This window comes from Tiliqua scincoides, chromosome 2, assembly GCF_035046505.1.
Source record: "Tiliqua scincoides isolate rTilSci1 chromosome 2, rTilSci1.hap2, whole genome shotgun sequence".
NCBI lineage: Eukaryota > Metazoa > Chordata > Lepidosauria > Squamata > Scincidae > Tiliqua > Tiliqua scincoides.
The window spans coordinates 29,483,142-29,627,320 of NC_089822.1; the positions used below are offsets into that span (position 1 = coordinate 29,483,142).

The 144,179-nt window shown below is 43.7% G+C and overlaps 3 protein-coding genes across 3 annotated transcripts in view; 2 read left to right on the plus strand and 1 right to left on the minus strand.

Moving 5' to 3' along the window:
- Window positions 1–17,937: 17,937 nt before the first annotated feature.
- LOC136641754 (betaine--homocysteine S-methyltransferase 1) lies at window positions 17,938–34,081 on the minus strand. The gene is made up of 8 exons (XM_066617768.1): window positions 33,951–34,081; window positions 30,168–30,300; window positions 25,442–25,560; window positions 24,268–24,459; window positions 23,500–23,647; window positions 22,877–23,059; window positions 20,525–20,753; window positions 17,938–18,283 (listed from the first exon to the last, which is right to left on the minus strand). Exons 1-8 carry the CDS (start codon window positions 33,978–33,980, stop codon window positions 18,091–18,093), a joined length of 1,227 nt encoding a protein of 408 aa, XP_066473865.1. The 5' UTR covers window positions 33,981–34,081; the 3' UTR covers window positions 17,938–18,090.
- Window positions 34,082–36,776: 2,695 nt separating this feature from the next.
- On the plus strand, window positions 36,777–83,652 carry DMGDH (dimethylglycine dehydrogenase). The gene is made up of 16 exons (XM_066616382.1): window positions 36,777–36,874; window positions 40,250–40,421; window positions 42,045–42,143; window positions 45,721–45,885; window positions 48,713–48,917; window positions 51,583–51,831; window positions 52,603–52,801; window positions 53,146–53,315; window positions 54,490–54,643; window positions 57,520–57,685; window positions 58,997–59,127; window positions 61,535–61,752; window positions 62,050–62,207; window positions 64,462–64,521; window positions 82,408–82,542; window positions 83,341–83,652. Exons 1-16 carry the CDS (start codon window positions 36,777–36,779, stop codon window positions 83,554–83,556), a joined length of 2,595 nt encoding a protein of 864 aa, XP_066472479.1. The 3' UTR covers window positions 83,557–83,652.
- A 15,027-nt stretch (window positions 83,653–98,679) lies between these two features.
- Window positions 98,680–144,179, plus strand: part of ARSB (arylsulfatase B) — an 83,545-nt gene continuing 38,045 nt past the window's right edge. Inside the window, exons 1-4 of the mRNA XM_066617070.1 lie at window positions 98,680–98,986; window positions 113,284–113,470; window positions 115,460–115,650; window positions 117,003–117,210. Coding sequence (XP_066473167.1) covers window positions 98,708–98,986; window positions 113,284–113,470; window positions 115,460–115,650; window positions 117,003–117,210 — 865 coding nt within the window. The 5' untranslated portion in view covers window positions 98,680–98,707. The remainder of the gene's footprint in view (window positions 98,987–113,283; window positions 113,471–115,459; window positions 115,651–117,002; window positions 117,211–144,179) is intronic.

The following is a 144,179-nucleotide window of genomic DNA, read 5'->3' on the forward strand; positions in this document are numbered from 1 at the left end:
ACAGGAAAGTTATAATTATCTTCAGCAGAGATAAGCATGAATCTCTGTTAACTGGAGGAAGCAGGTCAGAAAGTGACAAGGACTTAACTGGATGATTTAAGGCAGTGGTTCCCAAACATTTTAGAGGCTCTAGAGCAGGGGTGTCAAACCCGTTTGATACAGTGGATCTAATAGGATCTATGGCACCTGCTGAGGGCCAGAAGTGACAACATGAGACATGAAGTGATGTTATTAAGCAGATGAAGGCAGAAATAAGCACTTTGTTCTCATGTAGAACTCATTAGCTGCAAGTGACAGAAGAGAAAACATGCAGATACTGATCTTATTTGCATATGAGTTTACAGGTGCAGCCTATTTATCCACAGATTTTTTTATCTGCAGATTTGTCTCAACGTGAATGGGGTGGGGGTACTAAAGGTCACACACACCTTTGCCTCTTGCACTGGTGTCTCGCTCCATTTCTAGGCAGCCCAAAACACTGCAAAAAGGCTCCGCCTCGCACAGGCAGGGAATAGCCCTGGAAGAGGTTCTCCTTGCAAAGGAACAGTAACATTCCTGGAGCCCCTGAGCCAGCAAAGAGGCTGAAGAGGGGGGCAGAAAACCCTGTGTAACCAGAACACGTGCAGCAAGGTGGAGATCTCTCTCACACTCACACATGCAGGGGCAGGTGTGGTAGCAACAGAGGGGATTGCTTTAAAAAACCCAGGGAGTGTTTGCCAAATTCCACCCCCCCCCCCATGGTGCAGGCAATCACCAACACAAGCAAGCTTTCCGCCCAAGCAAAGTATGAGATATAGCTTACAATCCTCTCCACACTTTCCTGGGAGAAAGCCCCATTGACTGGAATTGGGCTTACTTCTGAGTAGAAACACATAGGGCTGGACTCTTAAAAGCTCAGCTTTCATTCCAACTGTGAAAGAAACCAGGCAGCTGGCAACGGGAGGGCTGAGTACAGAGGGGAGGGGGATTGATAACAGCTGCCTTAGTTTCCTTCCATCTGGAAGTGTCAGGCTGCAGCTCTAAGCAACTCTATGCAATTTAGCACAACACAGCTTTTGTTAATTGTGCTGAGTCACAGAACGGAACTAACGTGGATAAATAGGTTCCACCTGTACTTGCTTGGGTGGGCCTCCTGATATATGTGGGAAGACTCTGGCCTTTCCACCAGAGCACCAGCAACTTGAGTTGCTGCAAAGCACTTTATGGCTGCACATTTGTTCCACCAGTGCAAGTCTCTAACAGGACTGGGCCATAGCTGTTGTCTCACTGTTGTTTTATTATTATTATTATTGTTGTTGTTGTTTTATCTGTTATTTTATCTTGCCTTCCTTTTTCTTCTAAAAATCACTGTAGGGCAAAAAGAGATTTGCATAGAAAAAGTAATTTGCATTTTTCATGAGCCACATATTTTAACTTCTCCCCACCTCTGCATATTCTGGCCACACATCCTTGACTACTATTTCCTGTTACATATAATTGACAATGGTGAAAGATGAATTAATAATTTTGTTTAAGGAAAGAAAATCCATTTCCATATTTTGTGTTCCTCAGATATCTGAAAGAAGTTGAAAACTACCTGTCACAACAAAATCATAACGTTGAGAATGAATAACTGTGTAGTGTCAACATTGTTCATAATGCCGGGACCCAGAGAGACTCTGCTTGATTCCACCTACCGTACTTCAAAGACACCTACTGCTCAAGATGGCTGTTTTGGACAAAGGCAGTGGCCCTTTGGGAGGCCCTTTGATGAGGTCTAGGGCAAGTCAAGAAAGTCTCTTAAATAGTTCTCCATCCTGTATGTCGGAGTAGTGAAGAGGTCTAGGAACATGTTCACATTGCCCTGTTTCTCATGTTCTCTATGAGAGCAGCTTTAATTTTCATCCATAGAATCTAATGGCCTTTGTGAAGGGGGATTGAATAGTGAGAGTGATTGAGTAGTGATTGGGATTATTTCTGTGATTGGGTGAGTGATTTGGGATTATTTCTGTGATCACCTCCCCCTCCCACTGTGCAATTTGTAGCTTGCCCAGCTGTAATTTTTCCAAGGTAATCTGCCATTTTCCAGATTGGAAGCAGGCAGAGAACTGAAGGGTGGGGATCCATGTCCCAACACTATGGCTGTGGAATACTTTTGTTTTTCTCTCTCCTTGGATAAAAATGTTTCCATCTACTTTCTAGTTCAAGTCCTACCTTTGTTTTTCTTACTGCTGCTAGGTTATCTGTGAATAAAATGTCTACTACTTGTACTTATTCTTCCCTTTTCTACCTATCTAATTGGTGTCCTGGTCAGTTTTCATTTCATAATTTTTTTTTTTATTTTCCTTATTCTTAAATTATCTTTTCCTACTTCTAAACCAGTGTTTCTCAAAATACCCTCCTTGGAGTGCTGGGCTCCTTGAGATGCCTTTGGGGGCTCCATGAATTGTCATCTGCCCCCGACCCAATTTGTTTGGGCATCCCTCCTGCTTCCTCTGTTTGTGGCTCTCCTTCCTAATTCTCCTCCTGTTGCAGCTCTTCATCAGTATTCAGTGTTGGGCTCACACACACACACCACTCCGTGCATGTACAGGCACCCTGGGCTCCCAGAATGTGAAAGACTCTGTTGGCACTGCCGGAGGAGGGACGGCTACTCCTGGGGCAACCAGTATTGGGTCATTGCTAGAGGTTGTTGCTGGAGCAGGTTGTGGCTGGGCTCCCTCCAGACTCCCAGCCTGTCAAGGGGTTCAGCAGCCTCAGAAATAGGTAGAGAGAGGAGGCTCCATCACCCACTGGTCCTCTTCCCTGCCAGCAGCCTTATTCAGATTTACTGGCTGGCAAACATCCTACTTGCTAGCCAGGCTTCTCCAGACTGTCCTCATCACTGGCTAGCCTGGGGTTATATGGAGCATCCCCGCCCCCTTGCTGCACCCCTTCCTTCCAGCAAAGCTGCAGAAGTAATAGCCTCCCAGCACCCCCCATCCTGTGAGCACTTGTCACTCCAGTGCCTGGTGATGACAGCTCTACCCCCTTGCCCTAACTGGGCTTCTCCTTCGATTACAGGGGGACTGGCCCACCTGCAACCAAGGAGGGAGGGGTGGGGCACTGGCACCTACTGCTGGAAGCCATGGTGGAGCTGCTTGCCCCACCTCCTGGCTTGTGTCTTGCCCAAGTCCCTTCTCCAAACTTTCCAGAAAAGGTAGGTCTACTTTCAAGCTAGTTAGTTCCACTTTTTGAAACACAGCTAGCTCTAGCAGCATACATAAACTACCACTGAACCCCAACACCAACAGAAAGGTAAACAGCCTGTGGGGCTTCAGGCTCCCTCTTCCCAGACCTCAAAGCAGCAGCTCTTCTAGGTGCATAAGTGCTCCCTCAGCTTTCTACCTCTCTGATCAGCTAGTTTGCCAGTCAGTCTATTAGCCAGTCAGTTAGCTAGTCCACCAGTTCATTGTCCATCCATCAGTCAGTCCATCCTTCTACTACCCAGTTTCTCCAATCACCAGGTGCTACTTTTATCCCTAAAGATCTTGTTGCCTCTAGTGGCTGCAGCTGTGCAGCACACCCCCTGCAAAAAGCCCAAGCTTTAACCCCATGTTTCCCAGATTCACCAGAGCAAAGAGCCACTGTATACACCACATCCTATCTCCTGGTCATTTCTTCTGCATTTCCACTGCAGCTTGCCATTGCCACATCTGTCCTCATTCCTCCAGCAGGAGGCGTATGGGGGGGGGGGTCAAGCTCCCACCAGGCCCAGCATGGCCTCCTTGTTGCCAGCCCTGCTGGCGAGGTGGTGAGGCCCCACGTTGCTGTTAACACGGCAGAGGGTAAACACACTGACCAGGAACTTGTCTGTGTTGGGTGCCCCAGGTGAGCAGGGTTCTGGGCTGGATCCTGGACAGACTCTAATGACCAAAACACTTGAGAACTACTGTTATAAACCAACCTTTCCTGTCCTATCTTCATCCGTCTAAAGAAAGCTTCTCTTTACTCTCTTTCCTTCTCTAACTATCATCTTATGTCTCTTTTACTTTTCCCTTTGTAAGTTCTCTTTGTAAGTTCTTTAACGTTTTGTTCTTAGTTGTTTAGGGCTGCAATCCTATACACTTACCTGGAAGTAGGTCATTAAACTCAGTGAGTCTTATTCCTGAGTAGATATGCCTAAGACTGCACTGGAAATTTTCTTTCTGCTAATTCATTCTTTGATTCACTTTAGATCTGACTTTCATTTTGTCACTCCATGAAATCTGCTTTTACTCATATTTCCAATTATCTCTTGCTTGAGAAGTCTCTATCAATTTTCTTTTCTTCTTAGATTTGATGTATCTGCTGCTTTTTTGCCATTAATAATCTATTCTTCTCTCTTTACTATGTTCCTAGGGCTTTGTAGTGGACACTTTTGATTATTTATATAGCACTGTCTATGTATTCACTTTGCATAGAGAGAAAAGACAGATTTCTACTTGTACGAAGGGCTGACTGTCTAGATATTGACACAAGGCAAACAACTGTTAAGGGAGAAAATGGGGACTAAGACATGGTCAGTTTTAATGTAGTGTTCCAGGACAACATTCTAAGCATAAGAGACAGCAAAGGAGAAAAGATGGGAGTCATTCAAGGGAGCAGGAAACCTTTGGAGACTTGAGGGTGATGGAATTGGAAGAGCAAAACGCACAGGCAGACGTGTCCTGAGCACTGAGAAGTACGAAGGTTTCATTCTTATTTTTTTGCACGTTCATTGTCAACCAGCAATGCCCATGGCATGCAAGTCTACTTTCTTCTTTCGATCCAAGGGTGGCTCCACAGGAGGGGCACTCTGCTGGCACTACTCCTCACTGCTGCCCATGAGGATACTTTCCATCTGCTACTGCTTTCCACCATCATCTAATAAGCCCAGCCAGGGTCAAGGAATCAATGGGAAGGCTTACAAGGAGGCAACAGGAAGCAGGTAGAAGCAGCAGATATGAGTCTTTCTTTGCTGCCACCCCTAATTATAGTGGCAAAAGTGAAGAACTGTTGTCCATCTATTGCCCAGTAAGTGTACGCAGGTGTACTCCATCGTGGAATTGTCATGGTTTGTGTGCATGTATCTGTAGATGACATTACATTTTGCATCTCAACAAACCTATAGTTTAGTGATTCCCAAACTTTTTTGAGGCCCTAGAGGTGGCTGCCTGATTTATAAATGCCAAGGGGTGTGGCTATAATTGGGCAGCAGTGCTCCCCCCAAGTAGCAGCTTGTTTAAGCGTTGATGCACATAACCCATGCTGTCTGGTCAGTTTCACAAACCACCAAAAAATGGGTCATGATGCACTGGTGGGTCCCCGACCCAGAGTTTGAGAACTGCTGTTATATATATATATATATATATATATATATATATATATATATATATATATATATATATATATATATATATGCATTATATTTTAAGACCGAATGACCGAAGGCTCAGAAATGTGAAGCGCTTTGATGTGCTATGCTGCAAACAGCTAGGTTTATACTAAGATAAGTTACCATGTACCTACTCCTGCCTTAAATAATAGCTTATTACTCGTAGCTTGGTATGCTAATTAAACAAGACATAAGTAGACCAAGTTTACCAAACTATGAATAAGCTAGATGTCTTAGACTCTTTCTGAGGCTAGTAATCTGTCAGACCTATTAGAAAAGCATTATTGTGAACAGCTAACACACCCTTTCTAGTCATCTCTGAAGCTGTTTGCTCATTTCCTGACAGCATACAATTCTTCATTGCTATTTACCCAGTGCATTGATTTGCTGACATCGACATACACCCACACAGGAGAGAATAATTCTTAATCTTGTCTAGCAGCATTTGGTCCTTCTTAACCAGGTGAAATAAGTACACAGAACCAAGTGGATCCCATGAGACAATGTTCCTTACCGATATGACATCTGTGTAGAAAAATCACATACTGGCAAGATTAAGAGTGCAATCCTAAGCACTCTTACGAAGCAGTAAGTCCAACAGGACTCAAAGTGATTTAACTTCTGATTAAAGCATGCTTAGCCTCATGCTGCAAGTATATAAAATGCACATGTCTTATTTTGCCACAGGTATGCGCAGTGAAATAGACTTGACTTACATGCTACAGTGCAAAACATTTTCCTACATGGAATCTATTTGCATGTAGGAACTTGTGGAACATGGCTTTAAGAAACATATGTTTTTGGACTGTGCTGATTGCCTTGGTGTAACAATAGTCTGACTAGCCACGTTCAGGCACCAACTACTCTAGTTAAAGTTATAATGAACTGGAATTTGAAGGAACTTTAATATGAAACAGCTTGTGCTATTGCTGCTGGATTCACCCCTTCCCACTGCCTCCTCCACCCTTTCTTCCCCTCTCCGCCCTGTTTTGCCACCTCTTTGTCCTGCCACTGTTGTATCTACTCCTGGGAGATCCACCGACATCCTGGGAGCAGTACCACTTGTTGCCACTGTCAGTGCATGCTCTGCCAGCCATTTTACAAAATCAGAACTGTTAAACTGTTGTAAATGGCTGCATGCAATAGCCCAGTTCTGAGCAGGATCCAGCTATCTGTCTAAGAGGAGGAATTAAGATTGATGGAGTAAAATGACCCATTTCCTCCTCCTCTTTGGGTGGGCAGGGATGAGATCAAAGAAAGGGCTATAGGCTGCCAGTTTCTGGGTTGTGTGTCAGAGAGAAGCAAAGGCAAGGAAGTTTAGACAGCCCAAGTTGTAAGTTGAAGCACACTGGGATTCAGTGCAACTCTCTGGAAATACATATGATCTTGTATAACCAGAAATGTTTCATTAACTACCTCCATAAAAATGCTCACTCTGTATATTATTAAGGATTATTACAGTCTGCACCTTTGTAATAGCACTGTGGCTTGGCTGCTTGTCACTGGATGAAATAGTTCCGTTCCCCCCCCCCCATGGCTCTATGGCAGTGTTTCTCAACTTTTGCCCAATGTACCATTTATCTTCAGTACCACCAATAATGGTGATGTCAACCCAAGGCCCTGCTCCTTCCAGTCCCACCTTGCGAGAGCTCACAGGGAAGTGGAAAGGTGGGAAACTTTCCTGTTCTTACCAGTTGTTGTTTATCAGTTGATTGTCAGTGCTGCTGACAATTGGCTGAGGAGTGGGAGACTGCTTGAGACAGAAGCTGACCCTTCAGCCAAAATAGGCTCAGAGAGTGGAGGTGGAGCTTACTTTTCTCAGTACTTGCTCTCAGAGACTGGACTAGAGCCAATGCAAGACTGGACTAGAGTCTGCCTGATCCCAGGGAGCATTTGAGCATGCAGACTTTCCAAAGTGATAACCTCTAAGTGCTATTGTTAGGGCTAGGGCAGAATTGTGGACTTCCTGAATACATTGCTTCAGGTTTGAGCACAAAACAATGTGATGCACTTGCGAAGCTCCTTTCCAACCTGCCAATTTGGTGAGCTCTTGTCTTTTCCTTTCTAGTTTTCAAATGTGCTAACAGAGTGTTAGTCAGATTTTGGCATATTGTACTGTTCTTATAAATACTCCATAAGAACATAAGAACAGCCTTGCTGGATCAGGCCATAGGCCTATCTTGTCCAGCTTCCTGAATCTCACAGTGGCCCACCAAATGCCCCAGGGAGCACACAAGACAACAAAGAGTCCTGCATTCTGGTGCCCTCCCTTGCATCTGGCATTCTGATGTAGCCCATTGGGCATGTTCAGCACATGCCCAAATTGAGACCTCCCCTCCCCCCAAAACTTAAAAGGTGGGCAGACTCAGGGCTCATTTTGTTACTATGTGGACAGAGGTAGATGATTGCAACACAAGTTAAACACTGATTGTTTCAGTTTATGTTGATTTCTCAGAAATTAGTTCCTTATTGTGTGCAATTTTAAAAAGGCACTATTTCCTGGTATCTTTCAGGGCTGACTATATATGTTGTGGTAGTGAGATCAGATCTCCTGACAGCTTTTTGATTTATTAAAAACAGGTGTGTGGGAGGGGTGGGGAGACAGATTTGGATCAGGGTTGCAACTCAGAGGGAGAGAAGTTAAACCTTTCCTCATGCCATTTTTCCTGCTGCTGTTAGCCACAGAGAAAGAAAAAAAGAAATGCTAGTTAGGAGTAGCATGAAAATAGACATGGCTTAGGAGTGTATGACATGCATACTTCCTTTTACAAAATAAATACTGTATGTGTGATCTGTGGAAAAAATGAAACAAAAGAGACCTCTCCTTTCAGGTAAGGTGCAAAGTGCAAAGCATGGAAAGCAGTTTAAATTCTTCCTTTTGCAACTACATAAACTGCCACAAGGAGGCAGTGCTCGCAAACACTTTTTAAACTTAATGAAAAGATTAAAAGAAGACATTCCTAATATGGAAAAAAGAGGAAATGATACTGGTTAGTATGATTTCTAGGGATACATTTCTAGATTTGTACTGAAGCACTAGTTAAAAAGTACACGTCTGGAATGCTGACACCCTTGCAGTGGTTTTGTGCCTGCAAAAAAGGGTCTTTCTTTCTCCATTAGTACCTCTCACAATGCAAGCAAAAAACTGTCCAAAGAGGTTACATACAGCTATTTCTAAATGCTTAACAATACCATATGCTGGACTGCAATTAAGCCAAACATTCTACTTGAAGATGCACATTCGCATCATGCTAGTACAGGTTATATTGTTGGCATCCTTCAGTCTCGAAAGACTATGGCATCACGCTCTGAATGGTGGTTCTGGAACAGTGTCCTCTCTAGTGCGCGAAGCCTGGGTAAAGTAGGTATGGAGGATAGGCTGTTACCCATGCAGCAAATCCCCCCTCTCCACGTCGCTGAAATGGTCCAATGGAAAGGCAGATGCCAATACGGTTGGTTCCAGCGGCGTCGCAGGAGTTGCCAGAACGTGACTGTGTTCAGCCATGAACTGCCTCAGGGACTCCGGCTCCGGATTTTGCCATTGGACAGGTTGGGCATCCCTTATCTGACGTGCTTGGGACCAGAAGCATTTTGGATATAATGGATTTTTCTGTATTTTGGAATACTTGCATATACATAATGAGAGATCTTGGAGATGGGGCCCAAGTCTTCATTTATGTTTTATATACCTCTTATACCCTTAACCTGAAGGTAATTTTACACAATATTTTAAATAGTTTTGTTCATGAAACAAAACTTGGCTTGTGAATGAAAGACTGTGATTTTATTTCTTTTAGGCAAAAAAAAGTAAAAAAAAAAGTCATGTTGGCACACAAAACAGTTCTGTATTTTAGAATACTCCATATTTGGAATTCTGGATGAGGAATGCCCAACCTGTATATCTTTGGCTTAGCTCATGTTCCCTCTTATCAGGTGTCAACTTTGATGTAGGAAGTAATCAGAGGCAGTACTGCCTTATTATTCTACCAGTTCTATACCTCCTATCTGATGGGCTCATCCATCATATAACAATAGATGGATTTTCCCAGTGAATTTCTTCTTGCTGTGCAACTTATTCCCTGACAGTCCAGAATGGCCACAAAAATCATCTGAAATCAGAGGTATGCTGGGATCCACTCTCTTTTGGGAAGCAATTTTTGCACCCAATACTCCCACTGGTAGAAATATCAGTACCTTCCAATGATGCTATTGTCACCAAAGGTGCAGAACATTTGCATTGTAACCACAAATCCCAAGCTGCTGAGTAATGCTTGAAAAAAAAATAAACATTTTATGACTGGGCCTGGCTTAAGGGCAGACTTGATATGTTTAAAAATGGTTTGGTTCTCACCAGTTGTGAGAGTTCATTTAAATTCAACTGAAACTTTCCATAAATTGCTTGAAAGCTCATCAATAATGTAACTGAAATGTTCTTTGAAGCCAGCCATGCATTTGTAATAAAAAGGACTGCAGGCTACCCTCCTAGAGTTGTTTTAATTTAATAGACCTTAATGTTTTTAAGTATTACTTTATGCTTAGAGAAGCTAGTGAGGCGAGAGCGAAAGTGGCACTAGCTTCTATCTTTAATACCTCTAAACTTGAAGATTATTGTGTTGTTACCAGAATAGACAATCTCTTAGAGCTCCTCTATCCAACCTAGATATGGTCTATTCCTCTTTGGAAAGCAGAGGATTGAGGAATATCCTCACCTTGTTTCACTCATTCTGCTCTTCCTTGTGTACAAACCGTAGGGAATGCACTAACTGTGTACAAGTGTGAACTAGTGAATGCAGACTATCTGCTGCAAAATTACCTCTTTCTATTTGCTTCCAGGGTATGCAGATGTTCAGGTATGGGTGGATACTGGACTGAAAACATTTCACTCTGAAGGGATGCTTGTTGCTATTATTTTTAATCAAAGTAATCTTGCTGTGAGCATTCCAGAGGGGAAAGGCACGCGCGCACGCACACACACACACACGCACACGCACACACACCCCTTTTTGGAGGAAGAGGGACAAGAAGACACAAACAGAAAAGGAATTAACATACATTCTGAGACTTTTGTGGCTGACATTGCTATTGAAACAATTAAAATTATGGGGGTTTAACGGCCATGGTCGATTAAAAACTTTAGGACCAAATGTTTCACCCACATCTATCATGGGCATTCTCACAGAAACAGCTGGTATGATAAGGCAGGCCTGCCTTAGTGGGCTTTTATGTTCACATTTCTCCCCAGTGCTCCCTCCCATCCACTAAAGCAGGGGTGCTCACACTTTTTTGGCTCAAGAGCTACTTTGAAACCCAGCAAGGCCTGGAGATCTACCAGAGTTTTTTTACAATGTTCGCGCCATCATAACATATAACATTTATGTGTACAATGAATGTTGGTGTACCTTGCATAATCGCATGAGCCAATATTGCACAACACAACATCAGCTTCCAAAGTCAACCTGCACTCCTTCTACAACCCACAAACCCTTCCTGCCTCAGGTGCTCTTATATACCTGAGGGCCCTATTGCCTTCAAGTGGCTGCAGCTGTGCAGCACACTCTGCTGGATGCCCAGGCCTTACCCTTAAAGGGGCCACTGCTGACACCACATCTACCTCCTCACCAGATCTTCCTCCATTCCAATACAAGTGGGGGGGGCAGATCTCCATACCTACCAGTGCAAAAACAGGGGAAAGGTGTGGGGGAGGGAAGATCTCTATATAGACATCACAGTAAGACCAGTGCAAAACCCCTTGCACACAGAACCAACAGATGGAAGTTGGGGGGGGCAGATCTCCATACATACCAGTGCAAAAACAGGGGAAAGGTAAATCAGCCCCAGTAGAGTCAACAGGGCGTCATCCCAGGGATGCATGGACAGGAGAGTGGCTGCTCTGCCTGTCTACTCAGGAGTCAGCCCGAGTAGAGTCAAGGGGGCTTCATCCCAGGGATGCATGGACAGGAGAGCGGCTGCTCTGCCCGTCTACTCAGGAGTCAGCCCCAGCAGAGTCAAGGGGGCTTCATCCCAGGGATGCATGGTCAGGGGAGCAGCTTGAGAGCAGCTCCTCTGCCTGTCTACTCAGGAGTCAGCCCTAGTAGTGCAGCCCAAAAGCAGCCCCGACATGGCTCCGGCTCTAATAAGGCACCCTCCCCCCTTCTCAGACCAGCCTCGCCTCTGCTCTCTGCCTCCACAAAAGGGGGCTAGGCAGAGGGCAGTCCTGCCGCAGAACACCCCCACATTACAAGAGCAGCCCCCGACGCAGGGACTGCGGCTGAGGCTCTAACAAGGGGCCCCCAGGGAGGGCTGCGCAGAGGCCATGGCCACTCACTTTGCTCCTCACCTCAGCAGCGCTGCCAGTTTGGAGAGACAGGGCTCCGCGATCGACTCATTTTGCCTCAAGATCGACCGGTAGATCGCGATCGACGTACTGAGCACCCCTGCAATAAGGAATTATGTTCAAATTTGAGTTCTTTCTCTTCAAGGATCTCTACATGCCAGGCATATCATCCCCTCAACACCCTTTTATCTTCACAAAAACTCAGTGATTAAGCTGTAAGACAGGGGTGTCAAACTTAAGCCATTTCTGTCCAATGTTGCATGTTGCAACAGGAATCAAATAAATACACTTGTGGGCTGGGCAGAAATGGGTTAACTACATATTTTAATCAAATTCACCCTTCAAAGCTGCTGAATACCAAAAAATTTTATTGGTATTAATATTTAATACAGAAAATTATCCTAAGAGGACCGCTAAAGTCATATAAATTTTGAGTCTATGCTATTTATTTACTGGATAATAATGTCATACAAGAATGTTTTCACATTAATATTTTGAAAAGTAACCTTGGTTCCATGATGTAATGGAGAATTCCAGTTCTTAAAGTGAGTACCAAAGACTGCCAAGATCATCTTATGAGCTGAGCTGTGATAACGATCAACTCACCTACCTGCTCAGGTATACCTAGGAAGTATATCAGATGTACTGACCGTGCTGAGTGGCAAAAATTACTGCTGCCAGCATCCATAGATGCTATAACTGGGCGTCAATAATTGTGTGCTTCTAGTTTGATATGTTTTACAGATCAATAATAAATTCCATCATAAATTTCTGGCTAATCTGTACTTGTAAAGACAAGTTTGAAAATATGAAATTGTTTGAAAGCTGCATGTTTGGATTTCACAGTCCAAACAGTTTTATTTCTGTCCTTCAGAACCATTTTTGCTCAGGTTCTCTTTTCTGCACTATTTTTTTCCTGTTTCTAATTGACATACTGTTCAACTTAAAAAAAAATGTACCTCTATTTAGAACACCTTTTTCTCATTTTTTTCCCCCGGAACATGATCTCGGAAGCTAAGCAGGGTCAGGCCTGGTTAGTACTTGGATGGGAGACCGCCTGGGAATACTGGGTGGTGTAGGCTTATACCATAGTCTTTCGAGACTGAAGGTTGCCAACCATGTATTTAGAAGTTGCTGGGGCAGCTCAAGCCCAGAAATACAATCAGTACAAATATTTAAATGGCAAGCTAACAACAGGTAAAACAGGTATTTTATCTGCCTATATTTCAGAATATTCTAAAATAATAATATATACTAATATACAGTATTTATATACCGCCTTTCTTGGTCTTTATTCAAGACTTTATTCAAGGCGGTTTACATAGGCAGGCTTATTAAATCCACGCAGGGATTTTTACAAATTGAAAGAAGGTTCTTTCTTTCAAGAACCACTACATTCAAGGTGTTACACTCTGATCTGGTTTAACATTCTGGCCTCCATCCTCCCACGCTCCGAGCAGATGGAACAGCTCAGCTGCAGCTTGTCAGCTGCTTCAAGGTCGCACGGTGCCGGTGGCCTCGAACTGGCGACCTTGTGGATGTTAATCTTCAGGCAAATGGAGGCTCTACCCTCTAGACCAGACCTCCTGCCCACTCTGGGCATTATACACTTTGAAGTAAAATTTCATATTTTAATTTTTTCTTCTCTAAATCAGCACTCGTACCTAACAAGTGCTCTGATTGGTGGAGAGGGAAGAGAAAATGTCTTAGTCTAAGGGCCAAAACAAATGTTACATGGGAGATGATGATTCAAACTTCTACATTCATTTTAAAAAGCAGTCTTGGGCACCCAACTGGGATTAGTGCAAAAGCAAGATGGTGTGGTGAGATAGAATTTCTCCATTCTAGTTCCCTAAATCTGCGTTCGAGATCTCCCATGATCTGATTTAAATATTTCCATTGGTGCTTCCGAGAGGCTTTGGTGGAATATAAATATTGACTATCAAAACGTCCCAGGGCAACGATGACAGTTTGACAACCTGTATCTTACACTAACTATCAGACATAAAAATAAAATCAATTGGGAAATGCGATAAAGACAGGACTGCCAGCCCGCCCAAAGGACGGCCTTTGGCTTGAGACTTAGTTGCTGGTAAGGAAATAACATTATACCCTTCTAGAGTAATAGAACGGATCATCCAAGTTCCTTGGAGACAAATTATATCATATTTTTTAAGAAAAGGTATAAAATCAGGGGCCTTGAGCTTAGAAGCCCAGCCCGCCACATTCCAAGAAAGAAATCTAGCCAAATTGGTATCTGTTGGAGTAGGCGGTTCTGTCAGTAAATCCCTGTAATCTAAAGGGTCGGGATCAATTGTTAGGGGCATCTCGAGAACATCAGATTGTGAGGGAATTGAATGTCTGGGAGTCTGTGGGGAAGTTGGAGGTAACCCCGACAAAAAGCCAGGGACTTGGTGGTGGTATGCAATAGTATGGGTAACAGGGCTAATGGAATCATTTAGGCCAGGATCTGGGAGAAGGGTTTCTGTTTCTAGATGCAGAGAATTCTGGTAAACATCACAAAGTGGGCAGGAATACTCGGAAAGATCTGCTTTAAGATCAGCTAGACAATCAATTATTTTTTTCCTTCCTTCCCGAGGCAAGTCCTTTATAGTTTGTACAGCCTTTCAATCAATCACAAGTCCGTCCAATTCCAGTTGATCCAATAACGCACTAATGTGTGATGCAACATTATTACATCTCTCTGCAGTAGTTGCCATAGGATCTCCTTCTAACATAGCAACAGATGTAGGGTGGGGAAGATGATGTAGGTCAGGAGCTTCCTTCATATTGTGCCTGTTTGACTGAGATGTATTCATAAGGATTGGAGAATCCATCATGGATGGTTGGGCTTCAGGTAGAAGCTCCTGAGAACACGTGGTTTCTTTGAACTGTCCTTCTTCTTCCAACCTCCTCTCTTCAGAATTCTTCAGTAATGCCTCTCTTACCTTCTCCAACACGTTAATGACCCTGTTGTTCGAGGTAAGGAAGTTGTTTTGTAGCTAACACCACTCCATTGATGATGTCCTCCTCCTCAGGGTCAAGACTTAGCAAAAAGGCTTCAATAGTGCCCTTGGAAGCTGGTCCCTCGGTTGGAGGCATTCCCTCACTACTATTTTGTCTTTAGTCCCCTTGTCTAATCAACGATGGAGTGCAGGGAAGTGGCATAACTGCCTTTTCTAGATGGATCTATCTCTAGATGAGATGAGCTCTACCATCTCATCTCAAGAAGAGAGCTCTACCATGAGCTCTACCATCTCATCTCAAGAAGGAACTCTTATCAGCAGATTGTTAGCAGGAGGCACTCTCACACTGGTTTTGTGTCTTTTGTTCTCTTGTTTACAGGAGGGCCAGGTGAGGGATGGAGGCACAACTGCCTTTTCAGGTAGGGTAGCGTGGGCTGCAGCAGCTGATGTCTCCTCTGTCTCTATCATCTCCACTGACGAAGCCCTTTTCAAAGATTCAGCACCAGTCCTAAGTTTAGCAAGGGAGATGGTGAGTTATTTCCTCCAGCTCGTCACTGGCTGCTTTAATTGAGTTCTCAGAGTTAGATCGCGTCAGCTGCTCTTCTTGAGAACTAGTATTACATTTCTCCAAAAGTTTATCAGTTGCCTGAGTCCTTGGTTGGACGCTAGTGTGTACTAGACTTGGTATCCTTACTGTAACAGGTGGGGATGTTAATTTCCCATTTCCAGACAAAGGTGATGCCCGGCCTGTGTCCGTAAAAACTCTCTTAGCCACTATATCAAATGGGCTCTAAAAGTTCCTCATTCTAATGAGCATCAAGGGAATAGTTGGAGTTGTAAATTCCCTTAACAGCCTGGTTTTAGAGGGAGATTCTGATAGTTTTTCAATAGATCCCAAATCAATTTGATTACATTCCAGCCTCAGCAGCCTGGCTAAGGAATCTAAAACTTGTTGTCTTGTGGACCATCGATTAGCATTCCAGAAATTGCACCGTATCTCCAAGATTACTTGCTTAGTTAATAGGCGGCAAGTAGTTATTGTTTCCCCTCCCCTGTGTTCCAAGGCAGTAAACTTAGCGGATCTATGCTCGAGTCTAGGCGATTCCCTCCCGTTTCTCACACACAGCTGGTCTTGCAATTGCTGTAACTCCGCAAGGCACTTGTTAAAGCCTTCCTGCAGGGTGTGAACTTGTGTTGTCACATATCTGATTTCCCTGAGAACACTCAGAGAACCTGCCAACGAGGAGGAGAGCAATCAGTCAATTGGTCCCCCCAGCAGGTCAGCAGGCTTGCAGGCTCCACCCCCAGCAGGCCAGTCCCTCAGCTGAGCTTAATCAGCTTGATTAAGCTCAGCTGAGCTTAATGGGCCCTTCCAGACACTGACTCTCACTCCACATAATGGTAAAGTGCTGGGGGGGGGGAATTATTTAGATACAATCCTAAAATGTGTGCCAGAAAGTCAAGGCCAACTGAATGTATTTGAGTTTGCTTTTGAGTAAATGTGTTTAGGATTAGGCCATTACATACTTACAGCCTGGGCCACAGCACTGCTCTCTAGCATGCTTCCCTGGGAAGGGCAGCTGCAGAAGTGCCAGAAAGCACTTTGCAGCTGCCAAATGGAGGCAGGTGCTAGTGCAGAGACCAACATGGGTAGGTGTGGGTTGGAGAGGTACAGGGTGCCAATAGTGGTAATGTTACCAAAAAGGCTGTTTTGTTTAAGGGAATTATTACACTGCCCTTATTGGAACACTAGGGTCATAGGCTGGGTAACAAGATGGCGTAATGCAGAGAAATTCCCTTTTGCTTAAAGAGGAGACTGAGAGAAAGAACTTTTAATAAAAGATTATAGTTTTACTACAAAAGCACAAAGGTAAACATAATGCACATGGAGAAATGATAGATGTATGTTTCTTGGCCCTAGTACTTGAATCTAGTGTACCGAGCTTTCATGATGGTTGTGTGTAAAGAGTATTTGGTGCATCCGAGGAAATTAGAAAAGGGAAAGGTTGTAGGGAAGGATTTTAGGGGGGCCCTGGTCTGCCAAACCCAGCTGCTAACTAAAGATGGGGAGAGAAGGGGAGAAAAAGGGGGGGAAGAAGGGAAAGAGTTTCAGGCGCAAGATAGTTACCTGTCCTGTAGAGCAGTTGGATGGGGGGAGAGTCCTGTGAAGAGATGCGTTTGTGTTGGTCCTTGGAGAGCCAGAGAGAGCATGTGAGAGGAAACCCTCTCTTAAAAAGGGGTTTTCAGACAGAGCTGAGCTGGATGGTAGCTTGCTTACTACTACATAGCAGGGTGATTGGGATTGTGTAAAACATTGGAAGGATCAGTTATCGGCAAAATTCAAAGGGGTCAATGGCTGGCTTCCTAGATGGGAGAACTTAAACAATACAATGAATCAGCAAAACAAGAAGGCAGTTCGTTTGCATACGGTAATTGGGTTAGGAGACACTTTTGCATACAGTTCTTAAACAGTGATTGGGTTAAAACAATACAATGAATACAGTAATGTAGGAGACACTTAAACAACGATTTAAGATGCCAGACTTCCTCCCATAATGTGTGACCATAGGGAGGTGGTGGTTGTGTAACCATGAGCCTGCGACTTGACTTGATTGTGGCCTGTGTGCTGGGAGAAGTTTAGCCTGCATGATATTTTAGTAACATAACCAGATATAGAGAGAAAATTACAACTAAAAGGAAAAGGGGGATTTTCACGTAACAGTAAGTTCACTAGTGATGAGCACAGAGGCATTCAGGTGCAGGGTGAGGGCCGGAAGGGGGTGAAACAGGGAGGGGTGTAGGGGCAGGGATAGCAGCAGACGCTCCTGGCAGATCCTGTTCTTTTTCTTCCCAGGCCTGATCTGTAGACATGGGGTTGTATATGCCTGCGCCAGCGATTTTGGGGCTGCTGGGGCTTGTCCCCTTACCTTGGGGAGACCTCCAGCAGCCACTTCATTCCCCACACTGGATACAGCAGTGGCTGTTTCAGTGCCACTCCATTGCAGCATAGGCAGTTTGTGTGCTTAATTCCCAATTATTTCAACAGGTTTGGACCATGACAAACTTTGAATAGTGTTTACTTAAGGAAGCTGAAGCTTACAAAACATCTGAAGAAACCAAATCTTGAGTAAGTGCCACTGAAATAAGAGAAAGAAGTTAGTTATGATCAACTGAAGCCCACCAACTTCAATGTTGCATAGTTAAAATTCAAGTTCTTTAGCAACATCCCTGTTTTATGCATCTATGATCCCAAATACAAAGACTTCATGTGTTCATGTTTTATTTTCCATTCAATAAAGAATACATTATTGCTGTTACTTTTAACTTGAAATTAACAAATGTTACCTGTATTTTTTCTACTTAATGTCAGTTATGGATTCATGTAATTATTTTATCACAAACAACTTGCACATCATTTAGGCGTTAATGCCAGATTTGAATTTCTGTTTCTTGAAGAGCTCTTTCAGCTGTTGTTCACTTGTTGCTTCCTTCTGCTGTACCAGCTCAGCATCTCCTTTGGTCACCCCCCAGTCATCTGGGTTTGACAGTGAGGGACAATATGGACGGCCTGAAGCAGGCAACAGATTCTCCCAGTACTCTTTTCTAGCCCTGTGTAAAAAAGAAAAATCCTATTGTATGTATTCTTAATCAAAAGTGTTTCAGCATGTGATAGGAAAGGTGGGGGAAAAATATAAAATTTTAAAAATAACATATTTTCTCATCAGCAGATAGTTAGAAAAGTGTCCAAGGACTCAATTCATTTAAGATCACGTAAGTGATATGATCAGTGTGTTGCTGAAAATTTCATCTCTATTTGAAAACTATGAGTCCATTAAGAACTAAAGCAGTAACATTCTTAAAACCTAGAATACAATAATTTGCATCAAGTTTGAGTCAGTTTTCAAAGCTCTTGACAAACTTTATAACTGTTTCAGATTTATCTGGAACATTTACAATGACCTGTTGCTTAGCTGTAATCAGTAGGAGATCCATGCCATACAGTAGTGTGAAGAAAAGTCAAAAAATCAGAGGCCCCAAGCAGATTTTTTTTCACAAAATGGGTTTCTAGATTCCCCAGCATGTTTCAAACACAAAACGTTCTTCCTCAGAAAAACAGATTAACATAAAATTAAGAAGTCACTTCAATGTTACTGGAATAGTTGCTGGTCTAAATGTGGAAAGTTATGTTCAGCAAATCTGAATGCAAATTGATTGTCTTTGCAAGAGTAATTCAACTATTGAATAAGTCAATTTACTTGGTTCTAATTGTAAGATATTTAATTTCATTTTAGTACTGACTTTAATGTAGGCCGAGTAGGATCTCGCACCATTTTTCTCTGTTTAGGCCTATAATTTTCCCTTTCAGAAATGCTGTTGCGCATAGTTCTGTAGGACAACCAGTGGCATTGCTAGCGGGGTGTGTGGGCTGCACCAGCTGACGTACACTGAGGGGGGTCATGCTCTAAAAATTGAGGTTTTTAGGAATAATACCATAATGTTATATTTGATGTGTAATTTACAGCAGAATGCAATGGAAAAAAACAGGAGTGAATTATCTCCATTCTATCAAAGGTTATGGCCAAAAAACCCAGAAAACAAAAGTTCATGGAGCCCTATAGAAAGTGAAACTGAGCCATATTGCACATTTACTCATGAGTAGGCAAACTTGCTTTAGTCCATCAGAAAGGGCAGGCTGAGAGGAATCCAAAGACACCAGAATAGTCACGATGAACGCAGCCCCCAAAAAACACCTGAGAAGGAAATCCCTTCCTCCAAACTGACAAATGTATTGAGCCCTATGGAAGTGAAACTAAGTCACATGGTCACATTTACTTTGCAAGTACACAACCATGCCTTGGCTCGTGGTCAGGACAGACAAAGGGGAATGGAGGGCCACCAGAATGTTCCTGATCTGATGAACACTGAGCTCAACAAATGCTCCAGAAGGCAGCCCCCCAAGAATAAAAGCCATTAGTTATTTGATTTTTCTCCGTAAACCACTTTGTAAGCTTTTTGTTGAAAGGCGGATATAAATACTGTTAATGATAATAATAATAATAAAACAGGGGCTTCAGCTGTCAAGGTGAATTTTCTTCTTTTTGCTAAGCCAGGTGAATTCTGACAGTGATATGGTTTTAACATAAGAACCTAAATTGAACTGGGTACTGGGAAGGCTGAAAATCTTACTGATTGGGGGGGGGGGACCAAGAAAATTCACTTGGTGGAACAGGACTGGCTTCACCTTAGTTATTTGTTTTATTTTAATTATTTACTTTAATTTGCTTGATGTCACTTCCAGCCATGACATCACTTCCAGTGGGTCCTGGACAGATTGTCATTCTTACAAGCAGGGCCCGGTGCTAGAAGTTTGAGAACTGCTGAGAACCACCTTATTGAATAAGGTGTTAGTAAGTTGACACCCTCGGGGGCAGGGTGACACTACTACTGACCAAAATCAGTTTGTAGGAATAATACCATCATGTTATATATCAATCGATGTGTGATTTCATGCAGAATGCAATGAAACAAACCACATTGAAAAATGTGTACTATCAAAAGATACAGCCAAAAAAACAGCTGGGGCAGGGTATGGTACATTGCCACCAAAAACCAGCAATGGTACATTGCCACGCCCACCACCCGGGGTGTTGCTCCACCCATTGCATGGGAGGAGGTCCATCATGGGGGTAATGCGCTGGCCTCCCACACTGGATGTCGCAAACCCTAGTGACGGCACTGAGGACAACATAGAGTTTTACAAATGCCAAGTCATTTGCTATTTAAGACATCACATATCTAAAGGAAACATGCTTGCTGGATTATTTTAGCACTAGAGTACAATATACTTGCCTTGCTCTGACCCATGGTTTTGTATGCATGCCCAAAGCAGTTCCCCAGCTGCCATGCTTTTCAGAAGCTGGTGATAAAAATCCTCTTTCAGGGGCCAGCTCCTCAGCAATTGCTCTGATATGATACGGTTCAAATCCACAGCACCCTCCAATGTACCGGATGCCTAAATTATAGGCCTCTCTTGCATATTTGTGGACATCCCATCTGGTGAGAATTCTTGGCTCCAAAGCTGTAATTATATGTAATGGATTTAATTTACTGTTCCTTGTATATTTATAGTACTTTGCAGATTTTGTAAAACTGTCATTCTGTTTGAACAACATCAGCTTAGGACAATCTTTGCAGGTCTACTCAGAAGTAAGTCCTATTGTATCCAATGGGACTTACTCCCAGGAAAGTGAGGGTAGGATTGCAGCCTTAGGCAATTATATAATCATTCATTACTTCTTTGTTTCTAAACAGTTTCCAGACAAGGGTAAGAGGTCAACAGCCTCATACCAAATATATACATGTATTCAGAAGTAAGTGCTACCGATGGAAAGTTTAGAGATTCTGCTCAAAATATATTCAAATTATAGTAAAGGCTTGGACCTAGGTACATACAGTCACACACACATATACAGTTCTATACAAACCACATGCAATCTCATATGAATCATGAACCACAGTCTCACAGTTTCATAGCTCTAGATCTACAACTAAAAGTCTAATCAATTCCAGAACATTCCAGCCAAAGGAATCCTTATGTAAGGGCTTTAACTTTGCTTAAATTTGGCTGATGATACACTGTTCTGGGTCAAGTTGACCTGAGCAGAGATATAGTGGGATGTGGGTCTGGTAAACTACCTGGGACTTTCACAAGGGGCTTTATACAGAACAAAAGTTGAGAAAGAAGGACTAAGGGACCAAAAAAGAAAATGGAAATGAGATGCAAAACTTGTTGACATAGCAATATAAAAGGGAACAATGGGGATGAAGCAAGGAAAGTTGGTCTTTGATCTTTTGAATGGGCACATCTCTAAGATTTCTCCTGTTGACTTCATAGTGTAAAAGACAGTAAAAAGATGTCTTTTTAAAACCTCCAGAAAAGCTGCAGTCCATAAGAACATAAGAACAGCCCCAATGGATCAGGCCATAGGCCCATCTAGTCCAGCTTCCTGTATCTCACAGCAGCCCACCAAATGCCCCAGGGAGCACACCAGATAACAAGAGACCTCATTCTGGTGTCCTCCCTTGCATCTGGCATTCTGACATAGCCCATTTCTAAAATCAGGAAGTTGTACATGCACATCATGGCTTGTAACCAATAATGGATTTTTTCTCCAGAAACTTGTCCAATCCCCTTTTAAAGGCATCCAGGCCAGATGCCATCACCACATCCTGTGGCAAGGAGTTCCATAGACTGACCACACGCTGAGTAAAGAAATATTCAACTTTTGGTTGAAAAGCGGTATATAAATACTGTTAATTAATAATAATAATTCTCTTTTGTCTGTTCTAACTCTCCCAACACTCAATTTTAGCGAATGTCCCCTGGTTCTGGTGTTATGTGAGAGTGTAAAGAGCATCTCTCTATCCACTCTGTCCATCCCCTGCATAATTTTGTATGTCTCAATCATGTCCCCCCTCAGGCGCCTCTTTTCTAGGCTGAAGAGGCCCAAACACCGTAGCCTTTCCTCATAAGGAAGGTGCCCCAGCCCAGTAATCATCTTAGTCGCTCTCTTTTGCACCTTTTTCATTTCCACTATGTGTTTTTTGAGATGTGGCGACCAGAACTGGACACAATACTCCAGGTGTGGCCTTACCATCGATTTGTATAACGGCATTATAATATTAGCTGTTTTGTTCTCAATACCCTTCCTAATGATCCCAAGCATAGAATTGGCCTTCTTTACTGCCACTGCACATTGAGTCGACACTTTCATTGACCTGTCCACCACCACTCCAAGATCTCTCTCCTGATTTGTCACAGACAGCTCAGAACCCATCAGCCTATATGTAAAGTTTTGATTTTTTGCCCCAATGTGCATGACCTTACACTTACTGACATTGAAGCACATCTGCCATTTTGCTGCCCATTCTGCCAGTCTGGAGAGATCCTTCTGGACCTCTTCACAATCACTTCTGGTCTTCACCACTTGGAAAAGTTTGGTGTTGTCTGCTAACTTTGCCAACTCACTGCTCAACCCTGTCTCCAGTCCTTATCTATCCTTATCTGGCTGACTTCGCAAAGAACCACAGAATTCTGATACCACTTCATGCAATGGGTCTTACTCCCCATACAACTGTAGCCTTAATTATGCTCAGTGTATTTTGCCTTTCTCTCAGCTTAGAACAAAAATTGTGTCTTACCAAAGGGAAATTCTGGTAGATCAATGAAACCCTGCTTTCCACAGTCGGGTGTATGAAAAGCAAGCGGCTGTGACATCAGGTGAGCTTTTAGTTTAGCAGCTGCCAAGCCCTCCTTCATGAGTTTCACAGTTTTCAGGCAGGTATCTGGGTCAAAATGGCAGTTTACTCCAACAATAGAAGCACCTAAAGAATCAGAAGGAAAGTCTTGTGTTTTTCAATGATGCAAGTTCTAATTCCAATTGCAAAACTGATTTGCTCTCTGCATGGAACCCTTTTTGATGTTATGCTTTCCTAATTGCACTTATGCATAAGGTTAGAGGGTTGTCCAGGTTCACTTCAACAGAAAGAATACAATACAGGTGCAAAAAGGAAAGAGTAGCCAAGCTGAGGTCTATGTGTGCTAGCAAAAGGACAACTGGGGCAACAGAACAGAAAAGCGTAGTGTGAAATTAAAGGGATACCACATCTCTCTGTGATCCAATATGTCTTCCCTCCCACATGCCCTCTTGTTCTACCTTACCCTATCTGAGATGTACATAATGTATAGGTTTTGCTCAGCAGTATTGGATGAACTGAAAAGGAGCTATTTCTCCCCAAATAACAGATAAGGGAAATAGTCTTACCTGCCTTTACAAGTCGAACAGCACATTCTCCAGGTGGTATGCCATGCATATCACCTTCTGGACCAATGCACATAGTAGCAGCAACTGGCATCCCAGATTCTTTTAAGGTTTCAACTGCCCATGCAGCTTCTTCAACATGTTCAAAATACTAAAAATAAAAATTGAAAAGAAGAGGTAGACTGAAAAGTGGTTAAGGACAACATGTTTCCTCTGTTATAAAAATTTGAAAAATACAAATTAAAAAACCCATTATGTCATCAATTTTTAAAAACATTTTCTTTGGAAAAAGTCATTTGTTTGGACTAGTAGGCTGCTTTGAACCTGAGAGTATCAGGTTACATTTTACTGTGTATTAATTTCAATAATGTATGAGAAATTAGAATGATGGAGGTTGAATATACTAGCCACAAATGAAGGCAGTGTATTCAGTTTTATCATGTTTTGAGCCTGTCATGGAGCCAAAGGAAGGATATAGTTACAAAAGCATATGCTGAGAATGGTCTCAGAATATGGAGCAATGCAAATGCAATCCATCTGTGTTTTGAACATTAGCTCCAAAACTGAGCTGAGTGGAGGTATAGTATGGTAGAAAGAACACTGCTGCAGATGTGATGGCAAGTAGGCTGCTTTTAAAAGATGACAGGCAACAACCCAAACTCACAAGCATCAAGTTTTAAAGCCCCAAAACAGAAACACCTTGATGATAAAGCAACATCAAGAAGCTTGTTATTCACTCCAAGAGCTCTATTGCTCCTTTGATTAATTTACCTCTGCAATTAAGAAGTCCACATTTTTCTGGGTAAAAACTTGTAGCTGCTTTCGAAAGACTGCTTTAACTTCAGCCTCATTCTTTCCACTTAAGTATGATGGTGTTTGGCTGACTCCTCCAGCCACCAATGCATCTCCTTCTTGAGCCACTTCTTTTGCAATGTCACAACCAGCTTCATTCACTTTCTGGCCCTAAGTATGAAAACACCATTAATTTTTACACCATGTGTATACCTACATTGGTATTGAATAAAAAATACTTGAAAACTATGCATGCTTTTCAACTAAGGTGATTCACATTTAATCAAGAAAAAACAGAGGTTTCTAAATAAAGCAGTAATTTTCAATAGTGGACAGTTTAAAGGGTTTCACTGGGAGCATTCCTGATTTACCTGTGTAAAGAGAATAACATCTGGTTGACTTCCAATTTTTGCAGTATGAAAATGAGCATAGAATGCTTGGAGAAGTGTGACCTATCATTGGAATGTTCAGTTCTTGCTCATCATGATGGATGACATTTGACTGAGGAGAACTGGCAGGTAGTGAATGCCTCATTATGAGAAAGAGTAGTTCCCACAGCTGCCACTAGGGCTTATCCTGGGGAAAGGGGGCAACTGACCTGCAAAAGGGGGCAAAACTTCCCTGCAGGAGACAGTGGTGGCTGTGCTGCCACTGCTGCATCACTATGCACTATGCAATTCAGGTAGGATTGGCCATTATAGGGAGTGCATTGCTTCCTAAGCTGGTTGTATGGGAGATCCTAGCTAATCAGGAACATGAGGACAAACAGACCTATTCAGGACATTGGTTCTCTCTCATAGAGTGCAGGATTGTCACTTTTGCAGCAATCCCTTAGAAAACAAATCACTTGAAGGAGGAGAGCATTTTCATTGCTGACAAACCGTTTGCCTCCACTTTCAGAAATAAGACATCATTTATGTTCTAAAGGGGCAAGAATATCCAAGGATAAACACTTATAAAAATGTTAGAAACAAACAGTTTCAGTTTGAAAGTTAGTCTTTGGAGACACCATCCATAATAGGATCATCATACCAATGCAATGTACAAAGTTAAATATCTCTGAATGGCCAACAGGATTTTCCTATCAGTAACTGGAAAATGCAGCCCTTGGCAGTTCCCTTTCTCATATAACATGAAATAAATTGCTACTCACAGAAAGTTTATCAGCTACGTAGTTTCCCCTGTTCTCTAGCTTGTCATCACTGGCATAGAAGGTGAATGTTTGCAAAACATTTGATCCAGCTCTAAGAAATTCTCGATGCAGCTGACGAACTACAAAATATTTTTGAAAAGAGATCTGAAAAGTCAAACGTACTGTTGATAATTGTGCAGTGACTCCTTTTACATTGTTTCCTTGCTGTGTGTAGGGTCCCTGCCCTGGAGGGGCCTGAAGCAGGCTTGTTCCACCCCCAGGGAGGAGGTTCCAGCACCCTTGTCAGCCTCCCTAGCAGAGCTCCCAGACCTGGCCTAGGAGAAGGCGCTGTTTACCTCACAGCTCCCTGCTTCACACTGACTGCCTCTCATCCCTGGCCTCCCTGTTTTATGGAGCAAGCCTTAAAACCTGCTTAAGGCAAGCAGCCTTAAGCCTGCTACACCCTGCACCCCTTAGCTACGCCACTGAGTTGCTACAGGCTAAGGGCCCAATCATATTTCCTGCAAGTTCATAGCATCTAGTGCCACTGCTGGAATGCTTGCTGCATGCTGGGCGGGGAACCAACCAGCCCAGGAGAGGTAAGGGAAGATTTTCTTTGCTTATATCCCCATTAGCCACCTGCTGCAAATGACACTCCTCAGTCCTATGCTAGCTATTTAGTTGGTATGAGGAGACCTGGAGGCATTATGAAAGGGGGTTAGGATCTCAGTGTGTTCAGCTGCCATTGAAATTCTCCCCCTCCTACCCCGTGCCTAGAACTGCCCATAATCCTCCCCTGTCGCACCTCACCACTTTTGAGTGGGCACAGACCTAAGGAGGCCCATGTCAGGCTGCCTGGGCTGGGAGTGAAGTTAGGATAAGGCGGCATAGCCTGCTGCCATCTTCGCCCCCCCCAAGTCCAATTCTCCACCCTCCCTCTGCCCTGTTCTGCCCACTCCCCACCTCAAGAAGACTTACTGCCAGCCGGTGCTGGAGGAGCACAGGCTTGCTGTCCACATGGTGCAGAAGCTGAGTGCCGAATGGTGCTGCCCCTACAGCATTGCACTGCAGCACTGATACTATGCCCATTTAGAATTGGGCTCTTAATCCTTTACCTCAGTGCAGTTGTTCTGACAAGATTTCCCCTCCCAATGGCCACTATTTACCCTAGGAGGGAAGCTGCAATTGGCCCCAGCAGAAGCTTTCCTGTTGAGGCCAACAGAACTGCAGGGGAAAATTTTCATTGGGACTATAATTGGAGGGAAAAGTGTTAAAGAAAAAAAAACTTCCTCCATTGCCATGGTCCTGATTCCTCCACAGTTGCTACTTTACAGTTTTAAAAAAGGAACACACAGACACTGGTGACAAGATTAATGTCCAATTTGACCTGCAGTATGTAAGTGGTATATGACTAATGAAAATGGCATTTAAAACTGTTAGACTATTTCACATGTTGGTCCCATTAGAGTAGGATCTGAACCAGGAAGACATGTTCACGTCTCATCTCTGCTAAGGACTAATGTAATGTTTGGGTGAACCCACTATGTCTCAGTCTCATATGTTCTGGAAAAAAAGGAATGAAATAAAATAGGAATAAATGCTCTATAGCACTGTGAAAATTTAAAGAGTTATATAATAAATAGGATTCAAATGATAATGATGAAAAACCTCTATATTTAAATCTGAAGTGGTAAAGGAAAGGCATAATGCATCACATCTTTACAACTCAATTCTAAGCATGTCTGCTCAAAAGTAAGTCCCACTTGGTTGAATGGAACCTTCTGCATGTATAAGACTGCAGCCTTAGTCTCCACTTTAATCTAGTCTTTTGGTGCAATGTGTATCACCATTTTAAATGTGTATGGAAGAGACCACTATTTGCCTCTAGCCAGCAGCAACCCCATTACTCTGAATGTATACATTTTGATACAGTAGAGGGCACTGTTGTGTGCACAGAAAGATCACTCATTAGATCACTTATACAACAATTTCTCTCTACTGAAATAAAAGTTTTTATTGACTTCCATGTAAAATGTATTTAAAGCCATGGTACAAGAATAGCAGTCTTGATAACAGCAGTTAAAATTTTGCTTAAGCCAGCTATTGCACAATAACTAAAGCCAAGAGCATAGGGTATATTGCTTAACTTTAGGACTCTTGAATTTCCTGGCACCCTGAACTGAACTGCTATCCAGTTGCAAGGTCACTTCTAGGAATTATTTTTTCACTCAAAGACTCAAGTCTTGAGCCATGCAAGTTTAAAACGATTTAAAGTTTAACATTTGAGATCAATATTTGTGAGTTTGGAGTATCAGCCTCTCCCAATGTGTCTTGGAGTCAAACTACACTTTGCATTAGTAGCATACTTTGCATGGACCATGCTTAGTTTTTCCAAGCAAATAGCAGCATTCCCTCATGGTAGGGAAAATTTTGCCTTAGGAGAGATACATCTTTAGCCATTTTAAGGAGATTTATAAATGGGGCTGCTGAAGTATACAGCACAGGTAAGCCTGGCAACATTGGAAACAGAATATTCAAGAGATTTGTGGATTAGCTCAATAAGGGTGTTTGTAGTTATTGTAGGACTTTTCTTCTCTATGAGTGCTAACTGGGAAAAGAGACAACTTTTAAAGTGGTTTCTATTCTGCAGACAGAGAACAATTGTCTCTCTTCATGTCAGCTTTTCCAGGGACTGTTGCTGTAGTTTCTTTTGCGCCTTTTTAAGAGTGTGAATCCTTTGGGGACAGAAACTAATTGTTTAGCTTTGGAAACCGCTTTGTGGACTACTGTTATTGAAAAGGAGTATATAGTTTTAATAATAATAAGTATTTGAATGTTTTCCAACTGTGGAGAGCAACCAGTTAAAGAAATCTGCCTAAAGGCTTGTGCAGTCTAAAACCTCACCCTTGCTTACCACATTTGTCAAAGTTGACACAAATTATACCCAGGGAGTCCTGAGTAGTGTCGTGTGCCCAGTCTCACTAATTTGACAACTCTCTGCAAGTACAGTGTTTGTCACTTTAGTCTCAATCATGAACATATTCCTCATGTGTGCAATTCATCTGAAGGGAGTTTTTATAAAGCTAGGCCCAAAAGCCTACAGACCCTTTCTGGTAGAAGTTAATATCGTACTTTAGAGTGATTTGAAGGTAACTCTGCAATTGGAAAAAATGCAATTTTAATATTTAAGCTTTTTATATTATAAAACAATATTCTGTATAAACCAATTCAGAGTGCCATGAAATGTGAAAGTAGTTACACTTCAAAGATGTTTAAGCACTTAAAGTGCTATTATAGTCTATAGGTCTAATATGAGTACTCAACTGTTTGCAGTGGTACTAATACACACACACAGTGCTCACCAGCCCCATTCTAGCTAAAATTAGTAATGACAAAATTTGACCGAAAGCAATGGGATGAATTTTTTGATTAAAACATTTCTGTTCCAGCTTTCTGTCCTTAGAGGACACTCCAAACAATTTAAAATGCACAAATAAAATACAACAACATCAGTATATCACAACTGATCTGTTGCACTGGTTTCAAAGGTACTTGGAGCGCAACCCAAATGGAGCACTTGGCCAGCACAAGTCTCTTGCGCTGGTCCAAAAGTGTTGTGAACAAGCCATAAAGCATGTTGGTGATGACTCTCAAGCTAGACCAGTGTGAGGATGTGTGCTGGCCTCCCTGTGCCAAATCTGGACCTGGAGGGGTTAAGTTCACGCTGGCCAAAGCAGGCCAGTGAGGGTGTGGGAGAGGATGGAACGGAGGCAGGGAGGGACGTAGGATTGGGATGGGGGAGGGCAGGCTGGGAGATGAACCCCTCTGGATCATGCCAAAGACCCATCTAGTCTAGCTTCTTGTATCTCAGTGGCCCACCAGAAGCCTCAGGGAGCACACAAGACAACTAAGACATCTGCATCCTGGTGCATCTGGCATTCCGAGGTAGCCTACTTCTAAAATCAGGAGACTGCACATACCCATCTCAGCTTATAACCTATGATGGACTTTTCCTCCAGAAATCTGTCCAATCTTCTCTTAAAGGCATCCAGCCCAGATGCCATCACCACATCCTGTGCAAGGAGTTCCACAGACTAATTACATGCTGGGTAAATAAATATTTTCTTTTGTCTGTACTAACTCTCCAAACACTTAATTTTAGCAGATGTCCCCTGGTTCTGGTGTTGTGTGTGAGGGAAAAGAACATCTCTCTATCCACTTTATCCATCCCCTGCATAATTTTGTATGTCTCAGTCATGTCCCCCTCAGGCGCCTTTTTTCTATGCTGAGAAGCCCCAAACAATGTAGCCTTTCCTCATAAGGCTCCAACCCAGGTTCAGGCCCAGAAAGGGGTGGTATTGGCTGGAACAGCACAGGCTGAATCCTAACACCCACTCCCACTGTAACACTCCCACTCCCAACACCACTGTAAGGTTCTGCAGCCTTACACAGACTGCTCAGATGTGCGCCAGCAAATTCGGTGGTGTAGATCCAAGGAGATCTGTAGGATTAGCTGGGGAGCAACATGGGGTAAGGGGAAAATATCCCTTTACCCTGAGTTGCCCTCCAGCTGGCATCTACTTTGCACTGGATACAGTGCAGGCCACTCAGCCTGCCTGTTCCAGCGCAAATTAGTATTGGGCTGTTAGTCCCGACTAACTTTCTCAGGGCTGGGGCCAACATGTGCATTCTAAAGCTGAATAATGTGATATAAACCACAAGATATACAGTTACAGGTACAACTAACCTGCTTCTGGGTGTTCTATTGTGGCTTCTGGTGTCCAAGGTCCAGCTTTCACATAACCCCTTTTTTCAAGAGCAATGACAAATCCTCCATCCCCAATCACAATTTCTCCAGCATCCAGACGTTCCAGAATACCCTAAAAACAAAAAGTATTTGAAAAGTGCTTTAGACTAGAAGGTTCAAAGTAAATCACTTTTTCTGTGTAATCTTTACACAGTTGTGTAAAGTAGGTCATTATTATTAGCTTCCTATTGCAAATGAGAGGGGCTGAGACCGACTGGCTTGCCTAAAGCTGTCTAATAAGTTCAAAGGAGGAGTGAACTTGGAACCAAGGGCTTCTGATTTGTAGCTCAGTATTCGCAGCTACACTACTAAAGCAAGAGAAATATTTTAAAACTACAGTGAACCTAGAGTGTTGCAACATATATTTTTCAAAGCCAAAGTTATACAGGTTGTGTCTCGGCATCCGTGGGGGTTCCATTCCCAGAACCCCTGTAGATGCCAAAAATTGTGTTATATGAAATCAATTTTAAAAAAAAAGTCCCTTTACTCAGTGGTTTAAAAGTAGCCTTGCTTACCATTGTAATGCAGGAGAGTGGCAGCAGGTAGGCAGTCAATCTGCTTAGTTCACTCTGAGGCAAATGACCCCTTCCCTTCCCCCTGAAGTACACAAAAAAATGCAAAAGGAATGCAAAGTGGAGGTGATAATCACTTCCGCTTTGCATTCATTCATTCATGCTTGTTCCAGGGGGAAGAGGGGGTTGCTTGCCTCAAAGTGAACTGAAACAAAGTTGTTCTAAGCCCTTGGAGAGAGTTTGAATGATTGCCTGCCACAGCTTCCCTGCATTATAATGGTAAGCAAGGCTGAGCAAAGGGATGTTTTTCCTTTAATTTAAAGGGCCCTTCTCATCAGGTTGAGATAGAACTGTGGGTGAAAAATCCGTTGATAATTAGGTTTTTCCTATTTGTGTATTCAAAAAGCCCAATATTTTTTAATGGCATATTGCAACAGCAGTATGGCAATAGTGCTGCAATGTTAACTCCAACCTATTGCACAACAGTAGGGGAGGCAGTGGCAACCAATTACAGAATCTTTGGTTGATCATTAATCTATCTTGCAGATCAAATGATTCTGTGTTCAAATGATTCTGTGTTCAAATGATGAACACAACTTCAAGTAGCAAAACTTGACAATAGTACTGTTTTGACAAACTGAAGAAGAAAATTTATACTCCAATTAAAACTGCAAAAGTGTTAGAATTGCCATCTTTTTCATATCTTAATTTCCTGCTACAACAACCAAAATCAAAACTTAAAAACGTTAAGATATGATCTAATTACATCATCCTCTACCTTGGAATGAGGAGAGCAGCAGAGTGGGGGTAGCAGCAATGGCAGTCCCATCTGTCCTCTTAAACAGTCATCTTCCAGGGGCAGGGTATTTGATCCCAGGCTGTGGGGGGGGGGCGGGGGTTGCCACCAGCAGGGGCAACACCAAAAAGGATGTTTCCATTGGGTTGTCCCTTCACAGGGGCAAGGACCTCTCCTTTTCAAACACTAGAAGCCCTTGTAAGGAGCACATGAGGGTTTTGGGGTGCTGCCCTATGAAAGGAGTTGGTGGGTCATTCAGGGCTCTTTTCTTGCTCCTCTTGGCATTTATGGGTGGTGACATTTCTGCACCTCAGTCTCCAACTATGTGCTAGGTTATCTGTCTGAACACAAGCTGTATGTAAAATACCAAATATTTTCTTTGTATTGACTTCCTTTCAAATTTATCACTTCACATATAGCTATAGCTCCATTTCACACATACACACCTATCGTCCAACTAACAGATTCTCCACAAGTCTTACTTTGTGTCCTCAAGTCTCACCAGCACAAGAGTTAAAGAGTCTCATGTAACAGTACCCTTAGTTTCCTCACTGATCATTCATAATATTAGACAGATAAATAAATTCCTTCAAAATTACAATAAATTGAGAGCTTAAAAGCAGCTAAATAGTATACTAGCAAAGCTCTTTGATGTCAGTGAAGATTTGCAGATTCACATTTTAGTACATGAAATGGGGAAGTAACCAGACATTCAAGTCATGATTCATCCAGACTTCTAAAGCAGGGATCTCCAAACCCTGGCCCGCGGGCAGCGTCTTGTCTCCTGAAAGCCCCTGGCCCACTTTGCTGAACATGACTGGAACTATGCTCTGGTTGCATCTGGAGGGTGTTCTAAGGGCCAGAGAGGTTGAATGAATGAGCCCATTGATTCATTTATTCACATGTCTAAGTTCTATCTCGAATTCATTTATATAAATTTTATATAAAAAAAAAATTTTGGCCCTCAAAACTGTGCCAGACATTTGATGTGGCCCTCTGGCCAAAAAGTTTGGAGACCCCTCTACTAAAGTATCCTGACTAAGGCAAGTATACTTCAGAAACAGAAAAAGAGGATCTCATCATAAATCAATTGCTCGCTCACCCAGCTGTTCCAAGAGCAGAAAACACTGTTTTGCTGCAAGTCTAGCCCATACATGAGGCCAACTGAAGAGGTTGCCTCAGCCAACAGGTTGGAGAAGGGTGCCCATCTCTGCTGGTCTACTTACCTCCGCTGATCCTCCTGCTTTCTGAATTGGAAAAGGGGGACAGAGAGGAGCTGTGGAGGGGTGGTCTGAGCTAAACATTGGAGAGTGTGAAAGGCAGAGGCTGGCACATCATCAGGTAAGGGAAGCAGCACTTTGCCTGCTGCCTCCAGGAGGTTTTATTAGGCTGGTCCCATTCTGCCAACAAATAGACCTACAGCATGGGTTAATCCAAATCAACAGTTCAGAACACACCAGGTGCTTTCCATTTATCAAAATATGCCAAGACAAGTTACATTTCTTACTTCCACCCAACGTCTTCTCTCGTTGCTTACTCTGTTAGCACCACTGACAGTTTGTTCCAGCTCTTCTTTGCAAGGGGCCTTGCAAGAGAAGCGTGTGTATGTGTGTCAGGGTGCCCAGAGGCCCTCTTTTCCCAGAACAGGTCCTCTTCTTTAGCCTCGTGTCCTCGAAAAGAACTTAAATGCCCTCCTTTTCCCTGTGAGGTGGCCCCTTCAGGCACTGCATAGCTTTCTTGTAATTAATAAATTCTATGTAAAATGACATGTAATATAGTTTTAAATTTAGTAATAAGTAATACAAGGTGTAATTGACAAGGCACACCATGTTGCCAGTGGGGATTCTCATCCCCCATTGGCCCTACTAATAAATGACCCACAGCACAATCCTAAACCAATTGTCCACCAGAGAGGTAAGGGCTATGAAACTCCAAGGTAAGGGAATAAATATTGCCTTACCTTGAGGAGGCCTCTGTTGACTGCCCCCCAAGGGCAGGATGCAGCACATGCCCCAGTGGCACAGGAAAATTGGTTAGCATTGCGTCCCCAGTGTTTAAAGCAGACATTTACAACCACTGTGCTGTGGCACAATAGTGTGCCACGAGTGGTCCACAGGTGTGCCACAGAAATTTGGGGAAAGGTCATTTATTAGTAGGGCCAATGGGGGATGTGGGTCCCCACTGACAGTATGGTGTGCCTTGTCAGTTGTCAAAAACCTGATTGTTATGTATGCAAGTTAAGCAGGATCAAAATCCTGCATAACGTCAATGCAGGATTTCAGTGCCTTTTGCAGGAGAGACACAGGTGCAGCAGGGAAGCCGGGGATCCGGTCTTTAGGGGGGGGGGAGTACGAAGAAGAGCGTGTGGGTTTCTCTGCAAAAGAACCAAACCAAGCAAGCAGCCGGTTGCTTTACCTTCTTGGAGGCTCCTGCAGCAGGTGCCATGACGTCCCTCCTGGATCCCAGCAGACTGTGCAAGATCCCTGCTGTGTGCCCTACAAACAGCCACGCAGGGTCGGAGCGAGAGGCGCAGAGAGGGAGGCGAGCCAATCTCAGGCTTTATATCTCTTAGAGGGGCGGCTGGGGTGGGTGGATCCGGAGCTGAGCGGGCGTGTGGGCCGCCCATTGGGGGACAGGGCAGCTGCCGCGCTCCATCTATGTACAGCGGCTTCTGCCGCAGGCGAGGCTGTGCGGGGACAGGCTGCGCTGCGCCTCCCTCCAGCGTAAAGGGATCTCCGAATTTGGCCGAGGGGGAGGAAGCGTGAAAGTACTCGTGCCCTCTTGAATGGCCGGCCACACTTGGCAGACTCAAGAGCAGAGCGACACATGCAAAATCCGCGTGCTGAGAGTCCAATCCTATGCATGTCTACTCAGAAGTATGCCCCATTATAGACAGTGGAGTTTATTCCCAGGAAAGTGTGGATAGGATTGTAGCCTGAGACTGCAATCCTATCCGCACTTACCTGGGAGTAAGTCCTATTGACTATAATGGGACTTCTGAGAATACATGCTTAAAATTGAGCTCTAAGTGAGGGGGGGGGAAACAACCGTTATTTATTTATTTATTGGATTTGTATTCTGCCTTTCTCCCCTAAGGGCACCCAAGGCACCATGACCAGGAATGAGAGATTAACTTGCAACAGCCACCAGCCTGCTCTAGGAGGAGGGATCTAAAGGCTCAATCACTTATCTGTTCACTTTTTTTTTTTTTGCAGAAACTCCCGCCCCCCCCCCCCAAAAAAAAACCCACCTGTTTTTATCTAGGTATCCAAAAGCATGACATTTTTTCAAGGCTTTGTACAAAGTTGGTTGGCAACTTTTCAACAACAGTGCACAGGGTGACCAGATACAATAGAGGTCAGAGTGCCTATACTTTTAACCATTGTATATGGTTTTGACTGGTGCAACTCAGCATGGAAGGGTTTAAAAAAGCTGCACCTGTCAAAATACCCTCTTCTATACAATGGTTAAAAGTATAGGCACTCTGCCTCCCCCCCCCCAACACTTTGCATGGGAGAAGGCTCCCTAGCAAGAATGAATAACAAACACACGCACACAACAAAATCTATTGGTGGTTTTGTGGTGCCACACAAGTAGGGGACCAGATACAATAGAGGACAGAGTGCCTAAGCATTTAATCATTGTATAGAAGAGGGAATTGTGGCAGGTGCACCTCAACATGGAAGGGTTTAGCCATTTCTGCCCAACATTGCATATACTCAATAGGGCTCACATGTGTACATCTTTGGGCTGGGCAGAAATGGATTAAAAAGTTGCACCTTCCAAAATTCCCTCTTCTATACCATGGTTAAAAGCAGAGGCACTGAAGGATAGAGTAGATAGAGAGAGAGAGAGATTCTCTTTACACTCTCACATAACACCAGAACCAGGGGACATTGCTAAAATCAAGTGTTAGGAGAGTTAGGACAGACAAAAGAAAATATTTCTTTACTCAGCATGTAGTTAATCTGTGGAACTCTTTGCCACAGGATGTGGTGATGGCATCTGGCCTAGATGCCTTTAAAAGGGATTGGACAAATTTCTGGAGGAAAAATCCATTATGGGTTACAAGCCATGATGGGTATGTGCAACCTCCTGATTTTAGAAATGGGCTTTGTCAGAATGCCAGTGCAAGGGAGGACACCAGGATGCAGGTCTCTTGTTATCTGGTGTGCTCCCTGGGGCATTTTGGTGGGGCTGCTGTGAGATACAGGAAGCTGGACTAGATGATGATGATGATGATGATAATAATTTTATTTTACCCCGCCTTTCTCCCCGAAGGGACTCAAGGCGGTTTACAACAGGTTAAAACAGATTAAAAACATAATTTAAAACAAATAAAAACATATTAACACATATCATAAAAACAGCAGTCAGATAAAAAATAGTCCGGTAAAAAGAGCATAGAGCAGCAGCAAATCATAAAAGAATCAGCCCTGTAAAAAATATAAAAGATGTTAAAAAGATGTTAAAAAGGCCGAGAACACAGAAGGCTTGTTTAAACAGAAGGGTTTTCAGGCCTCTCCGAAAAGTCTCAAGAAAGGGAGCCATTCTTAAGTCAAGGGGAAGGGAGTTCCATAGTGTTGGTGCCACTACTGAGAAGGCCCTATTTCTTGCCCCCACCCCATGTAGCAGCACTTGTAAAAAGGCCTTATCTCTAAGATACCCTGACCCAGAGTAGATGGGCCTATGGCCTGATTCAGTGGGGCTGTTCTTATGTATCTGGTCACTCTGACCCTGCATATACCACACAGCAGAATCTTGTATCTAATCAGAAGTCAGTCCCATTGAGTTCAATAGGGCTCACTCCCAGGAAAGTGTGTATAAGATTGCATAGGATTGTGCTGCAAGGCTGCAATTCCATGCACATTTTCCTGAGAGTAAGCCCCACTGAATACAGTGGGACTTACTTCCAGGTAAACATGCATGGGATTGTGCTGTAAGGCTGCAATCCCTATTCCCACTTTCCCGGGAGTAAGCCCCATTGACTATAATGGGACTTACTTCTGAGTAGACATGCATAGCTTGTGCTGTAAGGCTCTCCCTCCACGCTCCTGTGGCTCGGCGCAGAAGCACCCCCCCCCCCCGGCAGGCAGTGTCCCTCCTCCCCGCAGACAGAGCCGCTCGGCCGCCTCGCAGGGGCGGGTCTTGCCTGGTCGCCGCGTGGGCTGCGGCGGGCCTGCAGACGGAGAACGTGGGAGCGCGGCGGGGAGAAGCTGGAGAGCTGCGCGGGCACCAGCCATGCTCCGGCGCGCGCTGAGAGCGCTACCGTCCCGGCTGCGAGGCTGGTCTGCGCTGTCAGCGCGGCCCTTTGCCCGCAGCCCCAGCGCTGAGGGGTGGTGAGTCCAGCCTCCGCCTTCTCAGGCGGGCAGCACAGTCTGTGTTGTGGGGTGCGGGTGCGTCGCTGTCCAGACCAGTCACTGTGCTGTGTCTGCAGGACAGGTGAGGTGATTCCACCTGTCCTCCCGCCCTGCTCACTTGGCAGGTGGGGGGAGTGCCTTTGAAGTCAAAGAAAGGAAGTGGCTTGAGGCAGACTTTCACAAGCGTATGGATGCCTACTCAGAAGTAAGTCCCACTGTTTTAAATGGGGCTTACTCCCAGGAAAGTCCCAAACTGCAGCCTAAGTCATAGGTTGCAGCCTAAGAGCATCACCCAATGCTTGTCTGTATTCAGTGGGGCTTACTCTCAGGTAAGTGTGCGTGGGATTGTAGCTTTACAGCACACTTATGCATGTTTACTTGGAAGTAAACTGTATTCACTGTATTCACTGGGGCTTCTTCTCAGGAAGGTGTGGATTGGAATGTAGCCTTACAGCATAAATTGAGATTCATGGGAAGTCCTCCTGAGGGACTGGGAGTCAAATGAATATTAGTCACATTTTTGGCTTCTGCTTCCTCCAAAAAACCTAGGGAAGCATAGCCCTTGTGGTTTGTTTTCCAATCCTTCCCACTCACATCCATTTTTATCTTCACAACAAGCCTATGAGATTGGTTGGGGGAAAGGGAGTGACTTGGCCAAAAGCCACCCAGTAAGGTTGGAGACTGAGATCCTGGGTACTCCCAGGATACTAGATCCTGGTCTCCCCAGGTTAAACCCAGTGTACTCTAGGTCACTATTTTATATTGGCACAAAGAACCCCACTTCAGCTGTCACATCAAGGGGTGAAGCCTAAGATCAACTTGACTAGCTCACTGTGCTTACTCAGACCCTTTACACAAAAGCCACAGGATGACATCCATTATTCACGATTTCTACTCAGGTGATAAATAAAGGTAAAGCCAGAGAGAAGTGGGTACATATTTTTCTTTGAAAGGTCATGTGTAGCCCTGAGATTTCCTTCATCCCATTTGTTAGTGCACACACTTATGCACTTGAACTCTGTAAGACTACATTCTCACTAGAATCTTCTGTGTGATTTAATAGAAGTGGTGACTCTGGGGTGGATTTTTATATGTCCCTTTATATACTATTCCCTGTGGATCATTAAACTGCTGTGAAATGGTCTTGGGCAGTGTTTCTCAAACTGTGTAACATGAGCCAATTTCAGGTGGGTTATGTAGCACCTAGTTCAGCTGCCATTGAAAATACAGAGTTGAAACCCAGGGTACAGAGCTGCTGGGCAGGACATGCTCCTAGTGGGAGAGAGGCATGGTACTTTGCCCTGAGTAGGTGGGAAGATGGATGCTGGAAAGGGGAGAGGGCTGTGTGGTTGGAGAAGGATCTCCAAGAGTGCGTTCTGCTTTGACTTTCGAGCTGGTATGTTGAGCTATGCAAAATAACAGCACGAGTGTGCTGTGTAATGGAACCTTTGTCTGATCATGGCTTAGGTTTGAAGCCTACACTGATGATGTCGCTTCCATCCATGACATCAATTCCAATTGAATGACATCACTTTTGGTGGGTCCCAACAGATTGTCATTCTAAAAAGTGGGATCCAGTGCTAAAAAGTTTAAGAACCACTGGTCTTGGGTAAATGCACACAGGTCTTTGCTCATGTTAGTCCCACCCTATCCCCCATGCCTGACTATCCCACATGCTTGACTTTTCTTACTCAAGAACTGATTTGGAGTTTAACAGAAAGTAAGAGGCCCATCCAAGCAGGCTTCTACTTTGTGTGTTATTCCTATGAACTGAAAGATGTGCATGCACAGTGTACGCTTTTACACATTTGAAAAAGCCCTTCTGGCCGCTCTGAGCCTCTTACTAGAGTTTGTCATGTTGCATCTGGTCTCCCAATCTGGAATTAACTGGCAGTGGCATCATTACTTCCAGTGGTACCATGCAAAGTGGTACAGCAGAGGTCAAATGTTGAGAAATGCTGTTAAAGATTATTCAGAAAGGGGAAGGGTACAGTTAGGAAATGAACATGTGGTAGAGCAGGGCAGCAGGTCAAAGAGAGTTAAAGGCCACAGGGAAAGAGACATGCACCAACAACATTCGAAAGAGAACACAATGTACAGGGGTTTATATGTGAACTTCAGAAACCTCCAAGCCACGATGGCTGTGCTGTAGTTTTTGGTTGCAAATTAGAGCATAGATATAATGCCCATAATGGAGCATTTTGAGGTGGCATAGAACTGTATGTCAAAGGGGTTATTGAATCTAACAAACTAGGAAACTTATGGCCCAATCCAATCTGGGCCTTGCGCTGCTGAAACTCCTTTTCCAGCAGCGTACACCACCTTTACAGAGGTGTGAATGCTGGGATACCATCACACTTCTGGGCCATTGCTGCAAGTGAGAAGAGGCACATGGAGCAACAGCTCCTGACACCTTCTCTGCTGCCAGTAAGTTGGCAGCAGGTTATGTTATGTGCAGGAAGAGAGTGGATGCCAGCAGTAACATCTTTCACCAGGGTGCTGTCTCCACTTTTTTAACCCCACCCTGCCCCTCTTCTTGCCTCAGACTTACACCAGCAACATGGCTGGCATAGGTCCAAGAAGACCCATAGGCTACTGGTGGCAAGTAAAAAATATTTACTTTCACTTAAAAGTAAGATATTTTTACTTACCTCTTGCTGGCTGTTCGGTTGACCCCCACCATTATTGGATCAATGTTAATGGTGGGGGATAGGATTGGGTTATTAGAAGATCAGATTCTTCTGTTGGGTCAGTGTGGGTAATTATATTAACCAACCCAAAGTAATGTCTGGGACATACTATTGCAGGCCTGACTGAAATGCTGTGGGTGATCTTGACTTTGAGGAAGAAATTCTTTGAAGAAAAGGTGTTTAGGAAAGTAATTAGGAAATGGGATTGAAATAAAACTGCTAATATAATATTACCCTTAAACAAGTCAGTGGTTCAGCTACATTTGGAATACTGTGCTGGTTAAGTTAATATACTTAAGAAGTATATTAGGTAGAAGGTAGAAAAGGTGCAAAAGGGGACAACCAAAATGATTAGAGGGCTGGAACAACCTCCTTACGAAGAAGAGTACAACATTCAGAGCTTTTTAACTTGGGGATAAAAGGCAATTAAGGAGGAACATGACCAAAACCTAAAATTGTAGAGAGAGTGGTATAGAGAGAGTGGATTCTTTTCTCCCTCTCTTACAATATTAGGAGCGGGGGTCATTCATTGAAACAAATTGGTGGGAGACTTAGGATGGGCAAAAGAAGGTTCTTCACACAGCACATAATTAGGTTGTGGCAGTTGTTGCCACAAGAACTGTTCACGGCCACTAGTTCATGTTTTTTGTTACATTTTTCCCAGGGAAGAAAAGCCATCTTCCATAGAAACAAGATGGAAAGACACAGCAGAAACTGTCATTATTGGAGGTGGTTGTGTTGGTGTAAGTCTTGCCTACCACCTGGCCAAGGCTGGAATGAAGGATGTACTTCTGTTAGAAAAATCTGAACTCACTGCTGGATCTACTTGGCATGCAGTAAGAACAGTTTCTAATACTGTGTATTAAATGTGAAATAGGACGTCAGATTTTTAGCAACCTTTCGCCATAACTGTTCTACAGTATAAATGGTTTTATTGTCAGCATTAGAAATTAGATGTGGCAAGTCTATCTCTGAAACAAGAGAAAGCTGAAATTCACTAGTTACCAGTAATTAACATGGTTGTACAGAAGGCTCTCGGTATCCATGAGTTTGGTACCCATGGATTTTGCAAATTTCAGTAGTCACTGCATGGTTTTGGTAGCTATGACTTAGACCAGGGGTGCCCAAACCCCGGCCCAGGGGCCACTTGCGGCCCTCAGGGGCTCCCAATCCAGCCCACAAGGAACTCCCAGTCTCTAATGAGCCTCTGGCCCTATGGGGACTTGCTGGAGCCTGCAGTGCCCAACGCAACTGCTCTCAGGGTGAGGGCAACTGTCTGACGTCTCGCATGAGCTGTGGGATGAGAGCTTCCTCCACTACTTGCTGTTTCACGTCTGTGATGCAGCAGTGGCAGCGAAGGAAAGGTTGGCTTTGAGCTACTGCAAGACCATTCATTCATTCATTCATTCATTCATTCATATAAATGCCATCTCTAATATATTCATTTATGTAAATTTATTCAAATTTGAAATGTAAATTAATTTGTTTTTTTCCCGGCCCCCAACCCAGTGTCAGGGAGATGTGGCCCTTCTGCCAAAATGTTTGGACACCCCTGACTTAGACTATAGTCAGAGGCAGATATTTGAAGGGCTTAAATAAAACCCCAGATATGTGGAGGTTGATGAGGAAAACGACAGTGCTCTAATGCTGCACTTAATTCAATATTTTGCTTTATTAACATCTCTCTTTGTTAAAGTTGTCAGCAGTATGAGAAAAAAAAAAACTAATGCTGATGTAAGGGAAAGAGGAAGCTCTCTTAACAAGATCTGCTGCATATACTGACCATAGCACTGGCAGAAAAACAACCTACTTATATTTCATAGTTAGCCAAGACATTCTGCTCCAGAACATCATGAGGAGATTAGGCTTCAGTACATGGATCTATATTATGCAATCTATGTTTTAACATAGCTGGTTACAAAGAAGAAGTTGTCTTCGGTTGTTTACCATCTCAGGGTAACTCTAGATATCAGATCATATGTCAGTATTGGTGGTTGTAATGAAGCCAGATACAATTAATATGTATCATATACTCTTGAGGTAGTGTACATTTATAGTAATTATGTACATTTGTAAGTACTATAATGTTCACAATAGCACTTGATGGACTTGATAAGATAAAATAAAATTTATCTCATATATTGATTGATTACATTGTATTTCACAGTATAATTTGCCCAAGTTCAAATGATTTTTAATGCAGTCTTCTTGATTATTTGGTGCTATTGCCAGTGTTTAATCTTTGTGTTATCTTAATGCACTTATTTTTAATGTTTTCAGCAATTAACTGAGCAGCAGAGCAATCCTGTCCCAAATTATGCCTGCTGAATGGGGGTGGGATTAGTGGTAGTTAATCTTCCTCTCTGTCTTGCTTCATAATTGTTTCTCTCCTTTCATGTTTTCTTGAAGAACTCTAAAACAAAAAATGCTGATATTTTGTTTGGTGGTTCTTTTTTAAGGCAGGTTTGACTACCTATTTCCACCCTGGAATAAATCTGAAGCAAATCCATTGCTATAGCATCAAGCTTTATGAAAAATTAGAAGAGGAGACAGGACAGGTGAGTACCTTTAAATGTGCAGACTAACAGCCCAGTCCTGAGCTCCCCGCAGCACCCAGGCTCAGCGGCTCCAAGGAGGGCTCCCGCCAGTTCCTGTGCCTCCCGCGGGAGGCTCCTCGGGAGAAGGGGACGTTTGTAGCCTCAGGAGAAGGGGACGTTGTAATGGGGCTACTCTCTTTAGCGCTGACCAAAAGGTCGATGCTAAAGTAAAGGTGCTCATGTAGGACGCGCAGCCCTGCACGAGCGTCTTGGATGCTGTGGAGCTCAGCTCCGTGGATCCGCCTCCCTCCCTCCCCCGACATGCCTCCCGCACATCTCCCTGCTCCCCAAAACACCTCCCCCACACCCCCGGCCATGCCCCCACCTCCTGTTCCACAGCCCGGTGGTCCAGGAGACCACGGAGCTGCGGAACCTGGGCGACTGCCGTGCGCTAGCCCAGCACCAGCACCAGCCCGGCGGTGAGCCCCACAAATATGCCTCACGGCACATTTGCAACTGTGGTCCGATTGGGCTCCAAGATTCCATGTTAGTTTTGCCAAATATGACATGCTGCACAATTATACCATGAATTGAATGCTTGAAACTGTTTGGGATTTTGGATAGTGTTTCTATATAAAGATTAATCCAGGGGTATCAAACATAAGGCTTGTGGGCCAGATACAGCCCACGGAAGCTCATTATCTGGCCCACATGATAATTGGGCTCTCCCAGCACCACCCTTTCAGCAGCACTGCTTCTGCTGAGTCTCTGGGAGGGAAAGATGGAAGGAGGCCTCAGAAGGCAAGGAACACTATGGGGGAAGGGGCAGATTGTGGGGGATGAGAGTGGGAGAGGCACTGGGAGAGCCCAATTATCACATGGGGTGCCTTTTCAGCAGTTACACTTCAAATGATGCATCTTTTCTGTAGAGCATCTCTCAGCTGCTGAGTTGCAAAGTGGTGCTTCAGTAGAAGTGACATGGCTGAAAGGGCAACCTACATGTTATTGGGCTCTTGTAGCATGATAATGGGTTCTCCCATATATTGAAAATATGTTCAAGATTTGCATATTTTCTCTTCTGTCATTTGCAGCTAATGAGTTCTTACATAAGAACAAAGTGCTTATTTCTGGCCATCATTTGCTTAATGACATCACTTTCTGCTTAATGATATCACTTCTAGCCCTAAGCGGGCCACTGTATGAAATGAGTTTGACACCCCTGGATTAACTTGTCTCTTTAGGACTTGTCTCATCCATTATCTCAGTATATTTTATGTTTCCCAAAAATTACCATAGAAAGCATGGTGCAACAAATTTGTCCTATTTTCAGGTGTCTTCCCAGATGGACGACATTCTCTTAATGCCCCCTTCCCCCCTCCCCCCAAAAAAACTTTAACCTGTTTTTACCTTGCCCAAAGGTGTACACAATTGGTCCCTGTTGTTATATGCAACATTGGGCAGAAATGGCTTAAGGACGTTTTAGAGAGGAGCTGTAGTTCAGTGGTAGAACATATGTTTTGCAAGTAGAAGATGTGCATTCAGTCCCTGGCATCTTCAAGTAGGACAGAAAAATGCTCCTCTCTGAAACCCTAGAGAGCTGCTACCAGTCTGTGTTGACAATATTGACCTAAATGAACTAAGTATAAAGCAGACTCTTATTTTCCTATGATGTTTTCTTACATGTTAATTTATTCTGAACCAATCTAGCGACATCACACATTGTTCAATACCAGGGGTGTCCAAACTTTTTGGCAGGAGGGTCACATCTCTCTGGCACTGTGTCAGGAGCCGGGGGGAAAAAAAGAATTAATTTACATTTCAAATTTGAATAAATTTCCATCAATGAATATATTAGAGATGGAACTTATATGAATGCATGAAGGTCTTGCAATAGCTCAAGGCCTATAAAAGGCCTTGCATAAAGCAAGGTCAGCCTTTCCTTTGCTGCCGCTGCTGCATCACAGATGTGAAACAGCAAGTAGCGGGAGGAGCCCTCATCCCACAGCTCAGGCAAAAGGTTGAACAGTCGCCCTCATGCTGAGAGCAATTGCATCAGGCCAGCACATGCTCCAGCAAGTCTCCAGAGGGCCAGAGGCTCATTGGAGACTGGGGGCTCCCCAAGGGCCAGATAGGGAGCCCTCGAGGGCTGCAAGTGGCCCCCCGGCTGGGGTTTGGACACCCCTGTTCAGTACAGTAGTTAGTTCTAAAACTGTTCATAAACAGCATGCATAAAGTAGTTAAAATACTTGAGGAAGAACAAAGAGTAAATTAAATTAAAAACCTGAATTGTAACATTAACCTCTGCGGTTACCACATTTTGTGAAGAGGAATGAAATACCCGTTGACCTTTGGTATCACCAGAGAAACTCTGTTAATGCCACTGTGTGTTGCCCCTCTTGGAAGTAACTGGTCTTTGATCTGTTCTTTTTGAGGGGAAGCCAAAAATTGATAGTACTGTTATTCATCAGCTCACAGTATTAAATTGTGTGAACCATGCTGTTTTCTAACAAAACATAACTGTCTGCTCTTGTGCTTCAGTGGTTGGAGAATTTTTTAATTGACCTTTTTCTGGTTTAAACTTTCTTCGGCCATCAGTTCACAGGGGCCTGGTCCCAACTTAGTTTCTTGAGGCTTCTTTTTATATGTCCATAAAAATAGTACCATTGTTCCCTTTGCAATATATTGAGCATTGGCAGAATAGAAATATCAGATTATCAAATTGATAGAAAATTGTGTTCCTGTATTTGCAAGATAGGGTAGAAGGATTGCCCAAGGTGGAAAATATATTGGAGTGCACAAAGAAAGCTTCGTGCAAATAAAGAGTTGAGCTTTCTTGCAGTGTGATCCTATGCATGTCTACTCAGAAGTAACAGCCCAGTCCTATGGGCCATTTACAACAGCGGATCTATTGATCCGCTGTTGTAAATCACCTTGCAGCCACATAAATGTTGCATTGCCATTATGCGCCACGGAGCCCTTTGCAGAAACAGCTAGCAGCTCTGTACCCATACCAGAATAACCTGGACACTCTGCTGGCCCAGGTAAGGTGGTGAAAGTGGCTGTTCCAGTTGAGGAGTGAAGTTTTAAGGGAGGAGAGTGGGTGGAAGGGAGTAGATCTTGTTAGCAAAAGCACATGCCTGATTCTGTCCCTGATTTTCCAACCTGCCCCATTGCCTTCCTCTCCTTGGACTTATACCAGCAAAATAGCTGGCATGGCCCCAAGGAGTCCAATAGGCGATTAGATGGCTCACCAGAAAGTAAGTAAAACCTTACTTCTTGCTGGCTATTTGATAGCCGCTGCCCCCCATAGCATGCAACACGTGCTTTGTTAGGTCAACTGCGTACTATGTAGTGGCATGGGCTAGGATTGGACTCTGCTCAGTGGGGCCCCCTCCCAGGAAAGTGTGTATAGGATTGCAGTTTACTATTTTGTTCTATCTCATGTGAAAGTTACTGATTTTATGGAAACCTTGTACTATTTCAAAGCCTGTACTGAAGGGAAAGCTTAACATGATTATACAATACTTTATTGGGCTACTTATAAGTATTCTATATTTGGAACTGATAATTTTAATTTTTTTCCCCCAATGCCCATTAGGCTGTAGGGTTTCATCAGCCAGGGAGTATTAGAATTGCTTCAACCCCAACGAGAGTGGATGAATTTAAATACCAAATGACTCGCGCTGGTTGGCACCCAACAGAGCAGTATCTTATTGAGCCAGAGAAAGTGCAAGAATTGTTTCCATTATTAAATATGGAAAAGGTAAACAAATCCAATTATTTTACTAATAAATTGTGTGAAATGTATTTTACATTCAAAAGAACATGACTTTAGGATTAAATAGTCCTCTTTGGAATATCATTTCAAATAATATATGACCTTATTAAAGGAACTTTGCTGGAAGTTTTGCCTGAAGCAAGAAGTATCTACAGGAAGAAAGAATTATGCAGGCTTAGAGCTGGCCTTGTGATGCAGTTATTTGAGGCAGTTGCCTTGAGCAGCAGATTTTAGGGGGTGGGGTCTCATTTTTTAGGATCCAGTATGCAGCTCTGTGTGTCATTTAAAACCAAAGAGCTTCATTGGGTGGGATCATTACAACTCTAAACTACATGTACAAAAATGTTGGCTGCAGATGCCAGGAAATATAGTGCTCATTTAAATTATCTAGTTTAATAAAAAAATAAAAAAAGGTTGCCACTGTGTGCACTGTGCTGAGTACAGAAACAGACTTCGCTATCAGTATTATAGTTCTCAACAGATTGTTTGTGATCTAAACCAGTGATTTCCAAATTGGTGGGTTGTGACTCACCAGGGGAACCAGAAGCAGGCATTCTCTCTTAAGGGGAGTGGCCCTGCTGCAATGGCAGTGACACCACTGCAAGGATCATAGCACTGCTGCTGCCAGGAGGCTTTTTACATACCTGGGCTGCAGCACTGGCCTCCTACAGGATCCTGGAGGCCCGCAGGCCTCCAGGATCCTGATCTCCTTTGCAGCTTGTTTGCAAAGTCCTTATCTCTGATCTAAAGCTACAAGGAAAACAGAAAGTAGGTTTAGATCAGAGATAAGAGCTTTATACAGCAGCTGCAGAGCAGATCAGAGGGGGCTGTGAACCTCAAGGACCCTGCAGAAGGGCAGCACTGCCCTCAGGTAAGTAAAAAGCCCCTTGGAAGCTGCAGCACTGAGATCCCTGCAGTGCTGTCACTGTTCCCCTCCCCGCCCCCCCGCCCACGCAAACACCTGGTTTCCCACTCCCCTGTTCGAGTTTGGAAACTACTGATCTAAATCATTTTTATTGGCGTCTCATAACAGAAACAGAACACCCTGAGTATTGCTGAATAATATGCAAAAGATGATGATGATACTTTTTGTTCCTTATATTGAGATTTTCACAAATCCTATGTAGTTATGGATCTGGCCCCTGTGCTGCACCAGGGCTCAGGATTGCAATATGCACCCCCCCCAGGAGACTAACTTGCAGTATGAAGCCTTGTGCGACGAAAACAGAGAGTACTGTTAGTGTTCCAGAGGCCTCAGAAGGCTTTCTGAGTGCCCAGAGACACAGTGTGGGGCCTCCCTGGCCTTTGGAAGGGCGCCCCACAGGTGTGGTGCCCCAGGGCCTTTGCCCCCCTGCCCTCCCCAGGACTGCCATTGATCCTATGGAATTCATTATGTTATTCATAATGCTAGGGAAAAGAGCATGGGGTGGCATCCATTGTATCTTGGGAGCAACAACTCTTCCTCAGGAATAACAGTTCCTTTCTCTGGAATGAGCAAGAATCCTGTATGTTTAACTGCTGAAGGAACAAGGAAAATTATGAGGAGCAACGTTAATGTTCATATCAGTAATATTGTAGTCGTACTTGAGCTTCAGTATGTCTATTCTTCCCTTGTCACAAAGAACAATTATAGTTTTTTCCTTGTTTGTAGGATTCTTGGGAAGCATTTGCCTAGCTATCATTTAAATAAAACATGATGCTTAATTAGGTGGGCTATTGGTCTGATCCAACAGGGCTTTCTTATGTTCCTATCCTATATTAAAAGCCCAATCCTATCTCCCACCATTAGCACCAAACACAGCTGAGCCAAAAAGGTGTGTACTGCATTTTATGGTGGGGCGGATGACCCAAAGGTAAATAGGAGTTAAGTAAAAATTTTAACTTACCTCCACATAAGCCCTGGCATGTCACTTATTGGTCTCTTCAGACACATGCAACCTATTTTGGTGGCATCTGTCCAAGGAAGGAAAAGGGGCAGGGAAATTTCCTAAAGAGGTCATAGATCTGGCATGTTCCATTGCCTCTGGATTCACCCCCTTCTGCTTCCTCACTGCCCCTAGTTCCTCCTCTTCAGAAATGTCCCCTGAAATGTCCCCAGAAATGTCCCAGTTCTTCCCCCTCCCTCTTGCATTCTCCCCATCACCTCCCCCCCCCCCCCCACCAACTCACTGGCTCTGGCAGTCAGCAGTCCCTGGCCTCTCCACTGGTCTCTGTATGCAGCCTCCAGCCATTGTGCTGGCAGCCTTGTTTTGCTCACCACAGATTGTCAATGCTGCTGGCAAAGCCAGCAGATAGGACTGGGCCATAAGCACAAAGTATTTCCTTCTCTTTTGTCTTTTCTGATTGATTTTCACATTTACGGAAACCTTGTATAATTCTTCAAAGTAGAACCCTATATTTCATCCAAACATGGATTTAAAAAAAAAAAATTTTTAATGAATGAAGCAGAGCTATCTTTGCTACCATCCTGTACTCTTTTGAGAAAAAGAAAATACAGATACATCATATAAATTGGTTGCAATTATACTCCAGGTGAATCTAGTAACAAGACAGCTGTTGATCTTAATGAAGCATGATTGCAGCCCTTGATTAAACCTTGAAAACATATTCCTTGAAATATTACCTAATTTTGTTGAAATCTTCAGCTATTTTGTTCTTTTAATGGCTAGATCTTGAATTTCTTTTTCCTAGAAATCACACACAGCTGACCAGTTTTCCATTTTAGTAAAATCATCTCCTTTTTTTTGTCAGCCAACAGATAACAAACACATAGCGACAACTAATTTAATTTCATTTTGCTTGACTCACTTAGGTTTTAGCCGGTTTGTACAATCCTGGAGATGGTCATATTGACCCTTATTCTCTCACTATGGCATTGGCTGCAGGGGCCAGGAAATATGGTGCTCATTTAAATTATCCAGTTCAAGTAACTAATCTAAAATCTAGATCAGATGGAACATGGGAAGTTGAAACTCCATATGGAACTATTCGAGCAAACAGAATTGTGAATACAGCTGGTAAGAAATGAAAGATATTGTGTTACCTTTGTAAATTTAACAAAAAATACCAATTATGCAGAATGAGGTAGTTCTCATACAAAGCACAAACTGAAAACTAGTGCTGTAATGGATGCATTGCAGAAAGGCAGTGTTATATGGTTTGCATTTGATGGCTATGAGATGTGGTTGGACAGAAAGCAATGACTTTTCCATAATTTTTAATAGTTTGTAGAATACTAGAATAGCAGTATTCTAGTAGCCTTTTAATCTTTACTTATGAAGTTGTGACATTCGTTGAGGCGTTTTCATTTGTTTTGATAACTTATTAAGCCAAAGACATACTTGTCTGTTTAGCCAAGGGAAACATTTAAAACTGTTATTGATTAATAATCTGGGTCAGGGTAGGTAAGCACAACTCTGATGACAGTACGTTTGTAACACTTAACAGCCAATCATCTTCCTCTTGTTGAGATCCTCCTCTCCAAATAATTTATTGCTAGTTTTCCTATTGCTAGCTTCGTACTGCTCAGAACTGAGAGCCGCTTACTTTTTCCCCATAAGAACAGCTCCGCTGGATCAAGCCATAGGCCCATCTAGTCCATCTTCCTGTATCTCACAGTGGCCCACCAAGTGGTCCCCTTGTGACCGAGGCCACTCAGGCTTCTAGCTGAAGCTGGGAATCATGAAGCATCATCAGACGGCAAACCTGCTCTTTAAGGGGGAGTTCAACCCCATCAAGGGCTGGCTAAACAACCTCTCAGATCAGTGGACAGCACCTTCAGCTAACAACACTTCAGCTAACAGCACCAGCATCTTATCTGGATGCAATTTCAGCTTATTCTCCCTTATTTAGTCCCACACAGAAGACAGATATTACCGAACTCCAGGATCAGATGAAACAGTAAGATAGTTGGATGTTATCAGCCTATATGACTCTGTATAGTGGTGGCATTCACATTATGGAGTGTCCTCCCTGTGGAGGCCCTCTGTATGCTTTCACAGAGCCAGCCCAAGACCTCATGACACCTGAGGTGACATTGCAAATGCTGCCCACTCTTACCTGATGATGTTCCAACCTCTGCTTCTCTCACCCTTAGAACTCTCTCAGAACTATCCTCTCCTTCACATTTACTCTTTGTCTCAGTTCCCCTCTTCATTTTCAATCCAGGGAGTGGAAAGAGAAGGCAGAGCAGTAGAGGCATTGCTTGAAGTGACCCTGTGGTTGGATTGACCCTGTACCTTGGGGAATGAAATGGTTTTTCCATTCAGTTTTTGGAGAGGGGCAGAGCTGGCGGAGTTCTTTAGCTGTGACTTTTCAGTTGTAATGTTTTGTTTTATGCCTCTTTAATTAGTTTGGGCTTTCTTTCCTGTGTGTGCTTATATTTTGATAGTTGTTTAACCTTATTGTAAACTGCCTTGGGTTGCCTTGATCGACAAAAAAAGGTGAGGTAAAATTTTTTACAATAAATGATTTCATCAATCAGGTTGAACCTGCTAAATAGCCCTACTCTCTCTCTCTCTCTCTCTCTCTCTCTCTCTCTCTCTCTCTCTCTCTCTCTCTCAGATTTATCTTCCTTTCCTCCCCTATTCAATTTTATAGACTTTCCTTCTTCTCTAATATAATCTACCTTATTCTCAACTTCTCAGGACTTTATTTTTTGTTTCAAAAAGTTTCATTAACTTAACAAAAAAAAGAAAATAACCAATCCAGCAGGATGAATGGCAGAATGTCAGCAAGGAGGAACTGCATTGCCAAGGAAATGCAAAAAACCTCCTGCCTCAGAAATCCTCTATGCTGAGATGTTGTTGCTACCAGTCCCAGTCCTGGTGGAGACTACCAGTCCTAGGCCTTATCCACCAATATTTCTTTCTCCTTCTTTTCAGACGGCTCACTGGGAAATATAGTTTCTCCAAATATAACTGGAAGAACCCTCATCATCCCTCAAAAGAATCTCCAAAGTGCCACAATTACTGAGCCACTTCTAGTTACTACTGTAGAATTTAAGGGTTTAGTACTGATACAAGCTCAAGGCAACCAAGATATTTTAAGTTCAGGTTCAGATACTGGGTTTGGGAAAAAAGAAAAAAAAAAACCCTCTGTACTGTTTTTTAGGCCCAGGGTTATGTTCAGTTTAATTTCTTGCCTGTCATGGTTTCAGTCAAGTTAACACACACATACTCATTAACTTTCCCCCCACAAAATGAAAAATACTAGGTCATATCATATATTAAAGGTAGCATGTGCTATGTTCCTCATTCAGCAAATCAGACAAAAAGAGGATCTTCAGTTGTGGACTCTGTGCGTAAAGCTCAATTCAAACTGGATCATATCTGAGTGACTTTGTCCACAAAGTTGTCTGCAAAAATTGTCACAGCCTGCTGTCAAAGGTTCTAAATAGATAGCACATATATAATTGAGAATTTTATCACAGAATAATCAGTTAATATTAGAAAGATAATCAGATAATATTAGAAAGCAAGAAGAAATCCAGTCTGGGCATTTTATTTCTTTATTAAAATTATCCTGTATTCTATCTCATAGATTTAACAGCATTTCATATCAGGGGGAAAAATAGCATCAAGAACAAGGATGAAACATCCTATTCGGCTTACCCTAAAAAAGCTTGTGCCTTTTGTTTCCTTTTGTTCTAATATTTGTATACCTATACATTGCATTATTTAGGTTTCTGGGCCCGTGAAATAGGCAAAATGATTGGACTGCATCATCCACTCATACCAGTTCATCACCAATATGTTGTTACTGCAACTATCCCTGAAGTGAAAGATCTGAAAAGGGAATTGCCCGTACTTCGTGACTTAGAAGGTTCCTACTATTTAAGACAAGAAAGAGACGGGCTTTTATTTGGTCCATATGAGAGCCAAGAAAAAATGAAACTGCAGGAATCCTGGGTAGCAAATGGGGTCCCACCAGGTAATTTTTCTTGAGAAAAAAAAAAATCTGACTTTACTTCTATTACATCCCATTCTAATTAATTAGATTTATCATGGTGACCGTGTAGTATCTGAGTCACTGTGATAATGGTGACAGATGGTCTGGGACTAGCCACCTACAGCACAATCCAAACCCCGAGCTGCACCAGTGCAGCTGTCCCTGTGTCGACTCAGAATGTCACAAATGTGTCTCAAGGCATGTTCATGGCTATTCAAGAGTTGGCTGGGCCAGTGCAAAGGCCCACATTGGCTCTGCAGTTCCTCTGTACCACATCCAGACCCTGCACTGGCCAGCACTGATAAGTTCGAGGGGGTGGATGGCTGGAAGAGAGTGGTGGGAGGGCGTTTTGGAGGTGGGGAAGGGATGTTTTTTGGGGGGAGAGGCTTGGGCCTGGAAAGGAGTGGGATCAGTGGCGGCAGCACACGTTGCATCCAACCCCCTTCCCTGGATGGGCAGCCCTGCACAGGGCTTCTTGAATCTGTGCCAGCTATATAGCTGGTTCTGAGAAGCCCCATAGGGATGACTGGGGCTTTACTCAGGGTAAAGGGAAATATATCTATATCAATATATGCATGGGGGGGGGAATAGGATTGGGTTGCTAGATCCTGCCTTTCCCATCTTCCACGAGTTTCATTACGTAATTTCTATCCTGTATTGTTTGGCTATACATTGTTTTATGTATCTGTCTTACCAAAAAGCTTTTAGAATTTGAAATTTACAAATATATAATCAAGTCAAAAAATTTTCTAGGTTTTGGGAAGGAGCTTTTTGAGTCTGATTTGGACCGAATAATGGATCATGTTGAGGCTGCTATGGAAATGGTTCCAGTGCTAAAACAAGCAGACATTATCAATGTAGTTGCAGGTCCTATAACATACTCTCCAGATATTTTGCCTATGGTGGGACCACATCAGGGTGTTCGAAATTACTGGGTCGCTGTTGGTTTTGGGTGAGTAAATTTATCTCATTAGTAAGGTTTCTTCCTTAAGAGAGAGCTTGTTAAAATAAAATTAAGGCTCAACCTAGACATGCAAGCAAAAGCTTTTTTTTTTGCTTTTGGCCCTTGAATTTCTTTCTTTTTTAACAGATAACATGGGGGGAAAAGGCATTTGAAATGGCCCAAAATGCAGTGGAGAATGGACTGGCTTCAGCACTTAGGCTGGTTCCTAGCCCAATCGTGCACCCACCATGTACTATTATAGTTTTAAAAATATTTTTTTGAAAGCGAATAGAAATATTGTTATCTTAAGTAAGTTAATGGGCTGTGTGTGTGTGTGTTCTTCGTGTTTTCAGATATGGCATAATCCATGCTGGTGGCATAGGAAAATATCTTAGTGACTGGATCCTTGATGGGGAACCTTCTTTTGATCTAATAGAGTTAGATCCAAATAGGTATGGAAAATGGACAACCACGAAATACACAGAGGCAAAAGCAAGAGAGTCTTATGGATTTAACAATATTGGTAAGATGGCTGCTTATTGTTTTTTTCTGATACAAAATAGTGACACTAACACTTGAGTAGAAGATACTGACTTTGGGTGCAATCCTGCCCTTCACTTGGGGCGATGCAAGTCCCTTGTGCGGAGTAAGCCACGCCAGCACACGGAGGTGCACTGGCACATGGAGGCTGAATTCAGCCTCCATGGCAGCTTCTGCAGCAAGCCTTGCATCGGCCCAGCTGGGCTGATGCAAGGCTCTGGAGCAGGCAGGGAGGAGGTGGGAGGGAGGCGTTTCAGGGCACCTGGTGGGTGGCCCCAGAGGTGGGCAGGTGAGGAGTGGGAGGTGGGGCTGGGATCCAGCTCATATGCAGGTTCCCAAACCCCATTCCCAGGGAGTTTGGAGCCGCTTCAAACCGCTCTGCTCTCAGACTTGTGCCACTTTAGGAAGTGGAGCACGTCCGAGGAGACTCATAGAGGCAAGGGCGCCCTAACCAGAGGTAAGGGGAAAAGTTTCCCCTTGCCTCTGGCTCAGCTGCTTTGGGCCCCTATCCTGCGCCGGATACAGCGCAACCATCTTGGCTTTCTTGATCCAGTGTAGGGTAGGATTGCACCCTTTGTTGCCTTGTTTGTTTCTTCCTTATCAGAAGAGTACAGAGCCTGTTTCTGGTTGTCATGTCACTTACTGATTCAATTTACACTGTTCGTAGGGAATATAAAGCACTATCTCCCTTATTTTATATCCACTGTTACTGTATAGTGTTTCATGTTCACCAGTTGTATACTAGGACAAAACATTATTTGTATGTTGATTCAAAATATTACAAATGAAATAAGTCAGTGGTCTTCACCTTCTCAAGAGCTGGAACCCCTCTCAGACTCCAGCCTGAAAAACGGGATCAATCTTCAAAAGCCTAAGCACTCACCGTCTTATCCTTCCCGTTTATGTGGACTACTTGGCAACTGCAACTGTATAGCTTTGCTATAGCTTTGCTGCAACCCATTTGAGTTGGGTTGGATCCCATTCCAGCCATATCCACCTGTTGCAGATTTTCTGCATAGCTTTGCTGCAACCCATTTGAGTTGGGTTGGATCCCATTCCAGCCATATCCACCTGTTGCAGATTTCTGTAATAATTCTGTAATATTCCTTTTTGTGTGTTATGCTGATATATAATATTCTTTTGTTTTACCATTGTAGTTGGTTATCCTAAAGAAGAAAGGTTTGCTGGGAGACCTACAGAAAGAGTGAGTGGGCTTTATGAAGTCCTTAAGTCTAACTGCTCCATGGGATTCCATGCAGGATGGGAGCAGCCTCATTGGTTCTACAAATCTGGGGATGAGATTGGATACAAGTAAATGAAAGTTAACTCTTTATTTTCATTCATTCATTCATTCCACCTTTATTGGCATAAAAACTCTTTATTTGTTGTTGTATTGTGCTTATTTAGTATTAATATGAGCCATAACATTCATAACATTACATTTCAGAATTTAGTGGAAGCAGGCTGACTGGCTAGAACAATTGCCTCAGAGTCCAATCCTGTGCTCTGCGGCACGGCTCCGTGCCACAGACCACAGTTGCAAACGTGCCATAAGACACATTTGTGGGGCTCACCGCCGGGACCCCGCCGGTGCTAGCCCAGTGCCAGCCGGTGCTGGACTAGTGCCGAGTGGTGGCCCAGGTTCTGTGGCTCAGTGGTCTCCCAGACGCTGGGCTGCAGAACGGGAGGCAGGGGCGAGGACGGGAGCATGGGGGAGGCGTTCCGGGGAGGGGGGAGGCCGGCAGGGACGAGCAGGAGGTGTGCCAGAGGACAGGCGGGAGGTGTGTCAGGGGGCAGGAGAGAGGCGGATCCGTGGAGCTGTGCTCTGCAGGATCCAGGGCACTCATGCAGGGCTGTGTGCCCTACACAAGCACTTTTACTTTAGCGCCGACCAAAGGCGCTAAAGAGAGTAGTCCCATTGTGGGGCTGCTTCCCTTACTCGGGGGAAGGAGATGAACGTCCCCTTCTCCTGAGGTGTCTCCTGCGGTAGCACGGGAGGTGCAGAATTCGGTGGGAGCCCTCCTTGGAGCCGCAGAACCTGGGCACTGCGGGCAGCTCAGGATTGGGCTGTCAGGCAGCAGGTTGGTGGTGGAGAGTTGCACCTGCTTGCTTCTGCTTCTGCTCCACCTTGCACTTCCTGTTCCTTTTTAAAGAACAAGGGAATGAAGTGGAAGTGTGGAGGAGAGGAGACTGCTAGGTTACCACATCTCCAGCACTATAGCTTACCACTCTTTCCCTACACTTTCTTTTCTGCTCTGTGCTCTTCTTCCTTCCAGAGAGCATTACTGTTGGCGGGCAAACTGACTCTTACTCAGTTGAGACTGTCTTCAGAGAAAAGAGACCAGAAGGGATTGATAAAGTCCCAGGGAGTCCTCAGTTCCCCGTAGGAGAATGGGAGGATAAAGAGAAAAGGAATAAAACTATTGTTAAATTTATTGATCATCAGAAAGCAAGTTGACAGGCCAGATTCCTTTCTAAAGAAGATAGCTAATCAACAAAGATCTCTCTCCGCCCCCCAAAAAACTATTAGGCATAGCGCAATGAGATTGTCTTTTAAAAAATGGCAGCATGTTGGTTCTGACTCTTGTATTAGAAGGACAGGAATGGTAGCTTGCACCATGGGGGTGGCTTTTGGCTTGTTACCACAGGCACTGGAGCATCCTGAGTTGACCCTGAGTGGAAGTAGGCCCAATCTTCCATTTCACTTACGTAGTTTTCAGTATATGGAGTAAAGCTGTATATAAAGTAAAAAAAGGAACAAAGGTTTATGATGATTGAATTTAAACACCTTGTTATACATTACATTTTGTGTTCAGTAGGCTGAAACACGTAGTCCCAAAGTTCCATCAACGCATATGGAATTACCAGAATTCTGTGGGAACCAGACTTATCCTTTTATGCTGAGATTACTGTTGAAAATCTCCCCTGGGGGCTGGGGATAAGAATAGGCCCTCAGTTTGGCTGTACTTGTCGTAAGAGGCGACTAAACAGCCACCGGGTAGACCTGGTAGCCTGGTAAGGCAGCTCATCTGAGAGAAGGAAAACTCTGATCCCAAACCTCCACTGCCTTGTGGCTACATCCAGTTATGGAAAAGGCTTCAGGAGTCAACCTTGAGGCAAAATCCGGAGCCGGAGTCCCTGAGGCAGTTCATGGCTGAACACAGTCACGTTCTGGCAACTCCTGCGATGCCGCTGGAACCAACTGTATTGGCTTCTGCCTTTCCATTGGACCATTTCAGTAACGTGGAGAGGGGGAATTTGCTGCATGGGAAACAGTCTATCCTCCATATCTACTTTACCCAGGCTTCGCACGCTGGAGAGGACACTCTGTTCCACAACCACAATTCAGAGCGCGATACCATAGTCTTCCGAGACTGAAGGATGCCAACAACTGTTGAAAATGTGGTGTTGCATTCCTAGCTCCTTTTACATTATAATAATGTCTTTACTCATAATAATTGCAAGGCTACAAGAGACAGTATCAACAATTAATGTACGCTAAGCCCACATCTTATGTGTTATTGCATGAATTCAAGTATATCCCCCCCTGCCTAGAAAAACAACAAAGTCACAAAAACCTTTGACTGTATAGAAAAACAAAAGTTTAAATAGTGCGGGCTATTTTGCCCACCATTTTTTTTTAATACCCTGGAACAAGCCTGAAATAAGAAAGTGAAGTTGCTATTCCCTCTATCTCAATTCCCACATGTCTCTAATACTGTGATTTTAGTTCTTAAGGAGACAATCTGAATTTGTTGGATTTAAGGGAGCTTCAGCTCTATGTGATTTTGGCTTTACGTGCCAACCTCAGAACATAACCCTCGCATAAGGGTTATTCAACTGTATTGAAGCAGTTGAAAAATATATTCTGGAATTCTTAATTCAGAGGAAAAATTACTAAGTGGTTTGCTTTTAAAACAAACTGATTGTATTGATCTAGATTTCTAACTGAATTAAAATTTGAACTACTGTTGCACTTTGGAGAGTAAATAATAAACTTAACAAAATCTATATGTTGAGTATCTGTCACTTTAAAATTATTTTAAAAAGGAGATGGAAGGAGGAAAGAAAAGAAAGCTCAAGATCAAAAGAAAATGTCAAGGGTATATTGTGTTAAATGGTTTGCTTTAGAGCTAAACTGAAAACTATCAAGCAGGTTTAACAAAATTCACTTATTCTCTTTCTAGGCCTAGTTTTCAGCGTACAAACTGGTTTGAACCTGTGGGTCGTGAGCATAAACAGGTGATGGAAAAAGTGGGCTTGATCGACCTTACTCCATTTGGCAAGTTTAGCATCAAAGGCAGTGATTCTGTTAAACTTTTGGATCATCTGTTTGCAAATGTGATTCCAAAGGTAAATAGAAATGTAACAACTTAATTAGTCTAGGATCATTTTCCATACACACTCCTGCCCCTTTCAGCAAACAAGTGCTGCTAAAATATATGCTGATGCAGAAAGATGACTGAAGGATGATTGACAACACTGGAGGAGGGGCTAGCATAGCTTTTTCCTCAGATAAACTCTGGAGATTGGAGTAAATGTGTGGGCCCATTGGGGGTTCATATAGACCTTGGTAGGTATAGTATTTTAATCTTGTCTTTCTTCAAAAAAATTTTTAGAAATAAATTACCAGGAAGGGGGGTAAGAAAAAATTTTGGAGGTATACTGGGAAGTAATTAGCAGCCCTATCCTCATAGGGCAGTGATATTCAAACTGGGGTGTCGCGACGCCCCAGCCTGAGGGTCCTGGTCCCTTTCCCCTTAAGGGACGGGGCAGCCAGGAGGCAGGGAGAAGGCAGCAGCGCGATCCCCAGGATCCCCTTTGCAAAACGGGATGCGGAGCGCGATCGCCCCACTCTCACTTTCCCTGACCCGTTGAGCCCTACAGGTGCTTGTGCCCGGCTCCCTGCAGCCAGGGACAGCTGCTGCAGGGTCTGGAGGGTGAACCCCAGTCCCTGCAGCCCGGTCAAAAGGGAATGTGGAGCGATTGCGCGCCGCTTCTGGTTTAGCAGAGCGGGGTGCAATCGCTCCACTGTCACCTTCCAAAACTTGTATAAATATATACAAGTAGTATATATTTATGCTTGTATCTCAAAGGTGCATAAATTTTGTTGTGTTGTAGCACAATGACAATAAAGTTACTACTATTGCTACTACTAAGTAAATAAACAAGCCTCTTGCTTCTGGTACCACTGTAATCGCTGTGGTGTCATTGGGGTACTCATTTCTTGGCCACTCCCCTTAAAGGGGAATGGCTCTCTTCCAGTTCCCCTGGTGGGTTGCTACCCACTAGTTTGGGAACCACTGGAGCAGACCCTGCAGGCCAATGTGGACTTATTCTGGCACAAGGAAACAAATGTTCCCTTACATCAAGGAGGTCTCCAGGGTCCAAACTCTCCCAGAGGATACAGCATATGATCTGTCAGTGTGGTTGCATTTCCGCAAGGTGAGTTCCATGGGATGGGGTTGCCCGCTGTGTAGTAAACTCTTTAATGAGAAACGGGGACAAGAACATGAAGCTCCAGAAATGAATTGAAATAGGATGCCTAACTCTTGTGTTGAATTGTGACCTGTGTACTGTAGAAAGAATTTAATTTACACCAATCTGTGCAAGTTCTTAATGTCTACTAAGTGGTTTATAATTTTTGCCATTTTTACCATATAGGTGGGTTTCACAAATATAAGTCATATGTTAACTCCAAGAGGCAAAGTCTATGCTGAGCTCACTGTCTCTCATCTGAGGCCAGGGGAATTTTTGTTAATTACTGGTTCTGGATCAGAGCTTCATGATCTGAGGTAAATGTACATTTTGACTATTCATATTTTAAGAGCTACTTCTGATGTTGGGAGTGGGGAGGGCCTCAATTCAATCAGGTCAGAAGAGCCTGTGCACATGCACACTGGAGAGCTCTTTGGATCAGAGCCAAGATTGTGACTGGTGTAAAGTACCAGAATGCTTGTACTGACAATGCTTGTCTTCTTTCCAGAAGTGGCTTGCTCACAACGTTGAATACAATTCTCAATTACCATTCATTGAGAGAGCTAGGTCTGTTTAAGCCAGATAAAAAGGGGGTTTTAGGAATCAAAGAACTATGATTGCACATTGCAAATACCTTAGGGACAGTGATTCTCAAAGTTACCTTGGTCATGATGCTCCTGCAGCCTCTTCTTCCTGTTCAGCCTGGTGCCGTCATCTTGGATCGCATGAAATCTCGCAAGATCCAAGATGGTGACCCTAAATCTCACTAGTTTTCATGGAATCCAAGGTGTTGGTGTCCAAATCTTGGCTTAAAATTTGAACGGTGCCATCTTGGATCTCACAAGATTTTGCAGGATCCAAGATGACAGTGCCCAGGAGAACAGGTATGGGGGATGTCACAGGGGTGGCATGATTTTATTGGGAAAATTGACTAAGGTAGTGTTTAATATGAGTCCTTTGAACTTGCTGAAATAACAATTGAAGATCTTTAGGTCAGTGTTTCTCAAACTGTGGGTAGGGACACACTAGGTGGGTTGTGAGCTAATTTCAGATGAGTCCCCATTCATTTCAATATTTAATTTTTAATATATTAGATTTGATGCTACCATAGTATGTGATTGCATTTGGGGAAATGTTACAGACCTGTACATTTAATAAGCTACTATGTATATTCTTTTAACAATTATAGTAAATGGGACTTACTCCTGGGTAAGTGTGGGTAGGATTGCAGCCTAGGATTGTTAAAAATTTTCCTGCTTGATGACGTCACTTCCAGTCATGACATTACTTCCGTTGGGTCCTGACAGATTCTCATTCTTAAATGTGGGTCCTGGTGCTAAATGTGTGAGAATCACTGCTTTAGGTGAATAAGGGGTAATATACATTTAAATGCTGAGTAAAAGACATCAATGAAACCCTGTAGGGATCTTGGGAGTGGAGAGAAAAAGAACTTTAGAGAGACGGGTGTACAACTGTGATGATTTGAAGTTAATAGATACTGCTTAGTATGTGAATGACTCAGCAGAATTAGGGATAGTTGATTGGTTGCCTTTTGCCATAAAAAGAGAATAGTTTGAACAGTCTGGATGGACCCAGGTCCTTGGACCTACACCTCTGTGGTTCTTCAAGCAAGTTTTGCAACTGTGGCGAAGCATACCGGCAACGGACTTCAGCCGGTATTAAGTAATGAGGACTGTGTGCCAGTTGTTATCTTCAAAGTGGAGCAGTGAGGGTGGGGAGGAGGCCTCCTGAGGTGGTGCAAGTCTGAGGAGACCCTTTGGGGCCATAGTGGCTTACCCAGGGGTAAGGGGAAGAGTTTCCCCTTGCCTCCGGCTGAGCCAGTTCTGGCCCCAGTTTTGCTCTGGATACAGCGCAGACCTCCTGGCCTGCCTGTTCCAGTGCAAGATAGGATTGCACTGCACATTAGTTAAGCAGTGTCTTCACGCCTGTGTGCTCTCTGTCGGTGGGGTGCAAGTGGGGGGGAGGTGTGTGTTTGCCCCATGGCGTGTGTTGAGTGGTGGGAGGCAAGTGTCCCCCATAAGCAAACCCATCCCCACATTTACAGGGGGCACTGTGACAACCTGCAGCACCCTTGTGAGTGTGCTGCAATGCCCTAAGGAATAACAATGCACAGTTTGGGAACCTCTGCCTTAGGTGGGTTCTGTTGTACTAAAGAAGGGCTTATTTATTTTGTTGAAGATGAATAATGGACCATATTCTGATGGTCACAAGATTTTTCTTTTTGGCTTTCTGTTGATAAATTAGGCTTGGTATAAAGGAGGTTTATAAATACATATTAGCAGTGATAATTTTTGTGGTAACCTCAGAGAAAATAATCTCATTGGTTTCAACAGCACATTGGTTAAATTTATAAGGTTTGATTATTTAATTGGGCATCTCAGGTTTCATTTTTCTTGAGATATTGAGGTTTGCATTCCTTCTTCTGTGTATCGGTGATTGCAACAACTGGGGATAGTGGGTGAGGTGGACTTGTTCCGGAGGTCCAAGAAAATGTCCATTTGAAAGTAACTATTGGAAATTTCTTAATGTTTGGCATTAATAGTTTGGCAATAACTATTTCTTAATGTTTGGCACCTACCTGATTGCCATGTTACTTGATCTAGTCCTTTTGGGGATTTCAGTTGCTTCTGGTGCTAAATATTCTCACATATTAAAAAAAATGTTTTTGTTTTCAACTAACAAAGTCTTGCCATTTGTATACAGATGGATTGAAGAGGAGGCAGTGCGTGGACAATATAATGTTGAGATAAAAAATGTTACAGAAGAACTTGGAGTGCTAGGTATTGCAGGTCCATATTCACGGAAAGTCCTCCAGAAATTAACAACAGTGGACCTCAGTGATGCATCATTTAGTTTTCTGCTATCCAGACATTTAAAAATTGCTGATATCCCTGTCACTGCAATTCGAATATCCTATACAGGTAAGTGATGGGGAAATTATTTAAGTTGTAGTCCTTGTACACACTTGTCTGGGAGTAAGCCGGAATGAACTCAGTGAGACTTACTTCTGAGCAGACATGCATAGAATAGCGCCTTAAGCTTATTATGGCCCAATCAAGGATAGAATTGGGCCTGAAGTCTCATACGTAAAATAACTAGTCTTTCTAAAGAACAGTAATGCTTTCATTTAATATTTTGTTTCATGGTAACCTTGTAAATTATGATGACCACAATTTAGTTCTAAACATGATGAGATTTGTACCTCTGGTTTGTAATAGGTGAATTGGGGTGGGAGTTGTACCATAGACGAGAAGATTCTGCAGCTTTGTACTCTATCATAATGGAAGCAGGCTATGAAGAAGGAATTGACAACTTTGGAACATATGCATTGAACTCACTAAGACTAGAAAAGGCTTTTCGGGCCTGGGGAGCAGAGGTATGAAACTAGCCTTTTCATTATACTTTTCTTGTTGTGTTCTTTATGCATTACCCACAAATAATCTTATCTATTTGCAGACTTTTTGGGGTCTAATGGAGAAAAATCAGATAGAAAACAGCTACTTTTATTTATTACAGGTTGAGCCTACTTATCCATGGATTTTTGATCCACGGATTTGGCTCAACATGGGTCCTTTGGAACCCCACTGAGCTACATTAGGCCCAATCTGAAGCCTCTGGAGGCGACCGGAGCTGTGCTCTGGTCGCCTCTGGAGGCTCTTCTGAGGCCCATAGAGGCTGGGCGCAGCCTCCACGGGCTTCCACGGTTTTTGGCTAAAAACCGGAAGTGCCTTTCTAGAACCTCCAGAGGCCTTTGGAGGATGTGCACAGCATCCACGGGCCTCAGGATAGTTCCAGATGCACATTTGGAGCTCAGTGGACCTGGAAATCTGCATGATTTGATATCACGCTGGATTTGGTATTCACAAGGGGTCCAGGAACAGAACCCTTGTCGATAATGAGGGACCACCTGTACTAACTTTTCTGTAATGTAGGAGAAAACCAGTTGATATGCTCCTACATTTATAGCCTCCTTTTCTTATTTACATTTTTCAGACATTTTAGGTACAGTTTACACAATTCACCCCTGCCCATCTCTTTATTCCCATCATCTCCCTACTCTTTCTAAGTAATCCCTTTCACTTTTCACCTTCCTCTCAATGTCACAAACATGAACGCAAGTAGACTTGCTGAGCACAAGGAATAAAAATCCACTAATGTTTCTGTCTTCTCTACATACAGAATGATAAAAGTTTATTCCGATGTCAGAAAGTCACATTGGTGTGTTTGACTGGAATCTTACAGAATGCTCTGAAAATTAAGCTTAGTGTCATTTAATCTGAAGAGGTTTTGACTCCTATGATGTTTCGCACTTCCATGTAAATCCTTATACCTATTTAGCAAGCTACTAGAAGAACTGTAAAAAGCAATTTGTCATGATGGAAAACAACATCCACAGTGAAATCCATGAGACTTGTAGGGATGCATAATTTTTATTTTCAAAGCACTTTGGTTTTTGAAGCATTTCTAATTTATTTCCATGCTATATGAAACATTTATAAGAATCTTTTCATTTGACCTGAGGCTTTTCTATTCTGTCAGCGAAAATGTGTCACTAATGCATTTTAGCCTTTATGTGACACTTTGGCTGCTATCCTATCGCATGTGACTATGGATGCAATCCTAACCCCTTATGTCAGTGCTTTGCACTTTGCAGCACTGACATAAGGGCAATGCAGCTCTGAGGTAAGGGAACAAACATTCCCTGACTTTGAGGAGGCCTCCGTGAGTAACACCTAACTGCAGGATGCAGCACATGCCCCATTGGCACTGCTGGAAAGCACTGACATAAGGGGTTAGGATTGTGCCCTATGTCACATTAGACTAAATGGGACATCCTTCTGATTAGACATGCATAAGATTGTGCTTTTCTATAGGTTTCTTTAGCGACATACGTTCCATATTCCATCCCCACAGCCTAAGAAACCAGTTACAGATATGCCTACACTTACCTCACAACCCTATCCAGCATGGTACAGCAGGGCTTCATGGCCCCTGCTGTATCCAGCTCTGGGATTGAGCAGGCTAGAGGTCTTCTTGCGGAAGGGAACATTTGTTCCCTTAAACTGTGTTGAGCCCCAGTCTGTCCAATGGTGTTACTCTGATTTGCACCAGCAAAATCAATGTTGCAAGTCATGTTGGGGAGGGGAAGGCTCAGGAAGCAGACTGGGATATGGCAGAGGTCTCCTCTGTTGAACCTGCCCCCTCCTGGGCCTAATCTGCCCCCTCTCTGCCCTCCCTGTTACACCCCTCCCTGCCATACCCCTGCCCCAGCACTGCTTGGAGCAGCTCCTACCTGAAATCAAGAATCTGTTATTGTACCTGATCAGAAGTTCTTATAACTTCCTTAATTAACTTTTACTTGCCCATGCATGTTGTTTTGCAAGATGTCTCATTTCTTTCTTTTCTGTTGAATTTAGATATTGAAGAAATATGTCTTTGCATTTTGAATTAGGACCATAATTCTACAAATGTAAATGAGAATTACAGTTTTTTAAACAAAATAGATTGTATATACTGGACATAAAACATAAATAAATGGAAAAACAATATGAGAAGTGCAGAAGAAGAGAAGGAAATATGCCATCTAGTGGTTATGGAATAATTAATTAGCGCATTACACCTTTTTTCAGATGAATTGTGACACCAATCCTCTGGAAGCTGGGCTGACATATTTTATAAAGTTGAATAAGGTAGGCCTGCAATATTTTCAGAGCAAAATAATTATTGGTGACATTCTTCTCATAAGTGCTTGCAAATAAATGTTGTACATCTCTCCATAACAAGTTCAGATGTTCATGAATTTCTGCATTGCTGCTCCTTGGTGTATGCTAGAGAGATTCTTTCATTGTGTGTATTTGTTTTTGTAGGTAGCTTGATACTCAAATTGTTCTACTAAGTCATTCCATCTTTGGAACCTGCCAAAGACCCAGAATACAAGTTCAGCGTAGTGTCATGGTTCAAAACTGTTGATAGGAAGGGTGATGATCATCAAGAAAATAAAATGGGGAAAGTTTGACATTCCTCCTTACCTGGAGTATGCAATGGTCTGATCATACCTGATCATGGACACACAGAGCTGCTTATTTGCAAATGCTTACAGTCACAGAGATGCATTCACATTTCTTCGTCATCTCATTTAGTTTGGCCTGTGTCTTCTAAATCAGTGTTTCTCAACGTTTGTCCTCCACCATACCTCTTCATATGGTCCACCTATTCAAAGTTCCATTGAACAAAAGTACATGAAGAGCCCCACTGGATCAGGCTATAGGCCCATCTAGTCCAACTTCCTGTATCTCACAGTGGCCCACCATATGCTTCAGGGAGCACACAAGGCAGCACCATACAACCTGCATCCTGGTGCCCTCCCCTGCATCTGGCAATCAGATGCAGCCTAGCTCTAAAGCAGGGGTGTCAAACATAAGGCCCGGGGGCCAGATGTAGCCCTCAGAAGCTTTTTATCTGGCCCTCAGGCTCTCAGCTGCTGAGGTGTTACAGCTGAAATGGGCACATGAAAATTGGGCTTTCCCAAATCTTGAAATATGATCAAGATTTGTGTACTTTCTCTTCTGTCATTTGCAGGTAATGAGTTTCTGTATGAGAACAGGATCTGATTTCTGGCCATTAGCTGCTTAATGATGTCACTTTCTGCTTAATGACATCACTTCCGGCCCTCAGCTAGAGCCCTGAATGCTAACTTCGGCCCTCTGTATGAAAAGAGTTTGAAACCGCTGCTCTAAAGCTTGCACATACGTACCTACCATGGCTTGTAACCCGTGAAGAACTTTTCCTCCAGAAATTTGTCTAATCTCCTCTTAAAGGCATCTAGGCAAGATGCCATCACAATATCCTGTGGCAAGGAGTTCCACAGACTAACGACATGCTGAGCAAAGAAATATTTTTTGTCTCTTAACTCTTGCAACACTCAATTTTGGTGGATGTCCCCTGGTACTGGTGCTATGTGAGAAGGAAAGGAGTGTCTCTCTATCCATCCTGTGCATAATTTTGTATGTCTCAATCATGTCCCCACTCAGGTGCCTCTTTTCTAGGCTGAAGAGCCCCAAGCACTGTAGCCTTTCCTTGTAAGGAAGGTGTCCCAGCCCAGTAATCATTTTGGTTGCTCTCTTTTGCACTTTTTCCATGTCTGCTATATCCTTTTTGAGATATGGTGACAAAACTGTATGCAATGCTCCTGGTGTGGCCTTACCATCGATTTGTACAATGGCATTATAATATTAACTGTCTTATTCTCAATACCTTTTCTAATAATCCCAAGCATGGAATTGGCCTTCTTCACCACCACCGCCACACATTGGGATGAAATCTTCGTTGAGCTGTCCAGCAGTACCCCAGGATCTCTCTCCTGATCTGTTAGCTCAGAACTCATTAGCCTATATATAAAGTTTTGGTTCTTTGCCCCAATGTGCATGACTTTACATTTTCTTACATTGAAATGCATCTGCCATTTTGCTGCCCATTCTCCCAGTTTGGAGAGATCCTTCTGGAGCTCTTCACAATCTCTTCTGGTCTTTTTTCACCACTCGGAAAAGTTTGGTGTCGTCTGCAAACTTAGCCACCTCACTGCTCAACCCTGTCTCCAGGTCATTTATGAATAGGTTGAAACGCACCGGTCCCAGGACAGATCCTTGGGACATACCGCTTTTCACCTCTCTCCATTGGGCAAATTGCCCATTGACACCCACTCTCTGCTTCCTGGACCTCAACCAGTTCCTAATCCATGGGAAGTCCTGCCCTCTAATTCCCTGACTGTGGAGTTTCTTCAGCAGTCTTTGGTGAGGGACTGTATCAAATGCCTTCTGAAAACCCAGATATATAATATCCACAGGTTCTCCTGCATCCACATGCCTGTTGACCTTTTCAAAGAATTCTGAAAGGTTTGTGAGGCAAGAGGTACCCTTACAGAAGCTATGCTGGTTCTCTCTCAGCAAGCCTTCTTTGTCTATGTGTTAAGATTTTATCTTTGATGAGGCATTCCACCATCTTACCTGGAACAGACATTAGGCTGACCAGCCTATATTTTCCTGGGTCCACCCTCCTTCCCTTTTTAAAGATCATTGTGACATTTGCTATCCTCCAATCCTCTGGCACCGTGACTATTTTAAGGGGCAAGTTCCATATTTTAGTCAAGAGATCGGCAGTGATATAATCACCTGCTACTTCTGGGTTGGGAGGCCTGATGTGATGCAACAAACACTATTAAGAGGCTCAGGATGGATGGGAGGGCTTTTACTAGTGTGAAAAAGCATGCTTTGGAGCTCTTCCCACTGAGCCGAGCCTTCTACCTCTGTTTGTTGTGTTGTGTTCCTAATCTCACTGCTGGGCAGCAGATGTCCAGAGGTCCTGCAAGTACCTCAGGACAGCAGCTCAAGTTCCACTGGTGGTACCTGTACCACTGGTTGAGAAACACTGTTCTAAATATTCTTTCTGATAAAGAATATACTCCACCCCACTGATAGTTTTAGCTTTCTGTCCTATTGATGCCAATAAAACCTGTTTCCAGGTAGTGGCATGAACATATAGAATTAGGCAGTGTAGTCTCCAGTCACAAAGGAGTCAACCTCACAAGCTTTAGCAGTTATACCTGTACTAGTGGTGGTCATAGGGAAGAGACTGCTTAACATCTTTGCCTATCATTTTATAAAATCAGAACTCTTAAAAATATTCTCTCTGCTGTTATGTTTTATATTTATTGTGACACAGTGTTGCAATTAACATTTGCAAAAGGACAACAGTGCTTAATGCCCAGTCCATTTTTCATTTTTTCACTTTAGTTTTACATGTTGATCCAGCAGTTGTCACTTTTTAAAATATATTCAAGATAGCAGACACAGGGAGCCCAATCTTAACAAAATTTCCCTGTGCTGATGCAGTGGGTCCAGCGTGGGTTGCGCTGCAACCAGCAGGGGAATCTTGCAGGCTGGAAGTCTCCTCAGAGTAAGGGACTGCCCCCAGGGCAAGCCCTAGCCATGGCAATGGGTCTACTTGGACCTGTGCCTGCTAAATCACTGACACAAGTCCAAATGGATCCATGCCAGCAAATCTCACCCAGGAATTTGGGCTAAAATACAGTGCATATTAGCACCACTGATCCTGGGCCTTACCTACTTCAATGTATGTTGAGGCCTGCACTGGTGCCAGAGGGATGGAGCAGGCCTTCCCACTGGCACTGCCATCTTCTGCACTGTTTTAACATGATTTACGGTACATTTGAGACAGCTTGTACTGGCAGAGCAGCTGCTCTGCTCACATAAGGTGAATATAGGATTGCGCTGTAAATTATCCTTTTCACAAAGAGAATTACAAAGAGAATGTACTTCTTTTTTTATTGCAAACTATTTACATCTGATATCACTCTGCATGTTGAGTTCTCCCTCACAGCCTAAATTGTGTTGGTCAGAGGTGGGAACCCAGTACTACACTGATGTCCCATTAGAGTACTGTAGAAAATTCAGTTGTATAGTTTGTAGAACTGTGATTATTCTCATGCCATTCACAACAGTGCCACCTTGTGGACACAAATCAGTCTATTGAGGCATTTTACTGTATATTGTATTGGCAACCTTCAGTCTCGAAAGACTATGGTATCGCGCTCTGAAAGGTGGTTCTGGCACAGCGTCTAGTGTGGCTGAAAAGGCCAATCCGGGAGTGACAATCCCTTCCACACCGGGAGCAAGTGCAGTCTGTCCCTGGTCTGTCTCCCTGGCTATGGGCCTTCCTTCTTTGCCTCTTAGCCTCAGACTGTTGGCAAAGTGTCTCTTCAAACTGGGAAAGGCCATGCTGCACAGCCTGCCTCCAAGCTCAGAGGCCAGGGTTTCCCACTTGTTGAGGTCCATCCCTAAGGCCTTCAGATCCCTCTTGCAGATGTCCTTGTATCGCAGCTGTGGTCTACCTGTAGGGCGCTTTCCTTGCACGAGTTCTCCATAGAGGAGATCCTTTGGGATCCGGCCATCATCCATTCTCACAACATGACCGAGCCAACGCAGGCGTCTCTGTTTCAGCAGTGAATACATGCTAGGGATTCCAGCACGTTCCAGGACTGTGTTGTTTGGAACTTTGTCCTGCCAGGTGATGCCGAGGATGCGTCGGAGGCAGCGCATGTGGAAAGCGCTCAGTTTCCTCTCCTGTTGTGAGCGAAGAGTCCATGACTCGCTGCAGTACAGAAGTGTACTCAGGACGCAAGCTCTGTAGACCTGGATCTTGGTATGTTCCGTCAGCTTCTTGTTGGACCAGACTCTCTTTGTGAGTCTGGAAAACGTGGTAGCTGCTTTACCGATGCGCTTGTTTAGCTCGGTATCGAGAGAATGAGTGTCGGAGATCGTTGAGCCAAGGTACACAAAGTCATGGACAACCTCCAGTTCATGCTCAGAGATTGTAATGCAGGGAGGTGAGTCCACATCCTGAACCATGACCTGTGTTTTCTTCAGGCTGATTGTCAGTCCAAAATCTTGGCAGGCCTTGCTAAAACGATCCATGAGCTGCTGGAGATCTTTGGCAGAGTGGGTAGTGACAGCTGCATCGTCGGCAAAGAGGAAGTCACGCAGACATTTCAGCTGGACTTTGGATTTTGCTCTCAGTCTGGAGAGGTTGAAGAGCTTTCCGTCTGATCTGGTCCGGAGATAGATGCCTTCTGTTGCAGTTCCAAAGGCCTGCTTCAGCAGGACAGCGAAGAAAATCCCAAACAAGGTTGGTGCAAGAACACAGCCCTGCTTCACTCCGCTTCGGATGTCAAAAGGGTCTGATGTGGAGCCATCGAAGACAACAGTGCCTTTCATGTCCTTGTGGAAAGATCTGATGATGCTGAGGAGCCTGGGTGGACATCCAATCTTGGGGAGAATCTTGAAGAGGCCGTCTCTGCTGACCAGGTCGAAAGCCTTTGTGAGATCTATGAAGGCTATAAAGAGTGGCTGTCGTTGTTCCCTGCATTTCTCCTGCAGTTGTCTAAGGGAGAATACCATATCAGTGGTGGACCTGTTGGCTCGGAATCCACACTGCGATTCTGGATAGACGCTCTCTGCAAGTACCTGGAGCCTCTTTAGTACAACTCGGGCAAACAGCTTTCCTACAACGCTAAGGAGAGAGATGCCGCGGTAGTTGTTGCAGTCACCCCTGTCACCTTTGTTCTTGTACAGCGTGATGATGTTTGCATCCCTCATGTCTTGAGGTACTCCACCTTCTCTCCAGCAGAGACAAAGGATTTCATGCAGCTCAATGACGATGATCTCTTTGCAGCATTTTAGGACTTCAGCAGGGATGCTGTCTTTTCCAGGTGCCTTGCCAAAGGCAAGGGAGTCCAGGGCCACGTGAAGTTCTTCTAGGGTTGGTTCACTGTCAAGCTCTTCCAGCACAGGCAGGCACTCAATGTTGTTCAGTGCTTCTTCGGTGACTACATTTTCTCTGGAATATAGCTCAGAGTAGTGCTGCACCCAGCGTTCCATCTGCTGCGCCCGATCCTGGATGACCTCGCCTGTGGCAGACTTCAGAGGGGCAATTTTCCTCTGTGTTGGACCTAGGGCCTGCTTGATACCATCATACATCCCCTTGATGTTGCCTGTGTCAGCTGCTATCTGTATCTCGGAACAGAGCTGGAGCCAGTAGTCGTTAGCACATCTCCTGGCAGTCTGTTGGACTTTGCTGCGAGCAGTTCGGAGGACTTGCAGGTTGCGCTCACTGGGACAGGCCTTGTATGCTGCTTGAGCTCTCCTCTTTTCCTCAATGACTGGTGTCAATTCCTCAGAGTGGGCTTCAAACCAGTCTGCCGCCTTGTTGGTCTTCTTGCCAAATATGGACAAGGCGGTGTTGTAAACGGTATTCTTGAAATGTTCCCATCTGTTGGATGCGTTTGCGTCGGCCGGGCCTGGAAGAGATTCCTCAAGCGCTTGTGCAAATTCCTCCACTTTTCTCTGATCCCGGGTCTTGCTGGTATCAATGCGAGGTCTTCCTTCCTTTTTCGTGTGATACAGCCGCTTTGTTTGCAGTTTCACTCTGCTGCACACCAGGGAGTGGTCAGTGTCGCAGGCAGCACCATGATAACTGCGTGTGATCTTGATGCTGGGAAGGCTGGAGCGTCTGGTGAGGATCAGGTCGAGCTGGTGCCAGTGCTTTGATCTTGGATGTCTCCAAGAGACTCTATGTTGGGGCTTTGTGTTGAAGAATGTGTTGCTGACACAGAGACCGTGATGACAGCAAAACTCTAGCAGGCGTTGGCCATTTTCGTTCATCCTCCCAGTGCCAAACTGACCTAAGCAAGTGGGCCATGAACTGTTATCAGCACCAACTCTAGCATTGAAATCGCCGAGGATGAACAATGGCTCTTTTACAGGGATTTTCTTGACAGTGGTGGCCAGGTCATCATAGAATTTGTCTTTGGCTTCTGCTGGAGACGACAGAGTCGGTGCATAAGCACTGATGAGAGTGATAGGTCCTGCTGATGATAAGGCAAGAAATGTCTGCCAATAAATCAAGCTTAGATAATCTCCTTGCCTTATCTGTGCAGTCACTCAGGAGTCAGGGCTGTTTTAGGCAAGTCCTGGAAGCAACAGAATAATGCAGAGATCATTAGAGGGCTATTAATCTCCATGATAACCTCCCTGACAAGCTACAACCAAAGTTAACCTTTTATTCTCCTCCTGAGAAAAAAACATAAGCCAGGGCTCAAGGTTTCCATTTAAATCAAGCAAACCTTGCTCCCTTTAGCAGACCCTTCTGCAGCCTCATTCCATTCTGCAAATGTTTGGCAGAGGTCTGGTTTTTTAAACACTAGGATATAATTCTCTTTTCCATCTGAAACAAAAGTCCCAGACTACAGTTCAGTGCACCATTACTTAAGAATAACACCCATGGAATTCAACTATGTGTAGCTGTACTTTCTCCTTTTCATTCTTGTTGATTGTCTCTCTGCTGTGAATTGAATTGCACACTCCCAGTTACGTGTTTTAAGTTGTATGTTATATGTTGAGCCTCTGACTTGGCAAACCAGGTACCTTAATGAAGGATTTGATTAATGCAGTTATTTTCAACCTTTTTTGTCTCATGGCACACTGACTAGGTACTAAAATTGTCAAGGCACACCAACAGTTTTTTGACAAGAAAAGGCACACCATGCTGTTAGTGGGGGGCTCACCCCGAATGGTTCTACTAATAAATGACCCTTCCCCAAACTCCCGCAGCACACCTGCAGACCATTCATGCACACCAGTGTGCCACAGCACAGTGGTTGATAATGACTGGATTAATGGTTCTACTGGTATGTTGTATACCATACAACGTACACTTTCTATTTTTTTTAAAAGCGCACACTCCATTAGTTAGGGTGAGGGTGATCACAAGTAATATAAAGAAGGAACAATTTAAAGCAAAGAATCTGAAATGCTGAACCCTTTTTTTACCAGTGTTCCTTCCTCATGGTTCCCAATAGATGCTTTTCTTTGGAAAGGTCTTACTAGCATCTCAGAATCCAGCCAACAGAAAAAAAAAGCTAAAGAAACGGGACTTCAGGCTCGGGAACTAGCAGAGAAATAAATCAACATCCCTGTATGCCTGTCCCATTTCTGTATGCAGTGGAGCATATGTCCCATGATGTCTCCCTTTAATGCTTATTTGGCAGCAACTTGTATTCTAAAATGCAGGTCTGCTGTTGTTACTTAGACCCTAAGTAGGTTGCCAGTCATTCTGTAGGTCTGTAAAAAATCTGACAATGTCTTCTAAATAAAGGACAATGTTAGCATGGATAACAGAGAAAATTTTTGTCTTTAGTATGAGAATAGATCATTGTGCAAAGAACATACTAATATTTTCTATCTTATAAAGAATTACAAACTGAGTCATAGAAATTCAGAGGTGACTCGGTGGCTGATAGTGTTTGCAAAAGGGTTGTGAAGACCAGAATTATAAAAGACCAGAATTATAAATTTATTTAATGAATAAAAATGTATTTTATGATCTTTTACTATATTTTAATAGATTAGAGACTGTATAGTTCTTAGGTAACAATTACTGGTTGGTTATTTTTCAGGATCTGGCCTTGGATAAAATCAAATAAAACTAAAATCAAACAAAACTATAGCCAGATACCCCCCCTAAGTTTAACCCCCAACTTACCGGAAGGTCATAGAAAATGCCATGATTTTGTCTCAGACCCTGCCCTCTACTTATCTGTGAGATCAACTTATGCTCGGGTGTCTGCTATAATTTGCAAGGATAACTAAATAATACTAGAACAGGTCGCTACACACATTAAAAATTCCTACATAAAAGTGCCTTTTTGTGTAGAAATTAACTGGAAACTCACAACACGAATCACACTGTGTGATTTCCAAGCACATGCACATGGAGCAAAAAAAAACACCAAAAACATGCACATATATTTGTCACATGTTGCATGTTTTGGCTGACCCTGCTAATTGGGAAAAGAGGTTCTTATATTGAATAAAAAGATAGGAATGGTGTTGCCTGACATGCTGTTGCATATACCCATGTATGTGGCACTTGGGGCATTCCAGGAGAGCATGACCCCAGGCCAGACCTGTGGCACTGGAATTGGGCAGATGGCAAGAGGCCTCAGTTTCCCACGGGCTTCAAGGAAGGCCACAACTTTGTTTGACGGAGAAATCACGCATCCACACATACATTGAGCACCTATGGGACAGGGGATCATTTTTTGCCATGTAAATTACTTTATGAATTTTTTTTAGTTGAAAAGCAGTGTGAAGAGCTATCAATCATTGTGAAAAGAGTGGCTGTTAGCTCTCTGGCAGTTAAGAACTAACAGGGCTGGATAAGAGGAGAGCTAGGGCCCATTCCTATTGGCCTTCAGTGCTTGCACTGAGCTTCAGCACTGGCACTAGGTGTTGTAAACATACCATAAGTCCTGCTTATGGCATGGGGGAGAAGGGGGAGCTGGCCTGGGCCGGCACCAGTAGGCTCAGTGCCTCAGTGCCACATCAATGATCAACCAGCACAGGCCAGTGGTAGATATTCTCAGAGCAAGGGGGAGGTGGGGAGTGGGCAGAACAGGGCAGGGGGGAGGATTGGGCCCAGGAGGGGAGTGGAGAAGGCAGCAGACTCTGCCGCAGAATCCTAACCTCGCCGCCCCCTGGTCAGACAGCCCAACACGGGTCTCAAACATGAGTGCAGAGCTGAGGACACCCAGTGCTACTGACTGCTGTCTACCTAGGGGAAGGGAACAAGTGTTTCCTTCCCCCGAGGCAACCTCTAGCAGTATCCTGGCACCCACAAGATACAGCGGTCACTTTTTTTGTGCCACTGGAGCACAAAAAGGCACCAGGAGGCTTCGGTTTGGGCTGTTAGTTAGGAAAAGAGAGTGTGAAGGAAGGTCTAGCTTCTCAGGTGAGTTGATCTGCTTCTCTCTCTCTCAAATGAGCAAGAAGTGGATCATTGTGGCTTGTGTAAGTGGTGGGCGGTGGCAGCAGACTTGGGGTGAAGTGCACCTGCTTAGCTTGCCTCATGTTTGGGTAAGCAAAGGTTTTTTTTTTTTCAAATAAAACATATAATTGGTTACACTGATTTCTTTCCTGTCCCATTAAGGTCTCTTAATTTGTGTCAAATTATGTTTTATCTCTTTCTAAATTAGAACCTATATAAAGTATTCAGTTAATGTTTATTCTTGTTCCATTATTTACAGTCCAGTCCTATGCTTCCCCCTCCCCTCCGCTGATGCAGTTGAACCAAAACACCTCATGCTGCATCCTAAGGGGGGAGGCATTCCTGAAAGTCTCTTCTGGGTAAGAGAACATTTGTTGCCTTCCCCAGGGTAAACCTCCGTGGCAGAGAGGGGTCTTCTTGGATGTGTGTCAGCAAAATTGCTGGTGGAGGTCCCCGTGGATACAGGTTGGGGGATCAAGTATTGAATGGGAGATTTGGATTTGGCAGATGCTGAACCTGCTGCCTTCCTGGATCTGTTCATCCTCTCTCCACCCTCGTTGCTGCCCTGTTCTGCCCATCCTGCCCCGTGCTGCCTTCCTCCAGCCCCGTTCTGCCACCTCCTCCAGCTTAACCTTCACTGCCTCCTCTTCCACCTTAGCTTTCACCAGCAGTCCTTCCACGGTCTGGTGCCAATTTTTCTATTGTGATTGAGTCCTCTTAAGAAAAGAATATGCCCTAGTACGACTGTTCAGGACAGGAAGTCTGTTGCATATTGGGTGCCTCTAGGGGCAAAAAGTCTTTTCTTTGTTCACCTGTCAAGGGGATTTAATCTGGAAGGCTGTCCTGAAATTATTCAAGAATGGCCGATGAAGAATAATTAATTTCAAAATATTGCACAGGAATGGCCTCCTGTGTGTTGTAAGGTGATGGTTAAAGCAGATTGCAGCAGATGTTGGTGCTCTCTTACTCAGTTGAGTAGGTTTGTGTATATAATTTGGATCCATTCCAGCATTCATAAGAGGTTTACCAAATAGACTGGGCGATTAAAAGATGTATGCATTTCTTTTTGACAGCTTTTTACAGATTAAATTATAATATTTTTGCTCCTAGGGACCCCAAGCATCATTGTCCTTAATTACCTCCTTTTATTTTTCTGACCAGATAAGAAAACAAACTTATAATTTGTGGCTTTCTATCCACACTCTGCACCATTTGACACACTTTAAATTTAAAAAAAGAATTGTTAACAACTGTTTCTGAGTATGGTTGGGTTCAGAAATTAAAGAGAAATAACATGATTGTTGAAAACAACATACATAGCCCAATCCTATCTGGGCTGCTGGCGCCATGGCAGAGTGGCGCTGAACAGCTGCCGCTATATCCTAAGGGGCCCAGGAGGCAGCCAGAGGTCTCCAGAGGGCAAGGGTTCATTGGTTCCCTTACCTCATGTCAGGACCAGGCAGTCCCTATGAGGCCATTCAGATCTGCAGCAGCTCCATAGCTAACGCAGATTCAAGTAGCCCATGGTAGGACTTTCAGGTGTGGGAGGGGGAATAGATGCAGCACCAGCCTCAATCCCCACTCCCTTCCTGGGCTGAGCTGCCCCTTAGTCACCTTTGCCCACCAAGAAAATCTCCACCCTGCCCCGTTCCACCTGCCTGTCTGCCAGCAGGTGCTGCACTCACCCCATCTAGCAACCGGTACCTCTCCCGCAGGCATGAGAGGCCAGCGCCCGCCTGCACTGGCCTCAATGCCAGCAGCAGCTGGGCCTCAGAATGTCTCGCAGAAGCCTCGAAAAGCTACTTCCAGTTTTCGGAAGCAAACCAGAAATGGCTTTCCAAAAACCCAAAGTGGCTTTCTGAGGCTTCTGTGCGTCATTCGAAGGACTGCAGAGAACAGCAGAGTGGATCACTGGCCTGGTATGATCAGAAGAGACCTTTCCACCCTCGTGGTGAGTAATTCAGTTTCCAGAATAGCTGGAGCCAAACTGGAGCAAATGCGGTTGGGAGGACCCAGTCCACAGTTTGGGAAACCCTGGCCTAGGATTATTGCCAAACTGCTCTTATTTCAGTTCCCTGTATCTTATTAGGAAATGGTTGAATTCTTTCATTTGTTCCAGTGTTTATTAAACAGCCTTGTCCATTTTGATCTGTAAAACACAAAGTGCCTTTAAAAAAAGATAGAAAATATAAAAATGCTTTAGGGTACTTGTTCAATATTGTTAGAACTTGAGGGAGTGCATTTTAATACAATCATAGTTCTAGTTTTATAGTGAAAAATTAAATTACCATATAATGGATGCAAGAAAAGAAGAAGGGGGAGAAAAAGAGATATAAAGCACAATTGGATGCTCATTTATCTTATTGAAGTAAGAGATGTGCATGGGTGCTCTTGAATGCCCTCCATTCATCCTAGTGGGTCTTGTTCAAGAGAAATTCCTGCTAGACTGTGCTTTAATTCTTTCAGTTCTCTCTATTCTGTTTTTCTCACATCTATAGCAATTCTATTTGTTGAATTCCGTTCTGAGAGGACAGTTGCCAGTAACTCATATATGGTAACAGACTCCATAGAACACCTACAGAACATTAACAGTTTCTCCTGTTAGAAATTTTCCTGCTCTTAGCTTGAATAAACCAGCATGGATATGAATCACTTCCTCATATTATGTGTTGAGAATTTAAAAATAACTTAAGGACATGCAAGTTATTATGCATTGGAGGCTTTTTCAACTCACATGCCTAATATGCTGTTGTGGAAAGTATTATCTTACAAATTGGTTTTTGGAAGATTCATTCAAAGGCAGACTCATGCAACAGTTTCAGAAGTGCTTAACTTTTTCAGTGTAAATTATGTACATTAAATGCAAAAATATGTATTTTACAGTCTTGCACATTCTCAGAATCTTATGTATTGTTTGTTCTCATATACTGCAATTAAGTGATAAAATGTAATAACAGCTGTGTTAACATAGAATCCTAACATATAATGAAATACAGTGGCGTAGCTAGCAGGGGCGGTGGGTGGCCTGCCCCAGGTACCATCCTTGGGGGGGGTGTAACATCACAAATGCCCCAACATTGCTAACATCGCGGAGGTTATGAGTAACCCTATCAGGCCATATACTACTGGATATACTGGATATACATATACTGTTGGATGCGGAATTTCCAGCGGAATGCAATGCAAAAAGCCGGATTGAAATATCTCCTTTCTATCAAAAGTTATGGCCAAAAAACTGGAAACAAAAAAAATGCATGGAACCCTATAGAAAATGAAACTGAGCCATATCGCGCATTTCCTCGCAAGTAAGCGAACTTGCTATAGTTCTTCGGAAAGGACAGGCTGAGAGGAATCCAATGACACCAGAATGGTTCCTATCCAATGAAAGCAGCCCCCAAAAAACACCCAAGAAGGAAGTCCTTCCCTCCAAGCAGACAAATGTATTGAACCCTATGGAAAGTGAAAGTAAGGCACACAGTCGCATTTACTCGTGAGTAAGCAAATGTGCCTTGGCTCCTGGTCAAGTCAGGCAAAGGTTGGATGCAAGGCTAGCTGCATAATCCCCATCTAATGAAAGTGGAACTCAACAAATGCTCCAGAAGGCAGCAGCCCCCAAAGAATAAACCAGAGGCTTGAGCTGGTAAGATGGGCACTGGGGAGGGCTGAAAATCTCACTGATTTATCTGGGGGGGGTGTTATTGCAGGCAGCAAACCCCTCCCCCCAAGAATAAAACAGAGGCTTGAGCTGGTAAGGTGGGCACTGGGAAGGGCTGAAAATCTCACTGATTTTTTGTGGGGGGGGGGTGTTATTTCAGGCGGGCTACAGAGAAAATTCACTTGGTGAAACAGGGCTGGCTTCCCCTTATTTATCTGTTTTTCTTTAACTTAATTATTTATAATTATTTTATTTTGCTTGATGATATCACTTCCAGCCATGACATCACTTCTGGTGGGTCCTGGACAGATTGAAATTCTAAAAACTGGGTCCCAGTGTGAAAAGTTTGAGAACCGCTGCCTTAACTCAAAACAGGCCAATGAGACATCCGGGGGGGGGGTGACACCCTAGTGACCAAAATTCTGGAAATTGTGGCTTTTAGGAATAATACTATCTTGTTACATACCATTTGATGCAGTATTTCATCCATTGCTTGTGGGGAAATATTCACTGCATTTATTTTTCTGGCCAGTATTATTATTCATTCCATGTCATGACTATTACTGTCTCTATCTCACCTACCTCACAGGGTTGTTATGAGGACAAAATAAGGAGAGGAACCATGTGTACCACCCTGAGCTGCTTAGAAGAAGGGTGGTATAAAAAGTGAATTAATTAAGTCATATGGGGTACTTGAAATTTATGGGCCTCGGATGTCAAATGATCTAGCTACACCTCTGATGAAATACTTAATAAATGTATAACACTTTCTGACTGTGCAGAGCACTTCACATGTATTATTTTGATGTAGTACTTACAACAACCTATATGGTATGTAAGTATTATTGTTATTCCTGTATTGCTGCTGAGAGTAGGAGGCTTGGTCACCTAGGGAATTCCATAGAAGAGGCAAAATTCAAACAGAGAAAGTCCAGATCTTCAGCTTAGGGCGTAATCCTAACCCCTTATGTCAGTGCTTTCCAGCACCAGCATAGTTGTGCCAGTAGGACATGTTCTGCATCCTGCAATTGGATGTCACTCATGGAGGCCTCCTCAAAGTAAGGGAATGTTTGCTCCCTTACCTCAGAGCTGGATTGCCCTTATGTCAGTGCTGGAAAGCACTGACATAAGGGGTTAGGACTGTGCCCCTTGTCTCTTTCAGCCCAATCCTTATCTCCTGCCACCAGCATTGATGCAGCTGCACCAAAAAGGTATGCACTGCATCCTGTAGTGGGATGGGGGGGGAGCGTGTGGTGTCACAATTACTTACCCAGGGGCCATGCCCAGCCCTTCGGAGGTTGTGCACAGCCGCCTTGCACCTCGGTAGGCCTCCTGTACTCTAAAGGAAGGCACTTCCAGTTTGCACCAGTAAACCAGAAGTGCTTTCCAGTCACATCCATGAGGCCTTCTGAGGTGCAAGGAAGCTGCACATGGCCTTCCCGCACCTAGAACACCTCTGAACCTGATCGGAAGTTGCTGGCCTGAACTGGAAGTGGCTTCTGATCACGCCTGGAGGTCTTCTGAGGACCTTCAGCCATGGGCTTAGCATCCACGGATGTTCAAATCTGCAGATGCCAAGACCACGGATAAGGAGGGCCCATTGTAATGGGTGCATACTACAATGAGGTATATATCAATTAAAGTGCCACACATATCCTTAATTAAGAAAAAATTCCAAATTATCTTTCACATTTTAGTCAGTCTCTTTATAACTTATTGTTAAAAACAATATATTATATCCAAAAGAGCTCTGTTCCTCATGCTGTTGTAAGCACATGCAGAAGATATTGTACAGCAATGAGATGCTATCAGTAGATATGTATGTTTCAGGTGAGCAAGATAGGATTACAGCCTAAGTCTTATTGAACACAGTGGGCTTACTTCTGAGTAAAATAAATAACAGTTTTCAGACACCTCTAGCTACCAGTTTTATGTGTGACAACTTGTATGACGTGTTACACCAGCACAAAGGAAAGTCAAGATTCCATTCCAATTTCTGTGTGCAAGATTTTCCATGTGCACAAACTCCCTTGCATAACAAGAAGGTATGGTACAGCCTAATGCTTATCGTCTCTGATAAACATATTTTAAAACTTATTAACATGCTTGTTGATTGGATTGTTTTATAACATTTCATGATCTTAGTTTAAATAGCCCTTTTATTTATTTTCTTTGAAGACTACATATAACTTAGATGTGACATTTTCTTTCACAAATTAATTTGTGAGATGTTTTTATACTGGCAAAGGCAAGTCAAAACTACTATAGCTGTGTCCCTGTTTATATATTCATAGGAGTTAACTGCCTTCTATGCAATTAATCTAGAAATGACCTATTAAAGCAATTCACATCTGTTACCAGGTCATACTCAAGGCTCCAATTATGACTGCTGCATTAACCTTCATGCAAACTGTGTTTTCCATTTATGAATGATGGATTTATGGGAGTCAAATGAATAATGTTGAAGAGTAAGCATTGAAGAGCTTAGAAGTATTTAAATGCATGTGTTCCTTTTACAGATAGCTTTTCACTTGTAGAGGCAGAGCTACTGCCTGTAGATGAGGGTTGCTAACTATGGCACAGCTACAGCCCAATCCTATCTAAATTCCCTTGCAGCGATGCAGCACTGCCAGCACAGCAAGGGGAATTTTAGCTGCTGGGGGTCTCGTTGGGGAAGCCCCAGAAGCCACAATGGGCCAACTCAGACTTGCTCCAGTGATATTAAGTTGATTCACGCAGGCAGATCGGGCCCAGGAAGGAGGTTAAGATACGGTATGCATCGGCGCCACTGATCCCTCCCCCCAGGCCCAATTCACCCACCCCACCCCATCTCCTCCCGGTTCTGTGGTGAGTTGGATGTGGACTAACAAACCGAAACTTAATCCAGACAAGACAGGTCAGTAATAAAGCTTATTTGGAAGGACGCATCCAATCTTTCGTGGATGAAATTGCTCTTCTTCTGAAAGAACACATATGTAGCTTGGGGGGTTCTCCTGGCACTGGCTTTGTTCCTAGAGGGTTAGTTGGTGGCTGTGGATGCTGCTTTGAGATTGCATTCATGGCACAATTACATCATGGCAATGACATACAAATGTCACACCAATGACATGCCAATATCATGACAATGACATGCTGATGTCGTGGTGATGACATGGATATGATATACTGATGTCAGGATGCTGCTGCATGGATAGTGGGCTGTGTCGGTGTTTCCATGATGCTGAGGGTGTTATTGAGATGGGCTGTGCCAGCAGTGCTTCCAAACTCTGCCTGAGTGATCATTACAACTCCTTGTATTCATTCAATGAGTGATCATTACAATTGTTGTTACAGCTGTTGTAAGGCAAACAGCTTGTTCCCCCAGTGGAGCAGCCCAATAAGATAGGGCTGCCAATCATGGGGTACCCTTAGGAAAGCCACTCCATATCAGTCCTCAGTCTACATTATAGGAATACTAATACTTACTGACCTTAACAGGATTGTTGTAAAGATTACAATAAGATAATACTTGCAAAATGCTTGAAAGCTGTATACAGTCACAAAGTAATATGTTTATTAAGCCAGTGGTCATCACCATATGTTGTTGCAATAAGCTGTCTTCATGGATTCAGACAGAGAACTTTTCCACCACTGTTAACCTGAGATCCTTTTACATTTAATACCTGAGATTTCTGCATGCAAATCAATTATTCAAAGCATGTTATAGTTTCTCACTAATCCATACCATTTACTGTCATGGTTGTTGCTGAATCCCATAACCCAGGGGTGCTCACACTTTTTTGGCTTTAGAGCAACTTTGAAACCCAGCAAGGCCCGGAGATCTACCAGAGTTTTTTTTTACAATGTTCGCGCCATCATAACATATAACATTTATGTGTACAATGTATGTTGGTGTACCTTGAGCCCCACTGAGTATAACAGGACTTACTCCTGAGTAGACATGCCTAGGATTAGGCTGTGAGGCTGCAATCCTAGCCACACTTACCTGGGAGTAAGCCCCATTGAGTACAATGGGCCTTACTCCTGGCGTTTCCTCCCAGAGGCACCTGAAGGGGGGGGTCGGCACTCCGCGATCTACTCATTTTGCCTCGCAATCTACCGGTAGATCGCAATCCACCTATTGAGCACCCCTGCCATAACCGAAGGAACAGAGAAATGCTGCTAGAACAGGTCTTTGAATCCTGACATTTTAAGAAGTAGTAGTTGTGGTTTTCTTACAATAATTTAAGTATCCCTGCCACTACTTCCCTAACTATGAGGCCAGGAGGAAGCCCCACAGTTTCTTTCTGTATAATTTTAAAAGGTCACAGATGCAGAAGAACCACAAGGTAAAATAACTTAACATGTCCGCTTAGTCGACAAGATGAAATAACATTTGTAAAGCCAAAAGGTTTGATTTAATTTCTACTTTTATCTGAAGCTAATTGATGAGAAAACAAGTGAGAGCACATTTAAATGCTTGCTTCTATAACCTTGTCACAGAGTCTGACTAATCATTTATCTTCATTATCTTTTTTTCCAGCCAGCAGACTTCATAGGAAAGCGAGCACTGAAGCAGATTAAAGAAAAGGGGATTGAACGGCGACTCGTATATCTCACCTTGGAAACGGAGAATGTTGATCCAGAGGGAAATGAAAGTGTCTGGTATAATAGCAAGGCATGTATTGTAGGTTTTATTTCGAGAAATTGAAGCAAGTTTTCTGGAGCATATTCTGTTTTCTTTCCCATTTTTTGGTTTTTTGCTAATCAACAAGGATAGTTCACAGGGCCGGTGGCTCCGTGGTAGAGCAGCTGCATTGTATGCAGACAGTCCCAAGTTCAGTCCCTGGCATCTTTTGACAAGGGAGAGAAAAATTCTGGTCTGGAGAATTGCTGCCAGTCGGTGTTGACAGTATTGACCCAGATGGACCAATGGTGTGACTCAGTATGAAGGGTCTACACTTAAGCTGAAACATGCTAAAGACCTCTTTGGCTCTTCCAGTCGCCTGATCCTATTGAACTGAAATGATGGAGCACACCCTCTCAATATCTTCGGTGCTGCAAAGCAACAGAGGTCATACCAGCAGTTCCCTCTGCTTTCTAGCTATCTAAAGAGGCCCTGGTCCCACTGTCAGTGTTTTTTGTTTTTAATGATAGTTCAGGAAACAGTGATCAAGCTGTGTTAGTCCTCAAGAGCCACCAGTGATACATCTTTTCCTGGGTGCAAGTTGGCCCATATAATTATAATACCTATTATAATACCTTTTCTTTGTGAAGATATTTTCAGCTTTTTCAGATATGGATAAAACAGGCAAGATTAACTATGCAATGTGCAGTCATATATTTAATTTTATAACACATTGCATGTGCTTAGATGATGATGATTGCCTGTGATTAGATGATGACAATACAGACTGCATCAATTATGTTAGGCTTTCATGTGCTAAGAAGATTTGATGTTTCGGTAATTTTTCAGGTTATTGGCAACACCACATCTGGATGCTACAGTTACAGCACTCAGCAGAGTCTGGCTTTTGCATATGTGCCTGTGGAACTCAGTAAAGTTGGACAGAAATTGGAAGTTGAACTACTAGGCAAAAATTATCCAGCAGTTATTATCCAGGAGCCACTGGTGATGACTGAACCAACGAGAACCCGGCTGCAGAGGAAGGGTGGTAGCACAAAAGTATAAATAAGACGGACATTTAATTCTTCAGTATCAAGACTTGGCTTACAAATGACATATAAGACTTACATATAAAACTTTTGATTACAAAATGAAATTGAAATAGGCAATCAAATATTTCAGGTTTACTAATAATTAAGAAACAATTATTATTTTTAGATTTTAGTACAGTGGTGCCTCGCATAACGAAATTAATCCGTTCTGCGAATCCTTTCGTTATGCGAAATTTTTGTTGCGCGAATCACGTTTTCCCATAGGAATGCATTGAAATCTAATTAATGCGTTCCTATGGGCAAAAAAGGTCAAAACGAAGTCAAATTTGGTTTACAAAGTGTTTATTACGTGCTCTTTAAAGGCATACATACTGTACAGAGGATTTCTAAAATTTGAAGCATACACGAAATTTTTAATTTTAAAAAAATTTGTTATGCGAAGCACGGACCTAAAAAGTTTTCGTTACGCGAAGCAAGGCCAGAAATTTTCATTATGCGAGTTTTTCGCTGTGCGGGGCATTCGTTATGCGAGGCACCACTGTACTTGTTTTTCCTGTGTGGGATTCTACATTACTAGTCTGGGCATAGAGGAAGACAGGCCTGAAACCAGACTGAAAAAAGTTCAGATAACCAGCTTCATCCAGAAAACTCTGCAGATGAGAGGCTACTACCATCTCAATTACCTTGCCCAGGAACAGGAAGTTTGAAACTGGCCAGTAGTTGTCTAGTATGGTGGAATTTAGGAAGGGTTTCTTCAGAAGGGGGCAAACCACTGCCAATTTCAAAGTAATTAAGCACTATTCTGTACAGTCTTCATTGTCACTCAGCCAGTTCCGCCACCCATGGGCCCATCTGATGATGCAAGGGTCAAGCATGGAGTTAGACAGTCTCAAGTTCCACAAGATCCTGTCCACATCCTCAGGCTGTACAAGCTGAAAATAATCATTTCTACTATACTTGGCTTTTCAAAGTAGAATGATCATTCTCTGTGCATGAACAATGGCATTCTGGGAAAGGAGAGAAAAGGAATCTACATTGGTAAACTTTCACCTGCACAAGTAATGCAGGCATTGGGGTGTTTTCTCCATACAGGTCCAGCCTATTTATACACGGATTTGACTCAACATGAATGGCCCCTGCAAATGAGAAGGAATATGCTGATCCCTGGAAAAGAAAAATGCACCCCTTTAAAATCAGTTTAAAAAACTGAACAGTCCTTTAACAATAGCCTCCTTAATGAGAGAGAGAGGGCAGCTGGCTGACAATCCATCAGTCCTTCTCTCCCCAGTGAACCCCTCCCTTCCCCCTGAGCACAGAGAAAGGTGATCCCTTTGCATTGGTGAAGGGAGGGGCTGAGTGTAAGCTCTCAGCTCTTTGTAAGCTCTTGGAGGAAGACTGATGGATTGTCTTGTTAATGACTTATCTTATATCACAAAGGTCAGCAAGGCTTTTTTTAAATCACTGGAGCAAAGAAACTGTGTTTTTTAAATTGATTTGCTATAGTGCGTTTTTTTGCCATCCATGTGAGTGCTTGGAACAGAACCCACGCGAATAATTAGTCTCAACCTGTATTCTGGTCATTGCCACCTTATTTTAGCTGTTCTCTCTGGTGAGAATTCTTCAGGAGTTTTTACATTAAATATTTTGCCAAACTGAAGTCATTGTTCTTATGACCATTGCTAAGTAGCTCACAGCTACTTGTGGATGAGGCTCTTGTGGATGAGGAATAGTTAGGGGTTTGCTCCAGGTTCCACAAAATTCTTTCAAATAAAATTGAAGAACAACAACCCACCATTAGTAAAACTCAAAAGACAGCTTTATTTTTGTTTGTAGCTTTATGAACAAATAACTTTTGCAAGATGCCACAAAGCACTGCATTTATACCATAGATCAGCAATTTTCAACCTTTTTCATCTCATGGCACACTGAGAAGGTGCTAAAATTGTCAAGGCACACGATCGGTTTTTGGACAATTGGCAAGGTACACCATGCTACCAGCAGGAGGTTCACATCCCCCAATGGCTCTACTAATAGATGACCCTCCCCCAAACTCCCTTGGCACACCTGTGGACCATTTGTAGCACACCAATATGCCGCAGCACAGTGGTTGAAAATCACTGCTATAGATATTTAAAAGCAACAGCTATTGTACCAGACAAAAATGAAAACTGGTTGTCACATAGACTGCAGCTACTGTTTCTGTTGTGCACCTCTCACAGAGCAAATGAGCTCACACTAATGTATCTAGTGCTAACAGGCATGCACTGTAGCATTTCCTCCATTGTTGGAGACCTTTGTTCCAAAGCTTACCACAGAATAATGAAGATGAACCCATTACTCAAATGCAATTTGCCTGCTGGCCTGACTCCAACTCTTAAATTACTCCAGAGCACTCAGGGCGCTAAGGAAAGTGTACCATTACAAATGACCTAATGCAGTGTTTCTCAAAGTGTGCTCCTAGTATCCTTGGAACTCCTGAGACCCTTTCAGGGGCTCCACGAGCATACCATAAGTGGTTGCCCTCAGTGCATGTGCTGGTTCATTGTGACATCATTAATGCACACACATGCTGTGGTGGGGCCTCCCCAAGACTGTTTAGATGTGTAACGGGCTCCAGAAACTGAAAAGTTTGAGAACCACTGATCTAATGGATTCTAGTCCAGAACAACATTTTGCTGCCTGTTACTTAATACAGCAAAGCGTTATATCTTATAATATCCTTATTGAAGGGAAGACTCATTTAGAAGGGTTTGCTACAGAACTGACAATCTGTCTCTCAAAATCTGACCATGAAGGTGGAAGGGACAATGGTTGTTACGTAGTGCTTTCTGAATACCTTTTCTTCCTCCTGTATTATTCTCACAAAGTTTTCATGAAAAAAGGCAGCAACTGTTACCCGGCACATACCTGATCTTGTCTGATATCAGAAGCTAAGCAGCGTCAGGCCTGGTTAGTACTTGGATGGGAGACCGCCTGGGAATACCTGGTGCTGTAGGCTTATACCATAGTCTTTCGAGACTGAGGGTTGCCAACCATTATTCATGAAAAAAGAGGAAAATGCAAGGAAATTGCCCCCATTGTGTATGTTGTTTCTAGAGTTCACTAGTAGGTTAGATGAAGCAGAACTCAATAGCAGTTAACTTGCCTTTTCCGGAAAAAAGAGAATTTTATCTTCAGCACTGTGCTTGAGCTTCTCCTGTCCAGTACCAGTAGTGTAAGATCCCATCCCCACACAATGGAAGGGTAGGAGGTGCCTTGATGCAGGAGATGCTTGGTGCTATTCACTGCTTAAACAAACAGGGAAGATGCATAGGATAGAAAAACTGTAAAGAATAACTTCCTAAGCAATTTTAGAAAGTAAAAGATATGTGTAATAATGGGGGTTATTGCTGTGGGGCAGCCCTGCTTAATTTTTGATCAGTTTCGTTTAATTTTGAACAACTACACAAATGTTCTTTGGTTTAACCTGAACTTCAAAAGAGTGCTCAGCTACTAAAGAATTGTTAATAATTAATAAAATTAAGTTTATAAAATGGCATGACCAGGGGTTGCATTTGCTCATCCCCAGCAGTGTCACAATAGAGTGCACACATAGAGCCTGTCACATTAAGTGCAACATGGAGGGAGTTTGCACAAAAGTAACTGGCGCGCTAGTAGAAAGAAAAGTGCCCTTTTTCAGCAACAAAATATTACTGTAGTTGTCTCTCCACAACAGAAATGGTGCTTTGAACTGAAGAAACACTTAAGTGCTAGATCAAATATTTGCTCTCTCCTAATAAAACAATATGTGGAACTTGTGGTAATAAGTAAAACCAATAATGAACTGTAGTATTTTGTTTAATGTGAAGCATTTGGTCTTTGGACTACAGTTTTGGATATTAAAGTACATACAGATTGTAAAAATAGTAACTTACCATAATAATCAGTATTGCATGAATTCTCTTTCCTTCCCCCCTTCCCCCCTTGCTCTGATTATTGCTCTCTTCTGTTCTCCAATCTCCCCTCCTGTTTCTTACCCTAAGAAGTCATATATAATCCCATGCATTTTGTTTAATATTTCACTATCTTATTGGGAATAGCTTCATCCCTCTGGCACAGCCAGATGCTTTGTAATCTAGTTAACATACTTCTTGTTTAAATCTCCCTATTCTCTTTTTAAAAAGAGCATTCGCATTTCCTAATGTCTCAGCAGACTAAGTTTCTAACATCATGTATTGTTGCTGTATAGTTTGAAAATTTTTTGCTTCGAACACCTGTGTAACAAAAGCTTGCTTCCAGTATGGTGAATGTAATAATAGACTCAAAAGTATCACTTGCTCTTTGTTTTGTGTTTGCTTCTGGGATTAATGCCTTTACAAATGGCCTAACCCTTTGGGGGCCTTGGTAGATTGGTGTCAGGGGTGGTTCAGGGCAGGGCGGCCAGGCCAGGGGGCAGGAGGGAGAGGATCTCAGCAGCAGTCACCAATGCCAAAATCCTATCCCCCTTTCCCCATCCCAAAACACCCCCTGGGTCTCCTCGGATATGCACCAGCAAAATAGCTGGTGTAGGTCGAAGGAAACCCATTGGAGGCTAGGCAGACTAAGTGGAGGCGTGAAACGCCTACTTGCATGTAAAAAATAGCTATCACAGGTCAAACAACACAGATAGAACTACCATATACTCACTAAAACTTCAAAGCAGATGCTTTTGTATGGAAGCAGTTCACACTCAGTAGCAGATCATCCTTTTATGAGGTACTGATAATCATGCATGCAGTCCTTAGGTGGCTTCTAAATGTGTGTAACACATTCACACATTCATTGGGGAGGGGTAGGTCTATTATGAGCCATGAGCCATATAACAGGTAAACGTAGATCTTCCACATCCAGATGCTAAGGAGAAACATAAAAGAATTGCTTTCAAGGAGCATTTGGCTGGCCCTACTTAGAAACAGAGTTCTGGATTAGATGGATTTTAGGATTAGATGGATTTTTAGAGTGCTGGATTAGATGATCTCAGCAAAGAATTTCTTATTGCCCATCTAACAGGCTAGCTCTCCCAGCAATGATACTCCTGTTTCTGATCATCCTAGCTGTCAGTGCTAGAGAGGCACAAATCAATGTGTACGAGGTATGTCTATAAAATAACGAGACTATGGTTCCACCTAGTAAACAAAGCAGTCAGAACCGGTTATAACTGCATACGTAGTAACCTTGAACATGTCTGAACCTGCACGACAAGCAGCAACACTCTATGACGTTCAGTTGATTGTGAGTCGCCATTTAGTTTGGTTGTGTTTTCTGTAGAGTGCCGAAAAAATGCTAAGTTTAAAAGAGCAAAAAGAACGTCACAAGGAATGTTGTGTTGACATTCTGCAGCAACTTGATGCAGATTCAAACCTGTTTCATAAAGTAATCACTTGTGATGAGACCTGGATCTTCCAGTACGATCCTGAAACCAAAAGACAGTCAATGCACTGGAAAACACCATCATTACCAAGAATGAAAAAAGCTCATCAAAGCAAGTCAAAATTCAAAGCAATGCTCATTTTTTTTTCGATATCAAGGGTGTAATTTTGGAAGAATGGGTTCCAGAAGGCACAACAGTTAACCAGCATTATTATAAGGAAGTTTTTAAAAAGCTGAAAGAGTCAGAAAGAAACGGCCGCAAGTGTGGAAAAATGGTTTCATTCTTCACCAGGACAATGCGCCTGCTCACACAGCACTTTCTGTGAAGCCGTTTTTGACCAACAATCACTTTACTACACTTGAACACTTGAACTACACTTGACTACACTTTACTACACTTGAACACTTGAATATGAATAAATCCATATTCGCCCGATTTAGCAACTTGCGACTTTTATCTTTTCCAAAAAGTTAAATCAGTGTTTAAAGGGACACATTTTGAGTCAGTTGATGCTGTAAAGAAGAAAACGGCATATATATTGAAACAACTGACAGAAATTGATTTGCTCCATGCCTTCGACCAGTGGAAAACAAGACTACAGCGATGTATTAGTGCAAATGGGGAGTATATTGAAGGGGACAAACATTGAATTTGTAATACCAATAAATAACGGTGAGTTATTTAATTAGTCTCGTTATTTAATAGACATACCTTGTATACTAAAACATGTTTTGTTTCTGTAAACCCTATGAATGTTAAAAGTAACTCTGAGAACAGCATGTGTGCTTGTGTCATTCAACGCTAAAAATTCATTGTCCTTTTCAAAGGTCATTTCAGCAGAAACTGCTCAAAAGTACAGAATCTTCCAAACAAATCGATGCAACCAAACCTTCAGTAAAGAAACTGAAGCATAAATAAGACATGCCAGTAGAAACACAGTCTGAATAATTAGTACCTATCATTGCCAAGGATGTAATGCAAGATGACATTACATTGTATAGATCTGAATATCCGTTTACAAAGCAGGTCACAATAAAAAAATAGAAACTGACAGGATTGCCCATAGAACTAGCTGGAATGAAAAAACAATCCATTTGAAAACCATTCTCTTATATTTTATGATGTGGGCCTATTTTGTTCAACCATTCAGGGATTTGATTTTTCTTAAAGGGTGACATTGTTTGTAATCAAGTATTTTGTATGTATTATTTGCCAATATTTTCTCCTAGGTGTTAAAGAAAATTAGAACTCAAAATAATTAGATTACCTCTAGAATAAGAACATAGATTATGTCCTGTGCCTCTCTCTCTTCATTGCCTGCATAGCTTACAAAGCTGTGTACAAGAATAGAATACCCAAGAGGTTCATTGGAACGTTTTGTTTCCCCTCCAGTTAGGCACATAAATGGCAGCCATTGCCTGAAATAGGAAACCCTTATGTGCATCCTGGAAGTGGTATCTAGCTGTGGTTTCTAGGCTGGAGTTCTTCCCCGGGCCTCCCAATGCCTCATAAGGCATTAAAAACATTGCTTTGGGTTTCTCTGAGAAACTGGAAGTTGTCCCGTTCTGTCCCCCTGCTTTAGAGCTCGTTCTGAGCTTGGCAGAGGCCGAGGATAGATGTCCTTGGTCTCTGCTAAGCTCAAAAGCCCCTTTGGAAGGGGTGCAAGCAAGGGTGCGCGTGCTGGGGGGGCCGGACCCAATCCATGGAAAAAGTGAATCTGTGGATACAGGATCTGTGAATGTGGCCCCCTCCATACTAATTCTGTGTTGCCAATTATTTTGGCCAATAATTTTTATATTTTATATGTGAAGGTCATAGTTAGGCTTTTTGTTTTAAGTAAGTTAGCAATAAGGTTGGTGCTGTCATGGATTAAATTCCTCTGGAGCAATAGTGTTGACATACCTGTTTTACTTCACTTCCTACACACTATAACTGACTGATGCAAGTTAACGAAAAAGCTGATACATTTTTCTTCTGAAGGATTACATCAGGCCATTGTGACATGGTGATCCTTTGAAATTTAACTTTGCAAACATTTCATTTAAAATGTTACTCAGGATGATGTGACTAATTCCATGAAGAAACATTGCACTTATGTTTATTTACAACAATAGTACAGGGACACACCATAGATTACAATAGCCCAAGTGGAGAGATTGAAAACATTTGATTAATATATATGGTAGTGGCAGGGTCTGCCAGGGCTAGAGTTGTCAACCCTCCAGGAATCAGCATCAATTTCAAGGTAACTACTGAAAGCAATCATGGAGATTTTAATAAGGCTTCTAGGAATTTCCAACATTATATCATGTTGACAAAAACATCTCCAGGAATAGCTTCAGTTTGAGCTAGCAACCCTAGCCAGTGTATAACAGGAAGCTGGGTCTCAGTTCAAGGGGGCTGATGGTAAGTAACACACTGCCAGAAACAGAACAAACAGTCTTCTTCCTTCAGGCAGGCAGGCAGGCAGATTGCTCATATTAGAGAGCAAACTCGGAGGCTCGGCTTTTGAGTCCACACAGATGCATGGAATCAATCAGAAAGTAGAAACTGGGAAGAAAGGGACAGATCAACCCAGCAATGACATGAGGCAAGGTGGGTTGCCTCAGGTGGTAGATGTGCACATGCAACACCCTGTGCCTGTCAGCTACCTCTGCACCACCTCACCTAACTCTCATTTGCTTGTGCACCTCCTCCTCTTCATTGATGCTCTAGTACAGAGTAGGATTGGAACAAGGAAGCTCAGAGAAGTTGGGGGGGCAGCAGGAAAGAAGAAATTAGTGCCATTGCCTCTGGGCCCAATCCTATTCAACTTTCCAGTACCGGTGCAGCCACAATGAAGCTCCAAGTTAAAGGAACAAATGTTCCCTTTCCTTGAGGAGACCTCTGTGATTGTCTCTCCACCACAGGATGCAGTGCACGCCCCATTGACTTGGCTACATGAGCACTAGAAAACTGGATAGGACTGGGCCCTCTATCTCCATCACTGCTGACACCTCTCCTTGCTGATCTTTAAAAAAGGAAGGAGAGGGGACCCGGGAAACTATAGGCCATTTAATCTAACATCTGTTCCAGGCAAGATGGTGGAATGCCTCATTAAAGATAGAATCTCAAAACACATAGACGAACAGGCCTTGCTGAGGGAGAATCAGCATGGCTTCTGTAAGGGTAAGTCATGCCTCACGAACCTTTTATAATTCTTTGAAAATGTCAACAGGCATGTGGATGCAGGAGAACCCATGGACACAGTGGCGTCGCTAGGAGGTGCAGGGGGTGCGGGCCGCACTGGGTGATGCACCGGGGGGTGATGCACTAAAATTGCGGCTTTAGGAGCCACCCCATCATGCCATACACCATTGGATGTGGAATTCCCAGCAGGATGCAATGCAGAAAACAGAATTGAAATAGCCCCTTTCCTTCAAAAGTTATGGCCAAAAAACCAGAAAGAAAAAATGAATGGATCCCTATGGAAAGTGAAAGTGAGCCGTATCGCGCGCTTACTCGTGAGTAGGCATACTTGCTGTAGTCCGTCGGAAAGGGCAGGCTGAGTGGACTCCAAGGACATCAGAATGGTCCTGATCCAATGAATGCAGCCCCAAAAAACACCCAAGAAGGAGCTGCAAGTCTATTGAGCCTTATGGAAAGCAAAGCAGCCTCACGGTCACGTTTACTCGCGAATAGGCAGGCGTGCCTTGGCTGGTGGTCAGGCCAGGCAAAGGGGAATGTGAGGACACCATAATGGTCCCAATCCAATGGAGCTGGAGTGCAACAAATACTCCAGAAGGCAGCCTCCCCCTCCCTGAAAAGGACAAAAAAAAGAGGCAAACTGGTAAGGGGAATGTTTTCTATTTTGCCCTTGAAAAGCCAGATGGGTCTTTATCTTGATATGCCTGAAATAGAAGAACTGGGCACGAGGAGGGCTGGAAATCTCACTGATTCTTTTTTGGGGGGTTGTTATTGCAGGCAGACTGCAGAGTAAGCTCCGTTGACCACTATGGGACTTACTACTGAGTAGACATGCATAGGCTTGAGCTCACAGGCTGTAATCCTACCCACACTTTCCTGACAGTAAGCCCCATTGACCACAATAGGACTTACTTCAGAGTAGATTCACTTGGTGGAACAGGACTGGCTCCCCTTTATTTAATTATTTATTTTATTTTAATTTAATTATTTTTAATTATTTATTTTAATTTGCTTGATGATGTCACTTCTGGCCATGACATCACTTCTAATGGGTCCTGGACAGATTGTCATTCTAAAAAGTGGGTCACAGTGCTAAAGGTTTGAGAACTGCTGCAATAAGCTGTTAGTAAGTTGACACGTTGTGTGTGTGACCCTACAAGTTTTCAAAATCACTAAAATCAGAGTTTGGAGGAATAATACCATCATATATCAATCAATGCATAATTTCATGCAGAATGTAATGAAACAAACCACATTGAAATATCTGTGTTCTAACAAAAGGTACAGCCAAAAAAACCAGTGGGGGAGGGGCAATGGTACATCACCACGCCCACCACCTAGGGCGTTGTCCCGCCCACTGTAATGGGATGACTCGTAGGCTTCCTGCACTGGGTGACGTGAATCCTAGCAACACCATTGTGTGGACATTATATATCTGGACTTTCAGAAGGTATTTGACACGGTCCCTCACCAAAGGCTACTGAGACAACTCCACAGGGAATTAGAGGGCATGTCCTCTCATGGATTGGGAACTGGTTGAAGACCAGGAAACAAAGAGTGGGTGTCAAAGGACAATTTTCACAGTGGAGAGAGGTGAAAAGCGGAGTGCCACAAGGATCTGTCCTGGGACCGGTGCTTTTCAACCTGATCATAAATGACCTGGAGACAGGGTTGACCAGCAATGTGGCTAAATTTGTGAACAACACCAAACTTTTCTGAGTGGTGAAGACCAGAAGAGATTGTGAAGAGCTCCAGAAGGATCTCTCCAAACTGGGAGAATGGGCAGTAAAATGGCAGATGGGTTTCAATGTAAGTAAGTGTAAAGTATTGCACATTGGGGCAAAAAATCAAAACTTCACAAATGGGCTAATGCAGGGCTTTTCAGATAGGGGCCTGTCTAACCTGTTGGCCTTTTTCCCCTTAAGAGGTGGGGGCAGCCAGGAGGTAGGGAGGAGCCAGGGATGTGATCCCCAGGATCATGCTGCTCAGGGGGGCTGCAGGGGCACTTACCAGAGCCTCCTGCAGCCTCCAGGGAGTGCAGAGATCCCTGCGCAACTATCTGAGCTGTCTGCAACAGAATAGATCTTGGGGTGGTGGTGGACAGCTTGATGAAAGTGTTGACCCAATGTATAGTGGCAGTGAAGAAGGCTAATTCCATGCTTGGGATCATTAGAAAAGGTATTGAGTACAAAACAGCTAATAGTATAATGCTGTTGTACAAATTGATGGTAAGGCCACACCTAGAGTGTTGCATCCAGTTCTGTTGCCACATCTCAAAAATGACATAGTGGAAATGGAAAAGGGGCGAAAGAAAGTGACTAAAATGATTATGGAACTGGGGTACCGCCCTTACAAGGAAAGGCTACAGCGCTTGGGGCTCTGCAGCCTAAAAAAGAGGCACCTGAGGGGGGGCATGATTGAGATATACAAAATTATGCACAGGATGGATAGAGTGGATAGAGAGACACTCTTCCCTCTCACATAGCACCAATACCAGGGGACATCCACTAAAATTGAGTGTTGGGAGAATTAAGAGAGACAAAAAATATTTCTTTGCTCAGCATGTAGTTAGTCTGTGGAGCTCCTTGCCACAGGATATTGTGATGGCATCTTGCCTAGATGCCTTTAAGAGGGGATTAGACAAATTTCTGGAGGAAAAATCCATCATGGGTTAAAGCCATGATCTGTACAGGTGGAGCCTATTTATCCACATTAGTTCCGTTCCATGACTTGGTGCGATTAACAAAAACCATGTTGTGCTAAATTCCATAGAATTACACAAACACACTGCAGCCTGACACTTCCAGATGGAAGGAAACTAAGGCAGCTATTACCAATCCCCTCCCCTCCTCTCTGTACTCAGCCCTCCCGGTTGTCAGCTGCCCGGCTTCTTTCACAGTTGGGATGCTGATCTTTTAAGAGTCCAGCCCTATGTGTTTCTACTTAGAAGTAAGTAGGAAAGTGTGGATAGGATTGTAGGCTAAATCTCATGCTTTGCTTGGTGGGAAGGCTTGCTTGAGTCCGTGATTGCCTGCACCATCTCAATGGGGGAGGGGGAATTTGGCAAACACTCCCTGGGTTTTTTAAAGCAATCCCCTCTGTTGCTACCTCACCTACCCCTGTGTATGTGTGTGAGTGAGAGCGAGCTCGAGAGAGTGAGTGAGCTCCACCTTGCTGCACATGTTCTGGCTACAGAGATTTTTGACCCCCCCTTCCCCTCTTCAGCCTCTTTGCTGGCTCAGGGGCTCCAGGAGTGTTATTGTTCCTTTGTAAGGGGAACCTCTTCCAAGGGTCCAGGGCTATTTCCCTGCCTGGGCAAGGCAGAGCCTTTTTGCAGTGTTTTGGGCTGCCTGGAAATGGAGCGAGATGCCAGTGCAGGGCAAAGGAGGCTAAGGTGTGTGACTTTTGGTTCTCCCACCCCATTTGTAGAGACAAATAAGTAGATAAAAAAATTTGTGGATAAATAGGCTGCACCTGTATATGCAAACACCTAATTTTAGCAATGGGCTATGTCAGAATGCCAGAGAGGGCACCAGTATGAGGTCTCTTGTTGTCTTGTGTGCTCCCTGAGGCATTTGGTGGGCCACTGTGAGATACAGGAAGCTAGACTAGATGGGTCTATGGCCTGATCCATTGGAGCTCTTCTTATGAGAAGGTGCATCTGCTGTTTTTGGTCTGAACTGGAGGAGACAGGATGTGCATGGGCGACAGCAGTGGTGACTTGAGGGAAAGCAGAACTTTGGTGCGTGTTCAGGCATCATTGGTAGGGCTAGGAAAGGAAGACAGAGAGGAAGGGGAATTTCTTTTTTTTCTTTTGTCCCTCTCCATTTCCTTCCATCCATTTTCTCACACTTGAATGGTCACACATTAACATTCACATGGCTTCTTGCATCACCCACATGTGTTGTCTTACACATCTACCATATGTGTTGTAGGCACATCTATTGTATGTGTTTTCTCTCTCTCTCTCTCTCTCTCTCACAGACACACACATACAAAAACCCCTGCACATTCAACATACATTCAATGCACAACATACGTTGTCTCTTCTGCTTATGTGTAAGAGTTTTTACATAACATTGATAAGGCAGTGTGTGAGCTGCCCTAGGATGGTTCATAGAGATGGATAAATACAAGAGTGAGAACAAAAGACTCCATACAAATTAGTTTGTCTAGAACATTGTCAAGAACTCTGCCTTGGGCAGAGAAAACCCAGCTCCCACAGACACCAATTGGATATTAAACACCTGCTAATGTAATATTTCTTATAGTAATCTATCTTGTTTTCTCATTCTTGGTTTTGTCCCCTCCCCTGCTTGGGTTCAGGAAGATGTAGAGTACTGGAAGAATTTACTTGTTTCTGCTTCCCTGCATCACCCAGCTGTGGTGAGCAGAGGTTAAGCCTGGTTAACTGAGAGGAAATCTTGCTTTTAACTGTTCCATTAACCTTGCACTCCCTACTTTTATTATATTTGCTGACAATTTACTGTAATGTGTTCCATTGGTGCCTTTGCCTAGCCTTGACTATAAGTAACCTCATTTTAACACCTTATCTCAATGCAGTGTCTCTAGGCTAAAGGATTATTTTATCAAGCTGTTCATAGAAATTTATGATATTGCCTTGTAGCTAATGTATTGTGACATGGTGTTTTGAAGTTCATCCTTGCCTATCTTGGGCTTGTAGGTTTTTTGAATACCTCCTCCCCCACTGATGAGAAACCTTGACAGTATTAGCAACATTTGGTGGACTAAGGGCCCAATCCTATCCAAATTTCCAGAGCCTGTGCAACTGTTTCAGTGGGGCATGCACTGCATCTTGTGGTCGAGTAGCAATCACAGAGCCTCCTTAAGGTATGGGAACATTTGTTCCCTTATCTTGGGGCTGCATTGTGGCTGCACCAGTGCTGGAAAATTGGATAGGATTGGGCCCTAAATTGGCTTGTATATTTCATTTCCAAAAATTAGACATATAGAGCAGTGGTTCCCAAACCTTTTAGCACCGGGGACCCACTTCTTTAAACAATATTCTATTGGGACCCACCTAGGTTTAGTGGACTTTACAAGAAGGAGATCTAGAAAGAAATACTTTATATATGTATTCATAAGTAAAATAACCAGGAAAAAAGACCATCAGATATTTGCACAGGCTTGCAAACTGCAGGAGCTGAGCTCTTTGCAGGAAAATTAGCAGCTACAGTATCTGATTTTGGAATAGCCTTAGGGCTTGAGGCAGTTATCTGACCTTTTCATCACCCTTTGGCGACCCACCAAAAATCAGGTCATGACCCACAGTTTGGGAACCACTGATAGGAGGTTTTAGCAACTCATAAGGAATTTGCATATGAATGAAGGATTTATATTAAAAAGTTTCCCTAACCAGAATGGGAGCCTGGACTGAAGGCTTGTAAAACATTCTTTATACTTGGCTGGCCAACCTTTCAACTTTAGTCCTCCTGGACCTTTAACAATTAGAGGCAGGAATTTCAGCAGGTGCAGCTTGTCATCATCTCAGGTTCCGCCCCAACCCTTCAAATTTAGGCCTCCTGGACCTTTAGAGTACAGCAGGTGCAGCTTCTCATCTCAGATGAGAAGCTGCACCTGCTGAAATTCCTGCCTGTACACAATTGTTAAAGATCAGGGAGGTCTAAAATTGGAAGGTTGGCCTGCTTTATACTTTGCTGTACTTGCACTCAGAAGATGAAGGGCCCAATCCTATCCAGTTTTCCAGTGTCAGTGCTGCTGTGCCAATGGGGTATGCACTGCATCCTGTGGTGGGAAGGCAGTTACAAAGGCCTCCTCAAGGTAGGGGAACATTTGCTCCCTTACCTCAGCGCTGCATTGTGGCTCCAACAGTGCTGGAAAGCTGTAGCTGGGGGTGCAAAGCACTAAGTTTTGCAGGGATGCAAAACTGTAGCATGCAAGAGCCCCTCTCCTTTGGAGCTACTCTGGGCAGGGGGAGCAAATGATGGAGCCCCTTGCACACTGCAGTGAGGCTTCCTGCACAACTGAGTGCTTCGCACCCCTCTCTAGCTACGCCACTGGGTTAAATAATAACCACCCTTAAAACTTTAGGGCGGAAGTGAGGAGTTCAATGCATAGGCGGTTTCCAACGGGGAGCAACTTCATTCCATGGGAAATGCAAAGAGGTGGACTTGCACCTGCAGCAAAAGCGGGGGGGGGGGGGAGATGGATGAGAAGGAAAGATGGATGTTCGGTCTCTGAACACTGGAGCGAACTGCATTTTCTTGCGCTCCACGGAGAGGGGGAGCCCAAGCCTATGCATGTCTACTTAGAAGTAAGTTCCATTATGGTCAATGGGTTTTACTCACAGGTAAGTGTGGCTAGGATTGCAAACGGAGGCAGCTGACGGCCGCTTGATCGGGGCACTGCCGCTTTGCTTTGGCTTATTGACGTGCACGGAGAGGCGGAGCCCGGCTTGGAGGGGGCGCGCTCCGGTTTTCCGCGGGCTGGTTCTTGGAGGGGCAGAGCTGAGGGCGGGCCCGGAGGTGGGCAGTGCTTGCGAGGGGTGCAGGCGCAGCCTCCTCCCAGCCGCCAGTTCCTGCTTGGGCTGGAGAGCCGGAGGGGGGGGATGCTGCAGCCTCTGGCGCCCCAGCCGTCCCTGCTGCTGCTGCTGCTGCTGGTGGTGCCCGGGCTGCGCTGGTGCCCGGGCTGCGCGGCTGCGACCCCCCCGCACGTGGTGCTGGTGCTGGCCGATGACCTGGGCTGGAACGATGTGGGCTGGCACGGCTCCGAGATCCGCACCCCCAACCTGGACGCGCTGGGCGCGGGCGGGGTGCGCCTGGAGCGCTACTACACGCAGCCCCTCTGCACCCCGTCGCGCAGCCAGCTCCTCACCGGCAGGTACCAGGTAGGAGGCAGCGGCGCCTGGGAGGGGGGAACCGGCCAGTGGAGCTGCAGGAGGGAGACCCCAGAAGTGGGGTTGCGCCCAGCCCAAGTGCGCTGCCCGCTCGTGTTAGTGCATGCGCAGCCAGCAGGGGCTTGTGGTGGCTGGGGAGGCAGGTGAGGCAGAGCCTCTCCTCTAGAGTCCTTTGAAAAGCACCTCTGCCACTGTGTGAGGTGTGGAAGCGCTCACAACCCACGTGCCGAGGGTTTCTGCCCAGCCCACAGGTGTACCAGGGACATTCAGTTGGTGGGGAGGCAGGTGAGGCAGAGCCTCCCCACCAGAGTGCTTCAAAAGTTCCGTCACCACTGTGGGAGTTGTGCAAGCACTCGCAACCCGCATGGGTTGCGAGTGCTTGCACACCTCACACAGTAGTGTTGGCACTTTTGAAGGACTCTAATGGGGAGGCCCTGCCTCACCACATGTCCAGCACTCTCTGCACTGCCCTTTCCTCCAGCACCTCCTCCTCAGCTTCTTGTAAAATGCTGGGCTGTGAGTATTCTGCTCCAGCATCTTTTCTCCTAAGCTGTTTTCTTGTCTCTTTTCCTTTGCTCAGGAGAGGCCTCAGGAAAAAAAAAGACCACGGCAGTGGTCACTGCCAGCCCAATCATGAGGCAAGCTGAAGCGGGTTGTATCAGCAGTGGCTTGCAAGGGGTCAGAGAGGCAGCAAGTTCAGAGTGGGCTTCGCCATGAGTCTGCCATCACTGCCCCCTTCCAAAAAACCCATTTTTGCTCTGCCCACATTTGGTCCCTGTTCTGTACATACCATGTTGGACAGAAATGGCTTTAAGCCAAATGTGAAGGTCTTCCAGTTTTATTGACAGGGACAGCACAAATGAAGGAGCACCCTCATTTATGCCATCTCTTTAAATAAAACGGAAAGTATTCCACTTCCTGTTTTGGTGAAACTCATGCAGGAGAAGCACCATAAGTAACTTTTTCCCCTTTGAAGTGCTGCAGTGTCAATGTCAAGTGGCACTCCAGGTTGTGCTGCCCCTGGCAACAGCAATGCAGAAGGGCACTCCTTGTCATTGTGCCATTCCTCGACAACTCTCTGCTTGATACAGGCATTTCAGTCAGTGTCTTGGGCATACTGGCTCTGCCACCTTCTCTAGTCCACCTCTTGCACATTCTCTCCTCCAAGCTGCCCTGCCTTCTTGTTGCCTGCTTGGAGTGCATATGTGACATGGAGTGAGGCATATCTCTTCTTGCAGATCTGTTGCTACCATCCCAGTCCTTTTCCAGGTGCTCTCTTGAGTGCTCAGGATAAGGACTGCTACATTCCCCCCCCCCCCATCATCCTGGCTTGGTACTTCAGAAGAAGCTGTGTTGGAGGAGGAGACCACTAGGACTGGCCCAGCCATGAGGCCACCAAGTGTGTATGCATGATGTGGCACCCTTTGACACTTTTATAGGGGCTGCAAATGAATGAGCCCATCAGTCTGCTGTCTTCTCCAGCTGCACTCCAGTGGGTGCTTTGGTCTTCTTTTGACTTGCAGGAAAACATCACTCACTTGTGATCCATCGTAGAGTTACTTCATGCATGATGCATGACCACTTTTCTCACACTGAAGTCAAGTCCAAATCCTGAAACATGTTCATCAAGATATTCATGTGTGTGTGTGTGTATTTTTCACAGGTGACAAGCTACATGCAAGGTTCAGGTGTTTTCTACACAGTAGCATTCCTCTGAAGCAAGTTTGAGATTGTATTTCTAGGCAAAGTGCTTTCTACTTTTACAAAAGTTATTCATTCTTAATACTTCGAGAGAGCATCTTCTCCCTGGTCCATGTATAGTATAAAAATTAGCTTAGTGAAATTAAAAATAACTCCAGCCACCTTATCTAAATAATGTCCTGTAGAGAATCGTAGAAAGAATTGTCTGGTATAACAGTACAATTGAAATTGATGGTTATCTGGTTCAGAGAGACCTCTAGTGGCTACTTTTCATCGTATTTCATTTCAATGGCAGTACTGAGTGTTTCCTGTTAGGGGAAATTTGGGAAGGGAACACTGCATCTATTTTATTTTTTGCACATTAGCAAAACCTTTAGTAATGGATTCCAACACGAAAGACATCCTTCAAAGGGAAAAAGGCTACAGAACTCTGTTCAGCTTTGTATATCAGTTCCATGAAATGGTTTGGCAGTGGAACTCAAAGAATTAAGAGCTTTTTGAAATGAGCAAGTGTGTTCATTTACTTCTGAAGTAAGTAACTTATTTCTGAATAGACATATAGAATTGGGCTTTAATGTACATGCAGCACTCAAAGTGAGGGCTTTAATTTCTCACAGCAGTTCATAACTAGGATTCTGCATGTTTGGCAGTGTGAGAGTTGACAACCCATCTGCCTATTTGACAGGGAAGCCCTATTTCTCCATCTGCCCTGCCCTCCCCTCCCCCTGATCAGTACTGCCAAATTTTGTTTGGTTACCACTTGGTTACCACCAGGCATGTGGTTACCACTGCACCTGACTCTGTTGTGGGTCTCTTGTTCTGTTTTTTGTAATTTTCATTATTCACTCATGTGTTGTGGATCTTCTAGGGCAGGGATATCCAAACTTTTTGGCCAGAGGGCCGCATTAAATATCTGACACAGTGTTGTGGGCCGGAAAAAAATTTAAATATAAAATTTAAATAAATAAATTACAGATGGAACTTAGATGACTGAATAAATGAATGAATGGGCCCATTCATTCAACCTCTCTGGTTCTCAGAGCACCCTCCAGACGCAACCACAGCACAGCTCTGGTCATGTTCAGTTTAGTGGGCCAGAGGCTTTCAGTGGCCAAGAGGCTGGCTGCGGGCCTGATAGAGGCTCGCCATGGGCCGCAGCTGGCCCATGGGCCAGGGTTTGGAGACCCCTGTTCTAGGGTGACTTAGGAATTTTGAAATTGCAAAACAAGTAACAATAACAGTCACAAAATAAGTACCATGGTCTGTACTGTCATCTCCATGGTTCATGATAAGTATAATGATTACATTGATTACATGCAGCTAAAATGTGGAAATTAACTGTGGCCCTCCAGAGCAGTGTGTGTTTCTTCATTACTACTGAACAAATGATCAACTCCTGCGCCTCAAGCTATTATTTCCCCAGACTTTGTAACACTGTAACTCGGGTTGCCCAACAGTACAATATGGCATTATTTCTCTAAAGCAGTTTGAAGAGTTGTTGCAAAAAACCTTGTAATGTTGTCCCACCTTCAAGCCTCTTCCTTTTTTTTTTGGCTAGGTATTGATTAAACACTTATCATTCTTAGTGCAAGCACCCTGCAGTAATTCAGTTATGAAAATATCTATTTTTTGTTATTTCATTCTGTATGAATTTGTTCTTAATGTAGACATTTTCACAAATGTTGCTATATATTTTAAAATGCCAGTCAATCATGTCAGCCATCAAAAACCATCCCAAACAAAAAGGCCCTTCAAAGAGGGAGCAGTTCTTAGTTCCAAGGGGAGTGAGTTCCACAATCAATGTACCATCACCAAGAAGGCCTTTTTCCTCTCTGCCATCTCCCTCACCTCCATCAACAGCAGTATGGTTGAAGGAGCCCTCTTTAATGACCTCAAAGGAAGTGTTGGGTTATATGGAAGGAAGACCATATAAATCTTCCTCAATTAGTCCCTCAAATAAATCTCAGGCTTAAAAGGGTCTTTACCAATATTTGTCAATATTTGCCAAGGCATTTTGATCTTCTCTTTTTTAGTATTCATTGCTACCAATTTCCCTTCACCCAGACTTTTAGTCTGTTGCTTCTTTGGGATTTTATACTGAAATAAGTGTTACTGTTCTGTTGCACTGTATATGTGTAATGTATATTATGAATTCTGAACTGAAGGGGGTAGAATATCAAATGTTATAAAGACTAAAGATGCATCCTTGGCATCACCTGGCAGGACAAAGTTCCAAACAACACAGTTCTGGAACGTGCTGGAATCCCTAGCATGTATTCACTGCTGAAACAGACGCCTGCATTGGCTCGGTCATGTTGTGAGAATGGATGATGGCCGGATCCCAAAGGATCTCCTCTGTGGAGAACTCATGCAAGGAAAGCGCCCTACAGGTAGACCACAGCTGCAATACAAGGACATCTGCAAGAGGGATCTGAAGGCCTTAGGAGTGGACCTCAACAGGTGGGAAACCCTGGCCTCTGAGTGGCCCGCTTGGAGGCAGGCTGTGCAGCATGGCCTTTCCCAGTTTGAAGAGACACTTGGCCAACAGTCTGAGGCAAAGAAGGAAGGCCCGTAGCCAGGGAGACAGACCAGGGACAGACTGCACTTGCTCCCAGTGTGGAAGGGATTGTCACTCCCGGATTGGCCTTTTCAGCCACACTAGATGCTGTTCCAGAACCACCATTCAGAGCGCAACTGAAGGTTGCCAACAGGAAAGACTAAAGAGATTAACATTACCAGGAAAGACTAAAGAGACTGAAGGTTGCCAACAGGAAAGACTAAAGAGATTAACATTAAAACTTTTCAGTCAGTTAGCCTGTAGTCAAACATCTGACTTTTTTTCTTCATTGTAAAGGTTTATATACCACCCTAGAATCTAAATGATTCCAAAGGCAATTAAAACATATTATACAATTCAGTACAGAGTTAATGGTGGTGGGAAAACTGAAGAAGAAGCTAGGGAACATGATATTTTAAAGCCTCTTTCTCAGCTATATCAGAACTGAGGTCCTTGGCTTGTGGGAAGCCTCTAAGAAGTGCTATGTCAAGCCATAGAAGGTGAAATGTACTCAAGCAGGGGTGCCCAAACCCCGGCTCTGGGGCCACTTGCAGCCCTCAGGGTCTCTCAATGCAGCCCTCAGGGAGCCCCTAGTCTCCAACGAGCCTCTGGCCCTCCGGAGCCCACACTGGCCCGGCGCAACTGCTCTCAGCGTGAGGGCGACTGTTTGACCTCTCACAGTTCTCGTGTGAGCTGTGGAATGAAGGTTCTCTCCTCTGCCTGCTCTTTCACGTCTGTGATACAGTAGCAGCAGCAAAGGAAAGGGCAGTCTTGCTTTGTGCAAGGCCTTTTATAGGCATTGAGCTATTGCAAGACCTTCATTCATTCATTCATATAAGATCATCATTAATATGTTCATTTATGTAAACTTACATAAATTTATTCAAATTTAAATGTAAATTAATGTCAGGGCCCCTCCCAGATGCCCGGGCCCCCGACTTACCCTGCAGCAGGCACCCCATGCCCAGGGTGACACAGTGTTGTGGGCCGGAAAAAAATTTAAATATAAAATTTAAATAAATAAATTACAGATGGAACTTAGATGACTGAATAAATGAATGAATGGGCCCATTCATTCAACCTCTCTGGTTCTCAGAGCACCCTCCAGACGCAACCACAGCACAGCTCTGGTCATGTTCAGTTTAGTGGGCCAGAGGCTTTCAGTGGCCAAGAGGCTGGCTGCGGGCCTGATAGAGGCTCGCCATGGGCCGCAGCTGGCCCATGGGCCAGGGTTTGGAGACCCCTGTTCTAGGGTGACTTAGGAATTTTGAAATTGCAAAACAAGTAACAATAACAGTCACAAAATAAGTACCATGGTCTGTACTGTCATCTCCATGGTTCATGATAAGTATAATGATTACATTGATTACATGCAGCTAAAATGTGGAAATTAACTGTGGCCCTCCAGAGCAGTGTGTGTTTCTTCATTACTACTGAACAAATGATCAACTCCTGCGCCTCAAGCTATTATTTCCCCAGACTTTGTAACACTGTAACTCGGGTTGCCCAACAGTACAATATGGCATTATTTCTCTAAAGCAGTTTGAAGAGTTGTTGCAAAAAACCTTGTAATGTTGTCCCACCTTCAAGCCTCTTCCTTTTTTTTTTGGCTAGGTATTGATTAAACACTTATCATTCTTAGTGCAAGCACCCTGCAGTAATTCAGTTATGAAAATATCTATTTTTTGTTATTTCATTCTGTATGAATTTGTTCTTAATGTAGACATTTTCACAAATGTTGCTATATATTTTAAAATGCCAGTCAATCATGTCAGCCATCAAAAACCATCCCAAACAAAAAGGCCCTTCAAAGAGGGAGCAGTTCTTAGTTCCAAGGGGAGTGAGTTCCACAATCAATGTACCATCACCAAGAAGGCCTTTTTCCTCTCTGCCATCTCCCTCACCTCCATCAACAGCAGTATGGTTGAAGGAGCCCTCTTTAATGACCTCAAAGGAAGTGTTGGGTTATATGGAAGGAAGACCATATAAATCTTCCTCAATTAGTCCCTCAAATAAATCTCAGGCTTAAAAGGGTCTTTACCAATATTTGTCAATATTTGCCAAGGCATTTTGATCTTCTCTTTTTTAGTATTCATTGCTACCAATTTCCCTTCACCCAGACTTTTAGTCTGTTGCTTCTTTGGGATTTTATACTGAAATAAGTGTTACTGTTCTGTTGCACTGTATATGTGTAATGTATATTATGAATTCTGAACTGAAGGGGGTAGAATATCAAATGTTATAAAGACTAAAGATGCATCCTTGGCATCACCTGGCAGGACAAAGTTCCAAACAACACAGTTCTGGAACGTGCTGGAATCCCTAGCATGTATTCACTGCTGAAACAGACGCCTGCATTGGCTCGGTCATGTTGTGAGAATGGATGATGGCCGGATCCCAAAGGATCTCCTCTGTGGAGAACTCATGCAAGGAAAGCGCCCTACAGGTAGACCACAGCTGCAATACAAGGACATCTGCAAGAGGGATCTGAAGGCCTTAGGAGTGGACCTCAACAGGTGGGAAACCCTGGCCTCTGAGTGGCCCGCTTGGAGGCAGGCTGTGCAGCATGGCCTTTCCCAGTTTGAAGAGACACTTGGCCAACAGTCTGAGGCAAAGAAGGAAGGCCCGTAGCCAGGGAGACAGACCAGGGACAGACTGCACTTGCTCCCAGTGTGGAAGGGATTGTCACTCCCGGATTGGCCTTTTCAGCCACACTAGATGCTGTTCCAGAACCACCATTCAGAGCGCAACTGAAGGTTGCCAACAGGAAAGACTAAAGAGATTAACATTACCAGGAAAGACTAAAGAGACTGAAGGTTGCCAACAGGAAAGACTAAAGAGATTAACATTAAAACTTTTCAGTCAGTTAGCCTGTAGTCAAACATCTGACTTTTTTTCTTCATTGTAAAGGTTTATATACCACCCTAGAATCTAAATGATTCCAAAGGCAATTAAAACATATTATACAATTCAGTACAGAGTTAATGGTGGTGGGAAAACTGAAGAAGAAGCTAGGGAACATGATATTTTAAAGCCTCTTTCTCAGCTATATCAGAACTGAGGTCCTTGGCTTGTGGGAAGCCTCTAAGAAGTGCTATGTCAAGCCATAGAAGGTGAAATGTACTCAAGCAGGGGTGCCCAAACCCCGGCTCTGGGGCCACTTGCAGCCCTCAGGGTCTCTCAATGCAGCCCTCAGGGAGCCCCTAGTCTCCAACGAGCCTCTGGCCCTCCGGAGCCCACACTGGCCCGGCGCAACTGCTCTCAGCGTGAGGGCGACTGTTTGACCTCTCACAGTTCTCGTGTGAGCTGTGGAATGAAGGTTCTCTCCTCTGCCTGCTCTTTCACGTCTGTGATACAGTAGCAGCAGCAAAGGAAAGGGCAGTCTTGCTTTGTGCAAGGCCTTTTATAGGCATTGAGCTATTGCAAGACCTTCATTCATTCATTCATATAAGATCATCATTAATATGTTCATTTATGTAAACTTACATAAATTTATTCAAATTTAAATGTAAATTAATGTCAGGGCCCCTCCCAGATGCCCGGGCCCCCGACTTACCCTGCAGCAGGCACCCCATGCCCAGGGTGGGGAGACTTCCCTGCCCTTGAAGGGAGTAAAGCAGGTTGGTTCACCCCAACCAGCCAGAGGGGGCTGTCAGGGCAAACAAGGAACACTACAGGAAACAAGCTAGGAACAGGAAAGGCCTTTTCTGCCCCACCTGGAGGAAGGGGAGGGGCCAAAGGGGGTGGACTTGCTCCATAAAACAGGGAGGCCAGGGATGAGAGGTAGTCAGGGTGAAGCAGGGAGGTAAACAGTGCCTAGGCCAGGTCTGGCAGCTCTGCTAGGGAGGAGGACAAGGGTGCTGGAATCCCTTCCCCCTTCAGCCAATCTGAGGCTTCCCTGGGGGTGGGACAAGCCTGCTCCAGGCCCCTCCAGGGCAGGGACCCTACAATTAATTATTTTTTTTCCCTGCCCCCAGCACAGTGTCAGAGAGATGATGTGGCCCTCCTACCAAAAACTTTGGACACCCCTGTACTCAAGGGTTGAACTTCTTACATGAAAGGGAATTTGGCTCCTGCTTCATCTTTTGATGATGGGGGAGGGGGCAAATAGTACACTGAAGGTACCCCCCTTCTACCATTACAATGGTGTAAAACAGGTTGTATGCTCTTCCTTTAGGCAGTGTCCCTCAAGGAGGCCAAAAGGAGAGCCCTCTGGCAGGATAATAACTTTCCTCCTGCAGTTAGTCCTTCTTCCCCAGTTGGTCAGCCCAGACATGCCTCAGAAGCCTGAGGGGGGGAGGAAGCTTCAGCACTCTGCTGCCTCCTCCACTTCCTAGGAACCTCCTTCCTCAGACTTGCAAGTCCTTCATGCCGGAAGCCACATATGCTCTCAGGTTGCCCACCCTGTCATTACTGACTTGATCTGGGCTTTTTGAAACTCTTCTCGCTCTGCCCCCTTCACCTTTTCCTTATGATGTAACCTCACTCCCTTTTCTCCTCCAAGGTGGGGCAAATTTTAGGCCCCTGGTGCAGGTTCAACCAACTGGCCTTTCTGGACCCCTTTGCTGCTCCTGGAGCCCACCTTGATACTGTAACTTGGCCTCCGGCAGTTCCTGCTAGATCACAGACTCCCGTCACCCCAGCCCAATAAAATGTTTTATTTTAGCAGTGTAGAGAGATTTTGCTGTTTGTACAGTCAGTTCCATGAGATTAGATTGCTCCTACTTCTTCCTGCTTTGACCTGGACTGTGTGTTTAAAAAAAAAACACGTGGTCACATCATCTTTTCTGGTACTAGCAGAAGGGGAATTCAGTTTTTTCTCCCGCAGTCTAGGGGTAGACTACTCCTTCCACTTCAGGGTGCAAATGGCAACTTTGTATGTTGGCAGTTTCATTATGGCTAGCCATTTTCTTCCTGGTCTTACAATTTTATTTTTTTCAACCCTTTTTAATTTCCAGAAATACAGCCTCTTCTGTCAATTCAACATGGCCATCTGTTTTCCAGTCAAAAATGAAAATTGATATTTTACTGCATTGGCGAGTGATATTGACCGCCCTTATTGGTTTTTCACAAAAACCTTGCGCCAGATGCTTGTACCCTCCTTAGCCAATGGTACTTCATCTCTATTGCTCTATAGAAGAGCTGGCTAGAGAATCTGAGCAAAACTGTTGGTGGATTCGAAATGTTTAAATTTCTTTTACATAACAAAGAGCCCAGCATGAAATCTCTCTCCTTATATTTTTAGTCATTAAAAAAAATTAGAAAATGGTTAATCAGTTGATCCCTGTTGATGTTAGTTCCCTGCTTTTAGATTATTCATAAATCTTGCACTGGATTACTGCGCACAGAATTGTACTTGACAGTTCTGAAGGTTTTCTTAAGAAACCTTTCTGCTAGTAAAGAAAGACCAGAAGGCAGACGTGCCACTCTGTTATGTAAAAGCTATGTGAAATGCATATTTGAAGTAACATTTGCTTGAATGAGGAATGTTTCACTCATGTAAATCGATCCTCTCTTTTCTTTAGAATTTTGATAAATTTGGTGGTTTGAAATACAGCTTGGCTATTTATAATGGTTTTTCTATCATCTGTAAATACTGGCTAATAATGCTTTCTGGCAGTAACAATGAATTTTCTTTTTAATTCATATTTTCATTTTATGTTTATGTTCAGTTTCAGTAGCTCCCTTGTTTCTTTACTTTCTAGAGCCAGCTAGGATTCTCTGTTTGGGTAAACTTCAAGCTTCCTGGCTCTTCCAATTATTATGTTTGGCTGGCAAAAATCACGGCATTTTGCTTGATGATATTTTGTTGGCTAATTATGAAGCATTTGGTATTCCTCTTAAAAACTGCATTCCAAAATTGGTTAATGACTGGAAAAATTAGATACAAGTATTTGTCACTTCTGTGGTTTTTTGCCCTGAAGCTGGAAACAGATTTGCATTTCATTGAAGCTTATGACTTTGGAAAGGACTTTGAAAGAACCTTGGGAAAATGTACATGTGATGTGGTTATGTTGCTTGGGATGGGAAGTTGAGGAAAAAAATATAGGTAAGTGTAACTTTCTTTCTCCAAACTCCACTTGCCTCTAGCTCTGAGGTATTCAATCTGCGCGTCCCAACTCCCTAGGGAAGCGTGGCTAGCTGCCAGGGGCGTCATGAGTCATCTGGGGTGAGAGGCGGCCCAAGCTGTGCTGCTCTGCTCAGCTGCACGTGATGGCATTGTGAGGTGGGGAGGGTATGTGAAACATGGTGGGGGGAGGTGGGAGAGAAGGCTGGCTGCGCTGGGAGGTGCTGCATCTCATCAGCACAGGGCGCAATCCTGGCAGGCTTCAAACTGGGAGGGAAGAGTAAGTACAAGCAACTCAGCGCTTTCCTCCGCTTGGGAAGGAGGGAGCCCAGCCTGCTCTTAGTGTTCAAATGCCCCAGCCTGCATTCCTCCGTCTTGCCTGGGGGGAATAGGGGTGGTATCTGCATGATGGGGTGTATGTGTGTGAGCATGCCCCATCTACTTTGGGGGTGAGTTGTAATCTGGCTTGGTGTGGCTGCAATCCTTTCTATACTTTCCTGGGGGTAAGCCCCATTGACGCAAATGGGACTTACTTCTGAGTAGACCTACATAGGCTTGGGGTCGGTCAGCTTAACCAAGGATCGTCCCCCTTCAAAAAAGAAAAAAAAGCCACTCTTGATGGCTTTGTCTCCAAAAATTGATTAAAAAATAAAAATGCCCATTCCTATGCAGCCATCCCCCCTTTTCCTCCTGCCTCCTTTTTTTTGGGGGGGGGATACTCTATTGGCTGCTATTGTAAGACAAAAGGCACAATCCTAGCTAGGTCTACTCAGAAGTAAGTCCTATTTTGTTCAATGGGACTTACTCTCAGGTAAGTATGGTTAGGATTGCAGCCTCAGAGTACTAGCAGCTGTTTGGGCAGGAGTTCTGGTCTAGAGGGTAGAGCCTCCATTATCCCGAAGATAACATCAGAAGGTTGCCAGTTCGAGGACACCGGCAGCTCCCTGAACAGCTGAGAATGGCGAGACCTTGAAGCAGCTGACATGCCCAGCTGAGTGATTCCACCTGCTCTTGGTGTGAGCAAGAAGCGTCTTGGCTGCCCTCCATGTGAGAGATGGAGCTGCTTGTCAGCCTGTGTGGGAGAACTGGAGACCAGAAGTGAGACCAAACCAGGAAGATCAATTCTGAAATGTTGTTGGTTCTTGAAAGAGAGAACCTCTATGTTTGTAAAAATTCCCTTGAGGGGTTTAGAAATGCCTGCCTATGTAAACCGCCTTGAATAAAGTCAGAGGAGTAATCCGATGACCAGAAAGGCGGTATATAAATACGGAGTTGTTGTTGTTGTTGTTATTTCTAGTGTATAATTATATATACCTTCATCCCCATTTTGGGGGTAACTGAGGTGAGGTGTTGTAATGGGGAGCCATGGCCAATAACTACAAGGATCAGGGGAGCTGCCAACCAGAAAAGTTCGAGAACCACTGCTTAGCTGACAAATTTCATGATAATGAGGTTCCATTATGGGATTCTCAACTTTTGAAAGATTACAAAACTTCATGGTCTTTTTATGATTTCAAAGCCTAGTAAGGATGGCTCGTAGTATTGGCAATCCAATCCTAAGCTCCCCAATGCTGCCAGGTGCAGCAACACTAAAATGGCTACTGCTGCATCCAGCGGGGCCAAGGAGGCCACCAGAGGTCTCCTTGGGGGAATGGGACTTTCATCCCCTTTCCTTGAGGAGAGCCCCAGGTACTGCAATGAGGCTACTTGAGTCTGCACCGGCTGTTTTGTGGGAGCAGACATGAGAAGCTCCGTGTTGGACTTTGCACCATGACGGGGGACATAGGATCCAGAGGAGGAGGACCCCCCCATCCTGCCCTTGTACTATTGACACTGAGGAGATTAGGATTGGGCCCTAAGTGGAGAGTGGTAATGGGCCCAAGCCAATCAGGCAGTTTTGTGATCTTGCTTTTCTGTCTATAAGGGTGCTGTCCTGCTCCCATTTTTCTGAATAGTTTTTGAGCCGATGAGTTCTCTGTGGGCCTCTGCATGAGCCTTGGGTGTAGCAGAATAATGTGTGTGGTTGGTTTTATGCCAGAATGGTCAATGTTCATTTCGATATTATGTACAGAGAACAGGTCAATTATGATGTTGTCCATTGAGAGCGATAGGTGATTGGTTGGCAACCTTCAGTCTCGAAAGACTATGATATAAGCCTACAGCACCCAGTATTCCTAGGTGGTCTCCCATCCAAGTACTAACCAGGCCTGACCCTGCTTAGCTTCCAACATCAGACAAGATTGGGCACGTGCAGGGTAACAGTTGCTGATTGTACTAGCAATATCTTCTGAGACTAGTTTTTGGGATTCTTCCTTCCCCTCATTTCAGAAGAAAAAATGAGAATAAAATATCAGGAATGACTACACTGAAGATGGAAATTTGTATGGAAAGTTAGGCTGGCCAAACTGATTTTTGCTTTGATTTTCATGCTATGTATTTCCGCCCTTCCAAATTGGATAGTAACCCTAACTGGTTTGAGATTTGACCATGCAAAACAAAACTCACTTAGACTGATCGGAGAGTCCTCTGCTTTGACACTCTGCCCTGACATCTTCCACACAAGACGAATCTCTTCAGCACAAAGGAATCCCATTTCATCCTTTGGCACAATGTGGAATGCACAAAGTGCACCATGCTAGAGTGCCTTGGCCCATGATTGACTGAAGGAAATAGCTAAGAAGAGCAGTCCATATGTCTCAGTCAAAAGAGCAACCAGTCAGGGGAGACAGCAGACTATCCCTGAACCACTAGCTTTTGGGAGAGGAGAGAAAACAGAAGGCTTGGCCTGTGTTGCTAAACTTCTTGCCTCTGTCATTTGCCTAAAATCTTCTGTGGTGCTATAAAGATGTTTGAGGATTTTGCCTCAGTGCAAGGAATTGGCCTGGATGGTTCTCAAGCAGGGCTCCAAAATTTAGTTCATTAATTGGTTAGAGGTCAACCAACAAATGTTATTGACTGAAAAAGATGCTGTCCAAGTATTTGAGCAGCAGATGTAACATTTTAATTTATTTTTAATGTTAGAACTGATAAAAACTGCAGCAGGCAGCACTGTCTTAAAAGAGGCATTCCATCTTCTGCCTTCTAAGCTGGTCCTGCTGCAACTTATGGATCCATCAAACCCCCCCATTATACATTTGATATATGCAAATGTATGCATCAAGTGTTTGATTAATCAACTCACAACACAATCTTGTCCAGGGTTTGGTGGCAGATTGTCTGTGACTGCAAAAGCCACCCTGCTGTCATGTGCTTTGGGACTACTTGCGCAAATGGCCAGAAGTCAGGCATATGTGCCACTGGCTCAGTCATCCTGCACTTGAGCAGGTAAGATGGTAGCAGGGTAGTTTAGGGGAGGAGCTCTGCAGCAACGGTGCACACAAAGATCCTAACCCCCCTTTTCCTGTCCTGACACAACCCCTGAGGCTCCTTCTCAGACTTGCTCCAGGTAAATAGCTGGTATAGGTGCAAGGAGACCCATTGGCAGACAGGCAGCTTATGGGGAAGTAAAAAAAATTTTGTAGCATGCAGCACGCTCTCCATTGCCGCCATTGTATGTCAGTGTACAGGCTGGTAGGGGATAGGATTGGGCTTTCTTTATTGGATGGCAGTCCTGTTTCCAAGTTATTCCAGATTCCTCTGAATCTCGTCTCCCAGGCATCTGGAAATTTCTGTGTGATAACAATGGCAATTTTGTGTTTTGCTTTCTTTTATTTCTGTCAAAGCACACCTGGTCTGCAAATGTTCACAAATTATTTAAACTATCTCCCCTGGCCCTGCCACAAATATACTACTGTTTATCTTCACGTCTTTCTGAGATGTGATAAATTTAAAGTTGCATTGATTGATTTTTGGGAATACTTTGTTTCTTTCTTTTGAAGATAAATATGCTCTTGTAGACAGTGCTGTTTGAGTATCATGACGTAATGTTGTAACCAGTTTATGAGGTGCACTTGTTTTCATTAGATCCATACAGGTTTACAGCATCAAATAATCTGGCCGTGTCAGCCCAGCTGCGTCCCACTGGATGAAAAACTTCTGCCTGAGCTACTCAAGGAAGCAGGATACGTTACCCACATGGTGGGGAAATGGCACCTAGGAATGTACAGAAAAGAATGTCTTCCAACTCGCAGAGGGTTTGATACTTATTTTGGTAAGGGAGAATTTACTTCTTATTTTATTTGGGATAATGTCTTCCTTATGACTGAATAGTTTCCTTACAGAACATGGGGAGTTGTGGAAATGTGGGGAAGGAGTAAAGCTTAGCAGGTTGATTTGTACAGGCTGAGTGCAGCCGTTTTGCTCTATCCTTAAGGCATGGTTTCTTGGAATGAAACCACTCATCATTAGAGCATCTGGGGTGTGTGTGTGGGGGGGGGGCAATCCTAGAGCTCTGCTGTTGTAAAATGACTTCCAGCAGTGCTCGTAGCCCACTGCTGGCTGCCATTTTGTGTGTGCTGCTGCAGCTGCCTACCACTAGACCAGTGAGATTAGTCAGGTGTGACGGTCATTTCATGTCAAATTGTCACACTTAATATTTTTCTACTGTGCATTCCTAGATTTTGATAAAATTTGTCATACTGAATGATCCTATGTAGTTATTGAAGAAATGCATTTAAAAAATTTTTTAAACTCACAGAAAAAAAATTTTAAATCTAAATTTTCAAAATTTTATCAAAAAAAAAAGCATGCTAGTGATACTGTAACTAGCAGTAACACAGGCACCTGTTGGAATTTAGAGCTCGGTGTTGTCCCATTTTAAAGCTCTTTTAATGGGTTTTCATATGATATGCAGCACAATGGGTTTAATTTTTAATTTTTTTAATTCAATTTAAAATTTTAAAATCAGTTTTCTTCTCATATTTTGAAGAGTTGTAAATTGCAGGGGAAAAATTACATAGAATACAAGTCTGATTGTCTTCATAATGCTGCTCCAGTGTTGTCAAAGTACTGCAGGTCGCCTGTGTGTTGATTCCTCTTCCCTAATTTGTGGATTTTATTAGAATTAAATGGCTCTTTTTGGAAACAGTAATCCTTTGATCCAGGGCTTCTCAAACTGGGGCATCACAACACCCCAGCCTGAGGGCCCTGGACTCTCTACCCTTAAGAGAGAGGGGGGAGGCAGGGGGAGGCAGGGGGAGGCAGCGATGCGTCCCCAGGATCGCGTCACTGAGGGGGCTGCAGGAAGAGGCATTTCCTTACCAGTCCCTGCAGCAGCCTCCAGGGGTGTGGGGAGCCCCGAATGACCCTCCTCAGGGCTCCCCAGCCTTCAAAAAGTGAAAGCGGAGCCATTGTGCTCCCCTTCCTTTTTGCAGAGGCAGGGTGCAATCGCTCCGCTTTCACTTTCTGAAGGCTGGGAAGCCCTGCGGACAGTCTCGCACGGCTCTCCACACCCCTGGGAGTTTGCAGCAGGGGCTAGTAAGTAAATGCCAGTCCCTGCAGCCCCCTTAGCAGTAAGTGCCTGCGTGGGAGTGGGGAAGGTAGCGGGGATGAGGATCGCGTCACTGCCTTCCCCCACCCCCGCAGCCTTCCCCACTCTCACGCAGGTGCTTACTGCGGTCCTCGCACTCTCTGAGAGTTTGAGAATCACAACTTTATTCTGAAGAAATTGTTTCATTTGCCAGTTGGTGTCAGCAGCAGATCAGAAATTTTCACATAGCAAGCATGAAAATTATTCTTATCAACAAGATGATACTCTGTGAATATAAATAGCAGAGCAATTTTAGCATCAGCTATTCCTGCAAGCTCTGTTCGGCTTGCCACAGAATGCTAATTAAAAAAACCTATTGTGACAGCTGCTGTTTTTGTCTCTGACACTACACAAGTTTATTTTCAATATCTTTGATACATTTGGCAATTTAAAAATAAGATTAGACTGCTTTTATACACTATCATATATGCATATATTAATTTTTTTGTTTGTCAAGAAAGTATTTGAACTGAGATATTTTGTCCCATGTGGAGTTGTTTTACCAAAATAACTCAGTTGGGCAGTTTTTGCAAGAAGTACAGACCAGGCAGATTTCCAGCTTTGCACTGAATTGAAAGGGAGCTGTGAATCTTCTTGTCATTTCTGCCTTCGAGACTCTCCTCTTGGAACTGTTATATGATTGGCCATTTTCCTTTTTCCCTTGGTTTTTAGGTTACCTCCTTGGCAGTGAAGATTACTATACCCATGAGCGTTGTGTGCCTATTGTGGCAAAGAATATAACACGATGTGCCATTGATTTTCGAGATGGAGAAGAAGTTGCAGTTGGATTTAAAAACATGTACTCAGCTAATATATTTACAGAAAAAGTTATAGATCTTATAGCTAATCATCAAACGGAGAAGGTACCATTTTTTCTCTTAAAAAGTTAGTTAGAATGAATATGCTTTGATGCATTTCCAATCAAACACAGGATCACGGTATTGTTCTGTATTATGCGGGGCCTGTTATAGTCAACATCCCAGGAGAATCAGGAAGATTCTTCTAATGCTCACAGTGATGCTTTCGCAAAGCACTATGCAGATAAAATCGGTCAGATCTGACTCAACTTGGACTCCATTTGACAGAGTCAACAAATGTCCCTCAGGTAGCTTCCTGTCCAGTTATTTAAGATTCTTTTCAGTTTATACAGCCTGAGGATGTGGACAGGATTCTCTGGAGTGTGAGACCTGCTGCTTGCCCAGCATGGCTTTTATAATCAACTTGGGGGAGGTGGGGTTTGGCTGAATGGATAGGGAGGACAATGAATCCATCTCTTAGGGCAGGGGTATCGCCAAAAGCCTTAAAGGTGGTGGCAATTTGCTCTCTCCTGACCAGTGTCCAACCTCCTTTTTCTGGGTAAGGTGGTGGCATCTGATCTCCAGGGAATTCTGGAAAAAGCAGATGATCCCTTTCAATCCAGTTTCAGGTTGGGATACAGGATGGAGATGGCCTTGGTAGCCTTCATTGATGACCTGTGCCAGGGACTAAACAGGCGGAGTGCATCCTTGTTGATACTGATGGACCTCTCAGCAACTTCCAATACCATCAACCATGGTGTCCTTCTGGATTGGCTGGGTTGGGGCTTGGAGGCACTGTTACGCAGTGGTTCCTCTCCTTCCAGGCTGATCAGATCCAGATAATGATTCTAGGAAGAACTCTTCCTAGAGAAAAAGGAATTTTTTAAAAATAATGTGATAAAAAATCTTTTTCTTGCCAGTTAAACTGTGTGCTTTTTCAGAGGCCTTACTGTGGTTTCCATCTTGTTATAATACAAGTAGTCTCTGTTGACACACCAAATATATAAAATTCCAGCCCTGAAGGGGTCCTTTGCTAGTCCCTGAAGAGTTTTCACAGGCAAGTGAAGACTGTTAATTCCAGATGTTTGTCTCTGAATAGATGTTAACCTGCACATGCCCTATCTCATCTGATCTCAGAAGCTAAGCAGGGTCAGGCCTGGTTAGTACTTGGATGGGAGACCGCTTGGGAATACCGGGTGCTGTAGGCTTATACCATTGTCTTTCAAGACTGAAGGTTGCCAACCATTGTTAGGACTTTATAACAATACAAATGCCAGCTTATATGACAAATTCTAAATAATTGAAGACAAAAGAAAGGCAAAATAGTATCAGATGACAACTTTGTCTGCTATTCTTTCTCTTTTGACTATTGCATTTAATGCTGTGGTTTAATGTTATGTTTGTACTTTTTTTAATAGCCTCTCTTCCTCTTCCTTGCTCTGCAATCTGTCCATGAGCCTCTTCAGGTACCTGAGAAGTATACGGAACCATATTCCTTTATCCAAGATAAAAATAGACGCAAATATGCAGGAATGGTATCAATTGTGGATGAAGCTATAGGAAATGTCACTATGACCTTAAAGCAGCATGGGCTTTGGGATAACACCATTCTCATCTTCTCCACAGGTAGGATGAATAATTAGGTGTATAGAGATGCTATCAGTTTTGTATCACTTACTGAAGACCCAATCCTATTTGGATGCCGCACCGAAACTGCACGGACACTGGTGTGACATCTTTCCGATCCTGCACCAGCACAGCCCTCCCACTAATCAGCACAATTCTTTCCATAAATGCCAACAGCATTCATTGAAACCCTGACAGACAGCGTCTCCCATAGAGCAGTGTAAGGTACCAGTAAACTCATTTACTGTCTATCATAGAGTCTGCAAAACCACATGCCTGTCTGGAATGAGTAGGTCAGCTATCTTACCGGGCAGCAGCTGTGCTCCCATTGGTAGGCATTGGGTAGGCAGGCTGTAGGCCTCCTTTGGTGTCTGCACAGTGTCTTCACTTGTGGGACAGCTGCTTGTGGGGAGCAAAGAGAAACACAGAGTAACAAGGAATTTACAGTGGCATCAGTCAAACCTGTTCTCTGGATTGAGATGCATATTCTGTGTTTGTGAAAGAGAATAGTGCCACCAGAGTATACAGTAGTGCCCTGTTGGGAGTGAAATCATGATGGATTTCCCTCTCTGGGGTGGGGGTGAGGGAGCTGCAGTGAAATTTTGCAAAGGACCACTGTTCAGCTGTCTGTGGCAATAGTGTAGTCCAGAAAAACAAAAGGGATTTTGTTGAGTGTTTGGCCAGCAGTAGCAATGGTTGGAGCCCCTGACATTCACCAAAAGGGAGCAGACACTCCCTTCTCTTAGCTGCTCCAAAAGGAAGAGATAGTTGGATAACACAGTTTATGGCTCATATACATTATGACAGTTCTGAAGGGTCATAAAGTGGAGAAAGTGGGTACATGGGACAGAGATGCAGTATCGATGTATGCTGGCATGTAATTTTCCCCCCTTTGTGAGGGCATTGTGCTTGCTTCCCCTGTTGTGATGATGATATGGAGGTTCCAGTCAAGTGTTTGTGTGTGGAGACCTCCTGGGGCAGAGTACTTGCAATCAGAATTCTGAGAAGACAAGAGTTAATCAAATACCTTGACATACATGTTGTGAAGGCCAAGAGGTTGTTTGTGCGGAGTGCTCCCTTTGTGCACCAAGTACCCTTTCACCAGAGTTCCTCTTGACATGCCACAAATCTTCTCATATGTGATAAGTCTCCTTGTCAGGAGCTTTAGTGCTGGGGTTGGTATACTATGGATAGCTGCCAAATGTAGTCTGTATCTTATACTCCATTATAAGAAAGAGAGTGGAGCAGAGGAGTGGCAGGGAGTGCAGTTTTCTGGTATTTTCCCTTCCCCATTGCCAGTTCTGTCATTGACATAGCATTTTTCCAGCCTTGGAAGCATTTCTGAAAGGAGGTTAGTGCTATGCTACTATCACTATCCAAATAGAGTTTTGTTGTGTAAAAAATGTGATGTGTAAAAAATCACACAGCTTGGCACCTCTCTGTCTTGGGATTGCTTCCCATAGATCTGGTTTAGTGCTAAATCTAAACTGCAAGTGGGGAAAGCAGTAAGTGAGATTTCCATTTGTCAGGATCTTTGTGTTGCCACTTATTGCTGCCTGAAAGGTAGAATGTCCACAAGTGCAGCTATTCCGGGTACAAAAGTATGGTAAAGGAGCAATCCTGTACCTGTTGTATCTGCTAATTTCCACAAGAGGGTGCCACAAGACATGAAGTAGGGTACCTTTCCGCAAGAATTAGGTTTCTGCTGCTAGCAAGAACCCATGTGCTAATTTATTTCCAGATTGGGTCATATTGATTCATTAATTTCCCTTTGCTGTAAAATGTAGCCTTTTCTACTTTTTGTCAGCCATCCTTGCCAGGAATTCTCAGACTCATAGTTATAAGGATTCTTTCCAAGGCCCCAAAATAAAAACAAATCCTGTGTACATCCCAGCAGCAACTGTTATAAGGTAGTCACATTGTGTTCTTATTTTGGCATCTTGGGAACTGTTTGGATTGTAAACCTTGGGCCTTCACCAGGTGGTTGCAATGCTAGGAACAACCTGTTTGGTCCTGTTGAAATACAAGCGTGTGCTACTTAGCAACCATTCACTTAACAACAGACCACATATGACAGTGGTCAAAGCACAATAAAGATGCTCTTAGCTGAGTGTCTGTTTACACAACAAAGAGGCTCTAAAGGCAAAGAAGAGGCAATCTATCTCCAGTAGCCTGCAAAGCTAGCCAGTGTCTGGCAGGGAGCATCTGTTTACACAATAAAGGCAGTAGATTGGGCTGAATGTTGGCTTAATGACCTAATCCAGGGCTTCTCAAACTAGGGTGTCACAACACCCCAGCCTGAAGGCCCTGGACTGTTTCCCCTTAAGGGGCGGGGACAGGGGGAGGCAGCAATGCTATCCCCAGGATCACATCGCTAAGAGGGCTGCAGGGACTGGCATGCACTTACCAGTCCCTGCAGCAGCCTCCCAGGGGTGCAGGGAGCCCTGCATGACTGTCTGCAGGAACTATCAGATGTAACTATCGTGCCCAGCTTCTGCAGAACCAGAAGTGGAGCGCAATCGTTCCACTTTCATTTTTTGATGACTGGGGAGCCCTGCGGAGGGTTGCACAGGGCTCCCAGCACCCCCGGGAAGCTGCAGCAGAGTCTGGTAAGTGCATGCCAGTCCCTGCAGCTCCCTTAGTGATGCAATCCTGGGGATCACTGCCTTCTCCTGCCACCTTCCCCGCTCCCCTGCAAGGGCTTACTGTGGTCCTCAAACTCCCTGAGAGTTTGAGAACCGCTGACCTAATCCCATAACAACAGGAATTGGAGAGCATATCCCCATTAAGTGACGCACACTTGTATAAGGATTGTGGCTACTATTGCCCTTCACCCACACCTGATTTAACACTTTGCATTTGTATAGTACATTTCATATTCACTCTCTCAGTAATCCTCATAATGGCCTCCTATGGTATGCCAGGATAATTAAATCTGTATTTTAAAGTTAGATATATATCTCACTTTTTGACCACCTCACATTTACTTACAACATTTTAAGGTATAATGTCATCTGCCTCTTACATCTCTTCCCCCTCCCCATTTCTTACCTTATTGTTGACTACAGGTTATGGTTCTGCTATTGCTGATTCCTTCCCAACATCTTATAAACAGCCTTCCCTCCATTTTGTCATCATCTTTAAAGAAAAACTCACACCTTCATCCTCTCAGTTCCCAAATGTTGTCCCCAGACATAACTGTATGTCCCCAGTGAGCCAATACCCTCAGTTGTCACTGACTGGCCAGAAGTTTGTTCCCTGGGGCTGTAAAATACTTAATTTCCCAGGAGCCAAAACAGGGAGGAACCAAGAATTCTTCTGCCTGATGTGCCTTCTATCAGAAGTATGGTAGGGAGGCAGAGCTTCCACTGAGAGAACAGTGGCTAGCCTATTTACTGAGCTGAGCACACCTCTTAATATTGGTTAAGTGTTGGGGAAGGGCCACAGCTCAGTGGTAGAGCACAATAGCACTATTTTAAAATAATATAGTAAAAATATTTTAGGATGCTAATTTCCACAAATATGCGCATTTATTTAGCAATTTTTAACATGTACAGTGAAAGTTTCCAAGTCTATTTTGCTCCTTTAATATGGTAGCTCCCCAAATATGACTGAGCTTAAATATAAGGGGAGCTTTGCAAAAAGATGTTGCCTGCAAAGTTGGAACATGGTGGATTAAGATGACAAGATGTAGCTGGATTTCTGATTTGTTGGTTGCTAGACTGATGTGTTGTGAGAAATGCCTGGATATGCCCCACAAATACAATTTTTTGCTCCTGGAGAGAACCTGTGTGGTTCTACAGATTCTATGCAGCTACATTCTGCTGTGAAATGATAAATGCATTTTATTAGGTGGTTTAGGGGAAGGGCTTTGGAGTTCCAGTTGAGGGCAGTGCTCTTCTCTGAGCCATGCCTTGAACTAACTTGTGCATAGTGTAGGCTTTGGTTGTATTTTTTATTACAAAAAATCCCATGTGCGCAACATCAGTGGGAGTAGGGGAGTACTGTTTTGCAGTTATTCCATGTCACTGAGAGAATATTTTTGCCCCAAATTTAGCTCTCAGTAGACAGCAGTGGAAATGTATTCAGCTCTCACACAGTCTTAAATCCTCCAGTGCAGGAGTTCAAGGGGTCCAGTTCATTGAAAATACCAGAGGGCAGAAATTAACTAGCCTGGTTGAGCTGTGAATTGAAGCTTTCACAGAGGCTGCCTAGCTGTAGTCAATACTATTAATCCTCCTCTTTCATAAGATCTGGAAGGATTGGCTCATACAATTTAGAAACTAATAAAGGAAAACAAATGACATACTTCTCTTGCTATCTTTGGCAATCTGTTCTAAATGCTTCACCCAGGCTGAAGTATGCAGAAGAGCATCCCAAGTTGCTGGTGAGCTTGTCCTGTTTCAGTTCAATCCACAGCTTCATGCCATTTTAATAAATAAAATTTCAGATGTTCCATATTGGTACCACTTTGTATAATTCTTGTCATATTTACAGCCCAATTGTATTATCTCCCCTCCTCCTGCTGGTGCAGTCACTCTGAAATGTCCACCCTCCCCCTGCCATCTTTCTTTTCTCAGCAGGTGGTTGGTGTTCTGTCAACGTGCACAGGAAGGATGCAACCATTCCGTTGGCGTTCCGACTGTTTTTTGGTAGTCACCACCAGTGAAATGCGCATTTCAGTGGTGGCAGGCCTTTTAACTGTTCCTAATATAGATAATGGATAGCCCAATCCTAAGCAACTCTGGCATAGCTAGGCTGCATGGCCTGTGCTGCATCCTATTCAGCTTAGAAGCCTGCTGGAGGTCTCCTTGGAGTAAAGGGATACCCAGTGTTGAGTCCTAGCCACAAGAGGTAATGGTGTCCAATTGCTTTATTTACAAAGATACATTTTTATGCCTAATAAAGTGTTGTTGTTGTTGTTACAAAGATACAAAAAAAATCAAAATGCACATTTGGGTGGAATTGCGTAGCATGCTCCCGCAAGCAGTATCATACCCCCAGCTGGCAGCTTTGCACCCCAAAAAGGGCCTTGGCTCTTGATAAGCTCTCTCCCTTAGCTTCCATTGCCATTTTTCCGAGATCAAATCCTGTCTCTGTCTCTTCCAGAATCTACCTGCGCATATTGCTGTTGTCTCATTCACTCACCAAGAGAGAGGAAGGGAGGAATCACCTTACAGCTTAGCCCCTCTTCTCAGGTGTTTGTACTTGAGGGTCCTGAGAGTTCCCATAGAAACTCTCATTCAAGGAGTTTCTTGGGCCATTAATATTTATTAACCAGCAAACTTTTGCTAAGCATTGCCTCAGGGTCTGTCTGATGCTGTTGATTCACAGCATCAAATTGCAATCTCGCAGCAATATGAAACTATTTTATATTGAGTTATACCAGGGGTGTCCAAAGTTTTTGGCAGGAGGGCCACATCATCTCTCTGACACTGTGTCGGGGGCCGGGGAAATAAAGAATTTAAAATTTGAATAAATTTACATAAGTTTACATAAATGAATATATTAAAGATGAACTTATATGAATGAATCAAGGTCTTGCAATAGCTCAATGCCTATAAGAGGCCTTTTAAAAAGCAAGGCTGACCTTTCCTTAGCTGCCGCTGCTGCATCACAGATGTGAAAGAGCAAGCAGTGGAGGGAGCTCTCATCCCACAGCTCACACGAGAGGTCAGACAGTCGCCCTCACACTGAGAGAAGTTGCGTTGGGCCAGTGTGGGCTTCAACAAATCTCTGGCAGGCCAGAGGCTCATTGGAGACTGGGGGCTCCCTGAGGGCCGCATTGAGAGGCCTTGAGGGCCGCAAGTGGCCCCCGGGCCGGGGTTTGGGCACCCCTGAGTTATACCATTGATCTATCTAACTCAGTAGTTTTATTTCCTATTGGGACTAGCGCTCCAAGATCTTAGGCAAGGGCCTTTCTCCACCTCTGCCACTAAGCTACTGGCTCTCCATTTCTGGGCTTTCCACATTATGGTTTTAAATTGACATACAATAGTCTGACCATTGTCTTGTATTTTGGTTGTGAGTCTAGAGCAGAGTTAGACGGGGAAAATCTATCACATGAAAGAGCAAGACAGTAGGTGAATATGCCAAGTATGAACTGGTATCTGAAAATGCAGTCTGATATATAGAAAACTAAGCATGGTAAAATGTGTACTGTGAGCCTCTGCAGCAAGGAGTAAAATAGTTGAAGACTGCAAGTCACCAGCAGAACATTGAGGACTGAACTTTTTCCAGGGGCAGAAAGTTTTATATAAGATGCCACTTTTGACAGAAGCCCAGACCTAAACCTGAGGAATATATGAATTTTGAAATATAGGGAGATTGGTCATCTTGCCAGACCTCAGAGGATTGCTAAGTGGCCTTGAAAAACCTAGACCTGTTCTGATCTGTTCTGACATCTAACAAATATTTTGCATCCATGGATGGCTTTTGGGATTCCCCAGTGAATGTGTACCCATGAGAACACTGTGTTGGAACACATTGTGTCAATGACAGAATGCCTATTGGAGTTGACATTGTGGTGAACAAAACTAAGATTTAATGCTCCAGCTGTTCTGGATGTCATAGGGATGATTTAATGTAGGGCCAGGTTGGATACCTACATGTTTCTGTTCAAGGAGAAAGATGTTATATATATGGTGATGGAGTCTGATTTGGCTGTGTCTGTCCAGGAGAGAGACCTTGGGCTCTTCATGAAAAGTCAAGTTAGTGTGCTGCTTGCTGTGTGGAAAAAGGAAATTCAGTGCTAGGAAGTATTGGGAAAGGAACTGAAAATGAGACTACCAATGTTGTAAAGCCTCCTTGGAATACTATGTACTATTCTGGTCATCTGTCTCAAAAAAGAAGTTGTAGAGCTGGAGAAGGTGTAGAAAAGGGCAACTTAAATGATAATCTTTGGATGACCTTCCCTACAAGCCAAGGCTAAAGCATTTGGGACTTTTTCTTTTAAAGAAAGAGTTTATAAAATTATTCATAGTATGGGGAAAGTGGATAGAGAGCAAGTGATTTTATTCCCCCTCATAATATTAGAACTCAGGGTCACCCAGTGGAATTTATTGGCAGTAGAAGCATGGCAGAGAAAATGAAAGTAGCACTTCACACGGCACGTAATGCCCTTAAGGAACTGACTAGCACAAGATATGGTGGCGGCCCCTAAATGACTTTTTGAAAGGATTGGTCAGATTCATGGAGGATGTGTCTGTCAATTTCATTAGCTAAGTCAAATCTCTTTTCAGAGACAGTTTCCTCCTGAACATCACATGCTGAAAACGAACAAGAAGAGACGGTTGTTGCTTGCAGACCTTGTTTCTGGGTTTTCCTAGCTTGCCATGTTGAGACCAAGGTGCCAAGCTAGATACTCTGGTCTGATCCCAGCATGGCTTGTCTCCTCTAAATTCTTAAAAGAGCAATAACAATGATTGTGGCAGGACTGTTCATTAATCTAGTTGGCAGTTCCTGTTGAACATTTGGAACAAAACTGGAAGTCTAGCATAATAGCAAACTTTAAGTACAGTTGCCCCTTGTCTTATGCAAGGGTTATGCTCCAGAGTTGGCATGTAAAGTTAAAACTGTGTATATTCAAAACTGTCTTGAAAATCCCTTACATCTGGAAAATAGGTACCATCTCTTTAAAAATTAGCAGAGAAAGGCAGGAAATGAAACTGATGTGGGGAGGAAGAATAGCAGCTTCATTCTCTGATCTCAGGCTCACTTTAAGAGCATGTTTTTAGTAAGTGGAATGGCATGACCGCACTTATTCAAATTGCTGTGGGATTTTTTTTAGCTTGCCAACCATTTGAATTTGAATTTCCGCAAGTCAGCTGTGCCTAAGAAGAGAAGTAACTATAGTCTTGAAATGGCTCCATATAATATTTTTTCATAGGAGTTTTTGAGTTTGTAGCTTTCTTAGGGCTTAGCTATATGCAAACACATGGAGAAGAAGTGTAGCACAGCTGCTTTGCTTGTAGATAGTGTTGGGTTCAGTATGTGGCATCTCATATAGGACCAAGAAGAAAAATCCATCTGAAACCCCAGAGAGCCATTGGAAAGTCAGAGTAGACAATGCTGAACTGGACTTGCTATAAGACAGCTGTGTGTGTTCAATCAAACCCTGAGAGACCCTATTCTTCTTTCTCCTTTTTTCAATTTGAAAAAAAGTGATCAGGCACAGGTGATTTGAAATAGAGAGGCAACAGTCAGGGAAAAGGATAAGCACACCCTCCCTCCCACCACTTTTGCACTCCAAATCTCCTTGTCCAAAAGCAACTTTTCATTAGGGAAAAAAGGGGGTTTCTGAGGCATTGTTACATATGTTGGTTGTAATGTGTAGTTGGGTTCTTAGAAATGTTTGTTTAAAAGTAAATTCTACTGAACTGGAACTGTGAACCTTCTTCCAAATAAATATATTTACACTTGAGTTATTCATCATGGTCTTAATTAACTATGGGGTTTTGAGAATCCTGCCTATAATAAGATTTTTGATTAATGAATAGTAAATTTGGTTTATCATTCTACCACCAAACAGGAATAGCTTAGTTTTACTGATTTCATGTCTTTATATGGTTATGACTGCATATGTTATATGCATATGCATATGTAACATATGCATACATATGTTACATATGCATATGTAACATGTTACATATGCATATGTAACATGTAACATATGTAACATATGCATATGTAACATATGTTATATGTTATATGGTTATGACTGCACTTGCTCCTGGTGTGGAAGGGACTGTCACTCCCGAATCGGCCTTTTCAGCCACACTAGATGCTGTTCCAGAACCACCTTTCAGAGTGCGATACCATAGTCTTTCGAGACTGAAGGTTGCCAACATGACATGATATGGTTATAATACCTGAGCAATTCCTTATTTTCTTATCTTGTACGGAACAGCTTCACCTTTAGGTGTTCTGCACAATTTCATGGAATCTTGATGTGGAATGAAACAGTGAAATGTTAGCACTTGCAACATGGCTGCAGAAATTCTAAAACCTACAAATGATTTTCTAGGTAATTAATAGCCTGTCTTTTTCTTGACATGGAACAAGTTGACCTGTCACTGCTGCTCAAAAGCTGATTGTGTTCTTCTTTGATTAATCGGGTTTCATGGCTTAGTTTTTTTTAAAAAGCCAAATTTCATTGCTGCGTGCCCCTGTTCACTTGGTGTTTCATCAACAACTTGTGGTAAGTTAGAAGAAAAAAGAAGTTACTTTAAGCCCACTTTTTTACATTCATCAAAACAGTATAATTTATCCTTATAAACTAGCATAGCATTTAGGATTGTTTCTCACATGGCATTTTTTCCGACATAGGTTTAGAACAGTGTTTCTCAACCAGTGGTACAGGAACCACAGGTAGTGTCTGGTGTACTTGCAGAACCTCCAGACATCTGCTACCCGGCAGTTAAGGATGGGTGCCCACCGCCCCAGAAACATACAGTGGCTCCCTAATGTTTGTTTTTCCATGTGGTCCCCTTGAAGGATAATGTGCCCCTTGGGGGCATATGGCCCGTGTTGAGAACCACTGATTCAGAGTACGCTCTGTAAATGTTGCACATATGCTTTTGCAGGTATGTTCCAAATATGTAATGCCAGCAGGTGGAAAATAGACATGAAAAATAAAAGGATAGGCTTCACACATCTTTACTAATGACGGATCCTGTGTGTCTTTGTCTTGTAGATGTATGTTTTTCTGCTGTGAACCTTACCACCGGCCCATTACAGCTCTTAGAATCTGCAAGGATTCTGAAGGCAACAAAGATTATATAAAATGTTTTTAAGATTGTGCCTTCCAAATCCATTTGAGAGTTGAACAGTACTTATCTAGTGCAGTTTCTGAGTACTAGAAGCATATTATAGTGTTTGCCTGAATTTTAGATCTTTCTGACTCTCAAATGAAAGCTAAGCTTAGGACATCTGTTTTCTCTAATTTTGCATATTCCTAAACTCAGCTTATGCCAAAGCCCTCAGTAATTCTTCTCTTTCCTAACAGCACAGTCCTATGCATGTCCACTGAGCAGTAGGTCCCACTGAGTTCAGTGACTCATACTCCTAGGTTAAAGTACATAAGTTTGCATCCTAAAACACCTACCTGTAAACTGTAAGTGCATTCTAAAACACTGTAATGTTTTTGGTTAAACTGGGAACTGTTGGTTAAATTAGGAACAAATAGGGATGGGAAAACCCAGGGTGGCTTGACTAGGGTCGAGTTGCTGAGTCACTGCCGAGTCATCCCACAACTTGACTCAAAAAAGAGTCCTAATGGGGGCACTTTCTGAGTCTTCAAGTCACCCTTTAGTGACTCTAATGGACTCGACTCGAGTCACACCCCTTTAAGAAGCCCTTCTTTAAAAAGTGGGGGGGGGGAACAGGGCTTCTGCTGGGGAGTGTCTGCATGTATTGGAGCTCTCTTTGAATACTCCCTTGCTGTCCCCACCCAGCTGTAAAGAGGGCAGGAAGGGTGGGAGGGATGGCAAGAGAGCCAGGAGAGAAGCAGCAAGAGGGAGGAGGAGGGTCACGAGCAGCAGCTGCGAGGCTTACCAGGACAATCCGATCCTGGCAACTCTACTCAGAAGCAGACTCTCTGTAGCTGCTCATTCAATGAGTGTCCCCCTCCTAAGTTACAACAGAGTCATGCCTGCAAAGCGGATTGCTCCCCTGCCTCCTCTCTCTCCCTGGGCTGAGTGACCCCCTTTAAAAAGCCAGCCGTGGGAAAAACGGGTCTGGCTGTCTGGGAGTTCTCTTTACTCACTCCCCTGCTGCCCCCTGCCATCTGTAGCAGTGAAAGGGACTGAGTGAGAGCCAGGACAGAAGCAACTAGCAGGAGGAGGGTCACAAGCAGCAGTTGGGAGGCTTGCTAGAACAACCCAATCCTTGCAGCTCTACTCAGATGTAGTCCCACTGAAGAAGAAACCATTCATGCAATGAGGGTTACTCCTCCTCCTGCCCTTCCTCAGCCAATGGAAATATGAGAATGCCTGTCCTTTGTCCAATGATCACTCGTTCCTTCCTTCCTTCCTGTCAGAGACTGGAAAAGAGAGCCCAGTTCCGCCTGCCCGCTCCTGTTCACATTAACCCTTTCCTGCCTCCCAGCTGGAATTCCCTGCTGCTTGCCATTGGAATGCTTGCTCCATGAGGTTTTCCACATAGCTGAAACAATGAGCAGGCATGCCCAGACACAGGCATACTCGAGTCAGCGCACGTGGGAATGAGTGCCAAGTCACGGGGGCCCTGACTCGAGTCTCTTTCGGAGTCTTCCATGCACGTGACTCACGAGTTGCTGAGTTAGCAAAAATCACGCATTTTCATATCTTGAGTCCAAGTCACTGACTTGAGTTCCCAACACTGGGAACAACCATTAACTCTCTGGTCCTATATGTTGTTTTCATAGATGGTTAATATAAGCAGCTTGCCACTAGAATTCTGTAGTGGACCAGCAAGTTTAGACATCTGTGATATATGTATACAGTGCGACCTTGGTATCTGCATCCACACATTTAAGTCATCACAGATATCGGGGTCACCATTTAAATGCCTATAAAGAAGAAAAAAAGAGAAAATTGCATTTCTTACTGTTACATGGTCAAACTGCAATGTTTGACCATTGTAACGACTCACTTCCGGGTCTGTAACACCCATGGTTGCCCCAGAATCCATTTTTATAGCTCTGTACAGCATTCAGCAGGTAGTTGGGGCTGAATGTAATTCCAGTAAGCAATATAATGGATTTATATTCAGTCCCATCTAGTGGGTGAATGCTGTATAGCTCTATGCAGCAATGTACAAGGGGGGCCTCAGTATCTACATAGGATCCATTCTCAGACCCCCCATGGATACCAAAAACCATGAATACCGAAATCCACAGTTCTGAACCTGTTTAAAACCTCCAAAGGCGGCTGAAACTGTGCCCTGGTCACCATTGGAGGGCTCTCTGAAGCCCGCAGAGGCTGTGTGCACCTGCCTGCAGCCTCTGTGGGTTTCAGAATGGTTGAAAAGGCAAAAAAAAAAAAAGCCTACTTCTGGTTTCCCTCCAGAAACTGGAAGTGACATTTTTAATGCCTTTTGAGGCATTGGGAGGCATTTAATGCCCTATACGGCATTAAAAAGTCACTTCCAGTTTCTGGAGGGAAACCAGAAGTAGGGTTTTTTGCCTTTTCAGCCATTCTGAAGACCACAGGGGCCATGGGTGGACATGTGTGGTCTCTGCAGGCTTCAGAAAGTCCCCTAGTCACCTTTGGAGGGTTTAGGTGGTGCCAAGCCTGGCTCAATGTGGGTCTGGGTAATCTGCATTGAGCCTGATCCGTGGATATAAAATCCATGGATAAACAGGCTCTACCTGTAATGGAATTACAGTCAGCCTCATTTTGTGGTATTAATACATGAATAGCCACTTTAATAGTTATATGGTACATTAATAATATCCCCTTCATGTGTCACTAATAATATGGTACATTAATAGCCATAGATGTCCTACACAGGACATCTTGTATTGACTAAAAGCTGTTGCCCACTATTCACTAATGTGAATTGAAACCTGTTAGCACAAACGCCTACAAAAGTAACCAATGCTTATGTAATTTGTACTCCAAATCTTTGCAACGTGAGTAGTTTTTATTTCATGAAGATTCTAATGTGTGACTGGGAGCTGCGCAAGTCAGTTGCACCCATGCCCCTATCCACACATGTCCCTAAGACACGTCCATCACACTACCCATTATAAAAATTGGGCATTTCTATGAATGTTCTGGAAGCTCTGCACTTTCTAATGCTCTCAGGATTTAGAAATTATCTAAAACTTATACCTTTGGTTACTGTTAGTAAGAAGATAACTTCTCTGATAACAAATTTTCACCAGATAAGGAAAAACTCAATGTATGCCACCTGCAGTTCTTTGGAGGAAAGGTGGAATACAAATGAGATAAATTTGGTATATTGGAAAGCACCATAAATCTCACACTAGATATTCCAGTTGGCTTTCTTTGTTGAAACATTTTGTTGGCTTTGCTGAACTTAAATGCCTCAGCATCGTGAAGTGGTCTAGGAAACAGCAAGACTGGAAAATATCAGGTTGTAATATAAATAAATCTGAATTGTTTCTATGTCTTTAGAACACGTTTCTATCACATTTCTCTCTTTTTAAGTACAATCCCAGATACAGTAATGCTTTACAGAGGACCAACCAAAAGTAGCATAGTATCAGATGGCAAATTTTCAGATCTTATAGATTTCATCATCAGGCAGAAAATGAGGTAAAGAGAGGGGGGATTGGAAAGGTTACAGGAGCACCAACAGTCTGCTGTTCATAAAATTTGAAGATGAAATTTAAGGGGTTCTTGAATCGACTTGTGAAAGATGTGAAATGGTTTCAAGCTACTAAGAGAAAGCAAAAAAATAACTGTAACCTGCCTCCCCTCCATATCTGGAAATACAAAGTCTGGCAGTTAACTCAGTCCAGTCTCCAGACTTTTTTTCTCTTTTAAATGAAAGTTGAGAGGCTTAGTTCTAATGAGAACTTGAAAGCACAGCGGTGCATATGTCATATGCAATTAGGTTCCATTGAAGTAAATTTGACTATATGTATTTCAATGAGATGTACGCATATCTAACTTTCTTTGGATTGCCCTTTTAAAATCAAAAGCTGCATTCTTTTTTTTTTTTTGCACTGTAGTCCTAGAGCAGTGGTTTTCAACCGCTGTGATGCAGCACACTGGCATGCCGCGAGGCTGCCTGAGGTGTGCCGCAGGATCAGAGGAGGCAGGCAGCAGCTGCGTGCCCGCGTGCGGGAGAAGTGGCTGCTTTGAGCCTCCCGCGGCAGGCAGCACAAGCAAGGGAGCAGCCAGGGAAGGGGCTGGTCGCGTCTGCTTTGCATCCCACGCAGCAGCTGAAGAGTCCGCTTGGAGCTTGTTCCTGCTACTGAGCACGACTCAGGCTGCACCCTGAACTTCACTTTCCTTGGAGTAAGTCCCGTTGGCTACTATGGGGCTTACTTCTGAGTAGACATGCATACGGTTGGGCACCAAGGAGATTGTTGCCTGCCTGCCTGCTGATTGGCCAACAAGAGAAACCAGGAGGAGCCAGGAGGTGGGAGCTGCGGAGTGAGTGAGAAGAGGGAGCCGCAAGCAGGTCCATAGCGAGCGAGTCTGCTGAGGCCCCCAACCTAAGGTTTCAGGGTCCCTGAAAGTTCCTTTTCCTTGCCAGTTTGCCTGCAACTCCCCAAAGCGACCCTCCCTGCACTTTGGGGCTTTTAGAGGAAGGGCACTGGGCCACAATCAGGCAATTGGCACTTCTTTTCTCTTCTCCCCCACCCCAGGAATATTCCCCTCCCCCAAATCTCACCATCACAGTTAGCAACTCTCTTACTGTCCCTCCCCTCACTTGTCAGCACCTTCCTAAGATACAGAATCAATGCCTCACCTTCTCTCTCTCTCTCTCCCACCCCCAGTTTAATCCTGCACTTGTTTCAATCATGTCTCCTCACTGCCCCTCACCCACATTCTCCACTATGTGATCAACCTGCCCTGTCTTTGCCAACACTTTCTGGCACTTTTGATAAGAATCTGAACATAGAATTTTTCCTCCTTTTCAGAAACCACATATACTTCCCTCTCCATGCTTCTTGTCAATTTTTTGGTCATGTAATGATTTAATTGTATTAATTTTATTCAAGATTAACTGTAATGTAGTAATTTAATGTAAGTAAAAAACTGGTAGTATGCCTTGACAATTTTAGTGCCTTGTCAGTGTGCTGTGAGCTGAAAAAGATTGAAAATGGCTGTCCTAGAGAGTTGTTTTTGGAAGCTACTAGCACACTAGGGACACTTTCTTTTTTATTAGGTTCTAGCAAGGGGGTGTGGTGGGTGGGGGGACAGGTGAGGCAGTGTGAGGTGCTCAAGCACCTTCAACCAACGTGCTCCATGGCAGCGGTGCTGCTTTTCAAAGGACTCCGGTGGGGAGGCTCTGCCTCACCTACCCCCCTCCATCACATGTCCCTGGGTTCTAGCATGCTAGCCAAGCTAGAATTTCTCTGAGTGAGCTTGGAGCTAGGAAAGATGGCTGCCTCTATGTTTATGCCACTTCATCCTATTTTCCTGTCTAAAGAATGGAGTAACTTGTCAAAAACATGGCAGCTCTCATAGTGTACAGAGTGTATGGTGACAATATGGCGACCTCCTCAATTTCAATAAGGGGACACCATTTTGTCGTTTTTAAATTAACCTTGTTGGAAGCATGCTGGTACCATGCTGGAAACATCACTTCTGCCAGTTCTCCTATCTGAAAAAAAGAATGCAGCCAAAGAGTTGCTACATATCTCTTTGTCAGTAACCAAAGCCTCTTATTGCAGCCACATCCCAATCCTCCCATCCCAGCATTTCCTCCTCCCCTCTCTCTACCTCCTCTTTGTTTCCTCACTCCCAGTCTTTACGTAATTATCAAACTATTTGTCCTTGAGGTTTTCTACCTGTATTTTTTAAAAATAATACAACAGATAGCTTTGGGGGCAGGCCTGTGCAGTTAGGTTTCATGAAACAGTTGACTTTAGTGATATGGAAACTTTCTAAATGTTCAAAGGATTGCAGCATCTGTGTATAAAGGAGAGAGAAAGATCTAAAAACAAACGTAAGGAAAACAAAAGAGTAATTAGATTGCTGTTTCTGTTTGCATTTACACATTGTATATGCTATCAAGTTCATTTGAGTGAGAAGCAGAGGGTAGCAAAGTGATTTAATGCTTTTTGTGCTACGTTACAAAACAGTTGCTAGGCACCAAATAAAATGTGATTTTATTTTCTTTTTGATCCTCTCAACCAAACAGTAATGCAGCTCTTGTCAGGGAGTCCCTGGATGTCAAGTCTGTAAACGGTTAAAAGTATTCCACATGGAGGAAGAGAAAGGATTTGGAAAACAGATGTAAATAGGTCTGATTGCCTAACTTGAGTCATAGTTCACACTAAATAAAGCCAATTCATTGGTCCTTGGCCTTTATTTTGTAGATATGGTACTGTAATTACAGCTGCTCTTTATTTGTGAATCACTTTAGGAGGAAAATAAAACACTGAGTTATGGCCATGCCACTCATGCCACTAATGCTGAGATGTTTAATCCTTTGTTTTTATTGTTGGTGTTCCTGGGTTGATTTGGGAGCTTAGATGCTGGCCAGTTTTCATTGGCTGCAGGAATTGTTATTGGAATGGCTGACAGCTGTCTGCCAGGCTGTCTGCACAGCCTTCCTGTGCTCACTGCTGCTCAGCTTCACAGAGCTATTGTTCGCATTGAGCCTCCCTTCCCCCCTCCGCCTTAAAGTCTTTCCCAGCCATATCCTGATACGGTAAACCGCTTAAATTAGCTCCAGATTGCTCTGTTTATTCTGTGTAAGATAAGGGACAAAGTGCAGCCACAGACGTCCGCCTCAAGTAAGCTGAGGAAGAAAGAGTACAAGGTACTCTACAGAGTAACAATTTTCAAACGAAGGCCTGACAAAGTATTAATATGCATAGATTGTCTCTTCTCCCCCCTCAAAGGGGAGCTTTGCCAGACCATATGCTTGGAAGTAACTCCAGGCCACGGCTACATTTATTTATTTTTACAACGACAATCTTTTTGTATGGTTGGCAGTCTTACTTAGGAATCCCTGGTCATTTCCTCCAGCACTTGTTGTTTCTGTAATTAGGGAAGACCTTCTGCTGTGCAGAGTGATGCTTAGCCATTTTTCATGCTCATAGTCATCTGCCTTGGTAATCTTCCTTAACTCTCCATCACGATTGGTGTTTGATACTATATAATATTTTCCCATAAAATGTAAGATTTCACTCTTTGAAGTTCCTATACAACATCTGTGAAAGTGCAGCAATAGTGGCCTCATTTCCTTCATAGCCCTTTTGAAGATATTATAAATCAGTGGTCGCCAAACTTGTGACTGGTGTGTAATGAGAAAGCGATCCCTGTTTGGGTCCGCTCTTACTGTTCCGCTGCGCTGCATGGAAAAAGCCCACCCAATTTCTGTAATGTGACATTCTAGGCCAGGGGTCACCAAACCCTGTCCTGGGGACCAGGTGCAGCCCATGGCAAGCCTCTAACCAGCCCATGGCCAGCCCATGGCCCCCTGAGAGCCTCTGGCCCACATGACCAAACACAACTGGAGCTATGCTCGAGTTGCTTCTGGAGGGTGTTCCAAAGGGTGAAAGATTGTGCATTCAGAATGCCTTTTAAAGGTCTAAAAACATTACTTCCTGGTTTTCCTGAAAAACCAGAAGTAACTTTTTGTGCCCTTTTAAGGCCTTAGAGGGCTTTCCCCCAGCCCTCCAAAAACTCTCTCGGTGTTTCCTGTGATGTTCTGGTTCTGAAACATTTATTCCTGTATATTTAAGTCAGCTGCTTGGGAGGTGGGGGAATGGGGGTCCATTTGAGTGTGTGCTTTTTGTGATGTATGTTGCTGCTTGGAGAAATCCTGGAAATTTGTGCCAATTTATTTATCCATTCATCTAAGTTCCATCTTGAAAGCATGTATAGGTTGAGCCTCATTATTCATGTGGGATCCATTCCAAGCACTCACATGGATGGGAAAAAAAACTATAGCAAATCAATATAAAAAACAAAGTTTCTTTGCTCTGGTGATTTAAAAACAGCCTTGCTGACCTTTGTGATGTAAGATAATAGTCATTAGGAAGACAATCCAGCAATCAGTCCTCCTCCAAGTGCTTACAAAGGTGCCTCACTCAGCCGTTCCCTTCACCAATGCAAAGTGATCACCTTTCTTTCATCTGCTCAGGGGTAAGGGAGGGGTCCGCTGGAGAGAGAAGGATTGATGGATTGTTAGCCAGCTGCCCCCCCCTCATTAAGGAGGCTTTTAAAGGACTGTTCAGTTTTTTAAACTGATTTTAAAGGGGTGCATTTTTTCCCTTCTCCAGGGGTCAGCACATTCCATCTCATTTGCAGGTGTCATTCGTGTTGAGTCAAATCTGTGTATAAAAAATTTGTGTATAAATAGGCTGGACCTGTATTTATATTTTAGATTTAAATTCTGTTTTTTTTTCCGGCTCTCGACACCCTGTCAGATATTTGATGCGGCCCTCTGGCTAAAAAGTTTAGAGACCCCTGCTCTAGGCAGTCATGTCTGTAGCCCACTGCCCCAGCAGGTTTTGTGCCTGCATTTCCGGGCAGACTCAATTGCCTGGAGTGTCGAGTTACAACAATCAGGTGGGCTTCGTGTGAGCAGCGTGGTGAAACAGTAAGTGCTGCTCACATGGGGGAGGGATGCAGCGCTGTGCTGGATCCGGCCCGTGGGCTGTGGTTTGTCGAGCATTGTTATAAATATACATCTCAGTTAGGTCCTTAGCTTTCATTTTCTTCTCTCTTCTAGAGGTCATATGAGTAGATCCTGTTCTAAAAAGCCATACTGCTTCAAAAGGCTGAAATTAAATCCGGATAAGACAGAGGCTCTCCTGGTTAGGAAATCCTCGATGCAGGTGCTGGACTATCGGCTTGCCCTGAATGGGGTTGCACTCCCTCTGAAGGAGCAGGTCCGCAGCTTGGGGGTCCACCTGGACTCGCAGCTGCTCCTGGATTCCCAGGTGGCGGCTGTGGCTAGGGGGGCCTTCGCTCAGCTTCGGCTGGTGCGCCAGCTGCGGCCGTACTTGGATCGTGCAGACCTGGCCACGGTGATCCATGCCTCAGTGACATCGAGATTAGATTACTGTAACGCACTCTATGTGGGGCTGCCCTTGAAGACGGTTCGGAAATTGCAACTAGTGCAGAATGCGGCGGCCCGTGTGGTTACTGGAGGTAGGCGGTTCGACCCTGTCAGTCCGCTTCTCCAGCGGCTGCACTGGCTGCCCATTCGTTTCCGGGCCCAATTCAAGTTGCTGGTATTGACCTTTAAAGCCCTATACTGCTCTGGACCAGGGTATCTTAGAGATCGCCTGCTCCCGTACAATCCGGCTCGCCCTCTCAGGTCATCAGAGAAGGCCTTTTTACAAGTGCCGCCGCCTAGGGAGGTACGTGGGGCGGCTGCAAGAAATAGGGCCTTCTCAGTAGTGGCACCAACGCTATGGAACTCCCTTCCCCTTGACTTAAGAATGGCTCCCTCTCTTGAGACCTTTCGGCAAGGCCTGAAGACCCTTCTGTTTAAACAGGCCTTCTGAGTTCTTGGCCTTTTAACATTTTTTAACATCTTTTAATATTTTTTTTACAGGCCTGATTCTTTTATGACTTGCTGCTGCTCTATGCTCTTTTTACCTATTTTTACTCTGACTGCTGTTTTTAGTATGTGTTAATATGTTTTTATTTGCTTTTAAATTGTTTTTAATATGTTGTAAGCCGCCTTGAGTCCCTTCGGGGAGAAAGGCGGGGTAGAAATAAAGTTATTATTATTATTATTATTAAAAGGCAGAGGGCAATGCCCAAACAGGGCATTCAAAATAAACTTCCTTCACTGAATAAAACACACACAGAAGTGTTCCAACCACAGTTTAGCAGATTTTGACCTTTTGGAATTTAGTCTTCCATTCAGTAGACACAAGACTTTGGCTTCATTCCTAAATAAATGTATAATAGAAGTCAGTTAAAATCTGTGTGTCTTGCTTCCAAGAAAATGACAGGCATCTACAGATCATCTTCCACATTCAGATACAGACTTCTATATGTGGAAGAGCTGTTTGCTTCAGTGAAGCAACTAGCCCAATAAAGAGGTGTGAACAAAATCAAGTCGCATTCAGAGAATATATTTTGCATGCCTAATTGCACAAGCAGCATTTTTTTCTCAAGCATGTGGCCACTTGGATCCTGTCCACTGTGTTGATTGGGGCACATGTATTTGTGGATGGATATATACTTCTGTGGATTCCTCATATTAATCCTACTCAGCTCCTTTCTATCACTTGTTTAGTAGAATATTAAGGAATACTTTCAACAGTAGATAACTTTGCTCAAAAAGGTTACAAGTGGCTTCTCAAGTGATTCTTTACAAAGCAGACAACTTAGGATAAAGGCTAACAGAGAAAGGTTGGCTCTTCAAGTTAGCCTGATTATTACTCACCATATTTTCCTCTGAACATAGTGTGCACATAGTTCATACTGAATTACACTCAGCTGACAGAATGAATGCGTCAGCAACTCGTATTCTTGGAACAGCCAAAGTAGAAGAAATCAATTTTTTATTGCTTCTATTATTGTATTTATTAGTGTAAACCCGTTTTTAGTATGATTCTATCTTAAAACAGGAACTCTGAAATAAATAAGAATAAACATTGTGGTAATTCATTCCTCACAGTTTCAGATGTAGAAAATGATTGCCATATATTCAGCTTAGCACTGTAATGTTGGAAGGGAACGGAAGATCATTTAATATAATACCTTGCATTGAGAAGGGCTCCTCCAATCCAATGTAACTCATAATTAACTTAAGGGATCCATATCCACAAATTTGTGGCTGGTTAATTAGAAGGCTTTTGAAAAAAGGATTTGAAATTCATGGAGGATCAGTTAGAGATTATTAGCCACGACAGCTCAATGGAACAACCATTGTTGGGGGCAGGGATGGCGCAACTGGGTGCACCACCCAACAGTGTTATCTGACATACTGTGGCCACCTCCACTGTGGCATGTTTTTTAAAAAGCCTCTTACCTTGCTCCTTCCTTGTGCAGATGGTTCTTTTGCAAAAACAGGAAGTGTGGGATTTCTTGTTTTATAAAGGAATCACTCAAAACTTGAAGTGAGTGTATCCTTATCTTGCTCCTTCCTCACATGGTCCCACTTTGAGCAGATAGCAGATCAATGTGGCTCCACAGGAGGTCCCGTGGAGGCCCACCTGAACCAGTACTAGGTGGAGGCTGGTCAAACAATTGCTCAGAGTTCCAAGCAAGTTCCAGGTGGCTGAACAGTGAGTTGGGGCAGAGGGAGGTGTTCTAGGATGGGGGAAGGCGGGGTGGGGTTGGGGGTGGACCAGGAGGGCAGAGATGGTGGCAGGCTCTGCTGCCTTATATTGACCTCCCTCCAAGCCTGGGAGACCTGACACAGGTCCCCTCGATTCTGTGCCTGCTCAATTGCAGATCTGAGGAGATGTGACCTATTGGGGCCACCTCTTACATGGGGTAAAAGAGTTTAAGCTGTCTTACCTGAAGAGGCCTGGTGCTGCTTCCCACCCCTACTGATGCAGCAGTCGCTATTTTGGCGCTGCTGCAGCCCTGGGTGCTGGGTAGCATTAGTTTGGGCTGTGTTGGTATGACACAGATTTCTACTTTTCCTGGCACAGAATTTGGGCTTATTTGATAAATTAACTTTTGTTTTTTTGTTTTTTATTAAGAACTGAATGTATGTTCCTATGTTCCATTGCTGTTGTGGAGGGAAGCCTAGAATGAGGCAGCTAGTACTGTTTGTATTTCAAATAACAGGACATAGGATCAAATTACCTTGGAGGCCGCAGTGAGGAATTCATGGGGATTATGTCAATACGCACAGCAGTGACATCGCTAACCATGGATCTCTTTCCTAATGAAAGTAGACATACTTCGAGTTCTTTAGGAGGCTTTTGAAGCTTTCTACCTGCTGCCATTGACATTTTATTATGACCTGTCATCTCAAATCTAGTGTACCATATCTAGGTGCTTATGTAGCAAATGGCATCTTGACCACATTCACATTCTTTGTGAGAAACATTTTCCCCTCCAAGTATCTTATTTTGGTGTATACGTGTGATTTATGTATGTGAAAAAATTCTGCAGTCTAGTTTTGGAATCGCTTTAGAATCCAGTTTGTGGTGTGCAAGGTGCCTACTTCTAAATATGTACATCTGGCTATTCTTATTATTCTTTTTATTCTGGATATTTTTATTGTTTTGTAATATCTATATGTGTCTGTGTGAATGGATGATGTTAGTTGATAGATTGTGCTATGAACCTTTCACATTCTTGCCCAGATTGATTTTTTTTTCCAGAGCAAGCATTCATTACTTTTCTACTACCTTGCAATTCCTGAAAGACATCCATGCTGATCAGTCAGTTTACTTGTTATAATTGTCTCCCCCACAACTTCATGCACATGCTGTATCAAGCAAGCATGTTATTCACCTGGCAGATATTCCAACTGGAGCTCATTGGAAATAGAGCTGCCAGTCTACTTTATTGATTCACATAAGAGCTTCAGCAAGACAACAGTCCCTGTTTACAAATTATAGATTTTTTTGAATAGATCTAGAGGCAATCCTTTATGTAGATATGAAAGAGTGCCTTGGGGTTAAAGGAACAGATATTACCCTAGAGGAGTGGGATGGGGCAAGAAAAAGTGATATGACTTGATTTAAATGGATGGTCAAAGTTCACAGGTCTATAGTAAATAATGTTTAAACTGCTTGGACTAGTAAAGTAGTCCCAAAGCAGTCCCATAAACGTCTGAGGAGCATCAAAGGAACTAGTACAAAGTAAATGATCAATGACTTTTAATCAGATTTCCAAATAAAATGTCGCTGTGTTGTATTACCCCATTTCCTGCCTTCAGTGCCTTTGTAGAGGAAGTGAAGAGAAAGCACTTTCTCTTGGGTAAAAGTTGGAGGGAGGGACAAAACTGTCCACAAGCAGTTCAAATTTAATCATATGCTTCAAATCTGGCCATATGGACTGTTTCCTTGACTTTGGAGGAAAAAAGAGGAAGTGAGTGAAAAGGACTTTCAAAAGGAAAACAGTGATCTCTGTATTACTGTACTGTATTACTGTAGTTGCCCTGTCTCCAGCTGTAGTTTAGGCATATGGAGAAAAGTCAAATAATTTTTCTCTTATGTATTTTTTTCGAAGCTTCAAGAAGGCCTGTCAAAGTGTTATCTAGCTCCTAATTACTATTTCAGAAGTGCAGAACTTCTATGAAGGAGTGTTCACTCTATTTACATATTTATGCATCAGTTGTTTGCCTGAACAGAAAATGAGCAGAATACTTAGTGATATTTCCATAAAATTATATGCAATAAAAGTGTGAAGCTGGGTCTGCACTGGCACTATGGTTTAGACATATGTATTCAACAGGTTACATTTTCAGTTTGTATCAAATGTGCATTATTTTGAAAATATTCAAAAAGAAAGGATTGGCATGAATGCCTACATCAAAATTTGGTTAATCTTCCATAGATTTAAGATCATGAGAAATTATGCCAATCTGATAATAAATTGAAATGAAATTGTTTGGGCTTGTCTTTATAATGTACTTGCCACTTGAGAAACACTTGCATTTCCAGAAAATGGAGATGGTATTAAACATGATCAACACCTTGAAACTGTGCACAAAGGGTTATTTTCTTTTATATAAAGTAGATGTAAATGTTCACTGGCATTTCTAGTAGCATGTTGTGATGAATGTCCTGGTTTTTTTGTGATTTTTTTGTGTGTGCCTATTTTCCTATTTTTGTATTATTTTAACCTTCAAAAAACTCCTATATAAAAATTAAAAGCTGCTGAAGCATCATTTTGCAGGCATTTTGCCCCTTGTCTGTTTGAAAAGTACTATTCTCAGACAGCCAAGTGCTGTATGTGGATTCAGGGTCCATCTTCCTGCCTGGGTCAGCTGTTCTGCTTAGAGGCACAGTTGCCTTGCCTATATTGTTGGCAACCTTCAGTCTCGAAAGACTATGGTATTGCGCTCTGAATGGTGGTTCTGAAATAGCGTCTAGTGTGGCTGAAAAGGCCGATTCGGGAGTGACAATCCCTTCCACACTGGGAGCAAGTGCAGTCTGTCCCTGGTCTGTCTCCCTGGCTATGGGCCTTCCTTCTTTGCCTCTTTGCCTCAGTCTGTTGGCCAAGTGTCTCTTCAAACTGAGAAAGGCCATGCTGCACAGCCTGCCTCCAAGCGGGCCGCTCAGAGGCCAGGGTTTCCCACTTGTTGAGGTCCACTCCTAAGGCCTTCAGATCCCTCTTGCAGATGTCCTTGTATCGCAGCTGTGGTCTACCTGTAGGACGCTTTCCTTGCACAAGTTCTCCATAGAGGAGATCCTTTGGGATCCGGCCATCATCCATTCTTACGACATGACCAAGCCAACGCAGGCATCTCTGTTTCAGCAGTGCATACATGCTAGGGATTCCAGCACGTTCCAGGACTGTGTTGTTTGGAACTTTGTCCTGCCAGGTGATGCAGAGAATACGTCAGAGGCAGTGCATGTGGAAAGCGTTCAGTTTCCTCTCCTATTGTGAGCGAAGAGTCCATGACTCGCTGCAGTACAGAAGTGTACTCAGGACACAAGCTCTGTAGACCTGGATCTTGGTATGTTCCGTCAGCTTATTGTCGGACCAGACTCCCTTTGTGAGTCTGGAAAACGTGGTAGCTGCTTTACCGATGCGTTTGTTTAGCTCGTTATCGAGAGAAAGAGTGTCGGAGATCATTGAGCCAAGGTACACAAAGTCATGGACAACCTCCAGTTCATGTGCAGAGATTGTAATGCAGGGAGGTGAGTCCACATCCTGGACCATGACCTGTGTTTTCTTAAGGCTGATCGTCAGTCCAAAATCTTGGCAGGCCTTGCTAAAACGATCCATGAGCTGCTGGAGATCTTTGGTAGAGTGGGTAGTGACAGCTGCATCGTCGGCAAAGAGGAAGTCATGCAGACATTTCAGTTGCCTTGCCTTGCCTTGCCAGTTGCCTTGCCTATTGGAAAGCAATCCTGTCTGTCTAGGTCCAAGCAGTACAATGGAAAAGCCAGGTGGGTTCCACTCCTCCAGTCAGGTAACTTGATGACATCATCCACCAAAGTAGCCTAGGTCTAAACCCACAGGAAACTCATTGTTTTTTGCCAGTGACTGGCATTGTTTTTTGCCAGTGACTGACTAACCCATTCGTTGGAGCTCAGAGAGCAGCACCCACTTGTTCACCCACTTCTTTAGTGTTTGTCCTGTGTGGTGGCGGGGGTCCACTATTTTGGATTGGAGTTGCTGTTTCTCTCAATCGCAGACTTGGTCCGGGGTGTAGGCGGGTGATTTTCATGTCACTGTGCAGCATGTCCAGCCATCGCTGCTTTGGTCGGCACTTCGGTCATTTGCCATTGACCTCCAACTGAAAACTGGAGCTTCCTTGAGCAATGTAAGTAGCTTAAGCTAGGGACTATCTAGCTAGATTACAGTAAGGAATCACCTTATTTTCCTGGATGCTAACTGACACCATCCAGCATGCAAGTGTTTTTTTTGGGGGGGGTGGGGGCGGACTCTATGATCAGAGTTATTTGAGTAGCCTCCCAACTCCATCTGCTGAGTGCTACTGCATCCATTTGATGAAAACTTCTCTTTGTGCTTTCCAGCCAAGCTCAGGTATTTTTTAGCCTGCTTGTACTTTTGCTAACAACTTTTCTTTTCCCATGTTGTTTAAGTCATTTTTATAAACTAATTACATTTTGATCCTTTGACTGCCTGGTTCATATTAATGGCTAAATCAGTGGGTTGTCATGTCTCTTTGCAGTGCGGACCCTACTGTGGGTTTGATTGTTAATAAGAACCCCTGGGGGTTCGGTGTTCTCCTGGGAGAATTTTCTCCAGGCAGCCCTTCTCTGCCTAGTATCTGTAACCTGGGATAGTGCCAACGGATACAAATGACCAAGATTTTTTCCCTGTTTAGCTGCTGATCCAATAAAGCAGTGGTCTCCAAACGGTGGTCCACAGCGTCTGGAAAAAGCCTTCCCCATGCTGTGTGGTGCTTACCATTCTGCAGTGTAGCCTCTCTTAAGCTGATCTGCTCAGATACCCATGTTGAGAAGCTGCTTCAACTGTCCATTGGCCCAGCAAGCTGTGCACGATTTCTGGTTGAAAGTGGTTGCCCAGCACAGATTTCTGAGCAGACCAAAAGATAAGAGGTTGCACTGCAGAACAGTAAGTGCCACAAAGCATGGAAAAGGCTTTTCCAGATGCTGGATGCAGCCCACAGGTCAGGGTTTGATGCCTATTGCAGCAGGGAGCAGGCAGGGGTGCATGTGATCTCTGTTGACTCACCTCTGCTAACCTGCTTTCTCCTGGGACTTGCTCTTTCCTTTCCCTGACACATGCATCACATGATTTTCATAGAAGCAGATGAGAAACTCTTTCATCTATGGGAATCAGTGGCAAATTTTGAAATCACTGGATCAGGTCCTGCAAGGCACTCTTATTTTTGCTGATACTTTTTTTTTTAAATCAAAGGACTTTTATCTGCATCACACATGCATGCTTATCACTCTCTGGTTTGATGCATCAAGTGATGCCTTGGATCTGGATCAGCCAACACAAATTAATTACCACTGCCGGAACTTTTCTTATCACTGGGTGTCAGCTCAAGCAGAATGCTTTACAAATGAGATGTTCCCTCAATTTGCAGAGTGTCCTCAGATGACAAATCAAATCATGTGCATGCATAAATCAGCTAAAGCAAAGGTCATAATTGATTTCAGCCCAACTCTTCCAGTCAAGCAACACCTGGAATGTCTGCTTGATAAAGATTTCTGTCTGAGGATTAAGGACTTGAGCCATAGCTTCATGGAGGAATTGATTTTGTTGATTTGTAGGAAAAGATGGCAATGTTGGAATTCTGGAAAGTAGTTCTAGGCAAGTGGGGTAGAAGAGAAGAAAGGCAGAGTTTTTGAAAAACTTTCCAGTAAAGATCTTGGAACAGAAGCATTCTAAATCATTCTCCTTTAAATACCTTTGATAAATATACAGTGTGGTTCTTTGGGCTGCTGTTTTGTCCTTTCACTTACTGACCTTTGGAGCCAAGTCTGCGGTTGTTTTGATAATATTCTATAATTTTTATAAAACCCAAACTTACTACCAACCCAATCCTGTGCTGCCCTAGCATTCAGAGGAGGAGTGACACTGAAATGGGCACTGCTTTATCCTGTGGGCCCAGGATAGCCGCCGGAGTCTCCTCAGGGTAAGGGAACGTTTGTTCCCTTACTGTGGGTACTGCTGGTGCAAAACCAAGGAGGCCCGTGTAGGGTCTCCAGATTGGGAGGGGGTATAGAATATGGT

Coding starts and splice junctions, on each gene's coding strand:
- LOC136641754 (XM_066617768.1), bottom strand. CDS start 33,980: ATGGCACCTGCTGCAGGAGCCTCCAAGAAG. Junction 25,561..30,167: donor AATAGAACACCCAGAAGCAG/GTTAGTTGTACC, acceptor AATATTTTGTAG/TTCGTCAGCTGCATCGAGAA. Junction 24,460..25,441: donor ACGTAGCTGATAAACTTTCT/GTGAGTAGCAAT, acceptor TTTCATACTTAG/GGCCAGAAAGTGAATGAAGC.
- DMGDH (XM_066616382.1), top strand. CDS start 36,777: ATGCTCCGGCGCGCGCTGAGAGCGCTACCGTCCCGGCTGCGAGGCTGG. Junction 40,422..42,044: donor CTGGATCTACTTGGCATGCA/GTAAGAACAGTT, acceptor TTCTTTTTTAAG/GCAGGTTTGACTACCTATTT. Junction 48,918..51,582: donor CAGAATTGTGAATACAGCTG/GTAAGAAATGAA, acceptor TGCATTATTTAG/GTTTCTGGGCCCGTGAAATA.